This window comes from Bos mutus, chromosome 9 (genome assembly GCF_027580195.1).
Source record: "Bos mutus isolate GX-2022 chromosome 9, NWIPB_WYAK_1.1, whole genome shotgun sequence".
NCBI lineage: Eukaryota > Metazoa > Chordata > Mammalia > Artiodactyla > Bovidae > Bos > Bos mutus.
Genome location: NC_091625.1, coordinates 33,779,255 through 33,922,154, shown reverse-complemented (window position 1 = coordinate 33,922,154; position 142,900 = coordinate 33,779,255). Strand labels below are relative to the sequence as shown.

At 38.4% G+C, this 142,900-nt stretch overlaps 1 protein-coding gene across 1 annotated transcript; it reads left to right on the top strand.

Moving 5' to 3' along the window:
* The first annotated feature begins 32,975 nt into the window (after positions 1 to 32,975).
* On the top strand, positions 32,976 to 85,795 carry RFX6 (regulatory factor X6). The gene is made up of 19 exons (XM_005896856.3): positions 32,976 to 33,195; positions 33,458 to 33,614; positions 36,321 to 36,444; positions 38,176 to 38,237; positions 51,796 to 51,873; positions 52,942 to 52,969; positions 62,948 to 63,055; positions 66,813 to 66,890; positions 67,008 to 67,121; positions 69,208 to 69,257; positions 71,606 to 71,765; positions 72,918 to 73,062; positions 74,361 to 74,470; positions 75,433 to 75,550; positions 76,998 to 77,120; positions 77,931 to 78,137; positions 79,548 to 80,060; positions 81,353 to 81,565; positions 84,600 to 85,795. Exons 1-19 carry the CDS (start codon positions 32,976 to 32,978, stop codon positions 84,773 to 84,775), a joined length of 2,784 nt encoding a protein of 927 aa, XP_005896918.2. The 3' UTR covers positions 84,776 to 85,795.
* The last annotated feature ends 57,105 nt before the right edge of the window (positions 85,796 to 142,900 follow it).

The following is a 142,900-nucleotide window of genomic DNA, read 5'->3' as shown; positions in this document are numbered from 1 at the left end:
GAAGAAATAATAATTTTCAACATTATCATTAGGCAAGAGGACAAATCACGGACTCAATCCAAAGCAGGATTTTGGGTCCACATCATCTTATGTGTGCAAAACCACACAGCCTCCTAAATGACCTCTCAGCCTCCAGTTTTTCCCCCAGGTGTATCCATGCTGTACTGTGACATGTATTTTCTCATACAGATTAAAAACAAAGGAAAAAAGCTACTGGATAGACACTTGCAGCAGCAGCAGCATTCCATCCTGATTAGAATAAGAGCTCATAGACTGGGGGAAATGGGAGATAGGGAAAGATTGTGATGCAGATAATGAGACCCTGGAACTTAGCCTGAGCCTGGTGCTGTAAGGGGATGATACATTTTGGAATCTGGGAAGAGAGGGAGTGTATTTTACAAGTGAGAGGCATGTAAGTAATCTGTGGTCACAGAATGGACTGTAGTGCTTGTCATACATTTTTTGACACTTGTCACCAAGAGATGGCATGTGAGATCCATGGCCCCTCTCCTTGAATCTTGGCTGGTTCTAGAATTTTTTTGATTGATACAATATCACAGAAGTGACACAATGCAAATTTCCAGGCCCAAGTCTTTAGAAATGGGCACTTCTTGATTCTTGGAATAGTCTGGGAGCTCTGAGGCTCCATGTAAGACTCTCACACCAATATTACCCTATATGTATAATTGTTCTTCTCATGGTGATTCTATGGTTCGATACAAGCACCAGATTTCTTAACAAAGCGTTTTAGCATATCTGTTGAATATCTAGTTTGAAATACATTATTAATTATCTTTCTTTTAAATATGTGTGTACTTATCTCTGAACTTCTCTAGTAAAGTGAGTATTACAAAATATTTCTTATAACAATGGGATGTGGAGGTATGGGTTCATAGGGCTGAGAGCCACTGGTACAAGTGTGTACAACACAGACCCTTTGCTGGTAGGAGGTCTAGCAAGCTTGCTATTGTATTGATAAGACTGTGAACCTTTAAATCAAGCCAGGCTGGATTCGATCCTGATTCCTCATTTACTAACCATGAGACCTCAGGCAAGTAACTTAAATTCTTTGAATATCAGTTTTTTCATCTGTAAAAAACTCATGTTTTCCTCTATCTCATAGGATCAGTGAGGATAAAACCATGTAACAAAGTACTTAACACAGTGGTCACCACATTCGTGTTTGGTATGCATGTTTGGTATGCATGCTTCATTGGGTCTGACTCTTCGCGACTCTATGCGCTGTAGCCCCCCAGCATCCTCAGTCCATGGGATTCTCTAGGCAAGGATACTGGAGTGGGTTGCCGTGTCCTCTTCCAGGGAATCTTCCCGACCCAGGGATTGAATCCAGCTTTCCTGAGTCTTCTGCATCTCAGGCGCTTTCCTGAGTCTTCTGCATCTCAGGCGGATTCTTCACCACTGAGCCACAAGGGAAGCCCTGGTATACAATGTAGTATTATTAAAACTCCCAAAGTTTATTAATCCCTATAATGAATACTGAATACCAATTATAAGCAAAATGCTATGTACTGTTAATGATACAGATATTGACAAATGTTTTGTATTTATTCTTTCATTCCCGAGGAACCTGTGTCTCCATTCTGGCTTAAAGGATTCATCGTGCTATCCTTCTACTGTCTGTTTTTTTTCCAAGTACAAACAATTCTACCCCTTTCAGTTTATCCTAGTTATTTCTTCTGGATCTTGAATTTGCATTCAAATATATCAAAATCTTAGTTTGGGGATTTTTTTGTATTTCCTTTTCTCCCATTCTCCATAGTCTCATTAGCATCTCTTATTTCCCTGCTGGACATCAGGACTACACACAGGTGAATGTGAGGTTCAGCTCTCTATGTCATCAGTCTGTGCACAGAAGAGATCACTCTGTTGTGTGAGGCTAGGCAGCCTGCTTCCTCAGCAAGTCTGGGTGTGTCCTCTTAAGGCAAGAATCAAAGTGCATCCCTGAGAAGGAGGGAGCCTTGCTTCCTACAAAAGGGTAGGGTTTTTCACAAAGCTACCCCTACAGAGAGGGCTTCATGCCTGCTGCTCATAGAATGAAGCGGGGAAAACATCGTATCCTTCCATTCTCTGGCACAATGAATCTGAAAACTTCAGAATGTCATGAATTTGAAAAAAATGACTTCACAATCTTAACTTTTAAGTTAAACTCAGGATTACATTATCCAGGACATGTATTCATATCCCTACAGATTTTCATTTTCTAGCTCAAAAATTTGGGGTCATTCCCATCAAAGTGGATGATAAAGTAATTGAAAGTCTAACATATGCCTGCTGTTGGCACCATGGAATTACTTTTTCACTCTATAGGCTTGTAATTATCAACATACCGGAACAGGGTCAAAACAGAAATCATCCTTACTATGACCCTGACTCTACTCAAGTCCATCTTTTTACCTTAATCACTTCCTGTCTCAACTATTGGTATTTCTTTTTTTATTTATGGTCTTATTTGATCCTTTTATTTCTAACTAAGTGAATGCTGAAGGCAGCTGGTAATTCATAGATTATTTAATGGAAACTCTTTGCAGGAGAATTTTCCATTAGTTTAATTCTCCTTACGTGATCCTCCACCAAGTCATATAATGACCTTGACGATTTGCCTAGAATTTCTGGAGGGACCAATTGACTTTTATGTCTCCTATGTCTCCCTTCAGAATTAACTCATGATTAGAAACAGATAATCAACCACCTTTTTAGTAGTTACAGTAGCTATGCTGTGAGGATGAAGTGGCTATTTATTCTGTTCATAAAAGTGACGCTTATTTCACATTTACTCTAAGTTTGTGACTAGGTTTAATATACACTTTGCTTTTACGTCAGATTTTATGTTGCCTTACTTGTTAATGAATTAAGTTTCTAGAGATGTGAACAAACAGAAATTACAGATAGATCAACCTAAGATGTGTAATGGTATGTAATTGTGTGTTTTCCGTGTTAGTGTAAATGTTACTGTAGTGTACTTTACTACTGTGCCATTTAATTTTTTAAGTTGTATTATTTTCAAAGTGGTAGATTTTCTGATTTACTTTTATGCATACAATTTATGTTGAAAGACATATTGTTAAAATTCAACATAGTTGACTTACCGTGTATATAGATATACATTTTTAGTACTACAGAGTTTAGGAAAATGATCCATAAGGCTTTGTATTTGAAACATTAATCACTTGATGTTTTTAGCTGTTTTGATTTTATAAAGTTAATATCAAAGCCACTTTTTTGCTTCTCTTTCTCTGATTAATTCCTCCTCCCCTTCACCTTTATTTATTTATTTTAACCTGAAATGCATGATTCTTTGTTTGTTTGCCAACATGATTAGCAGTTTTCATCCAAGGATAAAAATGGGTTCTATCACCTTTATATGTATCTTGCATTTTTAACGCTATAGTTTATACTTCTTTATTTTATGTAGAAAGTAAAAATTCTCTTGAAATTTCACTTCACATCATCTGTGCATGTGTGCATGGACTCCTCTGTCCATGGGATTCTCCAGGCAAGAATACTAGAGTGGGTTTCCATTTTCTCCTCCAGGGGATCTTCTCAACCCAGGGATCAAATTTGTGTCTCTTACATCTCCTGCATTGGCAGGTGGGTTGTTTACCGTTAGTGCCACCTGGGAAACCCTCAAATCATCTATATATGGCTTATCAAAAAGATAACATATGTAACATGCTTTCTGATACAATAATTTTTTTCTATCTTTTATTTAAATATTACAAAAATTTTTTACAATGTTGTGTTGGTTTCTGCCATACAACAAAGCAAATCAGCCGTAATTATACATACATCTCCTCCCTCCTTAGCTTCCCTCCTCTCCCCGCATCCCATCCCTCCAGGTCATCACAGAGAGCCAGACTGGGCTTCCTGTGCTATACAGCAACATCTCACCAGCTTTCCATGTTTCCATCTTACATCTGATAATGTGTGTGTGTGTGTGTATATATATATATATATAGAGAGAGAGAGAGAGAGAGAGAGAGAGATGCTGCTTTCTTCATTCGTCCCACTCTCTCCCTCCCTGACTGTGTCCACAAATCCATTGTCTACATATGTGTCTCCATTTCTTCCCTGCAAATAGATTGATCAGTACCATCTTTCTAGATTTCATATATATGTGTTAGTATACTATATTTGGAGAAGGCAATGGCACCCCACTCCGGCTCTTGCCTGGAAAATCCCATGGACAGAGGAGCCTGGTAGGCTGCAGTCCATGGGGTCGCTAAGAGTCGGACACGACTGAGCGACTTCACTTTCACTTTTCACTTTCATGCATTGGAGAAGGAAATGGCAACCCACTCCAGTGTTCTTGCCTGGAGAATCCCAGGGACGGGGGAGCCTGGTGGGCTGCCGTCTATGGGGTCGCACAGAGTCGGACATGACTGAAGCGACTTAGCAGCATACTATATTTTTTGTTTTTCTCTTTCTGATTTACTTCACTCTTTATAACAAGCTCTAGGTTCATCCACCTCATTAGAATGGGCTCAAATTCATTCTTTTTTATGGCTGAGTAATGTTCTATTATATATATATGTACCATATCTTCTTTATTCATTCATCTGTTGACAGACATCTTGGTTGCTTCCATGTTCCGGCTATGGTAAACAATGCTATTATAAACATTGAGGTACATGTGTCTTCTGTGATTATGGTTTTCTCAGGGTATATGCCTAGTAGTAGAGTTGCTGGGTCATATGGTTGATTTATTCCTAGGTTTTTTTTAAAGGAATCTCCATACTCTTCTCCATAATGGCTGTATCAGTTTACATTCCCACCAACAGTATAGGAGGGTTACCTTTCCTCCACATCCTTTCCAGCGTTTATTGTTTGTAGATTTTTTTGATGATGGCCTTTCTGACTGGTGTGAGATGATACATCATTGTAGTTTTGATTTGCATTTCTCTAATAATTAGTGATGTTGAAGGTCTTTTTATATGTTTGTTAGTCATCTGTATGTCTTCTTTGGAGAAATGTCTGTTTAGGTCTTCTGCCCATTTTGTGATCCTGCTGTTTTCCTAATATTGAGCTGTATGAGCTGCTTATATATTTTAGAGATTAATCCTTTGTCAGTTGTTTCATTTGCAATTATTTTCTCATATTCTGAGGGCTTTTAATTTTGTTTATTATTTCCTTGACTTCCTACTTTTGCATTCCAGTTCCCTGTAATGAAAAGGACATCTTTTGGGGGTGTAAGTTCTAGAAGGTCTTGTAGGTCTTCATAGAACCGTTCAACTTCAGCTTCTTCAGCATTACTGGTCAGGGCATAGACTTGGATTACTGTGACACTGAATGGTTTGCCTTGGAAACGAACACAGATTGTTCTGTAGTTTTTGAGATTGCATCCAAGTACTGCATTTCGGACTCTTTTGTTGACTACAATGGCTACTCCACTTCTTCTAAGGGATTCTTGCCCACAGTAGTAGATATAATTAAATTCACCCATTCCAGTCCATTTTAGTTCACTGATTCCTAAAATGTCGACATTCACTCTTGCCATCTCCTGTTTGACCACTTTCAATTTGCCTTGATCTGTGGACCTAACATTCCCGGTTCCTATACAATATTGCTCTTTACAGCATCGGACTTTACTTCTATCACCAGTCACATCCACAACTGGGTGTTGTTTTTGCTTTGGCTCCATCTCTTCATTCTTTCTGGAGTTATTTCTCCACTGATCTCCAGTAGCATATTGGACATCTACTGACCTGGTGAGTTCACCTTTCAGTGTCCTATCTTTTTGCCTTCTTATACTCTTCATGGGGTTCTCAAGGCAAGAATACTGAAGTGGTTTGCCATTCCCTTCTCCAGTGGACCACATTCTGTCAGACCTCTCCACCATGACCCACCCATCTTGGGTGGCCCCACACGGCATGGCTCATAGTTTCATTGAGTTAGATAAGGCTGTGGTCCATGTGGTCAGATTGGTAGTCTTCTGTGATTGTGGTTTTCAGTCTGTCTGCCAGATGTTCAAGCTGGTTTTAGAAAAGGCAGAGGAACCAGAGATCAAATTGCCAACATCCGCTGGATCATGAAAAAAGCAAGAGAGTTCCAGAAAAACGTCTATTTCTGCTTTATTGACTACGTCAAAGCCTTTGACTGTGTGGATCCCAATAAACTGAAAAATTCTGAAAGAGATGGGAATACCAGAACATCTGACCTGTCTCTTGAGAAACCTATATGCAGGTCAGGAAGCTACAGTTAGAACTGGACATGGAACTGGTTCCAAATAGGAAAAGGAGTACGTCAAGGCTGTATATTGTCACCCTGTGTATTTAACTTATATGCAGAGTACATCATGGGAAACTCTGGGCTGGATGAAGCACAAGCTGGAATCAAGATTGCCGGGAGATATATCAATAACCTCAGATATGCAGATGACACCACCCTTATGGCAGAAAGTGAAGAGGAACTCAAAATCCTCTTGATGAAAGTGAAAGAGGAGAGTGAAAAAGTTGGCTTAAAGCTCAACATTCAGAAAATGAAGATCATGGCATCTGTTCCCATCACTTCATGGGAAATAGATGGGGAAATAGTGGAAACAGTGTCAGACTTTATCTCCGGGGGCTCCAAAATCACTGCTGACGGTGACTGCAGTCATGAAATTAAAAGACTTACTCCTTGGAAGAAAAGTTATGACCAACCTAGATAACATGTTGAAAAGCAGAGACATTACTTTGCCAACAAAGGTCCGTCTAGTGAAGGCTATGGTTTTTCCAGTGGTCATGTATGGATGTGAGAGTTGGACTGTGAAGAAAGCTGAGCACCGAAGAATTGATGCTTTTGAACTGTGGTGTTGGAGAAGACTCTTGAGAGTCCCTTGGACTGCAAGGAGATCCAACCAGTCCATTCTGAAGGAGATCAGCCCTGGGATTTCTTTGGAAGGAATGATGCTAAAGCTGAAACTCCAGTACTTTGGCCACCTCATGCGAAGAGTTGACTCATTGGAAAAGACTGATGCTGGGAGGGATTGGGGGCAGGAGGAGAAGGGGACGCCAGAGGATGAGATGGCTGGATGGCATCACTGACTTGATGGACGTGAGTCTGAGTGAACTCCAGGAGTTGGTGATGGACAGGGAGGCCTGGTGTGCTGTGATTCATGGGGTCGCAGAGTTGGACACACTGAACTGTAACTGCCCTCTGATGGATAAGGATAAGAGGCTTATGGAAGCTTCCTGATGGGAGAGACTGACTAAGGGTGAAACTGGGTCTTGTTCTGATGGGTGGGGCCATGCTCAGTAAGTCTTTAACCCAATTTTCTGTTGGTGGGTGGGGCTTTGTTTCCTCCCTGTTATTTACCTGGGGCCAAACTATGGTGGAGGTAGTGAAGATAATCGGGACCTCCTTCAAAAGATCCCACGCATGTACTACTACACTCACTGCCCCCAACCCTGCAGCAGGCCACCACCAACCCACGCCTCCACTGGAGACTCCTGGACACTCCTGGGCAAGTCTGGGTCAGTCTCTTGTGGGGCCACTGCTCCTTTCTCCTGGGTCCTGGTGCACTCTGGGTCCAGGGTTCTGTTTGTGCCCTCCAAGAGTCTATTTCCCCAGTCCTGTGTAAGTTCTGGCAGCTCCATGGTGGGATTAATGGCAACCTCCTCCAAGAGGGCTTATGCCATACCCAAGTCTGCTGCACCCAGAGCCCCTGCCCCTGCGGCAGTCTACTGCTGACCTGTACCCCCACACAGATGCTCAAATGCAGTTCTGTCTGTCTCTGGGTCCTGGTGCGTGCAAGGTTTGTTTGAGCTCTCTGAGCATTTCTGGTGGGAATGGGGTTTGATTTTAAACACAAATTCACCCCTCCTACCATCTTACTGGGGCATCTCCTTAGCCCCTGGAAGTGGGATATCTCCTCAAAGTTGCTCCAGCCCTGCGCAGCCACCACTCCAGCGTTTACCATCTTGCTGGGGCTTCTCTGACCTTGGACGTGGGGTGAACAACAGTACGTGAATCGTGAACTTCCAGATGTTCAAGCTGGATTTAGAAAAGGCAGAGGAACCAGAGATCAAATTGCCAGCATCCTCTGGATCATCGAAAAGCAAGAGAATTCCAGAAAAACATCTATTTCTGCTTTATTGACTACGTCAAAGCCTTTGACTGTGTGGATCACAACAAACTGTGGAAAATTCTGAAAGAGATGGGAATACCAGACCACCTGACCTGTCTCTTGAGAACTGTGTATGCAGGTCAGGAAGCAACAGTTAGAACTGGACATGGAACAACAGACTGGTTCCAAATAGGCAAAGGAGTACGTCAAGGCTGTATATTGTCACCCTGCTTATTTAACTTCTATGCAGAGTACATCATGAGAAACGCTGGGCTGGAGGAAGCACAAGCTGGAATCAAGATTGCTGGGAGAAATATCAATAACCTCAGATATGCAGATGACACCACCCTTATGGCAGAAAGTGAAGAGGAACTAAAGAGCCTCTTGATGAAAATGAAAGAGGAGAGTGAAAAAGAAAAAGTTGGCTTAAAACTCAACATTCAGAAACCTAAGATCATGGCATCTGGTCCCATCACTTCATGACAAATAGACGGGGAAACAGTAGGAACAGTGACAGACTTTATTTTGGGGGGCTCCAAAATCACTGCAGATGATGACTGCAGCCATGAAATTAAAAGATGCTTAGTCCTTGGAAGGAAAGTTATGACCAGCCTAGACAGCATTTTAAAAAACAGAAACATTATTTTCTCAACAAAGGTCTATCTAGTCAAAGCTATGGTTTTTCCAGTAGTCATGTATGGATGTGAGAGTTAGACTATAAAGAAGCTGAGCACCGAAGAATTGATGCTTTTGAACTGTGGTGTTGGAGTAGACTCTTGAGAATCTCTTGGACTGCAAGGAGATCCAACCAGTCCATCCTAAAGGAGATCAGCCCTGAATATTCCTTGGAAGGACTGATGCTGAAGGTGAAACTCCAATATTTTGGCCACCTGATGGGAAGAACTGACTTATTGGAAAAGATCCTGATCCTGGGAAAGATTGAGGGCGGGAGGAGAAAGGGAGGATAGAGGATGAGATGGCTGGATGGCATCACTGACTCAATGGACATGAGTTTGAGTAAACTCTGGGGGTTTGTGATGGACAGGGAGGCCTGGCGTGCTGCAGTCCAGGGGGTTGCAAAGAATCAGACACAACTGAGCGACTGAACTGAACTGATTGTTTCCTTTGCTGTGAAAAAGCTTTTAAGTTTAATTAGGTCCATTTGTTTATTTTTGTTTTTATTTCCATTACTCTAGGAGGTGGGTCACAGAGAATTGCTGTGATTTGTGATGAGAAGCATACTGCTTGTGTTTTCCTCTAAGAGCTTTATAGTGTCTGACATTACACTTAAGTCTTTAATCCATTTGAGTTTATTTTTGTGTATGGTGTTAGGAAGTGTTCCAGTTTCCGTCTTTTGCATGTAGTTGTCCAGTTTTTCCAGCACCACTTATTTATTGAAGAGGCAATCTTTTCTCCATTGTATATTCTTGACTCCTTTGTCAAAGATAAAGCACCCATAGGTGTATAAGTTTATCTCTGGGCCTTCTCTTTCATCCCATCGGTCTACATTTCTCTTTCTGTGCCAATACCATACTCTCTTGATGGCTGTAACTTTGTAGTACAGTCTGAAGTCAGGAAGGTTGATTCCTTCAGCTCCATTTTTTTGTTTGTCAAGATTGCTTTGGCTATTTGAGGTCTTATGTGTTTCCATGAAAATTGTGAAAATTTTGTTCTAATTCTGTGAAAAATACTATTGATAGTTTGATAGAGATTGCCTTGAATCTGTAGATTGCTTTGGGTAATATAGTGATTTTCACAATACTGAGTCTTTCAGTCCAAGGACATTGCATGTCTCTCCATGTGCTGTGTCATCTTTGATTTCTTTCATCAATGTCTTAGAGTTTTCTGCATATAGGTCTTTCATCTCTTTAGGTAGGTTTATTCCTAGGTATTTTATTCTTTTTTGTTTCAATGGTGAATGGAATTGTTTCCTTCTCTTTCCAAGTTTTCATTGTTATTGTATAAGAGTGCACGGGATTTCTGTATGTTAATTTTATATCCTGTGACTTCACTATTTTCATTGAATAACTAGTAATTTTCTCGGAGAAGGCAATGGCACCCCACTCCAGTACTCTTGCCTGGAAAATCCCATGGACGGAGGAACCTGGTAGGCTGCAGTCCATGGGGTCGCTAAGAGTCAGACATGACTGAGCGACTTCACTTTCACTTTTCACTTTCATGATTGGAAAAGGAAATGGCAACCCACTCCAGTGTTCTTGCCTGGAGAATCCCAGGGACGGGGGTGTCTGGTGGGCTGCCGTCTATGAGGTCGCACAGAGTCGGACACGACTGAAGTGACTTAGCAGCAGCAGCAGCAGTAATTTTCTGGTGGAACATTTAGGATTTTCTATGTATAGTAATTGATGCTTTTGAACTGTGGTGTTGGAGAAGACTCTTGAGAGTCCCTTGGACTGCAAGGAGATCCAACCAGTCCATTCTGAAGGAGATCAGCCCTGGGATTTCTTTGGAAGGAATGATGCTAAAGCTGAAACTCCAGTACTTTGGCCACCTCATGCAAAGAGTTGACTCATTGGAAAAGACCCTGATGCTGGGAGGGATTCGGGGCAGGAGGAGAAGGGGACGACAGAGGATGAGATGGCTGGATGGCATCACTGACTCGATGGACGTGAGTCTGAGTAAACTCCGGGAGTTGGTGATGGACAGGGAGGCCTGGCGTGCTGCGGTTCATGGGGTCGCAAAGAGTCGGACACGACTGAGTGACTGATCTGATCTGATGTATAGTATCATGTCATCTGCTAATAGCGAGAGTTTTACTACTTCTTTTCCAATCTGGATTCCTTTTATTTCTTTTTCTTCTCTGATTGCCATGGCTAGGACTTCCAAAACTATGTTAAATAATAGTGGCAAGAGTGGGCACCCTTGTCTTATTCCTGATTTTAGAGGAAATGCTTTCAGTTTTTCACCATAGAGAATAAAGTTTGCTGTGAGTTTGTCTTATATGGCCTTTATTATGTTGAGGTAGGTTCCTTCTATGCCTACTTTCTGAAGAGTTTTTATCATAAATGGGCTTTGAATTTTGTGAAGGCTTTCTCTGCATCTTTTGAGATGATCATATAGTTTTTATCTTTCAGTTTGTTGATGGGGTTGATTTGCACATATTGAAGAATCCTTGTATCCCTGGGATAAATCCCACTTGATCATGGTGTATGATCCCTTTAATGTGTTGTTGGATTCTGTTTACTAGAATTTTGTTGAGGATTTTTGCATCTATGTTCATCAGGGATATTGGCCTGTAACTTTCTTTTTTGATGATATGTTTTCTCTGGTGGCTCAGACAGTAAAGAATCTGTCTGCAATGCAGGAGACTCAGGTTCAATCCTTGGGTCAGGAATATTCTCTGGAGAAGGGAATGGCTACCCACTCCAGTATTCTTGCCTGGAGAATTCCATGACAGAGGAGCACGGCAGTATCAGGGTGATGGTGGCCTTATAGAATGAGTTTGGAGTTTTCCTTCCTCTGCAATTTTCTGGAAGAGTTTGAGCAGGATAGGTATTAGTTCATCTCAAAACTTGGTAGAATTTGCCTGTGAAGCCATCTGGTCCTGGACTTTTCTTTGTTGGAAGATTTTTTATCAGTTTTGATTTAAGTGCTTATGATTGGCCTGTTCATGATTTCTGTTTCTTCCTTGTTCAGTTTTAGAAGGTTGTACTTTTCTAAGAACTTTTCCATTTCTTCCAGGTTTGTATAATAATTATTAAATTATTTCATTCAAATTTAAATTATGTCTTATAATAATCAAAAATACTCCACATGTAGTATTCTATTCATTTAATAGCATTCACTAGTTGACTATGGAAATGAAGACATTATCCCATGACTTCATAAGGAGCTAGAGAAAGATCTAGCAACTTCTTGGTACTAACTTTTCTATTCTTCAAAGCAGAGAACATGCAGGCGGTGCCAGGCATTGGTAACAGTGTATAGTGATATACATGCTAACAGATAGACTGTTTCCAACAGAGTGTCCCCAAGGGAAAGTATTGATTCCCCTCAGTCTCTTTTAGGGCATTCAGAGTGTCTTGTCTGCTTCCTTCTGTCTGTGAGAAGATTCACCTGTTTACCCTAGAGTGTTGGATATAACATTATCATTTTCTACATGTACCATGGTGTGAAAAAAATAGGAAAGCACTGTTGAGACTATTGAGAGATTGTGATTATCTTCTTATTCTTCAGCCTCCATATGTGTTATTATTATATTATTATTCCTCCATATGTGTTCCCGTCTCCTTTCTCCAACTCTCTCCTCCCTATTGTCATTCTAAATGAGCTGGTGCTAAATCAAATCCAGTTCACAGATCCTTTGTTATGTCTCTAAGGTTTTAGACTGTGGCTTAGGCTGAGAGATATTTTCCTCCCTCATATCTTCACAAAGCAAATCTTCCTTTTCTTGATGTGAGAAATTTATGACAATATGTCGATAAATCTATTTCATGCAGTGATTCCCCAGTTATCTGTATATTTCACATATACTTCAGGTAATTCTGGTGCAGATGGCCCAACTTCAAGAAGTGCCATTTTAAACCTTACATTAGATCTAACAACCTATCTCTTCTTTTGGCCTAATGTTTACTTACTTATTACGTTATCCCATTGTTATTTATCCTTTACTGGCACCCAAAAGCAATGTGTCATGGAAAGAGCAACATTTACTCAGCTCCTCCAATTGATAGATTGTTCCGTAAAGATGATGTATTGGTCTCAAAAGCTTTCAAACAGAATGAGGGATGAGGAATAAATATATTGTACACACAGTCTTAGAACCACAACTTGCAGTTAGTAGGCATAGTATCCACTCTACTCAGTGACAAGTTACAAAATTAGTGATTTAAGCAAAACTAATCTTGTTTAACTTGAGGAAATTACATGAGTTCTGAAAAGAGTTATTGATTTCAGTATTACATTAAACAGCAATGTATTTCATCAAAAGTACTAGTGATTATTAGTGAAATGATGATATACAATAAAGTTATTGTAATCAATATATTCACATGTTAATTTTATAAAATACAAAAATGGAAAGGTTGAGAAAAAATAAAAGCCTCAATCTTCAATATTCATGGAACAGAAATTCTAAATAAAGGAATCATTTAGCTTGTATGTCACAACTGGGCAATGATAAACAGAAAGTATACCTAGTATACTAAGCATGCTGCTGCTGCTGCTGCTGCTGCTGCTAAGGCGCTTCAGTCGTGTCCGACTCTGTGCGACCCCAGAGACGGTGCCCCACCAGGCTCCCCCGTCCCTGGGATTCTCCAGGCAAGAACACTGGAGTGGGTTGCCATTGCCTTCTCCAATGCATGAAAGGGAAAAGTGAAAGTGAAGTCGCTCAGTCATATCCAACTCTTAGCGACCCCATGGACTGTAGCCCACCAGGCTCCTCCATCCATGGGATTTTCCAGGCAAGAGTACTGGAGTGGGGTGCCATTGCCTTCTCCAATACTAAGTATACTATTGAACTAAGTATACTATTGATTTTTTTAAAAAATATAAGGACAAAATTATGATATATCATGTATCCTACCTTAAATTTTAGATCATTTAATTTCTTCAAAATTGTCCATGACAGTATATATAACATGACTGAAAATTCATACTTACAATGTAATCTTTTAATTATTTGTCTTGTTTTGATGAGAATATTAGGACTAAAAAGCATTTCTGGTTTTGCCCATTTCTCCCAAGTAAACACTGATATGACATGAAGTTGTTTACTATCTTCATTTTTGGATTTTTTTGAATTAAAGTATAGTTGATTCCCAATGCTGTGTTAGTTTCAGGTGTACAGCAAAGCGATTCAGATATATATATATCTGAATTTATATATCTGAATATATATATACATATATTATATATATATCTGAATATATACATATCTGAATACATATATTTTTCAAATTCTTTTCCATATAGGTTATTACAAGATATTGAATATACCTCCCTGTGATATACAGTAGGTCCTTGTTTATCCATTTTATATATAGTAGTTTGTATCTGTTAATCCCAAGCTCCTAATTTATCTGTCCTTCTCCCTTTTCCCTTCTGGTAATTATAAGTTTGTTCTGTGTGTCTGTGAGTCTGTTTCTGTTTTGTAAATAAGGTCTTTTGTATCATGTTTTTTTTTGAAGATTCCACATATAAGTGATACTTACCTTTCTCTGCCCAACATATTTCTCTTATGTGATCATCTCTAAGTCCATCCATGTTGCTGCAAATGGCATTATTTTATTCTTTTTTTATGGTTAGTGATATTCCACTACATATACATATACACACACATACATACACATAACACATCTTCTTTATCCATTCATCTGTTGATGGGTGCTTAGGTTGTTTCCATGTCTGGGCTATTAGTAAATAATACTGCTGTTAACTTTGGGGTACATTATCTTTTTGAATTAATTTTCATCTTCTCTGGATACAGGCCCAGGAGTGAGATTATTGGATCATATATGGTAACTCTATTATTAAGTTTTTTAAGGAACCTGCGCTGTTCTCCATACTCGCTTCACCAACTTACTTTCCCACCAACAGTGTAAAAGGTTTCCCTTTTCTCCACACCTTCCCCAATGTTTATTATTTGTAGACTTTTTGATAATGCCTATTCTGACTGATTATCTGGGTCGTGAAGCTCTTTTTTGTACAGTTGTTCTATGTATAAGAATACACCTCTTCTTAATATCTTCTGCTTCTGTTAGGTCCATACAATTTCTGTTCTTTATCGAGCCCATCTTTGCATGAAATGTTCCCTTGGTATCTCTAATTTTGTTGAAGAGATATCTAGTCTTTCCCATTCTGTTGTTTTCCTCTATTTCTTTGCATTGATCCCTGAGGAAGGCTTTCTTATCTCTCCTTGCTATTCTTTGGAACTCTGCATTCAGATGCTCGTATCTTTCCTTTTCTCCTTTGCTTTTCACTTCTCTTCTTTCCACAGCTATTTGTAAGGCCTCCTCAGACAGCCATTTTGCTTTTTTGCATTTCTTTTCCATGGGGATGGTCTTGATCCCTGCCTCCTGTACAATGTAACGAACTTCTGTCCATAGTTCATCAGGCACTCTGTCTATCAGATCTGCTCTCTTAAATCTATTTCTCACTTCCACTGTATAATCATAAGGGATTTGATTTAGGTCGTACCTGAATGGTCTAGTGGTTTTCCCTACTTTCTTCACTTTAAGTCTGAATTTGGCAATAAGGAGTTCATGATCTGAGCCACAGTCACCTCCCGGTCTTGTTTTTGCTGACTGTATAGAGCTTCTCCATCTTTGGCTGCAAAGAATATAATCAATCTGATTTTGATGTTGACCATCTGGTGATTTCCATGTGTAGAGTCTTCTCGTGTTGTTGGAAGAGGGTGTTTGCTATGACCAGTTCGTTCTCTTGGCAAAACTCTATTAGCTTTTGCCCTGCTTCATTCTGTACTCCAAGGCCAAATTTGCCTGTTACTCCAGGTGTTTCTTGACTTCCTACTTTTGCATTCCAGTTCCCAATAATGAAAAGGACATCTTTTTGGGGTGTTAATTCTAAAAGTTTTGTAGGTCTTCATAGAAGAAGCAGAAGCAGAAGATGTTAAGAAGAGGTGACAAGAATACACAGAAGAACTGTACAAAAAAGATCTTCATGACACAGATAATCACGATGGTGTGATCACTGACCTAGAGCCAGACATTCTGGAATGTGAAGTCAAGTGGGCCTTAGAAAGCATCACTACGAACAAAGCTAGTGAAGGTGATGGAATTCCAGTTGAGCTATTCCAAATCCTGAAAGATGATGCTGTGAAAGTGCTGCACTCAATATGCCAGCAAATTTGGAAAACTCAGCAGTGGCCACAGGACTGGAAAAGATCAGTTTTTATTCCAATCTCGAAGAAAGGCAATGCCAAAGAATGCTCAAACTACCGCACAATTGCACTCATCTCACACACTAGTAAAGTAATGCTCAAAATTCTCCAAGCCAGGCTTCAGCAATACGTGAACCATGAACTTTCAGATGTTCAAGCTGGTTTTAGAAAAGGCAGAGGAACCAGAGATCAAATTGCCAACATCCGCTGGATCATGAAAAAAGCAAGGGAGTTCCAGAAAAGCATCTATTTCTGCTTTATTGACTATAACGAAGCCTTTGACTGTGTGGATCACAATAAACTGTGGAAAATTCTGAAAGAGATGGGAATACCAGACCACCTGACCTGCCTCTTGAGAAACCTATATGCGGGTCAGGAAGCAACAGTTAGAACTGGACATGGAACAACAGACTGGTTCCAAATAGGAAAAGGAGTACTTCAAGGCTGTATATTGTCACCCTGCTTATTTAACTTCTATGCAGAGTACATCATGAGAAACACTGGGCTGGAGGAAGCACAAGCTGGAATCAAGATTGCTGGGAGAAATATCAATAACCTCAGATATGCAGATGACACCACCCTTATGGCAGAAAGTGAAGAGGAACTCAAAAGCCTCTTGATGAAAGTGAAAGAGGAGAGTGAAAAAGTTGGCTTAAAACTCAACATTCAGAAAACAAAGGTCATGGCATCTGGTCCCATCACTTCATGGGAGATAGATGGGGAAACAGTGGAAACAGTGTCAGACTTTATTTTTTGGGGCTCCAAAATCACTGCAGATGGTGACTGCAGCCATGAGATTAAAAGATGCTTACTCCTTGGAAGGAAAGTGATGACCAACCTAGATAGCATATTCAAAAGCAGAGATATTACTTTGCCAACAAAGGTCTGTCTAGTCAGGGCTATAGTTTTTCCAGTGGTCATGTATGGATGTGAGAGTTGGACTGTGAAGAAAGCTGAGCGCCAAAGAATTGATGCTTTTGAACTGTGGTGTTGAAGAAGACTCTTGAGAGTCCCTTGGACTGCAAAGAGGTCCAACCAGTCCATCCTAAAGGAGATCAGTCCTGGGTGTTCATTGGAAGGACTGATGCTAAAGCTGAAACTCCAGTACTTTGGCCACCTCATGCAAAGGGTTGACTCATTGGAAAAGACCCTGATGCTGGGAGGGATTGGGGCAGGAGGAGAAGGGGACGACAGAAGATGAGAAAGCTGGATGGCATCACCAACTCTATGGACATGAGTTTGAGTGGACTCCGGGAGTTGGTGATGGACAGGGAGACTGGCGTGCTGCAATTCATGGGGTCGCAAAGAGTCAGATACAACTGAGCAACTGAACTAAACTGAACTGATTCTGACCAATGTGAGGTGATACCTCATTGTAGTTTTGATTTGCATGTCTCCAATTATAATAGCAATTTTGAGCATCTTTTCATGTACCCATTGTCCATCTGTATATCTTCTTCAGAGAAATGTCTATTTAGGTTTTCTGCCCATTTTTTGATTGGGTTACTTGGTTTTCTTGTTATTGAGCTCTATGGGCTGTTTGTATATTTTGGAAATTAAGCCCCTGTCTTTCACGTTGTTTGTGAATTTTTTCTTCCTTTCTGTAGAGTGTCTTTTTCGTTTATGGTTTATTTGGCTGTGCAAAAGCTTATAAGTTTGATTAGGTCCCATTTGTTTATTTTTGCTTTTATTTATTTTTTTGCCCTGGGGCACTTTATTGTCTTCATTTTATTTACTACACATTATATTTTGAAAGTAAATGTTGACTAAATAACATATTTTTACATAATTTATTTATCTGAAATAATAGGCACTTCAGCTGCAAGGCCACTAGGAAAATGTGTGGTAAGTATAATACTGTAACAAAAAGTTTTCAAATGAATAGAGTTTGTTTAGCCCTCAAACGTGCTTAATTTATTCAGAGGGTTTAGTGTGCACACTTATATTTTTCTGCATATATCCATAGAGTGTGTCTCTGTACAGACTGTTCACTTTGAAGAAGCAAGTGCAGAATTTGCTGGTTTTGGGGATGGAAGGAGATGTGCCTCTGAAAATTATATTCCACTTGTAGCCAGAAACTTACAGAGCTGTTTTACTGTACTGGGCACTCCATATTGTTTCTCTGGAAAATGGGATGCATATGTAGATCTCTCTGTGTGTTTAGTGTGAATTTCCTTAAAAAGTCAAGTAAAAAAATAAAATATGTATAGTTTGCATATGTAGACTTGTAATGGTTATTTTTCATTTGATGTTTTTGTGTATATTTTTGAATTTAATCTTTATTTGAACTTTTTGAAGTAAGTTTTATTACTCAAAATCTCCCTCACCTTTGAGTTCTATTCTTCCCTATCTTAAAAAGAATACACACAAACCAAAACCCCATGAAAACCAAATAATAAAAATTGGTCCACATATACTAGCCAAATCGCTTTTCCCATGCGCTACTGCTACTTCTAAAGTATCTAAAAGTTCAACCAACTTTTGGCGATATGCAAAGCTATAACCAATCCATCATTAAATCAGCGAGTTTTTGATGTGTAACAAACCACCCCAAACTTTACTGGCTTAAAGCCACAATCGTTTATTAGTGCACAAATTTATAGGTCAGCTATTTGGGTTGAGCTCAGCTGGGCTGGACTTCATTGAGACTCACTCATGAAGCTGCACTCAACTGGCAAGTTAGCTGGAGACTAGTTACCTCAGAATGGCTTCTTTTGGATCACTTACATGTCTAGCAGTTGGTTCTTGTTATTAATTAATTCTGGGTGTCACTGGAGTGATGGGTCTGACGTGTCTCCAGCAGGCTAGCCTGGGCTTGGCCATGTGGTGTTGTTTTAAGGTTTCCAGCATCATCAGGAGAAGTGGAGATTCAATATATATTAAGTGCTTTTCAAGACTCTGTTTGCATGTTTGCTAATAGATATGTTCAGACTCAACATAGGAGGGGATTTCCCAAAGGCATGGATGGAGAATTCATGAATCATTAGGAGCTAATACCGTAAAAATTCTATCACCATCACCATGTATGCATCCTCAATATGTTCTTGAATCACTCCTTTCTTTTCTGTTTTCACTGCCATTTTCCTAGTCCAGACCTTTGTTTTATCACCTGGAATAGCAATCCTCATTTCCGAGAAAATAGACCTTAAAATAAAGAATATTACAAGAGATAAGGAAGGGCACCACATAATGATCAAGGGGAAGACATGTTATGTCTTCCTCTTCCAAGAGGAAGACATAACAATTGTAAATATCTATGCACCCAACATAGGAGCACCTCAATACATAAGACAAACACTAACAGACATAAAAGGAGAAACTGACAGTAATACAATAATAGTAGGAGATTTTAACACCCACTCACACCAATGGACAGATCATCAAAACAGAAAATTAATAAGGAAACACAAGTCTTAAATGACACATTAGATGAGATGGATCTCATTGATATCTTCAGGACATTCCATCCAAATGCAGGAGAATACACCTTCTTCTCAAATGCACATGGAACATTCTCCAGGATAGACCACATCTTGGGTTACAAATCAAACCTCAGTAGATTTAAGAAAATTGAAATTGTATCATGCATCTTCTCTGACCACAGTGCTATGGGACTAGATATCAATTACAAGAAAAAAACTGTAAGAAACACAAACACATGGTGATTAAACAACATGTTTCTAAATAACCAACAAGTTAATGAAGAACTCAAAAGGGAAATCAAAAAACTCCTAGAAACAAATGACAATGAAAACATGACAACTTAAAACCTTTGAGTACAGTGAAAGCAGTTCTAAAAGGGAAGTTTATAGCAATACAATCCTACTTCACGAAACAAGAAAAACATCAAATAGACAACCTAACTTCACATCTAAAACAAGTGGAAAAAGAACAACAACAAAAACCAAAATTAGTATAAGGAAAGAAATCATGAAGGTCTGAGCAGAAATAAACAAAAAAGAAATGAAAGAAACAATAGCAAAGATTAATAAAACCAAAAGCTGGTTCTTTGAGAAGATAAACAAAATTGACAAACCTTTAGCCAGACTCATCAAGAAAAAAAGAGAGAAGAATCAAATCAACAAAATTAGAAATGAAGAAGGAGAGGTTACAATAGACAATGCAGAAATACAAAGGATTATAGGAGACTATTATGAACAACCATATGGCAATAAAATTGATAAACTGAAAGAATGGACAGATTCTTAGAAAAGTTCAATTTTCCAAGACTGAACCAGGAAGAAATAGAAATTATGAACAACCCAATTGCAAGCACTGAAATTGAAACTGTGATCAAAAATCTCCCAAAAAACAAAAGCCCAGGACCAGATGGCTTCACAAGAGAATTCTATCGAACATTTAGAGAAGAGCTAATGCCTATCCTTGTAAAACTCTTTCAAAAAATTGCAGAGGAAGGAACACTTCCAAACTCACCCTATGAGGCCACCATCACCCTGATATGAAAATCAGACAAAGACAACACAAAAAAAGAAAACTACAGCCCAATATCACTGATTAACATAGATGCAAAAATCCTCATCAAAATTTTAGCAAACAGAATTCAGCAAAACATCAAGAAGCTCATACACCATGATCAAGTTGGGTTGCATCCTTTCATCCAGGGATGCAAGGATTCTTCAATATACACAAATCAATGTTATACACCATATTAACAAATTGAAATATAAAAACCATATGATAATCTCAATGGATACAGAAAAAGCCTTTGACAAAATTCAGCACCCATTTATGATCAAAACTCTTCAAAAAATGGGCATATAAGGAACCTACCTCAACATAGTTAAGGCCATATATGATAAGCCTACAGCAAACATTATTCTCAATGGTGAAAAACTGAAAGCATTCCACTTAAGATCAGGAACAAGACAAGAGTGTCCACTTTTGCCACTATTATTCAACATAGTTCTGGAAGTCCTAGCTACAGCAATCAGAGAAGAAAAAGAAATAAAAGGGATCCAGATCGGAAAAGAAGTAAAGCTCTCACTCTTTGCAGATGACATGATACTGTACATAAGAAACCCTAAAGATAGTATCAGAAAATTATTAGAGCTAATCAGTGAATTTAGCAAAGTTTCAGGATACAAAATCAATACACAAATCAATTGCATTTCTATATACTAATAATGAAAAATCAGAAAGAGAAATTAAGGAATTGATCCCATTCACTATTACAACAAAAAGAATAAAAGATCTAGGAATAAACTTACCTAAGGAGACAAAAGAACTGTATACAATTATAAGACACTAATGAAAGAAATAAAAGATGACATAAACAGATGGAGAGACATTCCATGTTCCTGGGTAGGAAGAATCAATATTGAGAAAATGACTATCCAACCAAATACAATCTGCTGGTTCAATGAGATCCCTATCAAATTACCAATGGCATTTTTCACAGAACTAGAACAAAAAGTTTCACAATTCTTATGGAAACACAAAAGACCCCGAATAGCCAAAGCAGTTTTGAGAAAGAAGCATGGAACTGGAGGAATCAACCTTCCTGACTTCAGATTATACTACAAAGCTACAGTCATCAAGACAGTATGGTATGGCACAAAAACAGAAATATAGACCAAAGGAACAAGACAGAAAGCCAAGAAATAAACCCATGCACCTATGGGTACCTTATTTTTTATTAAGGAGGCAAGAATATACAATGGGGCAAAGACAGCCTCTTCAATAAATGGTGCTGGGAAAACTGGACAGCTACATGTAAAAGAATGAAATTAGAACACTTCCTAACACCATACACAAAGACAAACTCAAAATGGATTAAAGACCTAAAGACCAGAAACTATAAAACTCTTAGAGGAAAACATAGGCAGAACACTCAATGACATAAATCAAAGCAAGATCCTCTATGACCCACCTCCTAGGGTAACAGAAATAAAAACAAAAGTAAACAAATGGGACCTGATTAAACATAAAAGATTTTGAACAGCAAAGGAAACTAAGCAAGGTGAAAAGACAACCCTCAGAATGGGAGAAAATAATAGCAAATGAAACAACTGACAAAGGATTAATTTCCAAAATATACAAGCAGCTCATACAACTCAATACCAGAAAAACAAACAACCCAATCAAAAAGTGGGAAAAAGACCTAAACAGACATTTCTCCAAAGAAGACATACAGATGGCTAATAGACCCATGAAAAGATGCTCAACATTGCTCACTATTCAGTTCAGTTCAGTTCACTCAGTCGTGTCCGACTCTTTGTGACCCCATGAATCACAGCACGCCATGCCTCCCTGTCCATCACCAACTCCCGGAGTTCACTCAGACTCACGTCCATCGAGTCAGTGATGCCATCCAGCCATCTCATCCTCTGGTGTCCCCTTCTCCTCCTGCCCCCAACTATTAGAGAAATGCAAATCAAAACTACAATAAGATATCACCTCACACCGGTCAGAATGGCCATCATCAAAAAGTCTACACACAATAAATGCTGGAGAGGGTGTGGAGAAAAGGGAATACTCTTAGATTGTTGGTGGGAATGTAAATTGATACAGCCACTATGGAAGATGGTATGGAGATTCCTTAAAAACTAGTAATAAAATCACCATATGACCCAGGAATCCCACTCCTAGGCGTACACCTGAGGAAACCAAAATTGAAAAAGACACACGTATCCCATTGTTTATTGCAGCACTATTTACAACAGCTAGAACATGGAAGCAACCTAGATGTCCATCAACAGATGAATGGATAAAGAAGTTGTGGTCCATATACACAATGGAATATTACTCAGCCATAAAAATGAACACATTTGAGTCAGTTCTAATGAGGTGGCTGAAACTAGAATCTATTATACAGAGTGAAGTAAGTCAGAAAGAGAAAGATAAATATCATATTCTAATGTATATATATGGAATCTAGAAAAATGGTACTGAAGCATTTATTTACAGGGCAACAATGGAGAAACAGACATAGAGAATAGACTTATGGACAGGGGGAGAGGGGAGGAGAGGGTGAGATGTATGGAAAGAGTAACATGGAAACTTACATTACTGTATGTAAAATGGATAGACAACCGGCATTTGCTGTGTGGCTCAGGAAACTCAAACAGGGGCTCTGTATCAACCTAGAGGAGTGGGTTGGGGTGAGAGTTGGGAGGGAGGTTCAAAAGGGAGGGGATATATGTATATCTATGGCTGATTCCCATCACTTCATGGGAAATAGATGGGGAAACAGTGGAAACAGTGTCAGACTTTATTTTTTGGGGCTCCAAAATCACTGCAGATGGTGACTAAAGCCATGAAATTAAAAGACACTTACTCCTTGGAAGGAAAGTTATGACCAACCTAGACAGCATATTCAAAAGCAGAGACATTACTTTGCCAACAAAGGTCCATCTAGTCAAGGCTATGGTTTTTCCTGTGGTCATGTACGGATGTGAGAGTTGGACTGTGAAGAAGGCTGAGTGCTGAAGAATTGATGCTTTTGAAGTGTGGTGTTGGAGAAGACTCTTGAGAGTCCCTTGGACTGCAAGGAGGTCCAACCAGTCCATTCTGAAGGAGATCAGCCCTGGGATTTCTTTGGAAGGAATGATGCTAAAGCTGAAACTCCAGTACTTTGGCCACCTCATGCGAAGAGTTGACTCATTGGAAAAGACCCTGATGCTGGGAGGGATTGGGGGCAGGAGGAGAAGGGGACGCCAGAGGATGAGATGGCTGGATGGCATCACTGACTCGATGGACGTGAGTCTGAGTAAACTCCGGGAGTTGGTGATAGACAGGGAGGCCTGGCGTGCTGCGATTCACGGGGTCGCCAAGAGTCGGACACGACTGAGCAACTGAACTGAACTGATGGCTGATTCATGTTGAGGCTTGACAGAAAACAACAAAATTCTGTAAAGTAATTATCCTTCAATAAAAATCAATACAATTTTTTAAAAACATAGGTCAACTTTTACTAAAGATAAAATTTACCCTGCTTCAAAAAAGTTTTTTTGAAACAGTTTTGATCTAGAAAAAAATAGAGTAACGTAACATGTATCTATGTACTGTCTATCCTGGCATTTTTACCTTTCCAAACTACATATTGAATAAGAAATAAGCATATTTGCAGGGTTTGTAGTATGGAGAGTTACAAGGCAAGAAGAACAACCCTAAGGAAAATCTAGGGACATGTCTAGACACTTGAATGTGGTTGAGAAGCACTCTCTCAGTAGAGTCACTTCTGGTTCAGGACTGAGTTATTAGCTCTTGACCTCAATTCAAGCTTAATCACATCTTTGGAATGATAGTGGTAAAAGAGTTAACTGTTATTTACAAAATTGTCTGGTAACTGTCTTTGGCAGTAGCTACAGTGAGTTCTGGCTCAGAGTCAAACAAGAAGCTGAGTGACTATTTTACATAGAAAATACCTTTTATTTTCCTTCATAGTTCCTAAAAACTGCAACCAGGAAAATAACATTTCTTTTTCATGCAAGACCTGTCACCAGGCAATGTTAATCCTTCCTTTAAATAACATTGCATGCTAAGTCACTTCAGTCGTGTCCAACTCTTTGCAACCCTATGGACTGTAGCCCACCAGGCTCCTCTGTCCACCGGATTCTCCAAGCAAGAATACTGGAGTGGGTTGCTATGCCCTTCTCCTGGGCATCTTTCCAATCCAGGGATTGAACCCTGGTCTATCGTATTGTGGGAGGTCTCCTGCATTGCAGGAGGATTCTTCATGGACTGAGCCCCCAGGGAAGCCCTTAAATAAGTAGTGTGTGCATGCCAAGTTGCTTCAGTTATGTCTGACTCTTTGTGACCCCATGGACTGTAGCCCACTAAGCTCCTCTGTCCATGGGATTCTCCAGGCAAAGATACTGAAGTGGGTTGCCATTTCCTCTTCTGGGGCTCTTCCCAACCCAGGAATGGAACTGATGTCTCATGTCTTCTGCATTGGCAGGTGGGTTCTTTATGACTACCACTACCTGGAGACATTAAATAAATTAAATGGAAATCAAATAACATTTTGTTGTTGTTGTTCAGTCACTTAGTCATGTTCAACTCTTTGCCACATGGACTGCAGCATGCCAGGCTTCCCTGTCCTTCACCATCTCCCTAAGCTTGCTCAAACTCATGTCCATTGAGTCGGTGATGCCATCCAACCATTTCGTCCTCTGGCGTCCCTTTCTCCTGCCTTCATTGTTTCCCAGCAAAAGTGTCTTTTCTAATGAGTTGCATCAGGTGGCCAGAGTTTTGGAGCTTCAGCTTCAGCATCAGTCCTTCCAATGTATATACAGGATTGATTTCGTTTAGGATTGACTGGTTTGATCTCCTTATGGTAATTCTGCAAGGAACTCTCAAGAGCTTTCTCCAGCACCACAGTTCAAAAGCATCCTCAGCCTTCTTTATGGTCCAACTCTCACTTCCATACATGACTATTGGAAAAACCTTAGCTTTGACTACATGAATATTTTCAGCAAAGTGATGTCTCTGCATTTTAATATGCTGTCTAGGTTGGCCATAGCTTTTCTTCCAAGGAGCAAGCGTCTTTTAATTTTATGGCTATAGTCGCCATCTGAAGTGATTTTGGAGCCCAAGAAAGTAAAGTCTGTCATGGTTTCCATTGTTTCCCCATCTATTTGCCTTGAAATGCAAATGCCATGATCTTGGTTTTTTGAATATTGAGTTTCAAGCCAGTTTTTTCACTCTTCTCTTTCACTTTCATCAAGAGGCTCTTTAGTTCCTCTTCACTTTCTGCCATAAAGGTGGTGTTATCTGCATATCTGACGTTATTGATATTTCTCCCGGCAATATTGATTCCAGCTTGTGCTTCATCCAGCCCAGCATTTCGCATGATGTATTCTGCATATAAGTTAAATAAGCAGGATGACAATATATTGCCTTGACGTACTCCTTTCCTAATTTGGAACCAGCGTGTTGTTCCATGTCCAGTTCTAACTGTTGCTTCTTGACCTGCATACAGGTTTTGCAGGAGGCAGGTAAAGTGGTCTGGTATTCCCATCTCTTTAAGAATTCCCAGTTTGTTGTGTTCCACACAGTAAAAAGCTTTAGCATAGTCAATGAAGCAGAGTAGATGTTTTTTTCTGGAATTCTCTTGCTTTCTCTATAATCCAATGGATGTTGGCAATTTGATAACATTAGTATCTGCCATTTACCTTATTTCCAAGGGCACATTCCCTTTCCCAGTCCTGATCACTACTCAGATGAAATCTCGTTATAGTTTTCTTGAACCCCCTTACTTGGATTTTTCCCAATTAATTGGCATCTTATATTGATTTGCAATTGTGAAAAAAAAAAAGTGGTTCTGCCTACATGTAAAGAGGAGTAATCTACAATGTTCTAACCAACTGGACATATCCTTTTTCTTTTTTTTTTTTATTTTTTATTTAAATATTGAAAAAAATTTTTACACTGTTGTGTTGGTGTCTGACTCTTCGCAACCCCATGGACTGCAGCCCACCAGGATCCTCCATCCATGGGATTTTCCAGGCAAGAGTACTGGAGTGGGGTGCCATCGCCTTCTCCAGTTTCTGCCATATAACAATGCAAATCAGCCGTAATTACACATACATCCCCTTCCTCTGTAGCCTCCCTCCCCTCTCCCCCAGCGCATCCCTCTAGGTTATCACAGAGCCCCAGACTGGACTTTCCGTGCTGCACAGCAACTTCTCACCAGCTATCCATCTTATTTCTGATAGTGTATATATGTTGATGCTACTTCCTTCATTCATCCCACTCTCTCCCTCCCCTACTGTGTCTACAAGTCCATTCTCCACATCTCTGTCTCCATCCTTTCCCTGCAAATAGATTCATCAATATCGCTTCTCTAAATTCCATACAGAAGTCAATGGCACCCCACTCCAGTGCTTTGCCTGGAAAATCCCATGGATGGAGGAGCCTGGTGGGCTGCAGTCCATGGGGTCACTGGGAGTCGGACACGACTGAGCAACTTCACTTTCACTTTTCACTTTCATGCATTGGAGAAGGAAATGGCAACCCACTCCAGTGTTCTTGCCTGGAGAATCCCAGGGATGGGGGAGCCTGGTGGCTGCCGTCTATGGGGTCACACAGAGTCGGACATGACTGAAGTGACTTAGCAGCAGCATCAGCAGTGTTAATATACTATAATTGTTTTTCCCTTTCTGACATACCTCACTGTTTAACAGGCTCTAGGTCCATCCACTTCACTAGAGCTGACTCAAATTCATTCTTTTTATGGCTAACATTCCACTGTCTATATGTACCACATCTTCCTTATCCACTCATCTGTTGATGGACATTTAGGTTGCTTCCATGTCCTGGCTATTGTAAGCAATGCTGCTATGGTCAGTGAGGCACATGTGTCTTTTGATTATGGTTTTCTCAGAGTATATGCCCTCAATGGGACATATTATCTCTTTGTTGTTTTTACTGACTCCCTCAATCCTCTCAACCATTTCTTGACCCTTCTTTTTCTTTCTTTCTCTCCTCCATGTTCTTTGTTTTCTAGTACTTCTTTCTCATCCTACATGCAATAAGGACAAGAAAGAAAGAGAGAGAGGAAGTGATGAAGGAAGGAGGGAAGGAAGGGAAAAAGGAAGGTAGGAAGGAAAGAAGAAAAAAGATTAACCTGGCATAATCAAGACTGAAGGACAAAGGAATTAGACTTGAAGAAATATGTAGACATAATTGATTGAAATCTATAGGACGGTAGCTAAAGAAATAGCTCATATTTTAAGAATAAGCCTGGGAAGTTTTTCCAAACTTTCAGTTTTCTTCATAGCAAATTTTGGATTAAATAGTCATTGTTATCTGGTAAGGTATCCTTATAACACTGAACTTGCCTATTTAAATTTTTTTCTTTATTGAGATAAAATCCACCATTTTAACCATTTTGAAGTATATGATTCAGTGTTTTGTTTTGTTTTGTTTTTTAGCATATTCACAATGTTGTGCAACCAACTCTACTAATTCCAGAATGTTTTCATTACCCACAAAGGAAACCCTATATACGTTAAGCAGTCACTTCCCAATACCCCACCTCCAGTCACTCACAATCACTAATCTACTTTCTGTCTTTATGGAATTGTTTATTCTGGACATTTCATATAGATGGACTCATACAATATGTGGCCTTTATATTTGACTTCATTCATTTACCATTAGATTTTCAATTTTCACCCATATTGTAGTATATATAAGTTCTTCGTTATTTTTATAGCTAAGTATGATTCCTTTGAATGAATATGCCACATTTTATTAATCTACTCCATAGTAATAGACACTGGGTGGTATCTGCTTTGACTATTATGCATAATTTTGCTACAAACATTTGTATTTATGTTTTGGTGTTTTCTGTTTTCTGTTCTTTTGGGTAAATATATAAGAATGGAATTACTGGGTCATATAGTAGCTCCATGATATGACATGACATGAGTTTGAGCAAACTCTGGGAGATAACGACAGGAAAACCTGGTGTGCTGCAGTCCACGGGGTCACAAAGAGTTGGGCGTGACTTAGCAACTGAACAACCACGAAGAGTAGCTTCATGTTTAAATATTAGAGGGACTGCCAAACTGTTTTCTACAATGGCTGCATTTTACATGCTCACCAGCAATGTATGAGACTTTCAGTCTCTCTATATCTTACTTTCCTTTTCCTTTAAAAAATTATAACCATCCTAATGGGAGTAAAGTGCTATCTCATTGTGGTTTTGATTTGCGTTTCCCTAAGGATAATGATGTTGAACATCCTTTCATGTGCTTATTGGACACTGGTTTACTTTCTTTGGAGAAATGTCTATTCAAATCTTTGGTCCGTCTATAAATTGGGCTACTATCTTTTCATTGTTGAGTTATAACAATTATTCAGATATTTTGGATACTAGATCTTTATCAGGTAAGTGATTTTAAACTTTCTGTCATTCCATGTGTTTTCACTTTCTTGATAGTGTGTTCCTTGATGTACACATTTTAGTGCAGTTCATCTTTTTCTGTTTGTTGCTGTGCTTTTGGTATTCTATTTAAGAAATATATGCTTACTCTAAGGTCATGAAGATTTATACTTAGATTTCCTTTTAAGAGTTGTACAGTTTTAGCTCTTATATTTAGGTCTCTGATTCATTTTGAGTTAATTTTTGTATATATTAAAAGTGTGAAGAAGAGCATCAAATTCAAAGCCCAGAAAGAGTCTGGGCAAGGAGCAAAATGTTTCTCAGAATCATTCTGCAATGAAAGAGAAAATTTCTTTTTCTTTTTTGCCTATGGTGCTAAAAAAGATCTAAAGTTTCAGAAAAAAAACTATTAGATACCTTTTATTGTGCTTAACTGTTCCAGTCACTGTCATAATAAAGAACACACCTAGGTTCTTTTTCACGATATTTTATTTAATTCTTACATCTGTGCTATAGTGTGGTATCTTATGTTGGCAGAACATGAGTCAAGCAGTCATCTACAAATGTGATTTTTAAGACACAGTTTTGAGAAGAAACAAGGGATGGGGCAGGACAGAGAAGAGGAAGAAGCCAAATAAGAATGTGTTTCCACAACCTAGATGTCCATCAACAGATGAATGGATAAGGAAGTTGTGGTACATATACACAATGGAATATTACTCAACTATAAAAAGGAATGCATTTGAGTTAGTTCTAATGAGGTGGAGGAACCTAGAGCCTATTATACAAAGTGAAGTTAAGTCAGAAAAAGACAAATATCATGTATTAACACATGTATATGGAATCTAGATAGTACTGGCGATCCTACTTGCAGGGCAGGAAAGAAGACATGGACATTTTGGACACAGTTGGGGGAAGGAGAGGGTGGGATGATATGAGAGAATAGCATTGAAACATATACATCACCATATGCAAAAGAGAAGACAGTGGGAGTTCGATGGATGATGCAGGGAACCCAAAGCCAGTGCTCTCTGACAACTTAGAGGGGTGGGATGGGGAGGAAAGTGGGAGGCTTTCAAGAGGGAGGGGGCATATGGATACCTAATGAGGATTCGTGTTGAAGTATGGCAAAAACCATCATAATATTGTAAACTGATTATCCTTTAATTTAAAAAGCTAATAAAAAAAAAAAAAAAAAAAAACAGGCTTCCAGAAATAGTCCAGCAGATGATGCTTCAGCCTGATCCCACAGAGGAACTTTGGATTATAAACTGCAGCTCGTATTTATCCACCACGAGGTCAATGAGCTAGGCTTTTATTTTCCTTAATCATCAGTCATTGGCTAAGGGCTATCCAGGGGATGTATAAACACTGAGGTACTGGGGCTCTGCCTATGGGCAAAGGTGGTCTGGTAGCCAAGGGCAGTTCCTCCAAAGAAGAGTCTCAGGTGCCTTCAGGTGGTGGGTGGTAGAGCTGGTTACTGGAAACAAAAGGAAGTTGAAGCTGGAGAAAGGGTGGTTCAAAAATGTAAGGGGGACCCAAGAGGATATGAGAAAGCACCCATGGGTCTGCTACAGATTGTTACTATTTCTTCCAGTTTAGAGAGAAAGGAACAGAAAGGTTAAGTGCCCAGAGTCACTAGGAGAATGAGTACCAGTGTATCTGACTCCAAATTCCTTTCCCCTTTAATGTGGTACCTCCAGTTATGAAGATACTCTCATTTGGGAACTTCCAAGAATCTTCTTTCTCGTATATCGCTGGGCTGTTTTATTCAAACAGTAAACTTTTTCAGGTATTCTTTGAGATCTGTAATGCATACAGAATTCTGTATGTGTGTGTATGTGAGTGTATGCATGTGCTTTTATCTTCTGGGAAGAGAATCTATGGCTTATGCAAGTTTCTTAAAGGAATATAAAAAACAAAATGTTTAGAAGCATTATTTTAAAAGATCATTTTCTATATTTACCTATTTTCCTGCCTAGGATTTTTTTTTTTTACTTGCTCATCAGTCTTATGTCTCTAAGTCATTGTTCTTAGGAGCTCAAATTATGATAATCACAAATGGCAATTTAGGATGATAAAGCTTTTTATTTCCCTTCTCAGAGCACTACTCTTATTGCATCTGAGAGGGATTGGTATGAACTCTTTTTTAAACATTTGATATAATTCAGCATTCAAGTCCTCTTGTCTTAGGCTTTTATTGTTGGAAATGTTTTTATTACTGATTCAATTTCTTTACTTATGATAAGTCTTTCAGGTTTTTATTTCTGACCAGTAGCACACAGAACTTACATATTATTTTGTTAGGGGGAAAGAGTTTACTTAAAAATAAAGCAAAAAATTCACTTGGGGCCTTAAATGGTTTGTGTTTCGCTGATCAATTCAACTGGATAATTGCCAGATATTCACTTAGTGTCCGTATGACATACACACACACATACAACCTGGCCATCAAGTGATATTTTTAAAAAGCTATTTTTAAATCCTAGTAATTTTCCTTGAATGTTTTTCTTCTAATTATGTGATACAAGTGGACAGAGTCTTTCTGTGTACACTTAACCACTAGGACTTCCTTTATAGAGTGAGTCTGAGGGTGTTTCTGTAAAGAAGGGACATTCTAAACTTTAGCATTGTAGGGCTGAGCCCCATGGACTGAGAAAACTCTGAGGCTTTGCAGAGAGGGGGTACTGGGTAGAGGAGACTGATACTGAAGGTTGTAGGGAGTGATGGTGGTATAGACTTAAAGCTTTGGGTGCCTGGATAGATGGATTGCCCCAACCTAGATCCAGGCTCTGGAGGTACCAGAAGAAAATCTCTGACAGAGAAGTGGTGACTTTCCCATAAGTTATGCTGAAAAATGGGTAAGGGTCAAATACACTCATAATCTTAGCCACTTTGACAAAGTAATACTCTTAGATTGTTTTACTCCTACCTATAATCCACCCTTCAGCCACCCACCACTTTGGGTCCCATTTTGCTTTTTCCATGTTATATTTGGATATAATATAGTTTAATATTGTTAAATTTCAGGAGTGATCTATCTTACTAATGTTCTAAATGAGGATGGCAGGCTGCAGGTTGTGGTGAAAAAGTGTGAATGAAAGCAAGATATTTGCTCTCTCTGGAGAGCACCAAACATATAGATGGTAAGCACAGGGCAATATCTGTCAAAAGAACAGAAGATGGAAGGAAGGAAGGATTCTGTGTCAATGGGGCAACACATAGCCCAAGTCTACTGATTTCTTCTTAAAGAGAGAACAAGATATTTTCCCCCATACACGACTATCTCGGCATTTTAGATTGGAAATGAAATGTGGCAATCTCATTTTTTCATTTCCGCAATGGTCCATTGCACTACCACCAGGTACGAGGGGTGAGGAATCGTCAGGGACACGTTTAAATGACAAAATATGTAGAGACTGGATGCATCTTTTCCTCTAAGCTCAGAGCCAGATCCCCAGAGGGCAGAGAGGCAGGCATTCTGCGCTGGGGAGCAAGGCAGTCTTGCCACTTGTGGGCCGAGATGGCGTCTGTCCCGGTCACTGAGAAGACCCCTCACCACCCCCCGCCCCCCACAGCCCAGGATTACTCTGGGAATAAATCAACCCAGGCCATGTTATGCAAAGACTGAGCGGTGCTCTGAGGTCCCCGTCTTCCGGCCTGGGCGTGCAGATTCAGGGCTGTCCCCTGAAGCATCCTTGATGTCATCTGAGAATAGAGGTGGGGAGAGTTGCTTCTCCCCTCCCTCGGCATCCTCCCCGCCACCCCCGCCACCCCGAGATGACAGTGTCGCTTTCTTGGTTCTTTGGAGAGCTTTGGGTGTGAAAAGTGTCCTCAGTCCCCGCTCAAGATGGGAGAAGAGGAAACAGAGGGAAGGAGATGTGGGGAAAGGGACTTCATTGCTCAGGCTTGACTCGCGCAGGTGAGGAAGTGAGTTCTGAGCAGAGCATCTGTCAGGATGGCAGACAGGTGGAGACAGGCAGTCCCGCCTCGGCCCACCCGGTTCCCTGGGCGGTCAGAGCTGCACCTGGGCCGGGCCTTCCTTCTCCGCGACGCCCGGGGGATCCCGAGCCGCGGCCTCCGTCTCCGCCCCAGCGGCCCCGGGTCCGCAGCCCCGCCCCGCCCCGCCCCGCCCCGGCCTCCCGGCTCCGCTGGGCGCCGGTCGAGCGCCGGGCGCCCAAGTCTCGGCGGCCAGGAGGATGGCCAAGCTCCCGGAGCTGGAAGACGCCTTCCTGCAGGCGCAGGCTTCTCCCCCGGTTTCTCCCGAAGTCCAGGAGTGTTGTGTGCAGCTCCTGGGCAAGGGTTTGCTCGTTTACCCCGAAGAACGGGTGTACCTGGCGGCCGAAGCGCAGCCGGGGCGCGCGCTGGGCAGCGGGGAGAAAGCGGACGACCCGGAGCTGCCCGGGGGAGTTAAATCCGGTGAGTGCTCTGCCCTCCCGGGACGTGACTGGGACTCGGATGTAGTTTTAAAAGGGCCTCCAATAATAAAGATAAACACATCGCAAACGTACATGTGTTTCCCCTAGGAAAATGCTGGTCGAATAGAAATTAAGTCAAAGGGATTTTGTATAACTCCTCCGAACCCCCATAGGCCACCCCGTTTGACCCCAAGATACATTTAGAGCTAATTAATTGATTTTATATTCTGTTTTCCTTTATCATCTTTTCAACTGGCAATCAGAAATGCATTTAAGCAATGGTAACTTTTCCTCCGAAGAAGAGGATGCGGATAATCCAGACAGCAAAACTAAAGCAACCGATCCACACCTCTCACAGAAGAAAACCATCACGCAGATTATGAAGGATAAAAAGAAGCAGACCCAGCTCACCCTGCAGTGGTAAGGCTCCCTCAAGAGTACCTATAACACCTGTTGAATTTTTAAAGTCAGTATATTCAGATTCTTTGCTTTTCTCCATTTGGTTTTCAAACTGTCTTGGAGGAGTTTAAAAGACCAATTAGAAATTCATCCAAAAATTGTTTTCACTGAATGTTTCGTATAGAGACATATCCTGGTACGGGTGAAAAATGATCTGCAATGCAAATAAAAATCATCACTTTGTTCACTATTGGCTAACTTCTTTGTAATTTCTTTGTTGTAGTTTCATTATTGTAATTTCTTTGAATGTAAGCAATAATGAATTTTTAATAACTTATTTGTTCAACATGCAATCAACTCATAAACTTTTATGTTTATAAAACATGAATCTTAAAAATAACTTAAAAAGAGGAAGGATCTTAACATTACCTTTTACTATAGAGCGCAAATTCAAAATTGTGTATCAATTGTGTATCAGTTCAGCCATATGATGAAATATGTTTGAACTAGAAGACATAGATCAATCAGTTAAAATGGTGCTATTAACTTAAATAAATATTCAACTATTTTAAAAGTAGCTTTTATATATGATTTATTACAGTGAATATCACTAATTAGATTTTGTGGAAAATCTTCTAAAACCAAGAGTTTATCAATAGGCTCTCTAAGGTCCTACAGAACCTTTTATAATATTGTTTCAAAAGGAGGAGGAATCTAAAGTAGAAACATAATATTAAACTTCCCTATGTAGGGTAAAGAAATTTCCTCCCAAATTCCAAATAGGATGCAAATAAGTTAAAATGTCTATTTGCTGATAAGTTACACAATCTGTTTATATGTAAAATGTGATCTAAATCTTAGAAAAATACAATAGAAAAATCAGTATCTTAATAAAAACTAGTACATTTTATTTCATTTAAACATTGAATTACAATTTGCATATACTAAATGTTTGTGATTGTGTCCTTAATTCTTCCAAACATTTGAAGTACAACCTTAATATCCTTCTAAAATTATGGCTAATCTATTGAAGTTGATATCTCATTTATTAGTTAAGAATATACTAGAGCAATAAATAATTGAGCTAACTATCTTAAATATTTAGGAAACAGCTATTTTCTTTAGGTTAATTGGGGCAAAAAGGTTTTGACTTCAGATATATTATGAAGGTTTTTTGAATGATCACTTCCATTCAATTTGAGTGAATGGAAACAAATTTGGGTTTTTATTTTATAAATATAAATACATTACAATTAAAGAAAAAAGTCATATCCAAAATTAAGATTGTATTTATGTCTAGGATTAGTCAGTATTTTGAAGACAAAAACAGTGCCAACACCAGGTGAAAAAGTGGACATTATATGTGTCATTTAAATATAGTTTAAATAGTTGAGTATTTCTCAGTAATTTTCATATGTTTTGAGGCTATAAAATGTCATCATTTTTGTTTGAACTTTCCACACTCTCACCCCCTCCCAAAGAGATATATAGTTTTTAAAAAACCTAGTGGAGTTATTCACCTTTTGATAATTTTCCCTTACGATTACAGATTATAGTGGGGATGTTAAAAATTAGAATTAAAAATTAAAGTGAAAAAATCTGCCTGAGTAGCTTCAATTTTCACTCTTAGCTAGGTGTTTGGTTTTATGTATGCAGATTTTACTTGGATTTCCATCTTTCTATGACAAAGGATAAAAGGAACCAAATCCCAGGAAACACATCTTGTAGCTTTCATCTCACGCACCTTGGGAACATGTTAAATCAGAGATCTTGAAGAGTTTCACTCAGTTTTAACCTAAATGTATATTCTATATTGCATTGCTCTTGTATAGTAGTAATTATGATTTTACTGTACATAAAAAGAATGTAAGTAAATTTTAACCATTATTATCTACTGAAAGGGTAGAAGAATTGAGAGTAGAATCCACAAGTTCTGATTTCTTGATGGCTGTTCAGGTATTTGTAACACTTAAATATATGTTATTACATTTATATAAATTGTGTGCAGTTGCAATTGCTGGTATCCAAATTAAGTGGAATTATTTCTAAATTTTCAAAGATTATATGATTATGTTTATAATATAGAACTGAATTTAGTGTCATGTTTGGTGGCATCTATAGAGAATAACATGTTTTGTGAGTACAGGATCTTTTAGGTAATTGTAAGTACTGATTACAGCAAAAAAGGGTAGATAGAAATAAATCGGTACTATTTCAAACTTAAAGTTAATGTATTCTTATGTATTTTGCAAATAAATGTGTCACCATACTTCCTCAACTATTCAATGTTCAGAGCCAGTTTGTGAGTGAGTAAGAGATTGTAGGCATTCGCCAACCTGAAGCCTCTCAAGAATGTTATTTTAAAAATCCATCACCTTCAATTTCACTATTCATATTTGGTTATCACAGAGCAAAGCCTGATGAACAGTGAAGATTTACTCAGGAGTAAGGCTTATTCGGGCACATGGACCAGGCAGAAGTGATTTTGTCTTAGCCATGGGTGTTTTAACTGCACTAACAGGTGTTCATTGAGGTTCTTGTTCTTCTAACTTTAATCCTTGTGATTATATTTTCAATATTATCCAGAATAAAAGAAGTCTACTTATGTCTGCTCATGAACACATTTATATAGAGTCTGTGTTCAAAAGGAGCATTAAAACAATGTGAGGGGGAAGGAAAGAAGAAATAAAGAAAAGGTCTGAACTAATTCTTTGCCCTTTTTCTTAGGCTTGAAGAGAACTACATTGTATGTGAAGGAGTTTGCTTACCACGGTGCATCCTTTATGCACACTATTTAGATTTCTGCAGGAAAGAGAAATTAGAGCCAGCCTGCGCGGCCACCTTTGGAAAGGTAAATAACACATTTTGACTATACTGCCTTACAACTAAAGTCATATGAGGCAGACAGTATGGAAACAAACTTAACTGTTCAAGTTTTCTTACAGAATATTAAGAAATCTGTTTGTAAATGAAATCTCTTAAGGACTGCATTTGGAACTACTCTATGTTTAATGTAGATTTTACCTACTATTTGTTTTACCTTGAACTGTAATTCTATATGTTTTAAATATTAGAACCCTGGCTACCAGATTTAATGTGACCTTAAAAGAAGCTTCAGATAAGTTCCATTCCCTTCAAAGAGGGATACATTAAAAAGAATGATATGGCCTGTACTGAGAAGCAAAATTAAGTGGAAATGACAAGTATCTTGTTAATATAATTGGTGATTGCATTTATTCTATCTCATAAACAGTTCTCTTAATTCTCCATTTGCTCTTATGTATATTTATACCCCAAACTCCCGAGACGTTGTGACAGGATTGGTTAAATTTCTCTCCTTTAAAAACATTCCTTTTTACTGAACCTGTGTGGTTAGGATGGGAATCGCTATAACTGATTGCTACTGTATTTACATACATGGGACTCATTTTAAGAATTTGGAAACAGTATCTATCTCTTGAGAAAGTCTTGTTTTTTGAGATTCTTGTCCTGCTCTATTGTCTTAAAAAATCTCAGATATCCCAGAAAAATTGGAACTTTAGATCTCAACTATTACATCTCTTATCAACTGAAATCCAAATTCTAACCTGTAGAGGGACTCATTGTATTAGAAAATAATGATGACTATCGTCTGGCTTCTCAGTTTTTTTTTTTTAATAAAATAATTTATGAATTTATTTTGAAAACTTATCTGTTTACAGCACACAGTATGATAAGGGCATGGTAATCCAGTGATTTTGGTTCCAGCCTAGGCTCTAATTTGTTGGGAGACCTGAAAAGCACTTAACCTCCTGAAAACTCAGTTCACTCATTCTATAAAATGAGGAGGTTGCATAAGACGACTTCTAATATCCATTTTAGCTGTAATATTTTACTAGGCCTCCTTATGATAGTAATTCTTAACTGTTTGGGGCGCCATGAAACACTGAAGATAGGATAAGAACTACAGAACCAGTCCTCAAGAAATTGATGCACATTAATGCATAAAGTCTGCCATGGAGTCTTTAGAAGATCATGTCTAGATCTCCTAAGATTCAGGTTAAAAGTGCTGTTTTATGCAGAAGAGATTTTTGTTCATGACTCAAGCACTAATTTTTAGTCAGTTTAGAGAAAAAGAATTTAAAACACTGAAATTTGAAACCAAAGAAAAGAAAAAATTTAAAACACTGCTGTGGAGATCTGGTAAGACAAAGAAAATTTCCATGTCCTTTCAGAGCTGGAGATAGATATTTAATTTGGGTGAATCTCTGCAAAGAATTACTATAAAGAAACTCAAAATTTCCCACAAACTATATAAATAAAGTAATAATTGTTCTAGTAATAATATCAAGCAAGAGCACATATTGGTATAATCTGCTTTGGAAATTGAGAAAAGGGCAATGGAACAATATCATCAAAAAAAAAATACCTCTCTCCCTGTGCAGATGTGTCATTATGTATCAATATGTGTATGACATTATTTTTTCCAGACTAAATATTTACTCAAAGCTCAACATTTGTTTTCTAGAATTAATTGATCATGGGAGGCTTGCAATAGAACCCCACACCTTCTAAAAACTAAAGTAATTGACTTTCTTTTCAGACAATTCGTCAAAAATTTCCCCTCTTGACGACTCGGCGGCTCGGAACAAGAGGCCATTCAAAGTAAGGCACATGAATAAGCACATTTCAGATCTGTACACATGGTACCTTATACATGAGGACTAACACAGTGTGAAACAAGGATTGTCTTTATCGGTGAATAGAACTAGGTATTCTCTTCTTGATAAAGCAGAGAACTGCTTTACTAACTATTAAGACCTAAAAAGAAAAAAATAAATGGATTTTAGAATAATGTTTAAAAAGCTAAATTTACACAGAAAAATCATTTTTTTCTGGTGAAATAATCTTTATTTTATTTTACATTATTATTTAATTTTGGCTGTACAGGATCTTTGTTGCTCTCGGGCTTTTCTCTAGCGAGTGGGGGCTACTCTGCAGCTGTGGTGCACAGGCTTCTCATTGCGGTGGGCTCACTTGTTGCAGAACACAGACTCGAGGGTGCATGGGCTTCAGTAGCTGTGGTTCCTGGGCTCTAAAGCACAGACTCAATAGGTGTAGTGCACAGGCTGTTGCTCCATGTCATGTGGGATCTTCTCAGACCAAGAATCGAACTTGTGTCTCCTGCATGGGCAGGCGGACTCTATACCACTGAGCCACCAGGGAAGTCCTCTGGTGGAATAATCTAAATGAATCATTTTTACAACCTTAAAGCCATGGCTGAAGGTACCAGCATCATGAAAAGGAAATGCAAATGGATGCCTAAGTGACTGGGTGGAATCCACACACTTCCAAAGATCAGGAAGGGGAGGGAGGGATTGAACATGGTCCAGGTTCTTCTTCTGTTTTTTTTTTTTCCCAGATAATAATTTATTTATATCGCCCTGTTTTCCATTCAAGACAAATGACAGGCACAAATGACTCAATGGAAATATAAATATAAAACGAACAGTCACGTTTTCTCTCTGTTGATAACATTAGCTTTTGCTTATCTCTCGTGACAATCTCTGCAGAACCTTCAGCTACAGGTTCCTGTTCATCCATTATTTCTTTTGTCCACCATTTTTTTTTAGTTTTTCCTTTCCTAATGTCTACAAACATATTCAGATCTCTTCTGTGTTGATAAAAATAAAATTATCTCAAACCTGCTATACTCTTCAATATTGCTGTTATTTTTCTTCTCTTTGCTATTTCTTGAGAGTAGCTATCTGTTCACTTACCTTACCACTGATCACATACCTCTGTCTCGTCCATTTCTTTACCTGGACAAAAACTCAATGGCTCGTTTTTACTGTTGCTGATCTTCCTAGGCACCTGTCTAGAGTTTGAATCCACTGATAATGTCCTCTTAAAATAAATAAATGCATAAAGCTTCCTCTATGGCCTTTCTGTCACACCACTATCAAGTCTTTTTCCCTCTTCTGCCGTTTATTTTCCAGTTTATCCAGTGTCTCTTTCTGCCCTAACATCTAGTCCATATTTAATTCAAAATTTTCTAGAAGCCACGTTAAAAAAGTAAGATGAGACAGATGAGATTGATTTTAATATTTTTTTAAGCCAACATATCCAAAACATGATAATTTGACCATACAAAAAATAAAATTATTGATGAGATATTTTACATTCTTTCTTTTCTACCAGTGTTTGAGATCCCATGTGTATTTTATAGCTACACTACATAGCAATTCAGACTAGTCACATTTCAGATGGCTCAGTAATAGACATGTGATCTGTGGTATTCTCTTGGCTAGCTCAGCCTTAGTCATTTGCCGAAAAAATAGATCCTATTTTATTATGAATTCTCTTGAATCTGTGTCTCTCTCCATTCATACTTTCAAAACCTGACCTTGACCCTGTCTTTCTAGTCTGTTCAGTACAGTTCTCATCTTGACCTTGTGAAGTTCAGATTCAATCTTTTCTCTGTCATCCTCAGACACTTTCACCTGCTCTTGACAAACTTTTCTAACCTCGACATTAAAGGCCCATTACGATTTAGTGCCAAACCATTTTCTTACCTTATTATCTGCTCCTCACTTTTCAGCATGCAGCCTGTGCTCTCACCAGTTTATTGATCACTTAGTTCCGTTTGCTTCCCTCTCAACTGCCACTGTTTTGTTCTTGCTGTCTTCCTCCATGGAAGATCTCCTTTTCCCTAGAAGGGAACGGAACCCCTATCCATTTAAAAGAATGTCTCCTGAACTTCCTCTTCTTTTGAATCTTTTCTTTGCCTCTTGACATTTTGTAGGCTTTTTCTTTGCACCCTCATGGGAGAAGGCAATGGCACCCCACTCCAGTACTCTTGCCTGGAAAATCCCATGGATGGAGGAGCCTGGTGGGCTGCAGCCCATGAAGTCGCTAAGAGTCGGACATGACTGAGTGACTTGACTTTCACTTTTCACTTTCATGCATTGGAGAAGGAAATGGCAACCCACTCCAGTATTCTTGCCTGGAGAATCCCAGGGACAGGGGAGCCTGGTGGGCTGCCGTCTATGGGGTTGCACAGAGTCGGACACAACTGAAGTGATTTAGCAGCAGCAGCAGTTTTTGATACCTATCCTAGTGGGAAATTAACTTATCTCCTCCTCTCAAAAGATAGTGTTTTGAAGATAGAGACTTTGTCTCACCCATTCTTGTATTCTTCCTGTGGTCTGCTATGTAATAGATTGGACTCCCCTGGTGAAAGTGAAAGTTGCTCAGTCGTGTCCGACTCTTTGCAACCCCATGGACTATTCGGTCCATGGAATTCTCCAGGCCAGAATACTGGAATTGGTAGTATTCTCCTTCTTCAGGGGATCTTCAAGCCTGGGATTGAACCCAGATCTTCCGCATTGTAGGTGGATTCCTTACCAGCTGAGCCACAAGAGAAGCCCAGGATTTCCTTGCTGGATCAGTGGTAAGGAATCCACTGGCCAACGCAGGAGATGTGGGTTTGATCCCTGGGTTGGGTAGACCCCTCAGAGAAGGAAATAGTGACCCACTTGAGTATACTTTCCTGGGAAATCCCATGGACAGAGGAGTCTGGTGGGCTACAGTTGAAGGGGTAGCAGAAGAGTCGGACACAACTTAGCAACAAAACAAAAACAATATAATAGATTATCAATTAATATCTATTTCACTGATTCCTGTTAATGTTAATAGTATTGTGACCTGAGAAATGAAATGCCAGATTGAAAAAGACAAAGTTGGCTCATTCCTTCTAACCAAATCAGCTTTTTTTCAAAGTTGAATCAGTTTAACTGGCTAATTTCTACTGAATTTGATTCCTGCTGAACTGTGTAGGGAGATAAAAGATTAAATAGTGTTTGAGGTAAATAGACAGTGGAAAAAGAGGCTAAGCAATGCAGAGAAATCCTCTTCACGGGGTCTACAAGAGGACAAGCAGGCAGGCTGCAGAGAAAGTCAATTAATCCTAGAAGGAGCCTTTAGGATTAGGAATGAATCATTAACCTTGTCCATTGTGACAGTGAGGCTCCCGTGTGTAGGTTTATGTTGTAAAACAATATGTAGTGACTTCAGGGAGTTTGTTTGGTATCGAACAGCTGATGCCCAAGAGCATAGCATTAACAATTTGAATTTGTTCCTACTTTGCTGATATGCCATTTGCTTTTTATAAATTGCATATTATACTTTTGGTACTTGATATCATGGGGACATTTTTTTCTTTGTATCAGCTAAGTATGTTGAAAGATATGGCAAGCTGTAGAGTTTGTATATTTTGTCATTGTTCATATTTTGATGTAATTATTCTTAGTGAGATGATTTTCCTGACTTTTTCATTTCCAAGAAATACTCTTAGACTTTTTTTTAATCTTAGAAGATAATATATCAAGAGGTAGAGTCACCTAGTGGTCAGGATTATGAGGTTTAAAGTTGAACAAATCTGAGCTTTAATCCCATATTCCCATATATAACTGGGTGAGTTGTTCAGCTTTTTATCAAGAAATTGGCTATGCCATTAGCTATTGGATTTGGTATGAGAATTAAATGAAAAAAGTATAGAAATGAATGGAGACATGAATATGCTTTCAACCTTGCTATCCTTAATAGTAAAGAATTATTATTAATAGTAATATGAAATTAATAATATATTATTCACAGTGCATCCAAAAATCAGCAATGCAACTAAAAGTTATTACTTATCGAGCACTACACACACATGCACACATACACACTCACTCTCTAATCTTTACGATGACAATACAAGATTGGAATTACTGTGTTTTGCAAAGGAGGAAACTGCAGTTCAAAGATCACTGACTTGCCCAAGGCTATGTAGGTACTATAACATAAAAATGTTGGCATTTAAATCAACGTTTATTTGGCTCTAAAGTTTGTGCTTTAACAACTGATAAAATTTCTTCTCTCCAATATGTCATATCAAAAAGTTGTATAATTGAACTTTTGAGATTTTGAGGTATACATTTTATTTATTTTTTCTGATATAGCAGTTGTAAATGTTCATTAATATATTAGACTCTTCTTCAAAGAGCTAACAACATTTCTCAAGCATCAACATAAGGCATTTAAAATTATTTTATATTTATTTAGACATATTTTTGTTTTCTATAAAAGCAAATTTGTAGCACAAACAGTTTTACATTCTGCTTTGAATTTTTGTCCAAAATTTCTCTATGTTGGCATATTATCTTTACAATGATCGTTTCTACTGGCTGTTTAATATTTCAAAAATTTGCCTTTTATGAAAAATATTTTTTTATGTGTTTGGAAATGTGAAAAATTGATGAAACAAATATAAATGAAGAAGTAAGCATGTTTTGGAGAAACAAGATTTATAATTTCTCCCAATTTTACTAGTAATTTTGGAAAACTTTTTGTTGTCATTTTTATAATAGTGCCCAGAATGTATAATCACTAAATATCTATTAAATTATTTCTAACATATGAATAAATTTAGTATTAATTTATTTATAAGTAAATAAATAATAAACACAGTCCTCCATCCTTCCATTCACTCTCACCATCTCCTTCCTGCCAAGGAAACTAACAATCCCAATGGCAGTTTCTGCATGTTCTCAATACCAGTATAAAAACTGACTTTGCTTTTGAGGTTTTTTTCTCTCTTCTCTTTGATTCACCACCAATGTCAATAATATACTTTGATTTTCTTTCCTGTGCAAAATTTTTAAATTTAGATTTTGAATAAATAGAAATGGATCAAAATTCTATAGGTACAAAGAATGTTTAATGAAAAGTAATTTCTGCCTATTTTATATCATGAAAGTATTATTTTGAATATAGTATATTATGGATTTTTATTGATGTACAAAGCATGGTGCTAAAGAGTTTTAGACAATAGTAAAATAGGGTACATACTGTCAAAAAACTTTCACTATTAATATTCATGTATTCAGTAAACATTTTACTTTGTGTCCTGGTGCTGACTAAGCCCTAGAGATACAATGATTAGCAAAAGAGTCTGTGTCCCACCCTTGCTCAAAACCGCTCAGCAGGATAAGGGAAAAGACAGGGGAACCCACTGAGCAGATTTCATGAGACTTCATGCACACAGTAAACTGTTTGATTTGAAGTTACATTTTAATTTCTTGTAGACTTTGATCAGTCAAATCTCGGTTTTCAGACATGACAGATAAAAGCTATTATCTTATTTATTAGTAGTGATTTAGTGGGTTAATAAAACTGATATGGCAGCTGCTCTTATCATAGTAAGTTATTGCAAGGCCCTGAACAGCTTAATCCCATCATTTCCTTATCAGTTATCATTTGTCTAATGTAAACTAACATCAGGGCTACTAGCTCAGTGGGAACATATGTTTCAGGAATTCTATATAATGACAAAATGGAAAAGAAGACTTATAGGTGTAGGTATAAACTGATCATCAAATGAAGGAAAGTATTGGACACAAAGTAAATATTTTAGTACTAAAAAGAGGAGCAATAATTTCATTTGTCCTATTAAAATATAACGCACTCACTTTAAAATGTGGACATAAAAATTAATGAATAATTTTTCACCATTCCTAAAATGTAAATGATGTCTGTCACCTGATACAAGGCAAAGGACAGTTGATGCTAATGAATGAACACAATTTTGTTAATCACAAGGACTACTTGTATTATGCAAATGTTTTATTAGCTAAATTAGGTAATCATACCCAGGATTCTTAAGCAGTCATCATATATCTTTTAGGATAAAAATGGATAAAAATCATATAGGGAGAAAGAACTGTGAAATATTTGGAAATAGAGTAACCTACAGGATAGGCATTGTCTATTGGTATATAAGTTAAAAAAACTATTTATCCCATAGTGAGGCAAACCTCACTTTTTTATTCAACATTTACCTGTATGTATTCTGATTATGTTAGAATATTTCTGGCAAATATTTCCTAGCAAGATTTATTTTAGGGTAATATTTTAACAACAAATAATGATATAAAATGTTGCAAGTGAGATGAAAAAATTCACATATGTTTTGTTTGAAATTACTCTCCCTTGTTTATGAGTTTTATCTTCAGCTGTTAGGAAGACAGAGAGCTGCTCAATTATCTCTCTCAAAGACACTAAATCATCACTCAGATGATAATACGTTCCTAGTTAGACTAAAAGGAAGATTAAAGGGGAAAGATTATTTTACTGGCACTAGAAGAAACTGGATATGAAGTGTGCTAAAGCATTACAATGGTCATTGCAAAATATTGAGATTTATATTTCTAGCAATTTCTAGCCTTTTCACCTAAATACACTGACTGCCATGTCCTTTATATACATTGTTCAGATATACAACTTTTGTTCAACTCCAAAATTTTACCAGTAACCTGAAAAGGCACAGTCTTAGAAAGCAGTTATTGAAAACTATTGGCTTTAAGAAAATGTGTGTTTTATCAGTTTCTAGATTTCTAGCAGAAAACATTGACTGGTCCAATAAATGAGGATTTTTCTATACATTAATTTCTAAAGGGGAATACAATGAAGGGAAAGATAAAATTCCCTTCCTCTAAATCTTACTGGTCAGTAGGAGAGAGAAGCTGTGTGTGCTCATACCAGTAGTACGAGATACAAAGCTACATGGGATAACTGACCAAGAGTTCGAAGGACAGAGAAATTAATTTTACCTAAGATACCGTGCAAAACTTGCTTGAATCATGGATAACAAGTGAGGACGTGTAGGAAGAAGGCATTCCCAGAGCAGAGCTCAACAAGATAAAAGCACGAAGGGAGGAAAGCACACATTGTTTAAGGAAAGCAAGGAACTCAAAAGAGAGAAATTGTCTTTATTATTATTCAGTATAAATAGTTACTACCTATTAAGCGACTATTACATGTAAAGAACTTTACGTATACTTCACCTTGAATTTCCACAGCAGCCTGCAAGTAAAGTAATATTTATTTTACTTTACTTTATAGGTAAACTATATATTCAATAAATGTAATAGTTTATTATTATTATTATTATTCACAAAAGTGAAAGTGAAGCCTCTCAGTTGTGTCTGACTCTTTGCGACCCCATGGACTGTAGCCTACGAGGCTCCTCCATCCATGGGATTCTCCAGGCAAGAATACTAGTGTGGGTTGCCATTTCCTTCTCCAAGAGATCTTCCCGACCCAGGGATTGAACCCGGGTCTCCCTAAATCATTCAGTACTTGTGGTAGAGTTAAAGGAATTAGTCAATTTCCTCACGTCACATTAGACAAGAGATTTTAAAATCTCTATCAAATTTTAAATTGTGCTGTGTTTAAGTGTATGATACTGTATGCATGCCCTTTATTAACAAATTCTTGTTTTTAACATTTTCTTTATGATATATTGTTATTTTTAACTTTTTTCATGTGATGAATTTATTTATTCAACAAATGTTTATTACCTTTATAGGGAGCTTATATTCTAGAGGGTATGTTTGTTTACATATAGAATTTCAAATATGAAACATTCAGACCAATGGTATTGTTCTTAATGATTCAAGTTAGCTATTAATTCTTAATGATTAATGCTGAAGTTGGAGAGGGAATGTGTCTGCTGAGTGCAAGCATGTTTGAACTATATTTCATCTAAGAATTTCTAATTATAAATTAAATTAAGATGCAGTGTAATTTTCGTATCATGAGTATGGAGGGAACATGATCTCACAGAGAGTGCTCTGTGGAGCTTCGGGTTTGAATTTTGTCTTCAAACTCATAACCTTTCACACAACTCATTCAAAAAAATCACATAACCTTTTTGAACTTTGCTTTGAAATGGAAATATTACTTTATCTGCAGGCTGCTGTGGAATTTTGAGGTGAAGTATAGGTAAAATTCTTTACATGTAATAGTTGCTCAATAAGTGGTAACTGTTTATACTGGTATTGACTATCACCTGCTTCAGTTTTAACACATGTTAGTTTGCAATTCTTTCTTTGCATGCTTCCCCCCGCCCCACAAGACTACCCACTCCCCCAGGGCGGAAACCCTCATCAGTATCTTTTTGAATCGTTAGCTCCTAGCACACAGTAAGCCTTGGATACATGTTTGAAAGAGTGTTCACTCTTTCACTAGTTCCTTGTTGGCCAGCATATTTATAAGGTTGTGCTCATGTAACATGCTCAAGTACATCAACATGTCTCAATTATGAGACATTGCTAATGAGAAAAGGGCTGGCTGCTTCTCCCTTCTAGAGTGGAAAATTGCTGACCAATTACCTTCTTCAGGTGTCAATGTATATCTGGTTGATGGTGTCATTTATATGTGACCTATGAATAAAATACATTACTTAAAAGATTTTTTTTTAGATATAACATCTTGATTCTCATTGTAGGTGGAGGTATTAAATACTTCTATTTTTAAGGATGTGTGTGTGCTTAGTTGCTCAGTTGTGTCCGACTCTTTGCGACCCCATGGACTGTAGTGAGCCAGGCTCCTCTGTCCATGGGGATTCTCCAGGCAAGAATACTGGAGTGAGTTGCCATGCCCTCTTCCAGGAGATCTTCCTGACCCAGGGATCGAACCCAGGTCTCCCGCATTGCAGGTGGATTTTTTACCATCTGAGCAACCAGGGAAACCCATTTTTAAAGATATTCTGTCTTAATGACGAGAAGGGAGGAAGCAAAATAATAGCTGTTTTATAAAAATAAGGAACAAATGAATTGTGTAATAAAAATATCCTTTCCTTAAAAATATAAAGTAAAAAAAGAATTACAAATCCGTTAGTATTTTGGGGGGTCCTAAAGGATGTTGCAATTTTTACAAAAAGTGATCATCAAGTGATATTTTTAAATGGAAGTAAAGTTTGCCTAAGGGTTTTTCAGTGTGGTCACTGCTCTGTGACTGGCAGGCAGCTGGGCTCAAGAAGCCATGAACCAGGGTGAAATGCAGAAACATATAGGTTCCTGGTTGATTATCCAGGTCTGGTTTTTAATCATTGTGTTGACAGCTCACACGGTGGTCAGGATACAGTGTGCCAGCTAATATTTGCTGAACTCATGGTTATCCCTTTGATTTGTCTTACAAATGTTGTCTACCACATGTGAAGGCAAGTAGTTTCTTCTCAGTTTACATGGCAAAACATTTCATCATGGTGTAATATTACTTACATGTTGAAAAAAGGATTATAAATGAGAAACAAGAAGATCAAATTATATAAAAGAATGAGTGCTGAGTGCTAAGTTGCTTCCATTATGTCTGATTCTTTGTGACCCTATGGACTGTAGCATCCCAGGTTCCCTGTCCATGGGATTCTCTAAGCAAGACTACTAACTAGAGTGGGTTGCTATGTTCTTCTCCAGGGCATCTTCCCAACCCGGGGACTGAACCCATGTCTCTTAGTCTCCTGCATTGACAGGGGGATTTTTTTTTACCACTAGCACCACCTGGAAGATCAATCAGCTTTAAACCAATGCTTACTATGTATTGCTTCAGACAGTGGCTACAATGATGTTTGTATTAATTCATTTTTAATTGGAGTATAATTGATTTACAATGCTGTGTTAGTGAAGTTATTTGAACTGTGGCATCTATAGAGCAAAGAGCAAGCTTTGCAAAAGATCGTGAAATTGCAGTTTATTTTCACTGTAATAGTTTCTCTTGTTCTCAGGCATCTCTTGCTTTATTTAACCCAATACAAAGTCATTTTCTTTTGGTATCTTAGTTCTAAAACCTAATAAAAGAAAAATAGTTATAATTATTTCAGACTTATGTTCACTAATCCTAATATGCTTGGCTGAATGTCATCTAAATATGTCCATTTGTTATGGTTTTTAGGTATTTACCTTATTATTTTCTATTACTATAGCTGATTTTGGTAATGTCTTTATCTATGATTTAAATAGTTTTCTTCTTTTAGCTTCTAATTAGAGACAAATGAACTCAAAATTTTGGAGTTTGCTTAAGTTTCATATTTCCTTCATTTCTCTCTTTGTCCCAATATACCATAGAGGTGCTTTTCCCTTATCTACCAGAGGGTTATTTTCTTACTGTAAAAATGGAGCTTATTCTCTTTAGGTTAATAGACTGATTTTGTTTTTCTTCCAAAACTGAAGGCTTGAACACTTATTCCAAGTCTGCTACACTCATAAAATATCTTCACTACCTTGATCAAATAGAACAGCTCTTTCTGAAGCATTTCTTATTATAATTATGTATTTTTTTCATATTTAGAAACACTTTCTTTTTCATCTCAAATGGCCCAGCGTCATTAGAGGCATCTTCTCTACCATCATACTGCCCTTGAAACCTAATGGGTGAGAAGCCATCTCTGGGACTCACATTTACAGAGGGCTCTGTTTCTGCCCTCTTTCAGCTGGTCTCCTCAGGAGACAAGGAATTCACAGCCCACATGGATGTGCCCACCTGGAGACCACATGCCCCTTCCAGCCCACATTTTAAGTCCATGGGGCCCAAGAACTCCAAACGGCCTCAGGCCTGCCTCCTGGGCCTATGTAGGCCTCTTCCTTCATCCATCCTCAAGAGACATAGACCTCCTGGGCTGCTCGGGGGCACCTGTTCAGGTGTGTGTGAGGGTGGAACTTGGATGTGGAGGTTGGAGTGGTCTCGAGCAGCCCCTCACAGTGAACAGAGGAGCAGAGGCTGGGGGAGAAGTGAGGTGGGGATGGCTCTTCTCACACCACCATGTTTCCTCATGGAACTTCAGGAGGCCAGGCATTCTACGTTCAGACCTACCTGCCAGATCATTATGGCGGTATGCTGTCACGACAGGACAGGGACATTTTGTTTCACAGTGTGTTCACTCGATTTATCTATTTTAAGTAATTAGGTATAAGGCCTGTGGGCCTCCATTTGTACTCTTGTCCTGAGACTTGAAAACATTTAAGGTTAGAGTTGCTCTGCCAAGTCCCATCTTTATTATTGAGGTCAGCAAAGGGGCCTTGAAACATAGATCCTCCATTGTCTTCTCCACTTCAAACTCAGATGGCAATGCTAAGAAATGAATTTTTTAAATATGATTACACTGAAGTCTACTGGAAGCCCCCTTATCCTTTTATTTCATTCCTTCCCTAATTTTAGATGAATGCAAATTGAAATGGTAGATAACCAAATATTTGATGGTGCTATATGGTAGGCAGAGAAGGGAAGGGAAAGTGAAGGCAGAAATGAGCAAACTTTGGCCACCCTCACTAAATACCCGCTGTCCAGCTGGTGTTTGTGGCCCGTGTGTAGCATTTGTACTTGACTGTAAAGTAAGTCAGGATTCTGCAGTTGAGGAGAATGGGGTACAACTTGAGATTCCATGGGATGCTACATTTGCCTGTGTCTCCAGTTCCATGGAGAAGGCAATGGCACCCCAGTCCAGTACTCTTGCCTGGAAAATCCCATGGATGGAGGAGCCTGGTGCACTGCAGTCCATGAGGTCGCTAAGAGTCACACACGACTGAGCGACTTCACTTTCACTTTTCACTTTCATGCATTGGAGAAGGAAATGGCAACCCACTCCAGTGTTCTTGCCTGGAGAATCCCAGGGATGGTGGAGCCTGTTGGGCTGCCGTCTATGGGGTCGCACAGAGTCGGACACGACTGAAGCGACTTAGCAGCAGCAGCAGCCGGTTCCATAGAGACACTGATAACAAACTGTTCACACTGTTAATTCCATGTTTCATATTTCCACTGATTCATCACATAGTTGTTTTCTCCCCATTGTTGCACAAAAACTTGAAGTGAAAATGACAGTGAATTGGGCTTTTCACTCCTCCTGAGGAAAATAACTTTTAAAGGGTCATATGCTTTTGTACATATTCTTATACATGACATCATTGTCTTCCCCACACATAAAGTCATATTCTTCTCCATTCAATAAATGTACTACGAAGAGGACCCACTGTTTTCTGTTTCAGTTGACCACATTCAAATTGAACCAAGCAATTTGTAGATCGTTACACTGGATATACTTAGAGCCAGTGTCTACATTTACAAATTTAAGTGCCTACAGTTAAATGCCTGCAATTACATTTTTTTTTCTTTTTATGCCTTTTGAAACCTAATTTTTTAGAGGTTTGAGGGGATTGGCAGTAGATGATTTTCCTTCTTTTTCAAGCTTAGAGCCAGAAATAGGACCATAAGTTGGGTTCAGTTCAGTTCAGTTCAGTTCAGTCACTCAGTCATGTCCGACTCTTTGCAACCCTATGAATCACAGCACGCCAGGCCCCATCACCAACTCCCGGAGTTCACTCAAACTCATGTCCATCGAGTCAGCGATGCCATCCAGCCATCTCATCCTCTGTCGTCCCCTTCTCCTTCTGCCCCCAATCCCTCCCAGCATCAGGGTCCTTTCCAATGAGTCAACTCTTCGCATGAGGTGGCCAAAAGTACTGGAGTTTCAGCTCCCAGCATCAGTCCTTTCAGTGAACACCCAGGACTGATCTCCTTTAGGATGGACTGGTTGGGTCTCCTTGCAGTCCAAGGGACTCTCAAGAGTCCTCTCCAACACCACAGTTCAAAAGCATCAATTCTTCAGCACTCAACTTTCTTCACAGTCCAACTCTCACATCCATACATGACCACTGGAAAAACCATAGCCTTGACTAGACGGACCTTTGTTGGCAAAGTAATGTCGCTGCTTTTCAATATGCTATCTAGGTTGGAAATAACTTTCCTTCCAAGGAGTAAGCGTTTTATAATAATCATGGCTGCAATCACCATCTGCAGTGATTTTGGAGCCCCCCAAAATAAAGTCTGACACTGTTTCCACTGTTTCCCCATCTATTTCCCATGAAGTGATGGGGCCAGATGCCATGATCTTCATTTTCTGAATGTTGAGCTTTAAGCCAACTTTTTCACTCTCCTCTTTCACTTTCATCAAGAGGCTTTTTAGTTCCTCTTCACTTTCTGCCATAAGGGTAGTGTCATCTACGTATCTGAGGTTATTGATATTTCTCCCGGCAGTCTTGATTCCAGCTTGTGCTTCTTCCAGCCCAGCATTTCTCATGATGTACTCTGCATAGAAGTTAAATAAGCAGGGTGATGTACTCCTCTTTCTATTTAGAACCAGTCTGTTGTTCCATGTCCAGTTCTAACAATTGCTTCCTGATAGTTACTGTTAAAGAAGGATTAAACACATTAAGATGTTACTTGAAAAAAGTCAGGAGAGGAAGATGATGATCAAGCGACTGCAGTTCTTATCTGTGATTCACTTCAATTCTACTTTAGTTTTCCACTTCAAAAAACTATATTAACACAGAGCTGGTTCTTGTTCTAGGTATCATTATTATGGGATTGGCATCAAAGAGAGTAGTGCATATTACCACTCCGTTTATTCTGGAAAAGGCCTGACAAGGTAGAGTCCTGCTATCTTCAAGACAAGTTCTCTGAATGTCTTTAAATAATATATATTGAATAAAATGACTTGCTAACTTTGCTTATTGAAATGTTTTCCTTTAAGCATCAGACCTTAATTTTAACTTTGTACGGACACTTACAATGACTGGGCAATTTATATAATTTGCAGTCATTAATGAGAAATTACTGGTGAGCCAGGTGTCCCAGAGAGATGTAAAAGAGAAACCAGGGAAGCAGAATTACTTTTAAATTAATATTTGCTTCTAAGGCTAAATTGATTTTCAAGCTAGATTCAATAAAATAAAGGCAGAAAATGTATTTTTTTCTATGTGATAACCTGCTTTAAAGATGCTTTGGCCAGTATCTTATGAGAATGAAAAGCTTATTCATCTCTAGTCACATATGCTCTGATATACCAGCTTACTTTAGTATGATAAAGCTTCTGACCCCAGCTACTGAGTCTCTGTGAAGGAAAAAATACAAATGAATATAAAGAACATGTTGCTCTAATCTGCCATCAACTCTCAGGAGGATGTTATTGACAAGTAAGGTGGCATTGAATGAAACCAGTGATAATATGCAATTATTATTTTTTAAAAATTAGAACTCCAAACGATTAGATCTGCATCCGAAATTTCTTTATGGTATGATTTACCAAGAACTGCTCTTAACTCTTAAAAGAATGATTTATTTTTAAAAGTAAGATATCTTGTGGAAAAGCAAATAACTTTAGTCACCTAAGTCATACTAAGATGAAACTCAGATACTATAGAGAACATTATGGCAGCTTATTAACCACTGCTTGCTGTGAAGTGAAAATACAGGCTAGAACACACAAATGCTTCGTATTATGTGCCTTCCTTGTCTCAATTCTTACCTGACTGCTCAATATCCTTTATTCTGCTTTCCCTTAGAGGCTTGGGTCCCTTTGAAAATCAAACACATTTCTCTAGATTTATTTCACTAGTTGTGGTGTAGTTACTGCTTTTGTAGGTCCTCTGCATTTCCTTGATAGCTATAACTGTATATGTATTTTTAATTACTGAAAAATGTTCTTATTTTTAAGGTTTTCTGGAAGCAAGCTGAAGAATGAGGTAAGAATTATTTTCATTTATATTATATATCGCTATAACATGTATTACAAGCTTAACAATAGGGTTATTCATCCTTATTAGCAAATATAGAAATAAATGTTATTTATTAAGAGTCCCTTGAATGGCTGAGCACTTCAGACAGAGTTAAATTAGATTTGGGGCAATTAACGATTCTTTACATGGACCTACTGAACCTCCAATTAACCTAGCAGGGGGAATTTTTCAATTATTCTCACCTAGTATTAGATACTAGAAAGAGTATTTTTTAAAAGACCACCATTGATCCAAAAAATTTTTATTTAAATTTTAAAAAGCCTAAAGCTGAGGATATGGAAAAAACTGGTGTTTGGAGTATATATACCTATTTAGACAAAACCTTTAATAGTTGTCAAGAACCCAAATGTTATGCTGTGATGTTTTACCGTGTATGTGTGTGATGTTGCTTCTCTCTTCTGCACTGGGGGTGATGGCAGGGTGTGGCAGAGGTGGGAGGTAAGGAGAAAGGGCCCACCACACACACAGCACACACTTTCTCACCCAACACACACTTTCTCTGTAGACTCCTCTCCCCCTTCTCACTCCCAACCAAAGAACAGGTCAACAAACTGACTTTATCTAAATGACTTAAACTACCATTAGAGACTGCATGGCTAATTAGGCACATGATCACGTCTTCATTATCCTCAAGTTAACTAATCATTAAAGGAGGTGCCACAGAACCCTGGGCCCATGACAATGTGTTGTGTGGTCCATCTGGACCTGAGGTAAATTGTAACTCCATTAGTTTGGTGAAATGATGCAAACATATTAAGAAATAATATAAAACCCCCCAATCTTCTGAAATGGCCAATTTCTTCCCACAAGTGCTTTTAATACAGTTAATGGCTAATTACATAATAAAATCCTCCAGATTGCTTTTTTATCAATGAAATAATAGCTCTTTATTAGATAAACAGTTGTGAAAGTGCAAAAATATTGACTTAGAAATACACTTCAGTTGACTGAAGTTTATGTCAATAGGGAGTTTAAATCATTTCTCTCAGGTGTTCCTTCTACTGTTTTGAAGAGCTGGTGGTACCATCAGTCCATTAGCTGGTACAGCATGCAGGTGGCAAGCCTCGCTTTATCAAGTAAAAGAAAAATTTTTCTCATGTCTACTTCTTCCTCCTTAGAAGAGCACAATAAAAACTCGGGTATAGATTTTGTTAATAAAGTAAAAATAATTTTTCAATTAGCCTATACAGCCTATTTTTCTAAAGCTACCTGAAGCAATAATAGAGTATAATTATTGTGATTATTATATAAATGAGCACAGTTAAGGGCTGTCTAAAAGCTCGAAAATATTCTTTTTGCTGTTCAGTCACTAAGTCATGTCTGACTTTTTGTGACCCCATGGACTGCAGCGTGCCAGACTTCCCTGTCCCTCACTATCTCCTGGTTGCTCAAACTTACGTTTATTGAGTCAGTGATGTCATCCAACCATCTCATCCTCTGTTGCCCCCTTCTCCTCTTGCCCTCAATCTTTCCCAGCATCAGGGTCTTTTCCAATGAGTCTAAATACTTTAAAAAAATTATGATAAGATATATGTTTAACAAAGTTGAAATTTTTTAAAATTGTTTTGTATTTGGAGTGACCAACCATCAGTTTGCTTAGGATGTGAGACTTTCAGTGCAAATCTTCATATCCTTCAGGTCATTTAAGCATTAAGAATGGTGAGGTAGGGAAAATAGGTAATAATATTGCCAGTTTACAGCTAAGGAAACTGAGATGTATTTGTTTTCTTACAAATTCAAAATAAAATTCTATTTTTTAAACCCATGGTTGAAATGTTAATTAATAGATATGTGGTATTATAGGTATGTGGGAACAAAATTGTGAATGGATAAGTTTGATCCTATATAGTGTAGCAGAAAAATGTACCTTGAGCAAGTCATCATAACTAATCATAAAGAGTGTCTCGAGGGTTAACCTAGTATAAGTGATTAAGGACATTTCCTACAGGAAGTAACATTTAAAGATAGAACTGAGATAAGTAGGATTTTGGAGGAGGAGAAGAGTGGTCCAGACAGATGGAACATAGATTAGGATTTCTCAGCCTTAGTACCACTGACATTTTAGGCCAGATAATTCTGTGTAGTGGGAGATGTCCTGTGCATTTGTAGGATATTTCAACATCACAGAGTCTCTGGTTTCTATCCATCAGATCCAATAGCTCTCCCTCCACCTCACTGTGAAAACCAAAAATGTCTCTGATGTTGTCAAATATTAAAAACCAGCAAACAGGAAGGCAAACAAAAGGAGCATCATGCTATAGATACATGGATAGTCTGGATAAGAAAATATCCAAATAAGGATAAAAGCCCAAAGGATGGAGAGAAATGACTGATTTTAGCCAGGAAGTACTGGAAGAGAAACTGGTAGAAAGAATAGAAAGATGAAGGGCTCAGTTTGGAACTTGCTATATTTTATGTTGTGTCCGACTCTTTGTGACCTCATGGACTGTGGCCTGCCAGGTTCCTCTGTCCACAGAATTCTCCAGGCAAGAATACTGAAGTGGGTAGCCATTCCCTTCTCCAGGGGATCTTCCCGACCCAGGGAATGAACCCAAATCTCTTGCATTGCAAGCAGATTCTTTACTGTCTGAGCCACCAGGGAAGCCACCAAGGAAAAGACCCTGATCCTGAGAAAGATTGAGGTGAGAGGAGGAGAGGGTGACAGAGGATGAGATGGTTGTATAGCATCACCAACTCAACAAACATGAGTTTGAGCCAACTCTGAGAGATAGTGAAGAACAGGGAAGTCTGATTTGCTGCAGTCTGTGGGGTTGCAAAGAGCTGGACATGACATAGTGGCTGAACAACAACAAATATTTGATGTGTTTATAAAATATCCAGTGTATACTTGAAGTGAGCAGTTGGATATATATGACTGGATGAGAGGATTTAGGTATTTAGTTTGGTGGTGACTGAAGTCATGGTAAAGGGTAAACACATAAAGGGAGAAAATAAATGAGAAGAAAAAAACATTATGAGAAAAGAGTTGTGAAAAGTGGGAAAGAAGAACAAGAGAGGAGAATCCAGAGAGGGAAGAGAAAGGAGAACATAGTGACACAGAAGCCAGGAGAAAAGAGTGCTTCCAAGGGAAGGGAATGCTTGCTGCTATCAAATGGAGCTAAAGGGCCATCAAGACACGGATTGGAAAAGGTCTATGGAATGAGTTAAGTACAGACAATAACTTCAGGGAGAGCATTTTCAGTGCTAGGGTTTGATTGATTTGTGAGAGAGCTAGGGTTTGACTGATTTGTGAAATGAGTGGGCAGTGGAATTGAATGTAGAAAACTTAGGATAGGGGTGGGCTTGACCATTAGTTCAGAAGGAAGATTGAACTGTGGTTCTGATGTTGATAAAACATAGTCAGTAAAGAGTAGAGACTGAAGATGTGAAAGAGAATTGAGAGTACAGGGTCACTGAAGAGATGGGCAAGGAAGAGCTTTGGAGTGGAGGAAGTGGCCCTAGAGAGAAGGAAATTTATTTCATTAAAACTGAAAAGAGGAATGGCTTAGTTCAGATGAAGTAGGTTTGTAGATTTTGTGGCAGGAAATTGAGATAGTTTGGTGGGTTTCGTTTCCTCTCTGAGGTACCAGCAGTCAGGTCATTTTCTGTGAGTGAAATCTTGGTAGGGGGTCGTAGAAGTCTGAAGAACTTTGAAGTCCCAGCTCTTCTCAGTCAGGATTTCCAGACAGAATGTAGTCTCAATGCCCCAAGGCATCCATTGTATGTAGGGAATGAGTACTTTTATGCATCTGAAATTGTACTAGCCAAGTGCTTTCCTTGGGAGAACTGAGAAAATGGTCATTCAAATTGTTTTCTACAGAACTTTTCTCACAGATTCCCGGTTGAGAGAGGTGGGAACAGTTTCTGGGGAAGACAGGAAAGGTAGAACATTGTAAAATGTAAATTTCAGGAAACAGCAGAAATGCAAAATATTTGGGAGTAATCAAAAGAAAAGCCATCCCTGGTGGCTCACATGGTAAAAAATCTGCCTGCAAAGCAGGAGACCCAGGTTCAATCCCTGGGTTGGGAAGATCCTCTGAAAAGGGGAATGGCTACCCTGTGTCAATTCTTCCTTAAATTTAGACATTTAATACTCTATTTAAAAATTTGAGAGGGAGGTGGGAGGGGGATTCAGGATGGGGAACACATGTACACCCATGGCGGATTCATGTTGATGCATATATGGCAAAACCAATACAATATTGTAAAGTAATTAGCCTCCAATTAAAAAAAATTTATATTAAAAAAATTTGAGTGAGCAGTTATTTTTGGAAATTAACTTGATCTGAAAGGATATATGGGGTTTCCCAGGTTGCTCAGTGGTAAAGAATCCACCTGCCAATGCAGGAGACGCAAGGACACACGTTCAGTCTCTGGATGGGGAAGATTCCTGGCAGTAGGAAATGGCAAGTCACTGTAGTGTTCTTGCCTGGAAAATTCCATGGGCAAAGGAGCCTGGCAGGCTACAGTCCCTGCGGTCACAATGAGTATAACACGACTCAGTGACTGAGCATGCACGCCTGCACAAAGGGTGTATAGGAAGTAATAGTTGAGGGAAGTATAAAGAAGAATACTCAAAGGAGCCATGTCTGGCAGATACCAAAATTATGACACTATTATACTAACTCAAATGTAGGTAGAACAAATCTACAGCAGAGATTAGATACCTGAAAAAAGGCCCAAGTGTATGTAATAATTTAGTGTGTAAGAAAGGACACATTATACCCAATGAAGGAAGAAGTATTTTTCAATGAATTGTCATAATTCCTTTATGGAAGAAGAGAGAGTACCAAATAAATAAATAAAATTCTTCAGGGCTTAATGTTAGAAAAATGGTCTATTTTGGAAAAAAAAAATTCTAAAGTTTATATCTGTATGAAGTTCATATAAGTTATTAAATAAAAAATAATAATTAGAAGGAAATATATCTACCTCCTTTCTGAAGGGAGAATAACTTTTTAAGCATGAAAACAATTTAAGAAATTTCAAAGGGAAAAAAATGAAAACATGAAAAATTCTTTAAATCAAAGTATCATATACAAAATCTGAAGTCAAAAAAAGACAATGGGAAGATATTAGTCCATTGTCACATGCAAATATGACAATAGGATAACATCTCTACTACGTGAAGAAATACTAACAATTTATTTAAAAAATAGGAGGACCTCAATAACAGTTTTTTAAAAAGACATGAATAGACAAAACACACGAGGAAGAAAAGGCCAATAAATGCATGAAAATGAACTACCAAATACATTTAAATTAGATTTTAAATAATGAAATTGTCAAATATAAAAATTATTATTAAGCTGGTAAAAGTATGGTGAGATAAGCTCTTTCATATCCTGCTGGTGAAGACAGAACAAATTTTCTGGAAGATCATTGCAAGATCCATGTTCAAATCTTAGACGTGTTCATACTCTTTCTCCCACTAATTTCACCTTTGTATGAATCTCACATAAAGAAAAAATAGAAAATGCAAACAAAATATTATGTACAAAATTGTTATTGACTATGGTGTGAAACATATCAATCTAAATGACTAATAATAAAAAATGGTCACATAATTTGTAAGACGTTTACAGGACTGAATATCATATCATTTATTAAAGACTTTTAATGACATGGAGAAGTGTTAGGAAGTAAAACAGGATGCAAAAACAAATATGGCTTCAAATATGTAAAATGTATAACATAAATCTGGGTATATATCATATATAAGTGATAGAGGATTAATAGCTACAAATACTATGCTATGCAGTATGGCAGCCACTAGCCACAAATGACTATTAATTACCTAAAACATTCAGTTTCTTTGTCACATTATTTACATTTCAAGTGCTGGCTAGTGAATATTGTGTTTGAACAGTGCAGATAATAGAACATTTTCATCATCCCAGAAAGTTCTATCAGACGGCACTTAGAGTGTGTTCAACTCAATAATAAAAATTGTCTGAGCCACCAGAGAAGCCCGATAAAAAGACCACCCAATAGAAATACAGTAAAGTGTGTGAACAGGCAAGTCACCAAGGTGAAAAAGAATGACACACACAGTGTCAGTGCTCACGGTGCCTGTTCTGATAGACCAGGCTCTATAATGCGTGCGTGCGTGCGTGTGTGTGCTAAGTCGCTTCAGTCGTGTCTGACTCTGTGTGACCCCATGGACAGTAGCCCGCCAGGCTCCTCTGTCCATGGGATTCTCCAGGCAAGAATACTGGAGTGGGGTGCCATGCCCTTCCTCAGGGGATCTTCCTGACCCAAGGATCAAACCCGTGTCTCCTGCAGCTCCCGCATTGCAGAGTCTTTACCACTGAGCCACTGGGGAAGCCCTTTATAATGTGTAGTCAATAAATATTTTGAATACCACCCTGCCAATAAATATATCTATTTTTAAAATGAAAATGAACATTAAAACCTTAATGAGTAATCATTTTACTATTACTGAACTAGCAGCAATTAAAACTATTAAAATATAGCCTTGTTAAGAATGGGAGCTAAGAAGCTTTTCTAAATGGTAGAAGGGGCAATACCTAATAAAACAGAAAGTTCACACACATTACGACTGCCTTCCTAGAGAAACCTTCACACTGTGCACAAGAAGGCATGTGTGTGGATGTTCACTGCAGTATTGTTTATAATTTCAGAATACCAAAAAATAAAAATTCCATTATGATATAGTAAGAAAACAAAATTTTATATATTTAAGAAAATACTACACTGCTTTGGAAATGAGTGAACTATAGCCTTAAGAATCAAATTAGGTTCATCTTGAATACGTAAAGTGTGCAAAAAAGCTCATTGCATGTAGAAAAATACATACTATATGGTACCAGTTTTAAAGCAATAGTATATGTTATTTAAAAGCATTTACATAAGAGGTAAATTTTTAAAGGTTTGTATAGTAATGATATAAACCAAATCCAGAACATTAATTATTCCTTATGAGGGGGATGGGAATGAAATTAGAGAGGGCGAAAAAGGCCACGATAGTATTTCAAATGTCTGATATCTCAAGACGGTAAGTATGAGTATTTATTACTTTTTATATATACCTTCTTTTAAGTTTTAAATGTCTCATAATATAAAAGTGAACAAAATCAATGGCAACAAAAGCAAAACAAAACATGGAGAGAAAATTGAGTCATTATCAACCAGCAGTATAAATTTTGATTGTTTAAAATGTTTTATTCATAAATATAGTGGTTCACATTTCAAAAATATCTTAGAGAAAGTCTCAGAACCCTTTAATTGCCAGGAATAAACAAACAAATGAAACCTAGTTTTAATACTTTGTCCTGGTCGAAGAAAACTTTTCCTGTGAATCTTCCAGTGTGGGTCCAATTTTGTTTTCAGTGGCTCTGGTAATGAAGTTGCCATTATTTCCTAGGGAATAGTCCCTTGATTTCATACATTTCAACCAGGAAGTTTCCCTGATAGCCTTCTCCTTAATATCAACCATTCATGACCAGTTTAACAGCTTTGTACCAAGATAAATAGCAAATCCTCCCTCCTTGGTATATGCTTTTCAAATATTTGTAGACTGTTATCATGCTCTCTTTTAGTCATCACTTAACCAAACTGTGCAGCTTAAATCCTTTAATCTTTCCTCATAAATCAGACCCTCTTGCTTCTAATCATATTGTTTCTTTTCTGTAGGTTCCTTCTTGTTTTCTTTTGGAAAAAAGATTCCTAATCGTTCAAGAGTAGTGAAGTCATCAGTTGAGAGAAAAAGAAAAGAAAAAGAAACAGACCTCCATAGCTGGTCTAAGATTTGGCACCTCATTTAGTGCAATTAAAATAGAAAGCCTACTAGTGGAATTAAAATGAACATCTAATTTTTCCCAGTTTATCAATCTCTCCTTTCTTTTTGTGTTATAGGTTCTAGACAGAATATTATCATTTGATTTATACCAGCTTTGTACACACTTGTTAACATATCCAGACAAATTTAATTTTTGACTTTTTTTCTTTAGGCACTCTTCCCTCTGTTGATGTTCCATATGTGTTGCTAGCTTCTATCACAAAACTATTATTTATCAACATGAGAATTTTAAATAATAGTCAAAAGACATATACTCTGTTCCTTAATATGTGTTTCCATAGCACTCTAACATTTTTATTGGGAAATGTATTATTGTAACACATGCACACACACGGAGTTTTTAAAATAAGCCTAAGATAAAAACTCATAACCTACCTCATTGTTTAAAAGAGAAAAGTCCTCTTTGTGCCCTCACCATAATCACTTCCTGTCCCTACCAAACATTACTGCTCACAGAATTTGGTGCTAATTACTCCTTTGTCATTCATTGAAGTTTATCACTTATGAGTGTATACCATCATTATTAAACAATGTAGTGATGATTGTACTTAGTACCACTGAACTGTATCTTTTAAAATGATTAAAATAGTTAATATTATATGTTGTTTATCATTGTCCAATTTACCACCAATGCATTATTTATTATTGTTCCTACATAAAAATGGATTCACTTTTTCTATGACTTTCTGGTTTCATTCAACATTGAGTGAGTGAAGTCGCTCAGTCGTGTCCGACTCTCTGCAACCCCGTGGACTGTAGCCCACCAGGCTCCTCCGTCCATGGGATTCTCCAGGCAAGAATACTGGAGTGGGTTGCCATTTCCTTCTCAGGGGATCTTCCCAACCCAGGGATCGAACCCAAGTCTCCCGCATTGCAGGCAGACACTTTAACCTCTGAGCCACCAAGGAAGCCCATTCAACATTAGGTTTTGTAATTCATCAATGTTAATATATGTAGGCATTCTCCACAAACAAAACCAACAATCAGTTGCGACCTATGAGTGTGTGCGTGCATGTTCAGTCACCTGACCCTTTGCAACCCCGTGGATTGTAGCCTGCTAGGCTCTTCTGTCCATGGGATTTCCTAGGCAAGAATATTGAAGTGGGTTGCCATTTCCTCCACCAGGGCATCGTCTCAACCCAGGGATCCAACCTGCATCTCCTACACCTCCTAACAGTGCTAAAGGCAGATTCTTTAACACTGAGCCATCTGGGAAGCCTTTGCTAAGGCTCTGGTTCCACCATGACTATGTATTCTTTCTCTCTATGTGTGGGTTTCTTGTAGGTACATTAGAATTGCAGTATTATATGTTACTTATTTGTCACTTTTTCTGATTTTCGGGAAACTACCAGAGGGTGCTTTGTGGCTCAGTCATGTCTGACTCTTTGCAACCATTTGGACTATATAGCCCACCAGGCTCCTCTGTTCATGGGATTTTCCAGGCAGGAATACTGGAGTAGGTTGCTATTTCCTTCTCCAACCTTTGAAGGGTGCTTTCCAAAGGATTCAAAATAAAACAAGTACCTGAATTTGGCAGAGGGAGGGAGGTTGAGATGGGAAAATCCTGAGTACTAGTTTGGGAATCTGAAGAGTTAGGCTTCAATCACAATTTTACCACTAATTATCTCTGAGGCATAATAAATTAAAACTTCTTACCATCTCATTTATTTAATCCATAAATGATTTGGTAATTCATAGATGAATTTGGCAATTTCTGACCCTTTCATAGTAAAGTAATTTCAGTAGCCTAAAAGTAGCTCTTTAAAACATGTCATTAACAAATGTAAACTTGTGAACTAAAATTTCTAAAAGTTGTGAAAACTGAAAAAGTGTTTAAAACTAAAATCCGAAGTAAAAGAAAAAGGCCCCAACTATGAAACTATGTATGATTTGGCAACAGTAATTCTGCTGAAATATTAGTTTATCCAGGTATTTGATCTAATAAACAGTTTACTCAAACCTCCTGACTTGTTATGGTTTGAAAGATAAAGAAGAATGAAATTTTGTAGGTTTCTATATTGTTAGAATTGTATATTGTAGAATTCTCTGTCATTATCAAATAGTTGATAATGATTTATTTCTTTTCATTTTTTAAATTATAGGGTGGCTTCACTCGTAAATATTCACTTAGCTCAAAAACTGGAACACTTCTTCCAGAATTCCCCAGCGCTCAACACCTTGTGTACCAAGGATGCCTTTCTAAGGACAAGGTATCAATTAAAGATACTTCTCTATTGATTTTCTGATATGTTGGTTCCATATCTCAATTTGCTGGGAATCTCATGGCACTCGTGGGAAACAGAAATCTGCATAATCAAACATAATTGACTGATTTATAGGAGGGACAAATGTTTACTAACATTGATTCAGGACTTTCCAATTAATTATTTACCATCTCCCTGATAGTATATTATCAGAAGGTGGTAAAATAAACCTCAAAAGACTAAAGTTTATTTTTTATTTAAAACTCAGTATCAAGGAAGAAAATCCTAGAATGTGCCTATCATATGCAATTTCTTTCATTTTAAGTGTGATATTTTCTACTAGCACCATTTCATTTCAGTAATTAGTCATCAACCACTTCTCTAGGACAGAATTTTTTCCTATCATTGAGGGGGTGATACCTTACTCGAAGATTCCAAAGATTCTTCTCAATTATGAAACTTTGTGCTCTGTTGCAAAATTTTTTGAAAGTTAAAGAAGAAACAGTTTCCTGAAATTCAGTTTATAAAATAAATTGCATTGCTTATGTAGTAAAGTCTAAAGCTAAATGCTCCCCTATTTCTAAACTTCTAGAGGCATTTGCTGGGTATCTGCTGGCTGACTAATAGCAGGATCCGCTATTATATCAGAGCATAAAGATTTCTACATTCTTTTCAACTAAAGTTCATTTTCTATTAGCATTTGAGAAAATATCTTTCAGAGTATATTTAAGTCAGTTCATATTTTTAAGGTGCAAAGACAGATGAATATGATTAACAAAGTCCAGCTGTGTTTAGTAATGGGCATTTGTAGAAACTGGAAATAAAAATGACATGCTGTTAAAAAGGTCTATTCATAGATAAGTAGAGATGCACAGTAACTTCATTCTAATTCATAATACTGACAGACTTATTTCCCAGTTAGGAACAGGCAAAATATTGAAGGTAGTTCCCAGATCCAGGCAAGCCTCCTGAAGTATGTCCACTTCCTACTATGCTCCTCTCCCATCACATTTCTCAAGGTCATCACATCATCTTTTAACCTTATGGAAATAATATGATATTATCACTTCAGATTGGAGACACTTCCAGTAAATGTTAACATGTGACAATTTGTGGGGGAACTTGTGGAAATCTGCGGGACCTTGGGGAACACAGTTCTTCGGGGGAGGGTATTATTGGCTCACCTTTGTGGAGAGGATGGCTCACATGCAAACATATCAAGAAGATGTTTACTATGTAAATATACCAGGTGAGGAGGGTAGACGGAGAGAGTAATAAAGAAAAAAAGAAGTGAGGAACATGTTCCAGTAGTTTATTTCAGCCTTCTCTAACCTCCAAGGAATTCCTTATCTGTCAACTTGAAAAACTGGTCTGTAGATCATTTCTCACTCAGTATTCAAGATGCTTAAATAAGCTCTGGTTTCTAAATTCATTCCCAGTGGCCCCCATCATGAGCCCCATACTTCCCTTTGTCCTTTGAGGACAGCTGGGCCCTGCCTTTTACCTACCTAGACAGTAGCCAAGTTCCCCAGGCAACGTGTCAGTTCATAGAAAGAGGGGTGTGGCTGAAGCGGAACACTTTTAAGCACGTACTTTCTTGAGGCAGATATGATGGAGGCTGCCTAGTGGGAAGCTGACCCCAGTGAACGGTGTTTGCTGAAGCTGAGGGACCTGCTTTTTGCCCCCATCAGAGCGTCACTCAAGACAGGTGCTACCCCCTCTCTTGCTCACTGACTTTACTAGAGCGAAGACTTGCCTCTGATTCTACCCTCTATAATGTGATGTATGTTCTCAGGAAATTGAGCAAAATTATGTTTATAAAGACTGCAAAGTATTCTACAGTGAAAAGTTCTTACCCTAAGACTGTGTAACTATTAAATAAGCAAAGTACCAATGATAAGATTTACAATTTTTGATGCTTTCTGTATAGAAGAAAACAAAATTGACACAAATAAATGGAAACACTTGTGAAGATAAAAGTTCACTTGTTCTTTAGTGGCTTTCAGGGGTCAAAGGGTTAATTTTTGACAACAGTTATTATTTCCTTTCTATCATTCATGCTGTTCTTATCTTCATTTGAAACTATGTCTTGCGGCCCATCTGAAAATTGTTGCTTAAGGTAAAGAGCATATTTCATTTGCATCAGTGGTGACATATCCTGGCAGAGGTGTGTAGTCAGCATACCTCCTTAGAGGTAGATTGGTAATTTGCATGCCATCATTATACAGCTTTACACTAAACCACAAAGATGTCTGATGTCGGTGGGCTGCAGGGATAAAGGTTGGAGAGCAAAGAATTGGAGTAGGACATCCTGTCACCATCACCACCCTAGATACTATAAAGATAAAAATAGTTAACTATAGTATTGTATTATGGATTACTCCAGCCACTTTCATGTGTTAATTTATTTAGTCCTCATAACAACCCGATTAGATATTTACTGTTTTTATGATCTCCATTTTATAGATGAGGAAATTAAAACACATAAATGTTAAGTACTTTGCCCGACATCACATAGCTACTAAGTGGCAGATGAGAGCTAGCATTCAAATCCAGGTATCCTGCAGGCAGAGTTCACACCTCTAACATCTAAGCCTGTTCCTCTGTTCACATAGAACACACAACCTGTAACAGGTAGCAATATTTCTAGCTTATAAAATAAAAATGTTTTGAACATGGGTGTTCCTAGTTTCCCAGAAGATTAACAAGTTCTGCTGCTGCTGCTGCTGCTGCTAAGTCGCTTCAGTTGTGTCCGACTCTGTGCGACACCATAGACGGCAGCCCACCAGGCTCCGCCGTCCCTGGGATTCTCCAGGCAAGAACACTGGAGTGGGTTGCCATTTCCTTCTCCGATGCATGAAAGTGAAAAGTCAAAGTGAAGTCGCTTAGTCGTGTCCGACTCTTAGCTACCCCATGGACTGCAGCCTACCAGGCTCCTCTGTCCATGGGATTTTCCAGGCAAGAGTACTGGAGTGGGTCACCAGTGCCTTCTCCAACAAGTTCTAACCTTCTGCAAATTGTAAGATGTTTAAGATTTTCTATCTGTGGATACAAGTATTAGTGTATACATGGAAACAGAGAATTTTTGTAACAGACATTTAATGTTGAAATCTTTTTTGGCCAACGAGTCATTTAATATTATTAGTAATTTGAGGTAATACAGTCAGATCTTATACTTTGCATGAGGAAAATGGTTCCATGTGCAGCACGTCTTGTTTTATCTTCTTCAACACCTTATAAGTAATATGTTATTACTACTTGAAGATATAAAGCTTGGGATCAGAGACAAAGCAACCTGTGCAAAACAGTGCAGTGGAGCCTGTTCAGTGTTAGCTGACTCCATAGCCGAAACTGGAAACCCCTGCACCACGCTGCCCAAGCACCTGCTTAATAAAACTGTGGGAAGAGTTCATGTATGTTATCATTTTACATTTATTTCTCCAATCAAAGGAGATTTCCTTATTAAGCAGAAAATTACAATGTCACTTTGACTGATAGTTCCCTAAACAATCACTTTTTTCGTTTTTCTTATCACACTGTCCTGCAACTATCCATTTGCTCGCCTTTGTCCCTTCACAAGGCAGTGTGCGCCTTAAAATAAGAATTACGCCTTCACCTTTGTTTCCTCAGCATTGAGCACAGTGCTTGGTACATAACAGGAATTTTAACTATGTGCTTGAATATATGAACAAATGTATGCATGAACAAAATGAAGGCAGCATTGAAAGGGTGCTTTTGTTAAGATTTTTCTTCCTCAATATAGGTTGATACCCTAATAATGATGTACAAAACTCACTGCCAGTGCATCTTGGACAATGCAATAAATGGGAACTTTGAGGAGGTAAGAGTAACAAAGAACGCTTTGCTGGCTGTATTATTTAAACATTCTTTTCTTGTTTTTCATACAAGTTCATGTTAAGGAAAAATGTTAATGTACATACTCTTTGTTCTCAACTAGATTCAGCATTTCTTATTACACTTTTGGCAAGGAATGCCTGATCATCTTCTTCCCCTGCTTGAAAACCCAGTTATAATTGACATTTTCTGTGTTTGTGACTCAATTCTTTATAAGGTAAGCTCTTTAGGATGACTTAAACATGTATTTCTCATTCCATCTAAACTTTTCAATATGTTTTCAGTAAAACTTGTTATTTCTAGCTGGAGATGCACTATTAATTTTTTCTGATTAGAAAGCAATCAGCTTAATAGTATGTAATAGTGAATGTATTTTAATGTAAATTTATATTAAGTAAAACAAAAATCAGTTTCTGTTTACAGCTAAGAATGATTCTAAATGTGACACACTTCCATAAAAACTTACATAATTTTATTAACTGTCTAAGATGTTTTCAGAATAAATAGTGGCTTTTTCACAGTATCAGAGTTTGGGGAAAAGCAGAATTAAGCACTCTTACAGGACTAATAACTTGAAAAATCTGGAAATCTCTAATGTTAATGCATTAATGATGAATTTTGTTCTTAAGCCAAACAAGAGTCCCTAAGTGTCTATAGAAGGATCAGGAAGGATATTGAAAGCAAAGAGGAGATGGTTGGCCACAGAACCAGCCATTCAGCTGGAAAGAGGGTAAAGCTAATTCCCCCAGGAATCTGTTCCCAAGTTAGAGTAGATACAGGTCCAAGCTGAGGGAGAAAACTGTGCTACAATTTGGGTATTTTGAATTGAGTCTATCTGCATTAACCTGTTAAATTGTCATAAGGAAAAACAAAAGCTTTCCTTTTAAAACATATTAATAATTTGGGTAAGCAAGAAAACCCAAGCTGGAGCCCTGTTAAGTATTTTGGAGGAAAAATCCGTCTTAGTTAGTTGCTGCTATTACATTTTCAACTTTGCAGAGAAGTGAAGCAAACACTGAACAGTCCAGAAGCAACTTTGCATGTCGAGAACCAGTAGGCGGGCTTGACCTAGGATGAGGGAGTCCATATTTTCATCCTCTGTCCCATTCTTCCTTACTTCAGGATAAGAGAATAGAGTAGTGCTGTATATTCTCTACCTTTAATTAAAGTTGAAGAAAAACAAAGGAGGGCAAGGATTGTCTCATTTCTCTGGATCAAATAAGAATATCATCATCCAGAGAGAAATGGTTCAGTTTGCACTAAGTGATTATCTGCAACGTTTAAGACATGAGGAAGTAATCGGAAAGGTGAAAGCAGGTGGTTCCAAAAGTAGGTATGAGACCTGGGCTCATACACGCACATTTACCAGCAGCAAGGAAAAGCTGTTCTGACTGTCTTTCAGACCTCCAAAAAATATCTGTAAAGCGTGGCTTTCCCCATTGCCAAATGGTCTATTTCTTTGCCTTCAGCACAAAAGTCCAGAGTTTAAGTACCTTTCCACACACAAAGTTTTTCCCACAGTGAGCACTGTAAAGAGAGTAGTGTATTGTAACACGAGCTTTGGCAAGACCTTCATCCCACCTCTAGAGATTGGTCAGCTTTTAGTCCTTAAAACTGTGCATAATTACCAAGGCCAGTTCACTGGTGACGAGCATACTGGGCATCTACAACAGTCTGGCTTTAGTGTTTCATATACGTGGACTACATGTGCTTTTTGCTAGTAGGCTACACAGGCCTTTGCAGACGAGTGTTTACTCTCATTTTGAAATATCTCCTGAAGCCCTCTTGGTCCTCGTCCCCAGGCTGGCCCACTCAGTTTATGAGCCAGCCCAAGGGGTCCATACTATTCATAACCCTTCTGATTCCCCATCTCCTTGATTTATCCATTTTTCCTGAGCTGGTATCAGTTAGCACTAATTTTTTCTTTCCACTTGTTCTCATCAAGGTCATCCTTGATGAGAACCTATCTCACCCATGTTTAAGGTGCAGTCAGCCTAGCCCTTTCTTTTCAGTGTTCCTTATGTTCTGAAAACTAGCACTCTGTACTCAGTATATTCATGTCACCTGCTTAACTGGCATTGCAATATTTCTATAGACCCTTCCCCTTGCCTTTTACACACACACAAACACACATACACAGCTCACATATACATTCATTTTAGAGATAAAAGTACAACTTTCAGAAACAAGTTAACATATTATTCTCTGGAAAGCTCGGAATAAAAAGTAGCTGACAAAGAATAAGTGTGTCTATAGAAATATTGAGTAAGGTTTTATGTTAACTCTCTTTTGCTGTGATTAAGGTTCTTACAGATGTACTTATTCCTGCCACAATGCAAGAAATGCCTGAAAGGTAGGTTCAGTCAATAAAATATACTTGCTTGTAAAGGGTTTAACCTTATACATTATAGTAAAGCAAAACATTCAGTAGAAATTCATTCATTCACCAGTATTATTTTCCTGCTCCTGCCCGTTTGTATTAGCTGAAGAGATGTGCCCCAATCTTTATATTCAAACCTCAATGAACAAAATTTGATGGGACAATCCTGAAATCCCTTTGAGAGCTGCCCAAGTGAAAAATAAATATTTAAGTATAGTTGACCTTTAAGATACTTGAGGAAGTTCTTCAATGGAAACTGGCTAGAGGGAGATAAATGGGATAATTTGTGGAAAATAACCACAATAATAAAAACATAAGGAAAATTGTTTTATATTTATTATACTTTAGTCTTAATTTTGAAAATCAGAAAGGAACATAATGGAATTATTACCTTCTTTTTAACAAAGGAGTAAGATCTCAAATGGAAATGATGCTTGAAGATTTTTCACAAAGTCTTTTCTGATGTAAGAACAATAGAAACTTGAAACAAAGCCAATTTAAAAAACAATAAATTCTAATAAAGTAATGAAATTTATTTTAGTATTTGGGGATACAAATATACATAGGCGGGGATAATAGGTTCTCAATAAATACATGATGATTGATAAAACAATCTTTATTTTTTATTTACCTTTTCCTCTAGACTGGTTTGTTTATTTAAATAGTAGTTGGTCTGTCAATAGTTTCTTGTAATTATTGTTATATAGTCTTTAAACATCTAATCTGAGCTCTGAATTAGGTAGACAACACTTCTGTGTCACAGCAAAACGGCTATGCTTACCTAGTGACAGGCATTCAGTCATGGGCTGTGTGTGCTGTGCTCAGCCGCTAAGCCGTGTCCAATGTGACCCCATGGACTGTAGCCTACTAGGCTCCATGGGATTTTCCCAACAAGAATACTGGAATGGGTTGCCATTTCCTTTTCCAAGGGATCTTCCTGATCTAGGGATCGAACATAAGCCTCCTGCATCTACTGCACTGGCAGGCAGATCTTTTACCACTGAGCCACCTGGGGAGCCATTCAGCCATGTAGCTAACAAGTAGTAACAGCTGAATTTTATTAAACATAGTGTGGGAGTTTAATCTTACCCAAATTATTTCACCTAATTCCTACAACCAACCTGAAAAGTACTATTTATATATTTCTCTCTTAAGTATGCAAGTAGTTTGTATTCATTTAGAAAATGAAAAACATGCATAAGTGCACTTAAAAAATCACTGATAATCTTAGATTTTGAATGTCAGGTTATTATCTCACAAACTTTTTTCTAGGAATGTTAAAAAATGGAGTTATAGTACACATACTATTGCAGTATACTGTGAAAATCTTCCCATATCAACAAATACAGATGAGCATTTTTTAAATGATTGGATAGACATCCAGCATCTGAAAAATACTATATTTAATCAATTCCTTTTCATTGAACAATTGGATTTTTTTTGAAAAACAACCTGTTACAGTATTCCAAACTGTTATGATCCCAAAGTCACAAAGAGGAACCTGGAGTACAAAGAAGTTAATTTATTTGCCCAAATTAGTAGGAAGCAGAACCTAGATTTTAATTAAGGTCTGTTTAACTCTAAACTCTGCCTATTTTTATTCCTTTACCATGTCACTGCTCCCCAACATATGCCCCATCCTAAATATATTTAGATCAGTTTCATTACGATGTCATATGTAGGTTGTTGACTGACATAAATTTTTGTATATTCTCATAATATATTTATACAACCAACATTTGCAATTTTCTAAATGAGGTCCTATAATTTGTGGTAATTTATTCTATAGTTATATTTGAATTATAGGAATTATTAGGAATTTGAAATATAGGAATCATGTAGAATTATAGGAATATATTACTAGAAACAAATATTAAATACCTGAAATGCATTGTGATCCCAATGCATGTCTCTCAAGAAGCCAAGATATGTACAATCAAGTGCACACTTACCTTTTCCCAGAACTATTTTACAGAAGATGATTGAATTATCAATATTAATAATAAAGTATATCTTTATTGATCACTTTCTGCCATCCAAGTTTTAACCCAAACACTTTCCATGAATCATTTCATGTAGTCCTCATTATAATCCTGTGACATGAATACTATTCTTATTCCCATTTAACAGATGAGGAAATTAGAGTTTCAGGAGATTGAGTACTTTGATCAAGATGATAAATGGCAGACCTAGGCTGACTTCAGTCATGTTCTTAGAATCACAGAATAATACTATACCTCTATCAAACTGCATTTATTTAATGCATTGTGAACTATTTAGTATTTAATACAGAGGTTTTTGTTCTTTGGGAATTTTTATAGCTTATTAGCAGACATAAGAAATTTTGCTAAGAATTGGGAACAATGGGTTGTTTCATCCTTGGAAAATTTGCCAGAAGCTCTAACTGACAAGAAAATACCTATTGTGAGAAGATTTGTATCATCTCTGAAACGGCAAACATCTTTCTTACATCTTGCACAGGTACGTCAGTCAGCCAAGGGTATCTGAGTCACCAAATCAAAATTAAATCATTTGTTAGCAAAGACTGAGGAACTTTAAGAGACTGAGGACAAAGTGGACAGCAATTAAATCCAATGTGAGATCCTAGAGTGAATACTAGAACAGAGAAAGGACATTAGTGGGAAAATTGATGAAATTTGAATTATGTCTGTAGTTTAGTTACTAGTATTGTACTCACGTTGGTTTTCTGATTTTGGTAATATACAATGGTAATGTAAAATGATGACATAAGGAGAAGCTGGGTAGAGAGTATATGGAAATACTCTACACTATTTTTTGCAACTTTTTTGCAAATTTAAAATTATTTTAAAATAGAAAGTAAAAAGAGAAAAAACCTTTTGAATATAATGTAAAATGTAAAACTCTTATTTGCCACATGAATTCTATTAATAAATAAACCCAATTAATAAAATTAATAGATTGTGGGGAATGAGACCATCTGATATTTTGAAACCCACAACACACTTTAAGTGAAAGAAAGTGAAGTCGCTCAGTCATGTCCGACTCTTTGCAACCCCATGAACTGTAGCCTACCAGGCTCCTCTGTCCATGGGATTTTCCAGGCAAGAGTACTGGAGTGGGGTGCCATTTCCTTCTCCAAAGGATCTTCCTGACCCAGGGATCAAACCCAGGTCTCCCACATTGTAAGAAAATGCTTTACCATCTGAGCCACCAGGGAAGTCATTTTAAACTACTTCTAATTTAGTTCTCTTAAATAGGAGGAAAAAGTAATTCCTAAATTAGAGTTATGTGTTTGTATATTGTTAAAATATACTTCCCCTCTCCTCAAATTTTCCTTTGTTTTATGAAGGTCATCAGCCTCTGAAATTTTGAAAGACTTGCTTAGGATAGTTTCAGATAAGAAATATAACATTGTGAAACTCTTATTTTATGACCATGGGTTAAAAATATATATTTTCTTATTCCAAAAATAGTTTTCAAACCTTTAACAGAGATGACCATGAGTCTCAGCTACTGCTTTTAGTTTTAAAATAAGAAATGAGTTATTTAGAATACATTTCTCTCAGAGAATTATTTCTCTAGAAGCTAAATTTTTCTTTAGATGGAAGATCAATGACATAACTTAGTATCCTTTTTACTTTCTTTATGCAGATTGCCAGACCAGCTCTCTTTGACCAGCATGTTGTGAATTCTATGGTATCTGATATTGAAAAGGTTGACTTGAATAGCATCGGATCTCAGGCCCTTCTCACCATTTCGGGCAGCACAGACACTGAATCTGATATCTACACTGAATGTAAGCCTTCTCTCTCTATTTAGAGCAGGGTCTCTCAATCTCAGTGCTATCCATGTCTTAGACTGCATAACTGTTTGATGGGGCAGAGACTGTCTTGTGTATTGAAGGATGTTTAGCAGCATCCTGGGCACTATCCCCTGCATGCCAGTAGCAGCCACCCCAAGTTGTGACAACCAAATATGTCTCCAGACATTCCCAAGTGTCCCCTTGGACTACACAATCATTGAGAAACCTTAGTTTATAGAAATACTTTTAATTTGAAAAAATTGTTCTCTATTTTAAAACAGTTGTACTTACTGATTGTGAAAAACCTGGAAAATATAGAAAATGTTAAGAGGAAAATAAAAGCCATCTATAATCTCATTGTCTAGAAATAACCCAAATGGAAAAAATCCTAGGAATAATCAAAATGGTTTTGAGTTTTCTTCCAGTTTTATATTACACACATATGCATTTCCATGTTTTCCACTCTTGGCATTACATGGGGTACAATGCATATCAAAATGGTATCTCAACGCAATCATGTTTTACAAAGCAGACGTGCCCTGCTTAGGTTTGGACAGTCTGACATTTACCAAGCCAGTATATGTGACCACACAGCCAAGCTCCATTTCCCAGGGATAACAACCAACTGTTTTTCCTACCATTTCTCTCTGAAAACACCAAAAAAAAATGCAGCCTCCTATAGGCTATAACTCACTGCTCTCTCGGGACAGGCCAACCTTAGTCCTGCTTTATGTTTCCTAACAAAATTATATTACCCTTTGGGATTCAGTAAACCTCAAACTGTTTAATAAAATGATAGTCCTAAACTGCCCCTTTAACTTTTACATGATAAAAGATTATTCATTTAAGTGGCTCATTTCTGCAGGGCAGAATTTAATTTTTGCTAAAGATAAAGGGTATTTCAGAAAGCAGGAAATCAACAAGTCTAGCTTAGTTCATTCATTAACTTTCAACTAATCCATTGCATTTAATGAAAGCATTGCATCCAAAACGAATTATCATCTCTATTGACAACTTATTCCTCCCTAGTGTATAATATATAAACCTGCATTTCAGTATATACCAAGACATATACACTTGTGACCAAAATTTTGAAGAGTCAAGAACTAAGGACTTTTTGTTAGTTTCCAGGATATGAAATTCATTTCTTTAACACATTTAATTTAATCTACCTGTCTTTCCCTTTTATACTATAAAATTACCAGTTATTCTAGTTTTAGGTTTTATCTTGGGTTCAAAATAGAATACAATATTAGGCTTTCTTTTTTTTTTTTTTTCTTTTTCCATGGTAGATGATTCTATCACAGTGTTTCAAGAACTGAAAGATCTCCTTAAGAAGAATGCCACTGTGGAGGCTTTCATTGAATGGTTGGATACTGTGGTGGAGCAGAGAGTTATTAAGGTATTTTTCAGATATATTCAGAAAATAAGATTTTGTTAATAGAAAATGCTAAACTGGCTATAATTTCTTGAGTGGTGGGGAGTGGTGATAGGATATGTGTAATAATGCTTTGAAAAGCTTTTGAAACCCTACCAATAAGTTAAGTCAAATATCAATATTAGAAATACAGCAGATTTGAGAGCATTGGACATGAATTGGATTTTATTTATTGTTTTCTGACAGACTACAAGCCACTGTGCCTTCGCTATCAGTCAATAAGTTTACAACTGAGTAATATCAGTAGTGAAAGATAAAACTGGAAAGATCTGGCCCTTTTCTTTTTTTTTTTGGCCCTTTTCTTAAAAAGCATGTTTTCATAAAAGGTGACAGAAGATATAGTTTTAAGTAATTTGCATTTTTTAATTCCAGGAGCTCAGTATTTTGTGTTTTGTATGTGGTTTCTTCAACTCTTTCAGTTAACCTTCAAGTCATCCATCACACAAGGCCATAAGAACAAATATATCCATCACCAATTGGTGTTAACCATTCCATATCAAGGAAACTAGTTATAGTGAGGAACTTTTTTTTCTCCTGGAAGGAAAACAGATTAACATTCAGGACCAGAGAAGTCAGTTAATCATTCACAGAAATATATAACCCTTTCTTCATACTTTGCTTCTGCTCTTTTTAAAAGCTCTGTCAAAGGAAAATTGAGAGAAAATATTTTGTAAATTATTTCATTTTGTTGTCCAATTCTGTTAGGTAACAAAACCATACACAATAAAGATCTATGAGCCTGAGAAATGACAGCAAAGACAGATGGAAAGTAAAATCCCTGGACAGATCATTTTATTTGATGACATAAAAGGCATGCTATGCCATCTGTCCATCTGTCAGTTTATCTACCTCTTGATCTTATGTACGAAGCATGTGGTGATGAGATAAGAGATTTTATATTTTCGTTTTTGTTGCTTTACTTATAGACCAGCAAGCAAAATGGGAGATCATTAAAGAAGAGGGCTCAAGACTTCCTGCTGAAGTGGAGCTTTTTTGGTGCTCGAGTAATGCATAATCTCACCTTGAACAATGCATCCAGTTTTGGTATCTTATGTGCTTTATAAAACTCTTCTTAGATGAATTACATCATTCATTCCTCAGTCACATTTCCTATCAATTATTAAACGTGTGGCACTGTCACTTCTCCAATCTGACTATTAAACCAGTGGACAATGATTGTTATTAGCCTGGGTATTAGAGTCAGACCACTTGCAGAGTTAAATCCTTACATTCCTTTTCTTTGAGTTTGCTTTTACCCAAGCTAACCTGCTCATTGTAGAAACGGGAGAATACTTCTTTCATTGGGTTACATGGGCAATTGAGGGAGGTGATATATATAAAAATACATTGCCAGCAGTTGGCATACACAGTAAATAGCAGCTGTAACCATTACGTTCCATCAGTGCTAGGATAAATTTCCTTTGTTAAACAAGCAAATAAACAATAATCCATACATTACTTTCCAAAGGCACTATTCATTACAGTATGGTAAATGTCTGCATCTTTTCCAGGAACCCACATAGCTGTATTCCAAAAGTCAAAGAGCTGATTAGAAGACATGCTATCATGTTTCTGAACCATCTTTCCTGATCCATATGACTTATGAAAAAATTGAGTCAAGTTACCTTATTTCAAAGTTGAATACCTTCTTTTTCCTAAAATTTCTCAGGTTCTTTGTTGGTAGTTATAATGCTATCTACTGGACAGTACTTCTGTACTTTGTAATTGCATTTTGCAAAATCTTCACATATAAAATAGGTTACAATTAAGTAAATTGTCTTCATTTAATTTCCAACAGAATTAGATTAAATTAGTGAACCTGTATTGAGGCATGAACAAAACATATTGTCTATTGTCTGAAATTTGTTGCTTATGCTTAAGGTTTCTTAAATTATATAATACTTAATCCTGACTTTATTATGAAAAAAGACTCATTGGGAAATCTGTTGAATAAAAGTTTAAGGTTTTCCAGGATATCTTCCACATGAAAATTACTTTTTCTTTTTTTTAATGAAAGAACATTTTGTTTCAGGAGAAAAAGACATCTTCTCACTTGATACTTTTTTCAGACCATGTTGGCTATTGTCTAATTATTTAGTCCAAAGTAAACAGAAATAGAGGAGAGTAGAGCTCATTCTCCCTGGGTTAAAGCTTATCACACTCCAGTGTATGCCCTCTTAAAGCATAAAGCATGTCTCACTTTCATCCGTATTTTCCTTTGATGTAATTAGTGGCCAAAGAGCTGGCAGGACAGTACACACAGGGAGCTGGGCAGGCGGTGCACAAAAAGATTAGAGACCCCAGTTAAGCATGTTGGTCTTAGCAGGTCATTTAAAGTCCAACAAGTATTTGTTTATTTCAGTTGCTCCTTGTAAAGTGCTGCGAGATGGTCACAAAGATAACTTAGACGTCTCTCTTTTTTCTTTCCGTCTCTTTCTTTCCCTTATTTCATCTCGCAATGCCCTCTGCTCATTCCTCATCCATAAACAAGGTTCTTTCCATTTGATCCGAATGCTTCTTGATGAATACATTCTGCTCGCCATGGAGACCCAGTTTAATAATGACAAAGAGCAGGAGTTACAGAATTTATTGGACAAGTATATGAAGAATTCAGGTAATTTAAAATGTACATCTTATTTTGCATCTTTCTTTGTGGAAACCTAATTTCAGGAATTTGTAAGCACACCTGTTAAGTGGATTGATAGTAGACTCAGATTTTTCCCCACCAAATTGTCACTACTGATACAGGATACTAACACTAAGAGAGCCCTATTTCGTCTTTCCTCCATTGGTACATAGAGTAGTCAAGTAGTCAACTGGAAACTCTGAAGAATAAAATCGATATTCTTAACTTCCGAGAACTTAGATAAAATTGGAGAAATGACTGTAACACAAAAATAACTGTAATTCAAGATAACATGTCTTATAAATGGTGCAGAGATGAGTTCTATAGGGATTAGAGAGGGAAGGAAAGTCATCTATTTGGCATGTGATTATTTGCATTCTGAATGCTATTCACTACAGAGTGGATTATTTAGTGCCCCTAAGAAAACACCTGGATGGCTGGATGGCATCACTGATGCAACAGACATGAACTTGAGCAAACTTTGGGAGATGGTGAGGGACAGCAAGGCCTGGCATGCTGCAGTCCATGGGGTCACAAAGAGTTGAACATGACTGGGCGACTGAACAAAAACAACAAGAAAATACCTATACCCACAAGTATATAGTTAGCAAAACCCAGCACCTCTGCCAAGACCAAAGGTCTGCCTGTCTTATTTCCCATGGAAAACATTTCTCAAAAATTTCCAGATTTATGACACAGCCCTGGAACATTTACAGTGTGTTTTGTTTTTCACTTGGGCTTATCTACTAGGAATGTGGCAATGATGTTAGCTTTCGTATTTTAAAAAAAACTTTCCAGATGCAAGTAAAGCTGCCTTCACTGCTTCTCCAAGTTCGTGCTTTCTGGCCAACCGTAATAAAGGGAGCACTGTTCCCAGTGATACTGTGAAGAATGAAAGCCATGTGGAGACAACGTATCTTCCTCTGTCATCTAGTCAACCTGGAGGCTTAACCTCTGCTCTGCACCCATTCCCTGCTGGGAATACAGACAACATGCCGCTTCCAGGTAGGCTGTGAGACAACCAGGAACATCACTTAGGCTTCAATATGTCTCACAGGAACCTATTCCTTTGTTTTCTTAAAGCTAATAACCTCCAGGTGTTCCAAGAATAAAAAGGCTTATCTCCAATGACTTCTAATAAAGCTTTATAATATTTTGTGATTTTCAACATTTGTCATTCATATTTTTATCAACACTATTTTAAAGATAGACATCACACTTTAACATATTCTTCTAGTTATATCAGAAGTCCAAATACTTGGTTATTCTCACTTGGTGGAAGAAAGAAATAGATTAGGTGTCCACAAAATCCTTAAGATGCTTTGAAAGTCAAAAAATATGAGCTACTTACTTATTTATGGATTTTGAGGAGACTTTATTTGTCCTCCATTATAAAATAGATTCAGGGGACCTGCAACTAAGACGTGATGCAGCCAAATAAATAAAAAAAATTTTTTTTAAGATTCAGCTATTTTAGGATAACCATCACAGAAATTTTTCTCTTTGGTCTGTGGTTCCCTGTTGGTCTGAATGTTTATGGCTTAAACTAGCTACTAGATAATACTTTAACTCCACTTATTGCCTTATGTCTTCCTTGAAATCCTTCTATAGACCTTATTTGTTGGATACACAGAATTTTAACCCTGGAAGGGCCTTATAGTTCAGGGGCCTAATTCCAACAATGGAAAGCTAGAGGCCCAGGGATTTGGTAGCTTTCATAGCTCACTGCTCATCAGTGGGGTTTGCATGGAGTTTTGAATTGGCTGCTTTGAAGCCATGGTCTTTTTGACATTATTGTGTTTTTCTTTCACACTATACATTGGCTTCCCAGGTGACGCTAGTGGTAAGAACCTGCCTGCCAGTGCAGTAGAGAGTTGCAGGTTTGATCCCTGGGTTGGGAAGATACCCTGGAGGAGGGCATGGCAATCCACTCCAGTATTCTTGCCTGGAGAAGAATATCATGGACAGAGGAGCCTGGTGGGCTATAGTCTATAGGGTCACAAAGAGTTGGACATGACTTAAGCGATGGGATCTACAATGTCCCTTCTATACATCAAATCATTTAGCATTCAGTGCGTTTTTTTAATTACAGAGAAAGGTAAACAGCAGACCCTTTGCCCTTCCCAAGCTTGAGCTCTAATCATCTTTATACAGATGGAAGGATGAAGCCATCCCAGGCTCTTCTCCATGGTCAGTAACTCCAAAAGTTGCCACTGTTGTGAAATACATACATGTTACAATGATATTTTTAAGCCTAGAGTTTTGTTGTTTCCCCAGTCCTGTTATTTTTGGAGGTTAGAAATGATCTAAGTTGGAAAAAAGATATATTAATAAATCTTTTGCATAATTTTAAATGTTGTGAGCCCATCTGTTTTTAATCTGCCACTAGTGAAGGCTCCGGTAACTTTTTTCCAGGTCAAATGGAGCTTTCCCAGAGTTCTGGACATCTGATGACACCACCTATTTCTCCAGCTATGGCGAGCCGAGGAAGCGTCATTAACCAGGGGCCAATGGCAGGGAGACCCCCGAGTGTGGGCCCAGTACTGTCAGCCCCATCACACTGCTCAGCATACTCAGAGCCTATTTATCCGACTTTCCCTCAAGCCAGCCATGACTTTTATGGGACCAACTCTAACTATCAGACTGTGTTTAGGACACAGCCTCACACCCCATCAGGACTCTATCCTCATCGCCCGGAGCATAGTCGATGCATGGTCTGGAGTGATCAGCAGCTTTCTAGAGACTTCTTCAGTGGCAGCTGTGCTGGGTCCCCATATAATTCTCGGCCACCTTCCAGCTATGGACCATCCCCACATGGCCAAGATCCACATAGTCTGCAGTTTTTAAATACAGGAGGCTTCAATTTCCTGAGCAATGCAGGGGCTGCCAGCTGCCAAGGAGCAACGTTGCCTCCTAATTCACCTAATGGTATTGAAATTTTTAAAGAATTTTTCCTTTCCTGAGATGACAGTTAGGCAAAACCAGACATTGAGTTCCACCTCTGGTGAACAGCACGTCATCCTGTGTAGAACTTCCTCAAGATGGTGGAATCTTAGACATTTGGAGCTAATTTCAGCCATGTACAAGCGTATCCCTGGGCTTCCTGGGTAGCTCAGCTGGTAAAGAATCCACCTGCAATGCAGGAGACCCCAGTTCGATTCCTGAGTCAGGAAGTTCCCCTGGAGAAGGGATAGGCTGCCCACTCCAGTATTCTTGAGCTTCCCTGGTGACTCAGATGGTAAAGAATCTGCCTGCAATGCAGATTCTGCATTTGCAGAATCTGGGTTTGATCCTGGGTTGGGAATATCCCCTGGAAGAGGGCATGGCAACTCACTCCAGTATTCTTGCCTGGAGAATCCCCATGGACAGAGGAGCCTGGCAGGCTACAGTCTATGGGGGTCACAAAGAGCCAGACAGGACTGAGTGAGTAAGCACAGCACAACACAAACATATCCCTAATTCTTGTGGCTTTATTACAGCTGTCCTTCTAAATGCCACACAGGGTGAAAACATTGTCAAACCATATGTTAGCCCCAGAGAAGAACGTTGTGTCCTTTGAAGATATTTTTAGTGAATAATGTTTCTTCCAGAGAGCTAGCAGCAGATCTTAAAGATTAGGACCCAGACAGTGCTTCCTGTTGGTCTGGTAAAACACGTAAAGCTCTGTGGACTTATTCAGCCACCAAAGTGGCTGCTCTGTTCCTCCTCTCCTCAGCAAAGACCAGTCCTCCTCCCAGAAACATCAATCTGTAAATAAAACTGGTACTTGATAAGTAATCTTTGTGAAAGGCTAATGGTGCTTTTTTTCTTCATAGGCATCATAAGATCTTATTAATTTAGAGAAGGGAAATATGAGAGAGGTGTAGTCTTATATCTCAAAATTAATAATATGATAACTCCTACGTATTTTAAAAACAAAAAACAACAAGTGAACCATATCCATGGGTTTGGGTGGACTCCGGGAGTTGTTGATGCACACGGAGGCCTGGCGTGCTCTGGTTCATGGGGTTGCAAAGAGTCGGACACGACTGAGTGACTGAACTGAACTGAACCATATCCATATATAAACACATCCAACTGTATTGTAAATGTTGATGTCAATGTAGTATTTACAGTAGGGTATCTTGAGGGATCTCTCCTATTACCTTGTTCTTTCATTTTTCTTCCTGAATATTATTTGCGATAAGTTAACTCTACTTTCTCAACACTTTCTGTCATAGGGTACTATGGGGGCAACGTCAACTACCCAGAGTCTCATAGACTTGGATCGATGGTGAATCAACACGTATCCGTCATCAGTAGTGTGCGCTCCCTGCCTCCATATGGCGACATTCATGATCCGCTCAACATTTTAGACGATGGTAGCAGAAAGCAGACCAGCTCCCTTTATGCAGACACACCACCTTCTGTTGCATGTCGAACTCCCGTAGTAGGTAAAATATATTAATGGTTTTTGAAAATATTCTTAAAATGTTGTTAACCTCAGGTATACAGTATTAACTGGGCACTCATGTTCCCACCTTTGGTTTATCAGTTTAGATCTAAAGTTATATTTTTGAATCTGTTAGGAACAGTCTTACCATTTTTCAATTTATATGTCACCATGCAACCTACTGCTAGATCTGTTATTCTTTCCAAAAAGAATCGCTGGCATCTAATTTTGTATGAAAATATTTCATATAACCTATCAAAAGTAGTCTAAAAAACTATAAGGGCAATAATGATATCTTTTTCTCACTTTTTCTTATTCGCCGTTGGAAGCAGGGCCAGTGACAAGAGCTGTCTTTGGACACCATAATCTCCATCAGTATCATAAAACCACTCCAGGTTTTTTAAAATGGTGACTTGTGAGGAAGGTTACTATCACTTTCTCATTTGTAAATAAAATATGATTAGACAACCTGTAGAAAATGTTGTTTTCTTAGTCTATAATGTACATTTTAAGTAAAAATGAGCAAAACTGTATGTTTTCCATGAAGTCCCCTAGCATCTTATTCCAACAAAGTTGCTGTCCCTGAGAAAATACCACGACTTTTACTAGATGATTCGCCAGCCCCAGCAAAGTGTCTGCCATGGAGTAGGATCTCCATGTAGCAGTGAAATGAAAAAAGGGAACAGAAAAAAAGGCATAGATTTAGTCTCTAAACCCACTAATAATGTAACACAGGCAAAGTATATATCCATGTAAGTATCAGGGCAGGTGCAGTGTTAATGTTTATATGAGATGATTGAAATCTTCCAATGGAATTGATTTCAGATTAGTGTTAAGTAGAGAAGGAAATGGCAACCCACTCCAGTGTTCTTGCCTGGAGAATCCTAGGGATGAGGGAGCCTGGTGGGCTGCCGTCTATGGGGTCGCACAGAGTCGGACACGACTGAAGAGACTTAGCAGCAGCAGCAGAGGGTATCAACACCCAAACAGAGCATAAGGGAAAACTGAATAAAGTCCATTCTCCTCTCTCAGTGTGTTTTTCCAATAATTCAATAGGAAGCACTTCTTCCCTTCCTATGACCATTACAGATGCTCCTGAGCAGAGTCTGCCAGCTCATCTCATGCTATCTGCATATGGTCATTGCGTCTGTGTTACTCTAATGAAGCAGAAAATTCCACTTCAGGAAGTTTCCTTGCTGTGAGACTAAAAGGACCGTGTTGCTGTTGTTACTATTAGTTCTGTTTACTTACAGAGATAGTAGACACCTTGATGGAACATAGTTTGGATATAGGAGAGACTCTAAGCTTTAGTTGTCTGAGCTGGCTTATAAGTGAATTGCAAAGAAGACTTCAAGGTGAAAAGAGGGAATAGAGTAAGCTGAGTGAGTACCACAAGGAGTGTGTGTGTGTGCGTGCTCAGTTGCTCAGTCGTGTCTGACTCTTTGTGACCCCATGGACTGTAGCCCACCAGGCTCCTCTGTCCATGGTGTTTTCCAGGCAAGAGTACTAGAGAGGGTTGCCATTTCCTTCTCCAGGAGATCCTCCCCACCGAGGGATTGAACCTGAGTCTCCTGCACTGGCAGGCAGATTCTTTACCACTGAGCCACCCGGGAAGCACCACAAGGGAGTTACTGCTGCTACTAAGTCACTTCAGTCGTGTCCGACTCTGTGCGACCCCAGAGACGGCAGCCCACCAGGCTCCCCCGTCCCTGGGATTCTCCAGGCAAGAACACTGGAGTGGGTTGCCATTTCCTTCTCCAATGCATGAAAGTGAAAAGTGAAAGTGAAGTTGCTCAGTCGTGTCTGACCCTCAGCGACCCCATGGACTGCAGTCTTCCAGGCTCCTCCATCCATGGGATTTTCCAGGCAAGAGCACTGGAGTGGGGTGCCATTGCCTTCTCCGACAAGGGGAGTTAGGACCTATAATTAAATGTCCTTAGTTATGAACCTGCTTTTTAGTGACAGAGATGATGGTACTTAGAAAAAGAAGAAAAACAGTACTAAGAAAGCAGCAACCAAAAATGCAGGAAATGTAGTGCTAGTGAGCCAGTTAGTGAACAATTTTGAGAACCTACTGTGATGTGCCAATCCTCATTTTAGATGTGCAGTTACAGCAGTGATCAGGTTAGAGTTCCTGCTTGTAAGAAGTCTACATTCTAGTAGGGAAAGATCAAGCAATGAAAATATTTTTTAAATGCATTAAAAAAGATAATTTCAGATACTCTCAGGTCAATTAAATACTAAGGTAAATGACAGACAGTAATGGATGAGCTGTTTTAGCTAAAATAGTTGGGAAAGGAATCCTGAGGCAGAAACATTTGAGTTGAAAGCTGAATGATGAGGAGGAGGAAATGTGAAAATCTGATGGTGCAAGTTCTAGTCAGAAGGAATGGCAAGTTGCATAGCCTCTGAAATGAGAATTCTTTGGCTTCAATGGGTAGAAAGAAGGCTCATGTGTTTTGAGCATGGTGAATGAAGAGAGGGGAGTAAAATAAATCAGAAGACAGAGGCCAGTTCACCTAGGGTATTATGAACTAGAGCAAGGAGCTTGGATTTTTTTCTAAGAGTAATGGAAAGTCATTGTAGCATTTGAGAAGAGGGACAGTTTGATGTCCACTTCGGCAAGATTATCCTAGCCACTCTCTACAGGGTAAAAAGTGAAGCAAACAAAGGCGAGAGTCCTGAGACTAGTTAGGAGGCCTCTGTGTTAGTCCAGGTAAAGAGAAGATGGTGGTTTGAACTCCAATTGTGGAGATGCAGATGGAAAGAGGAAGTAGACTGGGGGTATATTTTGATGATAAAGTTGTCTGAATTTACGTTTGAAATTGAGTTTTCTTTGTGAAAGATGTTGAAGAAGGAAAATGCAAGGGGAGAAATAGAAAAGATAAGAATTGCTCTGAGAAACCATACACACTCAAATTTAGTACAAATATATATGCTAAATGCACAAGTAAGTATGAAGGCTTAAAGTGAGTGGCACAGAAAAAAGAAAATGTCCATCTTTTTTCAATTGCTATTTATATTTTCCCTTACAGCATCCAGCCTGCAAACCCCAATTCCTTCCTCCTCCTCCCAGTGTATGTACGGAACTTCCAATCAATATCCAGCTCAAGAACCCCTGGACTCCCATGGAGCAAATGGAAGAGAAATGGTGTCCTCTCTACCACCAATCAACACTGTGTTCATGGGAACAGCGGCTGGAGGCACTTAAAGCAACAGTGTTGGGTGGGGTGTGAAACTAAAAAATCTCTACCATTCACATCCTATCTACTCAGACTGCCATCAGAGAAAGAAAATGGACTATCCAGTGGCAGGATATTGTTTTGCAGGTCACTGGCATAAAACTATGGACAACTCCATAGTGAATGGAAATACTTGTGGAATTTGCCTTGCAAACAATTTGTTTAGAATGTATGTGGTCTCATTATTAATTATAGCATCAAACATTATCAAATGAACCAGTGGAGGTTTGAAGATGCAGACATTTCAACCATGAAGATTTAATATTTCTCTTCTTAATTTATTGAAAATCTGTGTGCTGTTTCATTTTTGGTTTTATAAAAAGAGAAACATTTATTTAATGCTTTTAAAATACTTTTAATTTATTAGGATCACAGAATCATTGTTTACTATCCCTTATTTGACAACAGTCAAATGTGTATGGCTACCTCCTATGGAAATGTTTACAGGATCAAGACTTAGTTCAATTCAGCCTCAACCAAAGATGCTTGACTTTCAATTCCTGTGCATTAGTATGAAGATTTATGTTACATAGCAGTATTCTGATTCTATGTAACTGAATGGAGATTAAAAATGCTTTCCTTCTTTATTTAAAAAAGATAGGAAGAAATAAAGTATAGAAATATTTTTAAAGCCTTGGTTGCTCTCAGGGCTGGTACTGTTTCTAAAGAATTCTTGGGATTTGCAGGCAAAGTTCCTTGGTATATCAAATTAAAAACAGTAATTCTAGAATATTTGCATATCAGATCCATGCATATAAATACAAAGAAATTGGGACTTGTAGACTGTTTGAACTTCTACAGTTATGGAAGCAGTCTTTAACTGAGTACTTTGCTTAGAAACTGAGAGTGAATGAGTATTTAAGGATCATCTAGATGCAAAAACAAACACAGAAATGAAGGATTCATTAAGTATAAACCAATGCAATTTGATATACCATTTATCTAGCTGAATCTTTTCATATGTCTTAACTGGAAAAGTCTGTTGTTAAGACTTGTGGCCTATAGTAATGCGAAACTTCTATCAACTTTACAGGTTTTTCCTATAATCTTATGACAGGTGTTCTATTATTTTTATTAAGCATAGGGTTATACTGTAGGTCCTAGGTACATCATTATAAAAGGATCTGTAAGCCCTAAACACCCATTTTACATCATGATGTAATTTGGTAAAGACCAACTGTGGAATTGTTTTCAGCAAGCAATAAACAATTATCTGTGGACTTGTTGGGGTGTTGCTACCATTTGCTAGTATGTAGTTATGAGCTAGTTAATTAGCAGAAATATTTTGCAACAATAACAAATCATGAGAAATCTAAGTGTCCTATTCTTTGCTATGGTAATATCATGAGTACAAAGGAAATAAAATTAATAAGGGCTTGGACTGAAAGAGAAAACAAAACAGCTTTAAGAAGTATTTGGCCATGAATATTAAAACTTAAAACCAAATTTCCACTGTATAGTAATTAAATATATTTTCAGCATCTTGTTTTGTGTCAGACACAATGAAAATGCAAAGATGAAAAAGACAGTGCCAATATCTTTAGTAAGTTCTGATGTAATGAGAAAGGAAAGATAAGTAAAATCTCAACTGAAGATTTTTGATTAAAAAGCAAGGTGGGGAAACGATGTTTAGGGAACATCTAGCCTAGTGAAGAGGAACTAAAAAGCCTCTTGATGAAAGTGAAAGAGGAGAGTGAAAACTTGGCTTAAAGCTCAACATTCAGAAAACTAAGATCATGGCATCCGGTCCCATCACTTCATGGCAAATAGATGGGGAAACAGTGTCAGACTTTATTTTTTTGGGCTCCAAAATCACTGCAGATGGTGACTGCAGCCATGAAATTAAAAGATGCTTACTCATTGGAAGGAAAGTTATGACCAACCTAGATAGCATATTGAAAAGCAGAGACATTACTTTGGCAACAAAGGCCCGTCTAGTCAAGGCTATGGTTTTTCCTGTGGTCATGTATGGATGTGAGAGTTGGACTGTGAAGAAGGCTGAGCGCTGAAGAATTGATGCTTTTGAACTGTGGTGTTGGAGAAGACTCTTGAGAGTCCTTTGGACTGCAAGGAGATCCAACCAGTCCATCCTAAAGGAGATCAGTCCTGGGTGTTCTTTGGAAAGACTGATGCTGAAGCTGAAACTCCAACACTTTGGCCACCTCATGCGAAGAGTTGACTCATTGGAAAAGACTCTGATGCTGGGAGGGATTGGGGGCAGGAGGAGAAGGGGATGACAGAGGATGAGATGGCTGGATGGCATCACCAACTCGATGGAAGTGAGTTTGAGTGAACTCCGGGAGTTGGCGATGGACAGGGAGGCCTGGCGTCTGATTCATGGGGTCACAAAGAGTTGGACAAGACTGAGCCTAGCCTTAGTTGCAGGGAGGAAGTGGATTTAGGAAAGGAATTAGCGTAAGAATGGGCCACTTAGAAGGCTGTTTCTTTCATCCAGGCGCCCAGCTGGTAAGTGCAAAGGCAGTGGGGAAGAATAATGAGGGAGAGACAGAAGTATAAGCACCATTTCAAAGAAACATGAACATCATTTCAAAGACTGCATTGAAGGGTTGGTGATTGACTAGATAGAAGGAATAAAAAGGTTTATGTCACTAGCAGCTCTAAAGTTTTCCTTAACACTTTGCAGAGAACATCAGTGTAAATGAAACTGAAGTGAAAGTTGCTTAGTCCTGTCTGAGTGCAGCCCACCAGGTTCCTCTGGCCATGGAATTCTCCAGGCAAGAATACTGGAGTAGGTAGCCGTTCCCTTCTCCAGGGGAATCTTCCCAACCCAGGAATCGAACCCAGGTCTCCCACATTGCAGGGGTATTCTTTACTGTCTGAGCCACCAAGGAAGCCCCCAGTGTAAATAGTTGACCGTATAGTGATACTGTCCTCTTAAGGTGACAGAAAGTGATCGGAGAAAGGAGAAGTTCAGAAGCAAGGGAACAGTGTCTGGGTTTCAGGTGCATCTAACAAGGTGCTAAATTTTGACAAGAAGAAGACTAATTTGCTCTTTCCCCTAGGTAGTGGACTTAGGCTTATCACTATTACAAGCCCAATTGTATTTCTTGATGCAAGCACCGTTGGCTTTCAGGCAGGACAGTTCTTGGTTTTGTAGGACTATTCTGCATCTTACTAAGATTTATCATTCCTGACCTCAAACACTAAATACCAATGCACTCCCCCAACACAGCCTTGTGACAAACAGAAACATCTCCCATATCTCCACATGCCTCTGGAGAGGCAGTGGCATTCCAGCATGAATTACAGGTGACAGCATCTTTAATTTTACCAAAAGGAGCTTGAGACGTTTAATACCATCAGCTACCTCTATTGTTTAAGAATTGTTTCCTGGGACTTCCCTGGTGGTCCAGTGGTTAAGGATACCTGCCAATGGAGGAGACACAGGTTCGATCCCTGGTCCAGGAAGATTTCACATGCCATGGGGCAAGGAAGCGCGTGTGCCATAGCTACTGAGCCCAAGCTCTAGATCCCGTGTGCTGCAACTACTGAAGCCTGTGTGCGACAACAAAGACCCAGTGCAGCCAAAAATAAATTAATTTAAAAAATTAAAAGGGAATAACAACAGTAAATAATTCATAATCAAATCTCCCTTGAAGACATAAGTAAACATAAAAAAAAAATTTTGTATAAAAATGCTATCACAAAATCCATTAGCAAGTGCATGGCTAAGGATAATACAGATGTTAATACCTGTGTGTAGTAATTCAGTAACCTACATTACTTCTGCTTTGTGTCATTCTGTATTCATCAGTTTCCTACATTTTCATAAGCCATCAATAAAAATGTCTTCCTATTAAACTAAAAAACAAACTTTTTAAAAAAGACTTTTATCCTTCATGGATCTAAAGTTTGGCTGTTTTCCACACAAAATGCCTTAAGCAGCTAAACTTTAGATCCATTAAAGAACTAATTTTAATGTAGTTAACTAATTTTAATATAGTTAAGAGAATCTTGCCTAGATTTTTATGTTTATGAAAGTAAATTATTCTTCAAAACCTGTTAGAAATTGTGGAATATCAATTATAAAGAGGTGATCTGTTCAAGCTAATGCTTATGTGAATTACAAAATTAAGGTTAAAATTTTTAAATGGTAGGTTTATAACTCAATTTTGGGGGTACTATTTCATGCAAAGATGGGCTCGATAAAGGACAGAAATGGTATGGACCTAAGAGAAGCAGAAGATATTAAGAAGAGGTGGCAAGAATACACAGAAGAACTGTACAAAAAAGATCTTCATGACACAGATAATCACGATGGTGTGATCACTGACCTAGAGCCAGACATCCTGGAATGTGAAGTCAAGTGGGTCTTAGAAAGTATCACTACGAACAAAGCTAGTGGAGGTGACGGTATTCCAGTTGAGCTATTCCAAATCCTGAAAGATGATGCTGTGAAAGTGCTGCACTCAATATGCCAGCAAATTTGGAAAACTCAGCAGTGGCCACAGGACTGGAAAATGTCGGTTTTCATTCCAATCCCAAAGAAAGGCAATGCCAAAGAATGCTCAAACTACTACACAATTGCACTCATCTCACACGCTAGTAAAGTAATGCTCAAAATTCTCCAAGTCAGGCTTCAGCAATATGTGAACCGTGAACTTCCTGATGTTCAAGCTGGTTTTAGAAAAGGCAGAGGAACCAGAGATCAAATTGCCAACATCTGCTGGATCATGGAAAAAGCAAGAGAGTTCCAGAAAAACATCTATTTCTGCTTTATTGACTATGCCAAAGCCTTTGACTGTGTGGATCACAATCAACTGTGGAAAATTCTGAAAGAGATGGGAATACCAGAGCACCTGACCTGCCTCTTGAGAAACCTATATTCAGGTCAGGAAGCAACAGTTAGAACTGGACATGGAACAACAGACTGGTTCCAAATAGGAAAAGGAGTACATCAAGGCTGTATATTGTCACCCTGCTTATTTAACTTCTATGCAGAGTACATCATGAGAAATGCTGGGCTGGAAGAAGCACAAGCTGGAATCAAGATTGCCAGGAGAAATATCAATAAGCTCAGATATGCAGATGATACCACCCTTATGGCAGAAAGTGAAGAGGAACTAAAAAGCCTCTTGATGAAAGTGAAGTGGAGTGTGAAAAAGTTGGCTTAAAGCTCAACATTCAGAAGACGAAGATCATGGCATCTGGTCCCATCACTTCATGGGAAATAGATGGGGAAACAGTGGAAACAGCGTCAGATTTTATTTTTTTGGACTCCAAAATCACTGCAGATGGTGACTGCAGCCATGAAATTAAGAGACGCTTACTCCTTGGAAGAAAAGTTATGACCAACCTAGATAGCATATTGAAAAGCAGAGACATTACTTTGCCAACAAAGGTCAGTCTAGTCAAGGCTATGATTTTTCCTGTGGTCATGTATGGATGTGAGAGTTGGACTGTGAAGAAGGCTGAGCGCCAAAGAATTGATGCTTTTGAACTGTGGTGTTGGAGAAGACTCTTGAGGGTCCCTTGGACTGCAAGGAGATTCAACCAGTCCATTCTGAAGGCGATCAGCCCTGGGATTTCTTTGGAAGGAATGATGCTAAAGCTGAAACTCCAGTACTTTGGCCACCTCATGCGAAGAGTTGACTTATTGGAAAAGACTCTGATGCTGGGAGGGATTGGGGGCAGAAGGAAAAGGGGACGACAGAGGATGAGATAGCTGGATGGCATCACTGACTCGATGGACATGAGTCTGAGTGAACTCCAGGAGTTGGTGATGGACAGGGAAGCCTGGCGTGCTGCAATTCATGGGGTCGCAAAGAGTTGGACACGACTGAGCAACTGAAGTGAACTGAACTGAACTGATAACTGAATTTTGGGGGTACTATCTTTGAAGTCTTAAGGTGGTTACTACATATACATAACATAAAATTTTATGTTTTAGTTAATTTTCTGGATCCTTTTACAATTCAGAGACCAAAGGCCTGTTTTGTAACAACTTGAAGAAAAACTAAAACCCAGCTGAATCATTAACATAGACCCACAGATCAGAAGGGGTCTGGTTTAGAAGGGATCTGGTTTATCTTCTCTCCAGGTGGCACTGCCATAAGAAAAGTCAGAACTATCATCAGTTATATGTTCCCTAGTACACTTTCCAGGTTGCACTAGTGGTAAAGAACCTGCGTGCCAACGCAAGAGACTTAAGAGACCTGGGTTTGATCCCTGGGTTGGGAAGATCTCCTGGAGGAGGAAATGGCAACCCACTCCAGTATTCTTGCCTGGAGAATCCCATGGACAGAGGAGCCTGGCTGGCTGCAGTCCACAGGGTTGCACAGAGTAGGACATGACAAAAGCAACTTAGCATGCATACAAGTACACTTTCAGGTCAGAAGGAATTTTTTTGTTTAATAATTTAAGCTAAATTTCAATTACAGTTGTGATATAGAATCTTTCTCTTTCTTTCTCCTTTGCAAAAAAGAAGTCCATAAGACACTCAAGGTAGCCCAGGTCATAGTTTGGAAATGGTGAGGGGAATATTTTTCATTGGCATGATGCTTAAAGAGGGCCGGTCCACTGGCATGTAGTATCAGGACCAGGGATATGAATACTCTGCAATGTATGGGAGAGATCTGAAGAACCGTCCTACTTCAAAAGCCAAACCGTGGAGAAATAGAGGTAAACCAGTAGGCTATGAGGGGATTGTCCCAAAACTTTTACCAATAATGGCAATCTGTATTAAATGTTCCTATGTCCATGAAATTCTCCAGGCAAGGATACTGGAGTGGTAGCCATTCCCTTCTCCAGGAGATCTTCCAGACCCAGGGATCAAACCCAGGTCTCCTGCATTGCAGGCAGATCCTTTACCATCTGACCCACCAGGACAGAAGAGCCTGGCAGGCTATAGTCCATAGGGTCACAAAGAGTCAGATACAACTGAAGCAACTAAGCGCATTAAATGTTATTTAACCCAATCAGATCATCTCTTAAGGAACAGTGACTGGGAAACTCATACACTTAATCTACAGAAACAAACAGGCAGAGGAGTAGAGCTAAAAGCAGAGGAAAAAAAGAGAAAGCAGCTGAGCTAGTACAGGAGTTCAGAAGGCAGCAATAGGCGGATCCCTCTAATGGGACATCGAGGTGGCAGGTCCTCAGATCTGATGTAGAACCCCGGCTCTGTGACCGTGCCATCCTGACCACCAGGGAACAATGCCAAATCCTCCTCTCTCCATTCAATTTGCTGGGAGCTATTAATGGACACGGGCTGCATTTAGCCATCCAGAATATAGCTGCTCTGACCACACCACCAAATCCACAACAGCGTGTTTCCTCTTCTTCAGAAAAATTTGATAGGCAACACATTACAAGCTTACCGATTGTGCTTTTGAACCACTAATTCATGCTCGTACAAATGCAGTCCACCAAAAAAGGACAAAGAATCATGCCACTCCTTGAAAGTCAGCCCAGATGATACATTCTCTTTCCCTCTACCTCCCTCCCTCAAGAAAAAAAAAAAGGAAGAAAGAAAACAACTTTGAGATAAATGAATTCTAAAATCCAAACCCAGAGTTCTACCTTTTCAAAAAAGCAGGAGGCAGATGAGAGTATGCTCAAACTTCCTGGAAAGGGATATTACAGGTACTCAGATTTCTTTATAAACCTGAGTATAAAGGGAGTGAAATTAATTGTCATACAAGTCTCATAATAACAGCTATGAGATCTTATAAGGCCTGGAGGAGTAAACTGTTTATACTGTATTTTAAAGGCAGATTTATAATCCTAGGTGAGTTATAGAAATTTAAACAAAAACCTTCCAGAAAAGTAAACAATAATGATAATGGCATACAGGACATTTTGTGCTTTGGAAAAGATAAGAAATGATGAATTTATATAAAAGGTCATTATATTATCTCATTCAATTATTGAATTCTAAATTAAATCCTTGAGTTTGTAAATGGCAGAGAACACAACCTGTCTGTTCCAAAAGCACACTGATTAAATGAAAAGAAAATAAATTTCAGTTACTCTGTGATATAGACATTAGCAATGGCTGGGAAAGACTGATAGTTTTAAGTAGACTCCAATGAACAATCTATTTGCTAAATTTTGAGATCTCTGACTACAAAATAAGGTCTTGTCTCTGTTCTGATTGGTAAAAAATGTCTGTGGTTAGTTTTCTAGTATCAAAATCTTATAAATAGTGTTGTTCCATTTTCATTGATCTTGGCTACATAATACTATGGTAGAAATGTTTCCTATTTTAAAAATAGTCTATTTCCAGAATGAGCAAGATAATTTATTTAGTTTTTTTTAATAGAATCTAATCTAGTTGGAGAGATCTCTGATTTTCCCCCAAATTTCTCTTCTAATGTCTATAATTTCAATCATATTCATGCAGGTGTTTAGGAAGATAAAATTGACCAGTCATTAGTTTGACCTTTTTTTACTTATCACATCAGGGGTTTTGGTAAAAGACTCTCTGCTCATTCAGTAGCATGGGAAGTTTTTTTTTTTTTTTTTTTTTTTTTGAGAATACCATATTATTTACTTCTCTGGAAAATAATAACAGTTATTCACTAATCAAAGAAAATCAAAACATGAAGAGCATAATACTGCTATATTTCTAAATAGCACAACTAACAACATACTTATAGATTCCAGCTCCTATTAAAACTTTATCTCAACATTTACAAATATTTCATTTACACTAAAGACTTAAAATTTACTTATTGCATCAATTAACATGGGGTACATGTGTCTTTTTTGAGTTATGGTTTTCTCACTGTATATGCCCCATAGTGAGATTTCTGGGTCATATCGTAGGTCTAATTTTAGTATTTTAAGGGACTTCCATACTGTTCTCCACAGTGACTAATCTCCACAGTGACTATACCAATTTACTTTCCCACAAGCAGTGCAAGAGGGTTCCCTTTTCTTCACATCCTTTCCAGCATTTATTGTTTGTAGATTTTTTGTTGATGGCCATTCTGATCAGTGTAAGGTAATGCCTCATTGTAGTTTTGATTTGTATTTCTCTAATAATTGGTGACGATCAGTATTTTTTCATGTGCCCTATGGCCATCTGTATGTCTTTGTTGTACAGCAGAAACTAAGGAAACATACAGAATTACACTCCAATAATAAAAAAAATTGGGCTTCTCTGGTGGCTCAGCGGTAACGAACCCGCCTGCAATGCAGAAGACATGGCAAGAACTGCGAGTTTGATCCCTGGGTTGGGAAGATCCTCTGGAGAAGGAAATGGCAACCCACTCCAGTATTCTTGCCTGGAAAATCCCATGGACAGCCTATGGGGTCGCAAAAGAGTTGGACACAACTTAGTGACCAATCAACAGCGACAAATAAATAAATAAATAAAAGTATATACATAAAAATTATAAGTGATAGCATAAGCTAAAACATCAATTAAATCTACAGGGAAAAAAATTTTTTTTTAATTTACTTATTGCAAATTGCCAACATCCACTGGATCATGAAAAAAGTGAGAGAGTTCCAGAAAAACATCTATTTCTGCTTTATTGACTATGCCAAAGCCTTTGACTGTGTGGATCACAATCAACTGTGGAAAATTCTGAAAGAGATGGGAACAGAGCACCTGACCTGCCTCTTGAGAAACCTGTATGCAGGTCAGGAAGCAACAGTTAGAACTGGACATGGAACAACAGACTGGTTCCAAATAGGAAAAGGAGTACATCAAGGCTGTATATTGTCACCCTGCTTATTTAACTTCTATGCAGAGTACATCATGAGAAACGCTGGGCTGGAAGAAGCACAAGCTGGAATCAAGATTGCCGGGAGAAATATCAGTAACCTCAGGTATGCAGATGACACCATCCTTCTGGCAGAAAGTGAAGAGGAACTAAAAAGCCTCTTGATGAAAGTGAAAGTGGAGTGTGAAAAAGTTGGCTTAAAGCTCAACATTCAGAAGATGAAGATCATGGCATCTGGTCCCATCACTTCATGGGAAATAGGTGGGGAAACAGTGGAAACAGTGTCAGACTTTACTTTTTTGGGGCTCCAAAATCACTGCAGATGGTGATTGCAGCCATGAAATTAAAAGACGCTTACTCCTTGGAAGGAAAGTTATGACCAACCTAGATAGCATATTGAAAAGCAGAGACATTACTTTGTCAACAAAGGTTCGTCTAGTCAAGGCTATGGTTTTTCCAGTGATCATGTATGGATGTGAAAGTTGGACTGTGAAGGAGGCTGAGCACTGAAGAATTGATGCTTTTGAACTGTGGTGCTGGAGAAGACTTTTGAGAGTCCCTTGGACTGCAAGGAGATCCAACCAGTCCATTCTAAAGGAGATCAGTCCTGGGTGTTCTTTGCAAGGAATGATGCTAAAGCTGAAACTCCAATACTTTGGCCACCTCATACAAAGAGTTGACTCATTGGAAAAGACTGATGCTGGGAGGGGTTGGGGGCAGGAGGAAAAGAGGATGACAGAGGATGAGATGGCTGGATGGCATCACCGACTTGATGGATGTGAGTTTGAGTGAACTCCAGGAGTTGGTGATGGACAGGGAGGCCTGGCGTGCTGCAATTCATGGGGTTGCAAAGAATCGGACACGACTGAGCGACTGAACTGAACTGAACTGAACTAAGTGTTTTTAATGAAATGTCTTGGTAGTGTTCTCAGTCTTTGTTAGGTTTTGTTAATGCAATAATGTGTTGAAAGTGGCAAGAGATACTCCATTTTATCCCACGTTTTGATAAATATGTCTGCTCACACTGGTGGTAACAAGAATAGACAAGATCCGTCCCTCAAGGAACTTATACAACGGGTTACAGTTAAGAAGTAATTAGCTGAAATTGTGAAAAGAAGTGAAGGATCTCAGAGAAATTCAAACAAGAATTGAGCTCCTGGAGATGCATACAGTGCAGGGATATGATGGGAAGACCTGGTCAGGGAAACTTCTTGAAAAAAGTGATATACTGAGATTGAAGAAAAAGTGAGAAGGGATGCTGAGGAAGGACATTGTGGTGGGGAAGGGATGAGCAGTCAGAACAAGTTCGGGACAGGACAAGGTCCAGCTCATAAGGAACCTGGAAGCAAAAGGTGAAAAGGTGTGGCAGAGCATGGAGAGCTTGGAGGAGTGGCTAGAAAGGCACTCCTGAGGCTTTCATGACTGTGGTGGTTTGTTGATAAAGCATGAGAGACATAAAATTGTAAAGATATATAAAATATAAGAAGAGGCTGGTAAGAATGTCAAGCTGCGATGTTTATAAACTCTGAAGTGCTAAAATATTTTCACTATGAGAACAGCATTGCTTTCCTGGAGTCCACTACTAAAAATAACCTTTAGCCCCTTCTATGTGTTCCATAACAACACATAATTAAAGAACTTAACCTCATGGTTTTCTATTGGAACATGTTTGACATATAACATTGTATTAGGTTTAGATTTTGGTTTTCTTCATGAGGGTTTTCATGAGGGTCTCTTTTTAAAAAATGATAATCTCAGCCAATAAAACAAGTTTTAACAGAACTCACTATTCTTTTTCTACAAATTCAATCCCAGACTTCTTCCCTTGAACTATCAGGGAAAAATTTAAATCTCATGGAAAAGTAAACTATGTTAATGCTTCTAAGTAGCATTTTTCTGTATTGCTGATGTGATTAATTTTAACCTTAAAGTTGAAGGGAACTAAAGGTGACGAGAAGGTCAAAACCAAGATTTCTCACTGTGGTGTGGTGACTTTTCTTAAAAGAGATGTAGAGTCTTCGAGTAAGAATTGAGGAACACACTTACAAAGGTGAAAAATTAACTACTCAATATGATACCTGCTCTAAAGTAAAGAGAAACCATTGTTTTTATTAGTTAAAAACAAGGATGGTGTTCTTACCAATCAATAGAATGAGGGTCAGAGATTTACAGCCCTCAAGCATCTTTAAACACACCGAGGCAAATATGAGCTCCATGGGCAGTTAGTTAATCAAGATTTGTCATTTGGCTTTGTGTACTTTAGCTTATTAATGCTTTATACATGACCTTTATGGAAAACAGAACTCTTTCCACATTTTGTATTGTAAAATGGCAAGATTTCTTGTCTTGAATTTTGGAGGTAATGTTTTGTATTATTTTCCACCTCCCCTCCCAATTGTTGTATTATTTGTTTGTATTATTTGCCTCCCCCCGCCACCCCAATGAACTACTGCCTGAGTATCGCTACCATTTATAATATTCATTTTAACTCTCTACTCTGCAAAGAAACTTCACCTAGAATATGTACCTAAAGATCGTTCCTGATGTGTTTTCACAGGAAGCTGAGAATTCAGTTGCCTAAGAAGTTGGAGGCACTTGGACATCAAACTAGCAGAGAAACCCCCTCTGAGGGTACACTGATCATTCAGTAAAAGAGAACTCCTTGGCATATCAGCGTTCTCTCACAACCTGATGCTCCCCAGAGAATATAAGGGCACACTGGCCAAGAAGTAACTAGTGAATCCTGGAAACAAAAAGAATAGCTTGTCTTTGGCACATGCTTCCATGCTAAGTGACTCACCCTAGTGAGACTCCTGTAGAGCTTCTTGTGAGCTCCTTACATTTGAACACATATGACCATCAAAGATTCAGAGAGTCCAGCAGGGACTCAGAAGGATCAGGATAACGTGGGATAGATCTGAATTATCCTAGGAAAGGCACCAACCCAGGAACCACAGAGTTATCTTGACCTGGTTGTTCAAGTTTTCATTAAACTATGAAGATAAGTTGAGAGAAAATATGTAGCAATTTAAAACACTTTCTACAGAGTCAGACAAATCTGTATTTGAAGCCACAGAGCTCAACTGTGCTATGTATGATGTTAAATAACATCTCCAAGACTCATTTTCCCCTGATACAAAGGAACTGACTTACAAAACAGAAAGAGACTCACAGACTTTGAGAACAAACTTATGGTTGCTGCAGGGAAGGATGGGGGGAAAGGATAGTTAGGGATTTGGGGATGAACATGTACACACTGCTATGTTTAAAATGGATAACTAACAAGGACCTACTGTATAACGCATGGAACTCTGCTCAGTGTTATATGGCAGCCTGAATGGAGGGGAGTTTGGGGGAGAATAGATACATGTGTATGTAGGGCTGAATCCCTTCGCTGTTCACCTGAAACAACATTGTTTGTTAACTAGCTATACCCTAATACATAGTAAAAAGTTTTTTTAAAAAGGTTTTTTTTTCTCATCTGTAAAATAGGTTTAATTATATTATCTACCACAAAAAGGCTTTTGTGAAGATTAACTCAGCTAATGTTTATGAAATATTTAACATGATGGTTTCTGACACATTACACAGACTCAGTAAATGGTAACTGAGGTTAATTGTCATTATTATTCAAATCACATAGAATCAGTAGTATTATTGAAAGCAAGGCAAGTTGTTCCTGTGTGTCCTTATCGGTAATGTAGACTGCTCTATTGCTAGAGCTGTTCAGCAAGATAACCTAGCATGGTGTGATTAAATAAGAATTTAGTACCTAAAAGTAAAGGAAAAAAGCAAAATGTGGTAAATCATTAACTACTCCAATATGGTTTTATAGAAATGACATCCACAGAATGCAATATGGTCTGATTGTTGGATATGAAAACATGATTACAAGAAATATTTCAAAATAATTTGTTTATACATATTTTGGTAGTTTCATACAGTGATGCAGATTCTTCCTCTATTGATCAATAATTCTGGGAGGACACTTTCAATGTCAATATTTCAGTCTGATTGTTTTCAGACCTATAATATGCAGCCATAAAAAAATGAGATTTTTCTGTGAAAATTTCTATTAGGAAGAAAATAGTTTCCACTGATTAATTTGATTCTACATTAAAAGTCAGTTAAATTAGTATTTTTAAAATGTAAATAGCTAAATTTATAATCAGAAATTATTAAAGTGTTAAATGTTTTTAATACCTTCAGAACTGCAAAGTTAGGGATAAGCTTTCTCTTGTCTGTATTATTATTGTAAGCAGAACTTTTACCCCAGCCAAAAGAACTCTCCCAAGCTACTAAGCTGAACATCCAGTTGTTAATTATTGAACATTTCCTCAAAGATGTTCTGCGGGAACCCAAGGCTCAGCATGTACGCCATTGGCGTCATTGTATTCTCTCCAAGTTTTCCTTCTCATCATTATAGAGAAAAGCAAGCCAAAAACCTAGAAAACATTCCAAATTCCCTTTCAGTCCCTGTATTCCTTCTGGTTATCTTCCTGAGTTCTCATCTTCTCATCCTCAGAGACAAGATCCCAGAGCAGATTATATCCTTAATAGGATTATGGTATTTGCTCCAACTTGATCAGTTCTCCATCACTTCCAGACAGAGTTTCCTTCAACACAATCTGCACTACTCAAGATCGTCCTCTCTGGCTCCTTTCTGACCTTGGAACAGGGCCCAAACTCATCAGCATGGCTCTAACGCCTTTTTTTTTTTTTTTGGCTTTTCCTGCTTGTACCTAATGTTAATCAATATAACGTATATGCTCTTTGGAACTTTGTCTGCAACTGGAAGCTTCAGAGGATTTTTAGATGTCAAAAATAATCACTGTGTAGGTACTGAGATTTCCTTTATGTTCTGTGGCAGAGTAGAAAGTGTAGAAATATGAGTGATAAATGGTCAATAGAGATGAAATGCTTATAAAAATCAATAGATTTAATGGCTCTAAAATATTTCAGGATGTTAGCATCTGACACAAACAACATTGAAGGAAACCTTATTTAATGGAATATCTTGGCTCATGTATCAGTCTTCCTAATGTATGACAAAGTGATATTGAAAGACTGAGGAAATAGACTTTGATGGACCTCAATGACATATAGGCAGATCGCTTAACTGAATTGAAGCTTGAGATTTTTAAAAAGTTAATACACAGAAATTTAATAAATGCAATAAACTCTCTTCTACTTTCTTCTGCCTCTTCTTCTTTGACTGATTCTTATGAAACCTTCCAGTACAGATTTACAGTCTCTAAGAAATCATTCCTGAAACTCCAAAGTTCAGGTTAAGGTCCCCTGTATACATTCTTTTCAAGTCCTATACTTCGCCAGCATGACTCTTATCATGTTAGTTTGCTGTCTTCTGTCCTAGACTATCAACTCTGGGATGGCTAGGCAATCGTTAGGCTTTTTGATGTATTTCCACAGTAAATATATGTTTAATTAAAATTGCATAATAAACATCTTCAAATTCAGAATGAATAATCACCTGTAGGTTCAAGATGCTGTGTATCAGATAACATAATGAGGTCAGAGTCAGGCTGTTCATCTAACAGGGACCCAGAACTGCACAAAGAATGAAAATTTACTGAGGTTGGGTTTGTCCTGGCAGGTACCAATCAGAAGCATTCCTTGGAGAAGAAAATTGTGTTACATTTTTGTCTTTAGATTTTCTTTTCAGTCACAGACTTGAAACACAAGTGGATTCTGAGAACTAAGGTCTAATAGTTATCCACTTTAATAGCATAAACCCTCAGTAAATGAGTAATTCATTCATTAATTCATTGAATGGTTGATTGGGAAGGCTTGCAAGTTGCCATTGTAAGTCATGCAATCCAAATATGCATCCTAAATAAATTCTTGTGCTTTTGCTCAAGTAGAAAGATGGTAGGATGTTCTTAACAGCATTATTTGCAATAGGAAAAAAATTGGAATCAACTTAAATGACCGCCAATAGATGAATGGATAAGAAAAAAAAAGAATTCATGCAATGGAATACCATATTCAGGCAAAATTAGTGCATTAAACCTACACATATTAGGAATAAGTCATGAAAAGATCATATTAAGTGAAAAAAGCAAGTTTAAAGGAAAAAATATAATATTTATGTAAATATAAAACCATAAAACAAAACTATTTCTTTTTATGTATGAAAGTGAAAGTCACTCAGTCCTGTCCAACTCTTTGTGACCCCATGGACTATACAGTCCATGGAATTCTCCAGGCCAGAATGCTGGAGTGGGTAGCCTTTCCCTTCTCCAGGGCATCTTCCCAACCCAGGGACTGAACCCGGGTCTCCCGCCTTGCAAGCAGATTCTTTACCAGTTGAACCACAAAGGAACACCTTTTTCTGTATACATATGTGATAAAAATTAAGATATGTGGTTGAGAGGTATATATATTATTTTCTGTGTAATGACTACCTTGGGGGAGGGAAGCAGAGGAATAAGGTGGGATGAAGTTTCAGTAATACCCTAAATGCTGTGCTTCTTTAAAAAAGATGTGAAATAAATATGGCAAAATGTTGTATGTTGGTTAAAGTTTGGTGATAGATACATTGATGCTTATTATATTGTCTTGTGTACTTTTTAGTAAATTTAAGTATTTCATAATTATTTCTTGAATTACAATACAGAAAAACAAATCATAAGAGGGGAGCACCTATTCAGCTTTAAAAATTAAACTTTATCCATAGGTGTTGGTTCAATCTTCAGTTGAATAAAATATGCTGTTGAGAGTCAGAGGGTTATTTGAGTCTCATTGGCAAATGTTTATATCTCTGGTAAAGTCAGTTAGGCAGTAAAAAATGGCTTTGTTAGATAAGATAGAAAAGAATGTCTTTCTTCTTTACAGCAAATAGTTTTCCTAATTACAAAAGCGAAAGATGCTCAGAAATGTAAAATAAGAGGAAGGTAGGAATACACATATAATCTTGCCTCTTATAAATAAAATCTATAAACATAATTTTTCACATGTGCACATGCCTATATGCATACATGATTTAAGGGCATCTCTCTGTGCATACTGGTTTGCACTTAGTATTATATGATGAACATATTTTCTATGCTATTTCATTTTGTTTTACTGAAGATTTTTGGTAACTGTGTAGGATTTCTTCAGACATGCTATCATTTGCTTAATCAGTTCCTTACTATTGAATATTTAGGTGGCTTCTAGACTTTTTAAAAAAAGAAAAAGATAATGAATTCCTGGTTCACTGGAAATAATATGATTTCAAATGTTTTCTAATTCAGCATTGTTTTCATTGAACCCCAACATGTAAATACATGCATTTGATTTTTTTCTGACATAAGGAATCATCTAGACGATGAACTAAATTTCCCATCTATTTTCAGCATGTGTAATATCCAGGAGACAAATCCACTGTAACATCCTCGCCAGCTCTTAGCATGTCTAGGGGTTGGCATGCTTAGGCTACGACAATATTCCCACAATGATTTTTACCTGCTTACTTTGGAGGTGAGGAAAAAGAATGTCAAACATTTTAAAAGTGTTCAAAATCAAATTCTTAAGAAAGGACTAAACTGTTTAAATATTCTTAAATGGAAATTATTTCCAAAATATTAATAATACAGACACTGGATGAGTTCTTTTAATCCCCACAACAACCTGATATAACATATTTAATGAAATAAATTTCTGGACCCAAGATGGAGCTGCTTCTGCCCAGGGAGCCATGTCAGCAAACTGAAATTTAGATAACTTCAGTGTCCCTGTAAATATTCTACTTGACCGGAAACGCAATATAACCAGTCAGTCAATCCCAAAACACCAAGTCAACTCTGAATTCTATACTTTGTTCTATAAAAGCTTCCTATATGTTCTCATTTTGCAGTTCTCAGAATGGAGACTGTCCACTTCATGAGTTGTTAAGTAATGCTTGCTTGTATCACCTAAATTGTCATTAGCTATTTTAAACATATTACATTAACCTTTAAGTCGAATGTTAGAAGAAACTGCTTTATGATTCCTTTAAGATAAGTGAAAGTGAAGTCGCTCAGTCGTGTCTGACTCTTTGCGACCCCATGGATGGTAGCTTACCAGGCTCTGTGGTCAGTGGGATTTTCCAGGCAAGAATCCTGGAGTGGGCTGCCATTTCCTTCTCCAGGGGATCTTCCCAACCCAGGGATCGAACCCAGGTCTCCTGCATTGCAGACAGACGCTTTACCGTCTGAGCCACTAGGGAAGCCCTCCTTTAAGATAAGACAATCACAAAACAGTCCTAATTGCCGAAAAAGACCTCTAAAACACAAACACCCATGTTCACATATCCATACGGATGTGGCAATAGTCTAGATAAGAGACATGAACTCAGTGCACCTTGGGGAACACAAGCAAGTAGAACTGAAGTGAGGCAAAATGCCATTAAGCAACCACACAGTGGAATTCAGACACTGTGGGGTCATGATTTGATCCCCTATCAATGCCAGTGTCACAATTCACTCTTTCAAGTTCAGTTAATATTGATGAGGTTATAAACACATGGCTTCCTCCCTTGAAATTATTTATCTATGCAAACACACCTCTCAATAGCCTAGCAACTCATCTGCCCTCTGCTTTCAAGGATATATATGTCACACGTTCTGTTATATAAAAGAGATGATTCAGACACATCTTCTGAATGTCTCTGTGAAGAAATAAAATCCAGTTTCCGTCCAAGTCAGTGTAAGCAATAATGTTCAATAATCAAGGACTTTTCTAAGTTATATTATCATAGTTTTATTAATATGAGTATATATATATTGGCAAAGGAAATGGCAACCCACTCCAGTATTCTTGCTGGGGAAATCCCATGGACAGGGGAACCTGGCAGATTACAGTCCATTGGGTCGCAAAGAGTCGGACACGACTGAGTGACTAACACACACACACACACACACACACACACACACATATATATAATACTTTTGCCTCAGAAGACAGTCTTCTGAGGCAGATCTGTGGGTTTCTGGGTCTGCTAGAGTAAGGGAACTTATGGGAGGAAGCCCCATGTGTCACATAGGAGCTGTGCCTGGAATTCCTTGGTTACTACAATCTGGGTAGTCAATGAGGAAGATATTGCAATATTCCAGGTTTAAAAAGATAGCTAAGGCCTCAACTCTTGTCATTAATTCATTAGGTTGAAAACAAGACAAGACTTGATTAATTAGATATGGAGGATGGAGGTGGCAGTAAGTGTGATGGGAGTGAAAAGGTCTGACGCAGAAGATTTGATATGTGGTGATGCCATTAACCAATTAAGAAATGTAGGAGTAAATGCAGTGCTTATGTGAGGGATATGAAGTTGAAGTGTGACAAGAAACATAATCATCTTATGCACATTAGTTTTGAGGTGCTTTTGGAGTATGTCTAGGTTGGCTTATTTCTGGTCTAAAACTCAGGGCAACAGTAAAGCCTGGAAATATGCCCTTGATGGTTTAAGATAAGGTGTTAGTTAAAACTGTGTCAGGATGATTGCCCAGGGAGAATTTATAGACTAAGCAGAGCAGTGGGCCCAAAAGAAGGTCCTCAAGAAAATCCTGTGCTTAAAGCGGAGACACAGAGAAAGCAAGCATGAAGAAGACTGACAGTCAGAGCTGAGGGCAGAGAAAGGGGAAAGTCAGGAAGTGGAGTTTCAAGACTCTGTAATGATCAATAGGGGAAACAGAGCATAAACGTGTGAACACATCATGAACATGCAAACACAGCATAAATGCTCTACTAAGGAAAGGTTTGGATAATATCTTTTGAGTTTGGCAATTTGGAGATTACTGGGCTCTCCAAGGGCTGTTTTTCAACTGAATTATAAACAGAAAGTGAGAAAAGGAAGACAATGAGTGTGGAACACCCTTACAAATGTTTCCTTGCTGGATTAAAACAAGGCTATTTGTTGTTCTTCTTTTTGACTTGGAAACATTTAAGGATACTTAGAGACCACAGTCTTGGGCTCCAAAACCACTGCAGAGGGCGACCACAGCCATGAAATTAAAAGACACCTGCTCCTTGGAAGAAAAGCTACGACAAACCATGACAGCATATTAGAAAGCAGAGTCACTACTTTGCCAACAAGAGTCTGTATAGTCAAAGCTATGGTTTTCCAGTAGTCACGTATGGATGTGAGAACTGGACCATAAAGAAGGCTCAGCACTGAAGAACTGATGCTTTTAAACTATGGCATTGAAGAAGACTCTTGAGAATCCCTTGGACTACAAGGAGATCAAACCAGTCAATCCTAAAGGAAATCAATCCTGAATATTCATTGGAAGGACTGATGCTGAAGCTGAAACTCCAAAACTTTGGCCACCTGATGCGAAGAACTGACTCATTTGAAAAGACCCTGATGCCAAGAAAGATTGAAGGCAGGAGGAGAAGGGGACAACAGGGAACAAGATGGTTGGATGGTATCACCAACTCAATGGACATGAGTCTGAGCAAGCTCCAGGAGTTGGTGAAGGACAGGGAAGCCTGGTGTGCTGCAGTCCATGGGGTCGCAAAGAGTTGGACACAACTGAGCGACTGAACAACAATGAAGAGACCACAGAGAAACACCAGAGAGGAAGACACTGAAGGTAAAGGAGCGATGAAGACAACAGATGGAGTGACATACTGGAAGGGGTGTCCTGATCCAGGCTTGGCTGCATCAGTGGGATGTACTGATTATTGCTCTAGTTCTTTCCCTCTACCCTATCAGGACACTCTTTTATTACACGACTGATTCACATACCTCAGCAGGATCTGCAACCAACTCATCCATCTGTGAGCCTTGCTCTTCCACGTTCTCAAGCAAAATTCTGGAAGAAGAAAAAAAACAAAATGAACCTGGTGGTTGAAAGCAGAATTCAACCAGAAAGAGTTAATAAAGTGACCTCATAATTGGGTTTTCTTCATCCAACAGGCAGTCTCAGTTATTAAAACAACACAGCCACAAAATCTTCATGATAAGGTAGAGATTTCTGCAAAATCCAAGTTATTTCTGCAAAATTCTGGACTTCCCTGACTGCCTGAATTGAATTAGAGTATATTTTAAGCCACTGTGTTACACATACATACACAGAGACCCCACAAAGATATGCTGTTCTCCTGGTCACTAGATGAGGTTCTGATGTAGCAATAACAAGCCATAGACAGGTTCAAGCAGGTCTAAAGGCAGATAATAAGCTTGCAGGTTTTTAATTTCCTAGTAAAAGGCACAGTAGGCATTCCTACTCCATTCCTGACCCCCAGGTCATCTCTCAGGCTCAGTCCCCACCTCCAAGTGAGACCTGAAGGTCTCACTTGGGTGAAATACGGTAAGGTGTCCCACTATGCCTATTATGTGGTAATTCTTACAAACTGAAAACTTAATGCTTTGTCTTTTTAATGTATATAAAATTTAAGATGGTCATAATGTGAAAATAGCAACATCAAAACAGCCTTGTGAGAATGACAGGTGACTTCTTTTGCTTCCTTTCTCTGTCTTTTCCTCATTCCTAATAATCTCACTTTTTATCAATGCCCATCTCCTGTTTCTCTTTTCCTATCTTTCTCTTCTGAAGTTCATAGCTGATATGACAATTTTTTATCCACTGCCCTCGCCCCATGACCAATTATCCTTACCTTGCAAAAGCAGTTCTAGAAGTTTCTATTCAAGTAATCAGTCAATGTGTCAACCAACATTTACTGTTAAGCTCCAGACATTATTATCCTGAGATGTGGTGACACAGGACTTCCAGGGTGACCCACCATTGGCGGGTATACCTCATTTTATTTTCTGGTGCTTAACTTTACAGAGAACACTACCAGAAATGAAAATCTCAGCCCTGAGCCCCAGAAACAGCAGGAAGAATCAAATATGGGGAAGAAAGGTGCTTGCGGTATCAGAATGGCCTGGCATCCCAATGATGTTTAGTAAGTGTTTTCATCAGGAAATTGGAAAATCTGATGTATCAATGTCTCTGAATAGTTTGCATCTCAAAAAGAGTCAGAATTCCTACACACTTCAATATACTGTAAGCATTTTTCTTGGGTGCTGGAAGAAAAGTATTAGAATAGCCACTACCTAAGGAACCCTAGAATGAGTTTCTCTCCTTTATCATTCTTCACAAATGAACACTGTTTGTTCTGAAAGTTATGATTACCAAACATATACATGCTTTGGTGCTTCTTGATGTAGTCCTGAGATTTTTGTCCTCCACTTAAAATCCAAAAAGGAAAAAGAAAGATATCTGCAAAGACAACAATGATGATGTAGAAGTAAATTATAATGAAAATAAGCAAGCAAACCACAAAAGCAACCAATCTATGGCTCTTTTGATTCACAGAAATCAAAACACTTTCATTCACAGGGTGGCAGTCCCTGCAGATGCATATTCAAATCAACTTTAAACGTTCAGTTCCTGTTGCATTCAGCTCCTTTATTTCTGTAAGTTTTTTTCATTCTTAATGATGGCGCAGATGGACTCACAACTGGAGAGCGTGTAGAAAGATTCTATGTCACAGATGAGCTAGGAAAGCTGACCTGCCTTCCTCTGGGCTTGGTTGATCATTACCCTTGATCAAATAAAAAGCCACATGTTCCAGCTGCCCTTATGCCCTGGTTACCCCAGTGAGAAAAAGAAAGGAAAGAAACAGAGAGAAACAGAAGGAAGACTTGGGACAAGATAGATAATCCTTATATAAATTTTCATATCACCTGAATACAAGCATGTTTCATGCATTTAAATTCTTCATTTTTTCAACAAACATTTAAATGGAATGAAAGTGGCTCACAATAAATCATTTACTCTTGCTGTGATGGAAATGATAATCTCCTGCAATCAACCAAGCTTTTAAAATGTCATATAGCATGTACTTAGAGAAAAAAATGTCGAGATGCTGGATTAGATGTGAAGAAGAGAAGAGTGAGGGCTGAAAAGAAGGGAATGGAAAGAAAGCCAAAGAGCAGTTACTCCTCCTGACTTCATATTGAATCTTTGAGGGTGTAGACATTTGGTAGATATTTGGAGTTACTTTACACTAGAGATTTTTGAAGGCAAACATTCTACAAAATGAGGTGTCTTTTCCCCCTCCAAAATGAATTTTAAAACCTAGTGCTCTTCTGAAACACATGGAAACATCTCCATGTGGCAGAAGTTGGTGAAACAAATTATAAATTAGTATACATGATACCACATTTCTTGTGAAAACATATATTTTGGGGGGTATAAAAATAGAACATATAGGGAGGGGTGCATGTGTGTGTGCTAAGTTGCTTCAGTCGTATTCGACTCTTTGTGACCCTGGGTTATGGACTGTGGCCCACCAGGCTCTCTGGCCGTGAGATTCTCCAGGCAAGAAAACTGGAGTGGTTTACGTACCCTCCTCCAGGGGATCTTCCCAACCCAGGAATCAAACCCTGGTCTCCTGCATTACAGGTGGATTCTTTACCGACTGAGCCACCAAGGAAGCCCAAGAATACTGGAGTGGGTAGCCTATCCCTTCTCCAGGAGATCTTCCCAACCCAGGAATTGAACTGGGGTCTCCTGTATTGCGGGCAGATTCTTTACCAGCTGAGCTACCAGGGAAGTGCTATTAAGATTTAGACATTGGTAATTATGATTATAGTAAATATCCCAAAAAGTGTTGAATAGTTTGCTGGTTGAATAGTTGGTTAGCCAGAGGTTAATGTAGGGCTTCCCAGGTGACTCAGTGGTAAAGCATCTGTCTGCTAATGCAGAAGAAGCAGGAGACAAAGGTTTGATCCCTGAGTCGGGAAGATTCCCTGGAGGAGGAAATGGGAACCCAATCCAGTATTCTTGCCTGGAAAACTCCATGGACAGTGGAGCCTAGCAGGTCGCAGTCCACAGGGTCACAGAGAATTGGACACGACTGAGCGACTGAGCACGAGCATAAGGGGCTAATATGTGTTTTCTGGAGAATTCTGTTATGGAGCAGACCCTGTTTGAACTTGATGAACCAGCTGTGTGGACAGAAAAACCCTGAATACTTGCCTTGGTTTTTAAGGAATCTCTTTGCATTATCTCATTTTATTGGTCCCAAATCAAGGAGAAATGATAGGCATTCTATTGACTGATGACAGATTTGCACACAGTAAATTTAGTGATATGTAATTGCTCAAGGCAAAATGAAAATCAACATATAGCAAATGATGTGTACTTTTCCAACTAAAATCAGAATTAAAACAGTAGCTATTTAATTTGGTTGAGGAAAAGTTTCTGGAAAATGTGTTTCAAGGAAGTAAATAACCCTAGAATGTGAAGAGCTCTCAAATTTGAATGACAAGAGAAGCAGGAATGAAGAAAGGGGGGTGAGAAGCAATAAGCCAGCCCTAGAGTGACATCACCCTGAAGGAGATATTATACTTAAAGGTAAGTATACCTGAAACTAACACAATATTATATAAATCAACTATCCTTCAAAAAAAAAGATAAGTGCAACTTCTTTCAATTTTTAAAAAGAAGTGAAACGGAAAAAAAGACTTCAGTTTTATTCGTTAACTTTAAAAGATGAAAGACTAAGGCTTTTCAGTACAGCATGAAAGAAATGTGATTGCAATGCCCTTTTTCCTGATACTCTGGGGCTGTTGACCACCATGCAATATATTGACCTAAACGTGAGGATAAAATTCAAAGTCCATTCATCTGACATCAAAAAAAGGGATTTACTCAATTCTTATAGTTTAATTTCAAATCATAAAGAAAAAGTCTTTGTATTTTATGGCAACTTGAAGCCACACACCTCTTAGTAAAGATGAATAAATCAGTAAAGTGACATTTTTCCTTGTGTAGTTATTGGCCAAAGTGAAATCAGAATCTCTTTCCTAAATCATAGGGATAGCAAAGTTCAAACTGGATTTTTAAAATTTGTATCGCATGCCTGCAAATTAACTCTCAGTCATCTGATTTCTATTATTTTGCTCACCTTGAACAACTCAAGCAGGACCTGTTCTGGAAAGAGGTGGAGCATATTTAGCTGCCTGAGTGCCAAGTCTTTCTAGCATGCTAAGTCAATTCAGTTGTGTCCAACTGTTTGCAACCCCATGGATGATAACCCGCCAGGCTCCTCTGTCCAAGGGATTCTCCAGGCAAGAATATTGGAGTGGGCTGCCATGCCCTCTTTCATGGGGGAATCTTCTGGACCCAGGGATCAAACCTGTGTCTCTTTACGAATCCTGCATTGGCAGGTGGGTACTTTACCACCAGCGCCACCTGGGAAGCCCAGACTTCCCAGCTACACCTCCAAATGAATCTATACAATTTTAATGACTTATGCAATTGTTACTTAGTTGTTGCTGCTAAATTTTAGGGGGGAGATTTTGCAACAGGGATCAATAGATGTGTTTCATTTCTTAGTTGCCTCATTTCTGGGACTCCTTGAAACAAGCATATGCCAGCTAGAGAGACAGCTTTCAGTGTAATCATGGCTAGAAGGCAGCATTTCTTTAGTTTGGTATTATCCGCCATCTCTGAGAAAAGCACCTGCAACTGGCTTTGTCAAATAGAGTCAGATAGATAGAGATCAAAGCTGCAGCCTCTGTGACTGGTTGACTGGCAAGATGAGCACGGCCAGAAAAGAACAATTGGGTGGCTATGCACAGCTGATGTGTTCCCGAGCTTTCTCTCACATCTGGTTTACCTCGTTTTATCTATGCTGATAAGAACAAGAAAAGTATCTGAACTGGACAAAGGCTAATGATAGCGTACTATTGTATGTTAGTTGCTCAGTCCTATCCAACTCTTTGCAACCCCGTGGGCTGTAGCTTGCCAGGCTCCTCTGTCCATGGAATTCTCCAGGCAAGAATACTGGAGTGAGTTGCCATTTTCTTCTCTAGGGGATCTTCCTGGCCCAGGGATTGAACTCAGGTCTCCTGTATTGCAGGCAGATTCTTTACCGTCTTAGCCACCAATGTATTAATAATATGCTATCATTTTTTAATATGCTAGTAATAAAAAGTGATAGTGTATTATTAATACATTCAAATAAAAATCAAAAGGATTACTTATAACTCCCCAAACAGTATCAGATTGATCTTTAGGTTGTGAACTTGTGCTGGCCACACAGTTTTCCTCTCAGGAGAATTTTGAGGCTTTCCATCTCATCTCTTTCTACTTCCCACGCTCCAAGAGGAGTTTGTCCATAGCTCAAGGGGGCACCATTGATCTGTTGGCTAACAGATGGCTAACATGGTGGGGAAGGCTAGATGCTGGTTCATAGGTTCATAAAAGCACTGATTTCTCAACCAAGAGTATTTCCTACCCACAGGAATTGTAAATCAGAGCAAGTTTTAAAGAAGATAGAAATTTCCCTTTGTTATTCAGGGTTTTAGAAAGTATTTCTGAACAGATTACAGAATGTGAAATAGGATGTTTTTTATTCTGCAGAATGTTCATGCAGTTAGAAATCTCAGTAGTTGCCAAAATAATTTCCATTGCCTTGAAATTATTTTCCTTGCATTAGCTTTAGTTCCTTTTCAAGCCTACACATTTGTACATTGTTTTTTTTGTTGATTTTCTATGAATTAGAACAGATATATCCTAATGTGTCCCTGGATTATGAGTTTATGCAATACTTTTTATAGGTACTAGAATTGGGGCAAATTATTATAAATACACTTATAAACACTTATTATAAGCTCACTATCACTAATGAAAAATAAAATCATATATATAATCATATATATGTGTGTGCTTATATCTATATACAGAGATATAATCTCTTCTTTTCCTAAACATAAATAGGATAAAGTTTATGATGTTTTTGCTAGTCTTTCTATATCATTTTAAATAAGAATCACTATATAAACAATCTCTCATAACCATGGTTTCAAAAATAAATTCTATTGATGATACAACTCAACTGACTACACATTGCTTAAGACGTTTTCATATGCCTAGCAGTGTGCAGCTAAAGGTAAATTATTCTTCATCTTAAGGGTCATTTACCTAGGGGCTGTTTGGCATAAGCATGGTTTTAATAACAGCTTCTATTACTACAACAACTCCAAATCAGAAAAAAAAAAAAAAAAAACAATCCCTGAGTTTGGCAGAGAATGAGTAAACTTGTGAAAGAAACTGGATGCTCTGAATTATTCCTGAACCTTCATGACCCCAGTGGCAACTCTCTTCTGTTGAACTCCAATGTTCAAGGCAGTCATCACATAACTATGGGACGTTTGCAATCATAGTAAATCTACTGAGTGTCTGCTATGTGCCAGACACGGTGCTAAGATTATATGAGTTGCCTTTGGAAATCTTTACCTCAGCTCTATGAAGTAGCATTTTCCAAGCAGGAATACTGGAGTAGGTGGCCATTTCCTTCTCCAAGAAATCTTCTCTACCCAGGGATAGAACCCATGTCTCTTGCTTCTCCTGCATTGGCAGGTAGATTCTTTACCTCTGTGCCACCTGGGAAGCCCAGGTACTACTGAAAACCGAGAAAACTCCGTATTGGAGACATGAGGTGGGTTCCCCCCAAAGTTACACATGAGTGAGCAAGAGAGTTAAGAGTTAACACTAGGTGTTGTAAGGTCACAGTGTGCGTCCTAAGATCCTATTTCCTGCTTTTCTGTAATTTATATTGCTTTGAAATTATTTTCCTCCTGTTAGCTTTAATTCCTTAAAGGAACTAAAGATCCTAAAGTGCGTCCTAAGAGCCTACATCTCAGCCTACATCTGACCCCACCCACTCTCCCTTCCCCTCACCCTTATTACATCCCGTCCCGGGTCATAGTCTGGTCTTGTTGGCTTGCTCTCAGCTGTTGGGGAGGAATTTCTGAATAGGGCCTTTTGCTCAAAGTCTTCAAATTACTTGAATAAACAGAAGAAAAAAAGAAAAAGCTTTAAGTTAATAGTGAATTTTGTGATAGTTGGCAATTATTCCCATTTTGTTTCTCTCCCTATATGGATGTATATAATATTAGTTTGTTCAAAAGTTTATTCAGATTTTTCATAACTTCTTACAGAAAAACTCAAATGAACATTTTGGCCAACCCTATAGATGTCAGCCAAAGAGAACTACAAAATTACTCATGTTATTTTTATTGACAAACTATACTGAAACTTAGAGGTGAGATGCCTCAAGAAACTATTTCCAGGTCCATCAATGAATTGAGATAGAGACATTGTTTTCATTATGTTTTCTGTTACCACAGTATTTTATAAAGACCCACAACAACACTGTAACAGGGTACTTCTATTTTCACTATTTTTGTGGAGGAGGGGACCTCAGCTTGGGAGGTTAAGTAACTTCCTCAAGCCCACAAGCTAAAAAGTGGCAAGACAATACTGTGGGCCGTAGTTTGACTCCAAAGTTCATATTTTAAACTCTTTTTGCTTCATTTCCCAAATGCAAAGGTGCAATTCACAGTTGTTCAGGCATCACTCACATACCTTGTGTGGGGGTAGGGTGTGAGATTGATCCCATGCCCTTTAAAGAGGTTTATCAGAGTGCCAATTAGGCCACCCTTCTACATCTTTTTCCTGGGAACAGAAAGGCAGAGGGCCTCCTACAGATTCTACATCGCTACAAAACCAATATATTTAATAAGCCACTCGTGTTAAAAATGTTTTCCCTTCTCTGAACCTTCTGTTTGTGTTGCCTTACCTGCTGCAATTAGCACCGCACCACCCATGGCACAGGCACGTTTTTACAATCCTGACAATATCGGGGCAAGTTAGCAAAAAGTTTCCAACACTATGAAACATAGCGAAACCAGTCTTCAGTACGATCCCATTCATCCGCTAATAAATTAATAATATCTCCACGTGTGGACAGGAAACAATATCCTTTGGAAAAAGAGCAGCAGGTAAGAAGGTACTTTCATCTGCATTTATTTTAAATTCTATGACAGGTGTCCTTTTCCATGACTCACAGAGAATTTCCTCCTTTTTTTCCTATTGATATGTTTAATAAATCAAGGACCTAAAATCACAACTGTGAAAGTTAAAAAAAAAAAAGCCTACCGTAGATTTTTTCTTTACCTTGAAAAAAAAAAAAAAGTTTACCCTCTCACCACAACAGATGGTTTTAAATGCAGTGATTACAAAATTCTGAAGGTAAAATGGTTTAATTACAAAGTCAATACTGCCTCCAACCTGGGCTAAGTCTTTAGCGAAAAAACAACAGACGGAGCAGTGCAAACGCTAAGGCAATGTTTAACCAGAACTTTGCATAGCTACTGCAGTCGGGTTTTCCATGAGGCTTTAGTAAACTACAGATCACGATTCTGGGTTCCTATTCACTGAATGTCCTCAGAGGATGAAGAGTTACAGAGGAGTATGTATCTCACCACGCGATACATGTACACACACAAACAAGTCTGATGAAGCCTGCTGGAACCCCAAATTATGAGTTGGGGTTCAATTTCAGCAAAAATGGGCAAATAGGAAAAGTTAAGAATACACAGAGAAGGATTTTGTCACAGGAATGAGTTTGCAATTCATTTTAAAAGGACATCGTTCTGAAATTACATGTTAGTAAGTCATTTTCCAAACATTAAAGGGTCAGTTTTGGCTTAAAACATAAGAAGTGATTCAACTGCTAGATGTTTGTCGATGTTGGTTTTGTTTGTTTGTTTGTTTTTTATCTCATGAGAGGGCAAAATTTAAGTTGGATTTCTTTGTAAAATTATCATCTGTTTTTCCAAAACAGAAATGATCAGAGGACACAAAATATTATTTATGGGTTAAATCTTGATTCTAATTAGATTTATAATATGAAAATGAAATCAGAGTGCCTGGGGAAAGCCTTCTATATGCTAGCAATACAGTCAGACATAACAAATGACTCAGTGAAATTAATTTCATTTTATCCATTAAATGGAATTAGAATGATCCATGAAAGCTTATGGAAAAGAAAATCACATGCATTTTCCTTAAGCTGGCGTATTCTTGCTTCATGTTCACTAAACATTTAATATAGGCAATTACAGGATAGTTAGGGTCACTGAGCTGAGCAGGTGTGGGAGGATCTAAACAGTTAAGTAAAATAAACATTTCTGATGGTCTTATCTCTGCACCTTCTGAACTTAATAAATGTCACGAGGATAACCTAAAACAACTCTTCTAGCAGCTCCATGGGGAATTAAATTCAGAAGCATTTTGTGATTTCTAATCTGCTCAGGTTGCTCTGCTAGGGAAAATGCCTCATTCCACTAGGAAGTACCTAGGGTTACATTCAAAGACATTTGGAAAGGTTGGTGTTGAGATTAAAACGTAAAGAAAAGAAAAAAATAAAAAAGAGGTAAGCGCTATGTTCTAAAAATACAAATGGCTTAAAAGGCAATTTTACAAACATTACATTAAGACAAAGTAAGTAACTTCTCAGTGATAATTACCACACATTAATTTCAGCTTGGGAGAAGTATTAAAATTTAATTACCCAAATTTATAGTAATAAGACACATCTAGTTGCTTACTGAATTTCATTCTCCACCATAAGTTTTCTAAAAAGCTCTAAATAAGCAAAAAGTCTCAACTTCTAAAAGTCATTAATATAATTGAGAAATTCTTTGGTAATCCTTAGTAACAAGTTCTTGAAAACCACACATTGGAAATTCATTCTTTCACTCTCATTTCCTTCTGGATAGGCAACCATTCCAATATGCTTAATGTCATTTAATGTCTAACCTGAAACAAACACTCTGCACTGCAATACCATAGAGAAATAGACCATTCCACTTGTCTTAACTATACATCTTGGTGAATTTTCACAAATTGAACACAGCTGTGCAATCAGTCCTATGACCAAGAAGCAGATGTTGCTAGCACCCCATAAGACTTTCTTGCACCCCTCTAGTCTGTGTCAGCTCAGGGGAACCATTTTCCTGACTTTTAGAAGAGGTTCATTTTGCTTGTGTTATACATTACATAAACAGAACCATCCTATTTACACTTGTATGTGTCTGGCTTCTTTAGAAGCTTAGTGTTGTGTTTTTAAGATTCATTCCTATTTTTGTGTAAATTGAAGATTGTTCGTTCCTATTGCTCTATGATAGCCCATTTTGTGACTCAAACACTGTTAGTGATGGGCATTTGGGCAGATTCCACTTTTGCTCTTGCTAATAGGGGTGCTAAGAACATTCTGGCTCATCTTTTGGTAAACACATGTCTATATTTCTGTCAGGTTTATGCCTAGGATTCGAACTATAATTCACAGTATGTTATTGTTCAGTTGCTAAGTCATGTCTGACTCTTTGCAACCTCATGACCTACAGCATGCCAGGCTTCCCTGTCCTTCACTATCTCCCAGAGTTTGCTCAAACTCATGTCCAAATTCACAGTATATAGAATATTGTATAATATGTTCAACTTTAGTCAATGCAGCCAAAGCTGTATCACAAAATGAGCTTTTGGTAGGAGCCCTTGGCTTTTATGTCCTTGTATAGTATGAATTACTGTTTTGCATGTCAATGTTTCTATTTATATAAATTGTTTTATGTTATACATCTCATTTTGTTTCCTACATTTTTCCTCACTCAGGATTATGGACTTAAGATTGATGCTTGCGGCTTGTGAACATCAAGTCTGTTACTTCTAACTATACACTACCACACGATGGATAGTGACACTTTTATTAATAACAGAGGAAGAGTGTCATCTTAAAATCAAGTTTTTAAAGACGGTGACTATTTGATTCTGTGGGAAAAGAAGGACATAAAACTATAAATTGTGGTCCAAATTTTATTTTGAAATATATATCTGAAAGGAAATATACCTGATATAAATAATGCTTACTATGATAGAGGACTTAAGGTGCTTTTAAATTTTTTTCCTGTATTATCCAAAGATATTATAGCCAAGAAAAAGTAAGTAAAAAAAGAAAATATAAAACCTATGAGTACTGTCTTTACATGAGTTAAGTGCAAACATTCTTATTTTTGGTAGTTTGAACATTTGTTTTCACATCATTGTTTTCATTATCGTTATTTGCAGTTGATACTAAGCCTGTCTCTTCAAATATTACCTTTTGTTTTTCCTCGCTATTTAGTTTCTTTTATTTTTCAACTTTCTTCACTAGAAGGGCCAACTAGAAGTCAGCACATCCCTCTCTTCTCAAGGGAGCAAGCTTCTTCCTCCCAAAGCTAACAGTTGAGAGTTTCCATAGAGTGTTACTACAAAAGTCTACATCCTCTAGTCTTATTTTAAGATATCTTTTCTCTTCTTAAACTTGTTTCTTAATTAGCTTATTCATTATACCTAATCCACACTGAGAATATCTTAAACTATAACTGTTGGGGTTACTAAATAGAAATAGGATCTCATACAAGACAAGAGTCCTACAATTTTTTTTTTTTTTTTTTGGAGAATAGTTGCTTTACAATGTTGAGTTAATTTCTACTATTCAGCAAAGTGAATCAGCCACACATGTACGTATGTCCCTTCTTCCTTCGATTTCCTTCTTCTTTAGGTCACCACAGAGCACTGAGTAGAGTTTCCTGTGCTATACAGTCAGTGCTTATTAGTTTTTTATTCTATACATAGTAGTATGTATATATATATATATATATTTGTCAGTCCTAATCTCCCAATCCATTCCAACCACCCCTGTTCCCTTGGTTTTGTTTTCTACATCCGTGGCTTTATTTCTGTTTTGCAAATAAGTTCATCTATACAATTTCCTAGATTCCATATATATGCATTAATATACAATATTTGTTTTTCTCCTACAATTTTAATCCATGGATTCATGTTACCCAATTTTGCTTCTACTTCAAACTATCCCTTTATTCTCAGCTACAAACAAAAATGTCATTGATCATTCTCTTAAACAGGAACAAAACTCAAAACTAGGATCAGAGAACTTTTAACAGATTAGAAAGGACAGTAGCGATTATCTAATTTCAGTGGTAACCTTTTCTTATGTTCACTTATCAATGAATTAAATTATTATATTTAACCTACATTGATCATAGTTTAAAGAACAGACTAAGATTTGGCTTCATCAAGATTGCCGGGAGAAATATCAATAACCTCAGATATGCAGATGACACCAACCTTAGGGCAGAAAGTGAAGAAGAACTAAAGGGCCTCTTGATGAAAGCGAAAGAGGAGAGTGAAAAAGTTGGCTTAAAACTCAACATTCAGAAAGATAAGATCATGGCATCCAGTCCCATCACTTCATGGCAAATAGATGGGGAAACAATGCAAACAGTGACAGACTTTATCTTTGGGGGCTCCAAAATCACTGCACATGGTGACTGCAGCCATGAAATTAAAAGACGCTTACTCCTTGGAAGGAAAGTTATGACCACCCTAGATAGCATATTGAAAAGCAGAGACATTACTTTGCCAACAAAGGTCCATCTAGTCAAAGCTATGGTTTTTCCAGTAGTTATGTATGGATGTGAGAGTTGGACTATAAAGAAAGCTGAGTGCATAAGAATTGATTCTTTTGAACTATGGTGTTGAAGAAGACTCTTGAGAGTCCCTTGGACAGCAAGGAGATCCAACCAGTCCATCCTAAAGGAAATCAGTCCTGAATGTTCATTGAAAGGACTGACGCTGAAGCTGAAACTCTAATCCTTTGGCCACCTGATGCAAAGAACTGACTCCTTGGAAAAGACCCTGATGCTGGGAAAGACTGAACGTGGGAGGAGAAGGGGACGGCAGAGGATGAGATGGCTGGATGGCATCACCAACTCAGTGGACATGAGTTTGAGTGAGCTCTGGGAGTTGGTGATGGACAGGAAGGCCTGGCGTGCTGCAGTCCATGGGATCGCAGAGTCGGACACGAGTGAGCAACTGAAGTGAACTGAACTGAAACGACTTGTCATGAGGCACTTTTCTCTTTGTTAGTCCCTTTCTCCATATAAAAATATTAAAAATTAAAAAGCATGAAAATCCAGTATGATGAGGAGGAACTGGGAGAACAAGGGATATGACCAGAAGGCTCTGTCCATATGGCTGGGGAGGCAGAATGCTCCTCTCATGAGCTGGACCACATTTATTCACCCTCTCTCTTGCCACATCCACATGGAAGTGCTCTAGGGAGCCCTTGAAAGGTCATGACCGCAAGGTTCCCCACCTACCCTGACTGCTTACCTTTCTCTCTCACAGCATCTTTTCTGTCACACAGATCATTCCCTCAGGCCCCTGTTCTCTGTATCTAGCAACCTGGAGATCAGACAGTCATATAAATAAATGTTCAGTGAAGAAGGGGCTCTGGAGGGTAGGAGTCATCTCTTCATTCTTTTTTTCCCACTGTGGTTAAAAAAAAAAAAAAAAAAAAACCCTACAAACCCTGGTGTTGACTGTGACTCTCTAGAACTGTCTGATCCACGTAGGTTGTCCGACTTGTTGGACCGACTAGAAATGACAGCTCTGGACAGAAAGCAGGGGGTCTCCCCTCTCACACACACCGAGGCAGCTGCCCACCTCGCCTGCACCCACGGCTGCAGCAGTGCTGTATAGCACCTCTACATTTTGGATCCATTGAAAACTATCTCAAAGCAGTGTGCAACCCCAGGATAAATAAAGGAGACAACTTGTGCATTTTAAAGCCTTCCCTTGGTTAACAACTTTGACTAATGATGGCAACAAAATTATTGGAGCCTGCAATAAGCCATCCAGTGGTCAAATAGGTCAGCTTATGAGCAGTATTAAGATTTAAATATCCTTTAAAATTAAACACTTTGGGGTTATTAATGTTTCCTTTCCTCTCAAAATTTTTCTGTTGAGAGGTGGTATGGGAGGAAATGTATTAGCAACAGTAGGATGTGGAGAATAACTCCGAGTACATTAAACATCTGTTGATGGAGCTATTAGCACAGTTTGTAGATACTGCCACCTGGCCCTTATTCCATTTTGCTCCAACTTTAGTGCCTGAAAATATACTGCAGCAATCATGTTCCGCTTCTATTAAATCTTTTACTACTGCATTAGGTGGAACGTAAGCATCAATCAGTCCTCATTGAGATAAAAAAAAAACACCTACTTAAGGCAAAATCAAAATGCCAATAAGAAAATGCCAAGGGTTAAACATCACTTAGCATTCAAGTTGGCTGTGTTATGATCTGTGTGAGAGGAAGTCCTTTAAGCAGTAAATGGAGGCAAAGGCACCTAAAGTTTGTATAATCACCTTATTCAGGTGATAGAATTTCAGCTCCTTCCTCTATAGGTTATTTTCAAATGCAGCATCAGATTCCTCACAGAACTAAATAAGAACTAAATAAGAAGGGGAACTAAATAAGAAGGACCTCAAAATAAAGGTCCATCTTCCTCAAATGTTAAGCCTATACTGGTTGTTCTTTTTTTTTTTTTTTTTTTGGAAAAAGCATATGAAAAGTGCTTGTTGTGAAATCTCATTAGATTTGCAGAGTCCAAATAAAGGCACAAGAAGTTCTCTCCTGAAAGGACAATTGACTTAGCCAATGTAAGACCACTCATCCCAGGTTTTCCATAGAACACGGTCTACAAGCTACAAAAGCATTCTTCCTCACTCTGCAACTGACGCTGGCTTCCTTGTTTGCCAGCTTCTTGGCTCCTCCTATATTACTGTTTTCTTCATATACAAAGCTACTCTACTAAAAAAATTCGCCATGCTTGCAAAGGGGCTTCAAGGGATCCCAGGATCAGAAATTTCATTTTTAAGCTCCTCTTTGACAGGTGCCTGCTCGGCCATTTGAAATTTAAGGCCTCGGTCTAAGCATCTTTACAGAATGAAGGACTCAGTGACGCACTTGAGCTTTCAGAGAGACTGTTACGGGTCATCTCACCCATACTAACTTGTTCTGTGCAACTGCCGTGTGTTCTAAGTCATGTCTGAATCTTTGTGAGCCCATGGACTGCAGCCTGCCAGTCTCCTCTGTCCATGGGATTTTCCAGGCAAGAATACTGGAGTGGGTCTCCATTTCCTTTTCCAGGAGATCTATCTTCCCAACCCAGGGATCGAACCCACCTCTCTTAGTTCTCCTCCACTGGCAGGTGGATTCTTTACCATTAGCCCACCTGGGAAGCCATATCTGCAACTGCCACAGATACATAATGTTCCTAGAAATTGTTCAGCCCTAAAACAAACAAACAAAAACAGTGTCTTTCTGTGTCCTAGATTCTATGGTCAAACATCAGCCCCAGTATTACGAGTTAGGAGTGTCCTGCTCCTGGTTTGATGCAATGGGACTGGCTTATCAGTCATAATCATATGAAAAGCATCTGTCTACTTTCCATTCTGTGAATGGAAGATGTGTTGTGGAGAGATTTAAGTCTTTGACATCCTTTGATAATTCAGTCTAGTTACTGCATTTGTTTTCATTCTGCTTCCTTATGTAACTGATGCTTTGGTTTCCTTCTCTGCAAAATGAGGAAGATGATGCATGGGTTATATATTTCACAGATGATAAGTATAAAATGGAAAAATATATACCATGAAGTACGATACAGCTACTGAAAGCATAATCTTTCACCTTTCTCCCGCCTTCCCGTTCCCAATGTCGTTACCCTAGTTTAGAAATATTTTATGCCTTACCTACCTTACCTCTATTCTGTCAATTTGTAAAACACTAAAAACAACCCAAAAAACCCCTCTGTTTCCTTTGCTTACTGAAATACCACTGATTCTTCCAGATTCAACCAACATACTTTTCCCTCGCTGAACCTCCCGGTTCTCCCAGAATTGCTTACCTATCAAATTTTGTATTACACTATTAGCTTCTAATAAGTCTGTCTTTTCATTTAAACTGTAAATTCTTTGATGGAAGAAGTCCTGTTTTGGTTACCTTTTCTTCCTCTACAGTACCTAGCATAGTGCTTGAAAAACTAGTTTCTTGAATTGAATTGAATCAATGGAATGAGGCTAGTGAAAAGATCTGGCTAAGAACATTACCATACTAAGACCAAAATACATCTCTCGCCAAATTCTGTTGGCCAAATCTTTTATTCTTTATATTCAGGACCTCTTGGCAGCATTTGATGTGGCCGAGCACTTTCCTTTGTGAAGCACATTTTCCTGTGGGTTTTTAGGACACCACCCACTCCTTACCCTTGCTCCCACCTCCAGCCACTTTACTATTTCTCCAATTTATTTTCTGACTCCCCTTCCTCTGTTCACATCTAAATGCTAGAACATCCCAGAATTCTATCCTTAATCCTTCACCCTCTTTCCTAACTCTCCCTAGATAATATCACTTTATCTGATGCCAATAAATATCACCAATATACTGTCAGTTCTTGTTTATATCTCCAGTTCAGAGTGCTCTCCTGAATTCTGGACTTATCCATTTTTCTCTGAGGTTCCACTGTGATGACTGATTGTCATCTTAAATTGAACATGCACAGTGCAAAATGCTTGATTCTCTTCCACTCCTTCCCAAGTCTAGTTGGTCCCCATAGCCCCTTCAAGTTGATTAGGTCAAAAGTCTAGGAGTCATCTTTCACTCAACCCTTCATAGCTTACATCAAATCCATCAGCAAGGCTGGTGACCTCTCCTTGCAAAACATATCTCACATCTGACCCCTTCTTCCATCCCCACCACTACAGTGCTAGGCCAAGCCTCCATCACCTCATGCCTGGACGTTGTGAACTTCTAACTTTCAACCTTTCCCTGAAGTCTTTTCTTCACTCTAGTGTCCAAGGAAACTGGTAAAAAAGCACGAGTTCTTTCATGTGCATTAAACTTCTCCAAAGACTTCTTATTGGATTAGAATATAATCTAAACTTTTACCTCATCGTCTGCAAGGCTCTGAACTTCGCCTAAGTCTTCTGGCTTATATCCCGTACTTTCTTTCTGGAACACTCCACTCCCGCAAGGCATTCTCACTGTCAGTTGCCTGGGACATTCTTCCCTCAGATCATCACATGGTTCCTCCTCATGATTCAGGTCTCAGCTCAACATCCCCCTCAGAGAGATCTTCTGTGACCAATCTAGCCATGGTAGCCTTGCCTCCCACTCAAGAGCCCTCTACTCCATTATTTTATTTTATATTCTTACTAGAAATTAACACTGTCAGCAATTTCTCTTTACTCCTTTTCACATTTACTGTTTACCTCCACCAACAGTATTCTTGGGTTTCCCTTGTAGCTCAGCTGGTAAAGAATCCGCCTGCAGTGTGAGAGACCTGGGTTTGGTCCCTGGGTTGGGAAGATCCCCTGGAGAAGGGAAAGGCTACCCACTCCAGTATTCTGGCCTGGAGAATTTCACGGACTGTATAGTCCATGGGGTCGCAAAGAGTCAGACATGACTGAGCGACTTTAACTTTCCACCAACTCCTCTTTGAATCAGAAATTTATTCTTGCTCATTATTGTAACAGTGGGCAATGCCTGACCCATAGTGAATACACAACAAATATCTGATGACTGAATGGAACATCTATTTCATGTATTCACTGAGCAAACAATCATTTTCCATGCTCTGTGTTCAGGCCCTGAAGAGGCACTGCTGATATCAGTGCTTTCAAGAGTAGTAGAGGAGGCAACCAAGTAAACAGAAACACACACGACAGTGGGCTCGTCCTTGATGAGGGACAGGTGGAAGCCCAGCAGCACCCAAATGAGACTTGCAACACAGGCCTGGAATGGCTCTGGGAGGTTCGGGAAGAGACTTTCTGGAAGAGAGTCTACTAGGTTTTTACTGCAGTTACAGCAGATTACAACCAATTTAGCATCTCTACACAGCAGCCATTTAGTATCTCACAGTTGTATAGATCAAAAGTCCTACTGAGGGCTTCCCTGGTGACTCAGCAGTAAAGAATCCACCTGCCAATGCAGGAGAAATGGGTTCGATCCCTGATTCAGGAAGATCCCCCTGCTGCAGAGGAACTAAGCCCATGTGCCACAACCACTGACCCTGGGCTCCAAAGCCCATGTGTCTCAAACACTGAAGCCCGCATGCCCTGCATCCTGTGCTCTGCAACAAGAGCAGCTACTGCAGTGAGAAACCTGTGCATTGCAACTAGAGATAAGCCCACGCAGCAACAAAGACCTAGCAAAGCCCAAAATAAGATAAATACATAAAAAAATTTTTAATACTTTTACAAAAGTCCCACTGGGCTCAGCTGGTTCTCATCTTAGAGTTTCACAGACCAAAATCCCCTTGTTTTGGGGCAGTGTTCCTTTCTGGAGACTCTGGGGTTATGAGTTTCAGATCATTCATTCAGTTTCATTTCAGCCACATTCATTCATTTCAGCCACATTCAGTTTCATGGAGTCGTAGGACTGCTAGTATTTCCTCCTTGCTGTCAGTCAGATGCCAGTCTTTGTGCCTGGAAATCACATACAGTTCTCAGCCTTTCCATGTAGCCTGCCTCCAATCAAGGGGCATCAAATCTCTCATGCTTCTAGTCTCTGCAACTTCCTCTTCTGTGGCATCCCTCTGCTGCCTCCAGTCAGGAAAAGTTCTTCACTTTTAAGTCCTGGTGATTATAAGGGGCCTATCTGGATAATCCAGGATAACTTTCCTTCTTTATAGTCTGTAATGTGAATTATGTATCTGTAAAGTCACATTTGGCGAGTATTGCTCAGTCACATCTGACTCTTTGTGGACAGCAGCATGCCAGGCTTCCCTGTCCTTCACCATCTCCCAGAGCTTGCTCAAACTCATGTCCATTGAGTCGGTGATGCCATCCAGTCATCTTATCCTTTGTTGTCCCCTTCTCCTCCTGCCTTCAATCTTTCCCAGCATCAGGGTCTTTTCCAATGAGTTAGTGAATATAACTTAGCATAATGACAGTTTCTGGGGATTAGGATATAGACATCTTTGAGGGGGCATTATTCTGCCTACTGTAAAGTAGATGCCTAATCTAAATCTTGCAGATTAATTGGAAGTTTTCTAGGCAAGAAAACTGAGAAGAACATTCCAAGCGAAAAAAAGAGAATCACAAATCCTTGCCAGTCATTCCACCTGGCTAGAACACTGAGATGTGAGTGTGTGGGGGAAAGGTATAGAACAAAACATCTGGCTAGAGAGGTGGGTAGAAAATAGACACTGAAGGCAAGTTTGAACTTTATCACAAGGTCAACCAAGAGCCACCAAGGGCTGGGAGTTAATGATGGGATAAATTGTTTTGTGTTGTTGTTTAGTCATTCAGTCACGTCCAACTCTTTTGTGACACTATGGACTGCAGCCCGCCAGGCTTCTCTCTCCATGGAATTTCCCAGGCAAGAATACTGGAATGGGTTGCATACCCTTCTCCAGGGGATCTTCCTGACCCAGGGATTGAACTTGTGTCTCCTGCATTGCAAGCGGATTCTTTACCCTTGAGCCGCCAGGGAAGCCCAATGGAATTAATGGAGAACAGCAATACCACACGAGGCTGAGTTCGCTCTAGGAGCAGAGGAACTTGTATGTAAAAATACGTGAACACTTCTGTGATCCAACAAGTGAGGAAGAGAAAGTGGCTGATTATGCAAAAATCTGTGTGAAATGCTCCAGGTCACCTGGGAAGATTCGGGTGCTCTGATCCTTACCAAAAAGGATCATGAAAGGATTCTCAATCCATAGTAATATGTATATATTACAATAATAATAATATATATATATAATTATACACATTTAAAATTTTATACATATGTATTAAATATAGCTTTAAATCATTATATAAATTTGTAAGTATCTTTATAATATAATAGAATTTATTCTGAATCATCTGGATGTTCTCATCAAGATTGTCTAATCCAGTTGTCATTGGATTTTGGCCCCTACAGCTGAGTGTATGTATACGTTTCCATGGTCCAGCTCTTAATGAGAAAACAGCAAAAGCAGACCCAATGATTCATTCATGCTGAGTGAAGGCCAGATGATCTGTGCCTGTTGTCTGAACGACAGTATCACAGTAGAACAAAGAACAGAAGTGATGGGAGATGGGAGCCTCCACGTTGAACTCATCAGTGAGAGTATGCTCGGCACAAAACCCACAACCCAGCAGTAGGCATCATGTCATGTTTCAAATAGAAACTTGGTTTCAGCAAAACAAAACCATCTGTTATATTAAATTAAATATTAATTTGAATAGTGTTGGTTTTATAGTTTTGTTTATATATAATTTGAACTTTCATCTTGTTTAATAAGGTTTATATCTAATTTTGTAGGTTGACACATATGTAGAGATTATTACATATAAGATTGATTTAACACTGGGGAGGGAGTTCATAAAAATAATTTTTATTTGTAATTCAAATTTCAGAAATGCAACTCCATTGTTTTAGTTATTTGACTGCTATTCTTCATAGGACAGGTGATTATATTTCAGTCAGGTAATTGAGCAGAAGGTGGAAAAGAAATAGGATGACTTAGAGAATTGTAGAATCAAAACATTTCTGAATTTGAAAGAGAAATTATCTAGTTTCATAGTGGCTTTTATCTATACTGAAGAGTTCTATACTACAAGCATATATACTTCTCTTTATTTCGTTATATGTTAATTTATTTTATATATGAATGAAAAACACCATAACCTTTTTTTTTTTTGCTGGTTAGTATTTTTTTAAGTTGCATTTTTAATTGGAGGATAATTGCTTACCAACATTGTGTTGGTTTCTGCCATACAACAATGTGAATCAGCCATAAGTACGCACATATCCCCTTCCTCTTGAAACTGTCTCCCACTCCCTTCACCCCAGCCCTCTAGGTCATCACAGAGAGCCAGGCTGAGCTCCCTGTGTTATAAAGCCACTTCCCACTATCTATCTACTTTACACATGACTATGTATATATTCCAGTGCTACTCTCAGTTCACTACACCCTCTCCTTCCCTTACTGTGCCCCCAAGTCCATCCTCTACATCTGCGTCCCTATTCCTGCCCTGCAAATTGGTTCTTCAGTACCATTTTTCTGCTGCTGTTGTTCGATCACTCAGCTGTGTCCAGCTCTTTGCGACCCCATGGACTGCAGCACGCCAGGCTTCCCTGTCCTTTACCATCTCCCAGAGTTTGTTCAAACTCATGCCCATTGAGTCGGTGATGCCATCCAACCATCTCATCCTCTGTCATCCCCTTCTCCTCCTGCCTTCAGTATTTCCCAGCATCAGGGTCTTTTCCAATGAGTTGGCTCTTCAGATCAAGTGGCCAAAGTATTGGAGCTTCAGCTTCAGCATCAGTCTTTCCAAAGAATATTCAGGGTTGATTTCCTTTAGGATTGACTGGTTTGATCTCCTTGCAGTCCAAGGGACTCTCAAGAGTCTTCTCCAGCACCATTTTGTTAGTTTCCGTATATATGCAAAAAATGCCAGATTTTTGTAATGAAAAATCTGTATCTATTTTTGTGCTAAAGCTCCTATTTAGAATATTAAAACTGTAAGAATTAAAAGGACTGTTAAATTCAACTCCATCACATACACACAAACACACATACACATACCTGTCATAAAAAACAAGAAGGACTAGGGTTGGACGAGGACAACTTTCAGGACTTATGTTTTTTATATCTTAGACCCGTAGTAAGTCAGGCTTGTTTATGACTTGTGCCTATAGCCCGTTATACCTCTTCATCCAACTCAGAGCAGTGGAAGTGCCCAAGGCCTGTCTTCCCTACTGGACTCAGCTCTGCAAAGCTACAGGTCTCTTCTGCCTGATTCCTGCTGTATCCACATCACTGAGCACATATCACTGAGAAGGAGAGAAGGGGAGGGGGAAAAGATGGGCCGAGAAATGAGATGGATGGATGGATGGATGTGAAGGAGGAAGGAAGAAGGACTGAAAGAAAGGAAGGATGGAAGAGGGAGCTTAGGAGGAAATGTAGTGGAAGAGAAAGAAACCTAGTTCAGGACTCTGAACACCCAGTCTACTCTTGTTACTATATCATACTCAGTGATGAAGTAAAGTGAACATATTAGTCACTCAGTTGTATCTGACTCTTTGTGACCCCATGAACTGTAGCCCACCAGGCTCCTCTGTCCATGAAATTCTCCAGGCAAGAATACTGGAGTGGCTGGCATTCCCTTCTCTAAGGGATCTTCCCGACCCAGGGATCAAAACCAGGTCTCCTGCATTGCAGCAGATTGGAATACATTCTTAAATGTATAGAATCCAGGCAGATTCTTTACTGTCTGAGCCACCAGGGAAGCCCAACATACTTGGTGAAACCTTAAATCTACATTTTTTAAAAAAGGATTTACATTTGAGATTACAATCTTGCTGTCATACAAAAAGCCCCACAAGAATAGATGCCAGCTTACCATGATACCATAATAGAAGAAAGCTCCATGGAGACACCCCTGCCTATGTTTTACTAAACCTATATTCTCAAGCTTCACACAATGTGTAGCATTTAGTGTGTTTCCAAAAAATATTTATTGGATAAATGTATGTAGGTATCAGGGAAAGAATAAGGAAAAATGTTGCAACTAATTCATAAACATTTGTAAGTCTCAGTCAAAAGATTCATCTGTCTATTTTTATAAGAAAATAAAAATACCTCCTAAGCAAATGGATTACAAAAAAAAATGTCTTGAATCTGATGTTGTAAGATGAGAATTCTCATTTACAAGGGAGAATACATCTAGAGGGAATTATTAGGTTGGCGCAAACTAGCTGCAGTTTCAGACTGTGAATTTTAAATCATTATTACTAGGCTCAAACACATCTTTATTAATCAAAATAGGAACCATTGCAATCAACACATTTTTGCCAACTAGAAATGAGTTTGTTTACTCCTGTAGCATAAAACTCCATGCTTTGGGATTCACAAGCTCTTGTAAAGCATGTTATGCATCCTGCTAGTTGTGGAAGCATTTCCCCTGTAAAAAGTTGTCCAGATTCTAGAAGAAGTGGTAGTCGGGTGGTGAGAGGTTAGGTGAATATGGCAGATGAGGCAAATCTTTGCAGACCAATTCACTCACCTTTTAAAGCATTGGTTGTGCGACATGTGGTTGGGCGTTGTCATGGTAGAGAATTGGGCCCTTTCTGTTGACCAATGCTGGCGGCAGGCATTGCAGCTTTGGGTGCATCTCATCGATTTGCTGAGCACACTTCTCAGATATAATGGTTTCACTGGGATTCGGACAGCTGTAGTGGATCCAATAGGCAGCAGACTACCAAACAGTGACCATGACCTCTTTTTGGTGCAAGTTTGGCTTTGGGAAGTGCTTTGGAACTTCTTCTTGGTCCAAGCACTGAGCTCGTCATCACCATCTGTCACATAAAATCCACTTTTTGTCACGCATCACAATTGGATTGAGAAATGGTTTGCTGTTGTTGCATAGAATAAGAGAAGACCACACTTCAAAATGATGATTTTTTTTGACTTGTGGTCAGCTCATGAGGCACCCGCTTTCCAATTTGTTTCAAATGCCAAAAAACTGTAGGATGGTCGATGCTGGGTTCTTTGGAAACTTCTCCTATAGTTGTAAGAGGATCAGCTTCAATAATTGCTCTCCATTAGTCATTGTCCTCTTCTGATGGTCAGCCACTGAGCTCCTTATCTCCAAGGTTCTCGTCTCCTTTACTAAACTTCTTGAACCACCACCGCACTATATGTTAGCAGTTCCCAGGCCAAATGCATGGCTGATGTTGCAAGTTGTCTCTGCTGCTTTATGACCCATTTTGAACTCAAATAAGAAAATTGCTCAAATTTGCTCTTTGTCCAACAACATTTCCATAGTCTAAAATAAATATAAAATACATAGCAAGTAATGTCATTAACAAAAAAATAAATCAAGCAATGTGCATTAAAATGATGTATAACATAACCACACTTATTTAAGTATGTATCCCAATATTAAAGACAAATTTCAACAATGCAAAAACGGCAATTACTTTTGCACCAAAAATCAGGTTAAATATTTTAGTAAAACATTAGAGAAAGAAATTTGCTTCCTCTAAAATAAAGATTAGACAGCTGACAAGAAGACACAATGATCTCTCCCAATGGAATCAAGTACATAGAAACTGCCCGAAGAATGAATGAATGCTCTTAACCAGTTGTGCTGCACAAGGTCACATGTAAACGCTGCAGATCCAGCAAGCGTTTAAAAAAAAAAAATCGGTGGAAAATCAAGCAATAGGTGAGACTGGAGAAGCAGTCAGGAGTCAGGAAATCTTGCAAGGAGCCAGCGGTGAGATGAGGGATCTCAGTTTTCGCAGCGGGGAGTGGTGAAGAGGGTCCAGGCTTTGAAACTGACAGACTTGGATGCGGGCACTCACCATCTATCTGACTTTGGATAGGTTACTTGCTCTCTTTGAGCTTCAGGTTTTTTATGTGCAAAATAAGAGCAATGCTATTTGCATTAGGGTTAGAGTGTATAGAGCTACTGGCCTACAATAGGTTCTCAACAAGTGGTATTTTAAATTACCATCATCATTATTAAAATCATCCCAGATCTGGGACCTCTGAATATACAGAGGAAAACAAAAAATAAAAACACTTGGATGACTTCACTTTTGCATTTCTAACAAGCTCCTAGGTGATGCCAAAAAGGGCTTCTCCATGGACTATACTTTGAGAAACCAGGTTAGACCCTTTCAGAATCTCTGGCCCTCCTCCAGAACTAAAGTTCCACAAGGTCTCCAAGTGATTCCCATGTGCAATGAAGTCTGAGACACACTAACTGATAGTGTAGATTTTCTGATGCAAGATCAGAGGATGAGGTGGGGAGTTCTTTCTATAAAAGAAAGTATGAGGATAAATTTACATTGCTCTAAAAAACAACAGCTGAAACTCCAATACTTTGGCCACCTGATGCAAAGAGCTGACTCACTTGAAAAGACCCTGATGCTGGGAGGGATTGCGGGCAGGAAGAGAAGGGCATGACAGAGGATGAGATGGTTGGATGGCATCACCAACTCAATGGGCATGAGTTTGAGTAAACTCCAGGAGTTGGTGATGGACAGGGAGGCCTGACGTGCTGCAGTCCATGGGGTCGCAAGGAGTCGGACACGACTGAGCGACTGAACTGAATTGAAAAAACAACAACACTTAATGGGACATATTATGTCTAGAATTTTCTTCTGAGTTCTGTAGGAAGAAAGGCCCATTGAGGAGGTGGCTGATGACCAGGAGGGGAGACCCACCTTCACTCTCACCATGGAAGCTATGCCAGTGCCAATCTCCTTTGCTTTTTATAGAATGATGGTTTGGTAGAGCTGGGCTGTGGTGTTCTTAGAGTGTTACCAGCGAGGCCAAAGTAGATCAGCTGTTACTAGGGTCCCATAAGCCTTTCTGTCTGTGGTTTGGTTCATCTCCAAAGGCAGCAAGTAGAAAAGGCACTAGTGTTTCAGCCTGTGCACAGAGCTAACTGCCCCTCCCTTTGCACAAAAGGCACTGACTCTAACCTCGCCTTTGCAATATTCCCGATCTTTATCAGGGGGGCATGTTAAGGGATCACTGGTTGGAAACATTTTATTGTCCAGGCTCTGTCCTTAACCTAAAGTGGGCAGCCCAGAAATGCAGAGTGGCTCCTACCTCACCACTGACCAGGCTCTGAGAAAATAGAAATCAAGAAGGAAAAGGGACATGGGAAAACTAGATAAAGGGAGAGAATTTAAAGGATATTTCTAACTCTGAAGAGGATTAGTATCATGTGAAAGGAGAATCTTGGCTTCGTGTCCCCTGGCTCTAAATTACCTCAAGAATCTTCCTATGACTGTGGGGTTGGAACAAAATAGGATCTGCTTCTGGATACTCGGTTATCAGCCTGGAGCTCCAGGGTCTGTAAAATAAAGGTAGAGGAGGAAACGCTCTTAAAGGAACAGTGTGTCTAAACACAGTCTGTCTGACCGAAGCAGCCTCATCCTCTCTGGGGTCTGCAAATCCACGGTCACTGCTCCCTCTGCTGGATCTTGAGGTTGTTGTTTCGTCCAGAGTCGCGTCTGACTCTTCGTGACCTTAAGAACTGTAGCCTGCCAGGCTCCTCTGTCCATGGGACTTTCCAGGCAAGAATACTGGAGTGGGTTGCCATTCCCTTCTCCAGGGGGATCTTCCAAACCCAAGGATCAAACCCTCATCTCCTGCATTAGCAGGCAGATTCTTTACCACTAAGCCACCAGCGAAGGTCTTGCTGGATCTACCAGAGGAGATTGCCTGATTTATTAATTCCAAAATCCCTCATTCATTCAATCCGCCCTCCAAGCAACTGCTCTGAAGTGCAAAACAATATTTTGAAGGTATGGGGAGAATAAAACCAGTTTATATTTTCCAGACAGTCTGTTACTGGATGAAAAAAAAAAAAACATAATTTATTTTCCACAGGAAAGAAAATTATAAACAAATGGCCCCTGGTGGAGACATATTCTAAATAGCATTGATATAAATGTTGAGGTATGGCAAAACCAATACAATATTGTAAAGTAATTAGCCTCCAGTTAAAATAAATATATAATAAATAAATAAATATATTCTTAGAAAAGATGAATAAACATTCTCTATGTTCTAGAGAAGCAACACGAATGCAAGTTCCTCTCCTCTTTTGCTGTCCCACCAACCCCACAGCAAGGATACCACGCGGGCCTTTCCTCTTCATGGTGAATGGGCTTCAATGGCAGGTGCTCCGTTATTGAAAAAGACTCAGAAAAAACAGTAAGAATGAACAGCTTACCACGGACACAACATAATCTACTAAAAACGTTTCCCTCTTTCTACCTCTTCTTTCTTATTTTCCATTTCTAAATAGAAAGGAAGATTTCCCTTTCATGAGATCATTTTAATATGGATAACTTCAAACCTATACAAAAGTGAAAAAATCAGTACTCACCGTCCTATACTCCCCACACAGCTCCCACAGTTATCAACACAAGCCAATCTTGTGTCTACCCTCACCAGCTTCCCCTTGTACTATTAGCATCAAGTAACTTTCACACATATTGATTCATTCACAAGTCTTTCAGTATTTGTTCTAAAAGATAAGAACCATTCCTGACCATAAATATATTATCATCATTACACCTAGAAAATTAATAAATTCTTAATACTGGATACCGAGTAAATGTTTAAATTCGAATTGCCCATACATGCCATTAAGTTTTTAATAATTTGTTTGAATTAAGTTCCTAATAAGGTCCACACATTGGTTTGGTTGATATGTCTTTTAAGGTATTTTAATCAATACATTGCTCCTTCTTCTTTTTCTTGCAGTTTATTTTTAATGAAACCAAGTTTTTTGTCCTATAGAATTTCCTTCATTCTGAATTTTGCTGATTGCATCTCCGTGATATAGCTCCATAAATTTGGGCTTCCATATATTGGTACTTGGACCTAGAGCCTTGCCAGATTCAATCTTTTTTTTTTTTTTTTGAGCAAGACTGCCTCATAGGCAGTGTGTTCTTCCATCCAGAGACATCTAATGTCTGTTTATCACTCCTTTAGTTCTGTTATCAGCTGCTGATGCTCAGTGCCTAAACCATTAATTCATTGTGATATTCTAATTCTATATTTTCTCATTCATTTCTTAACTGGAATTGTTCTACGGAAGTATACTTCTACTTGATTACCCAGTGATATAGTTTTCATAGGAAAGGCAAGATAAATGACTGATTTTCTTTATTTGCCAGTTATCAAAATAATGCTCCAAAGGTGACTGATTAGTTTAATTCTACTCATGTGTCCTTAAACAACCTCTAAGACTCATCTTTGAATGGTTGGGTTTTGACACTATTCACAGGTTACCAGAAACTAGGTATAGATTTGCTTTTTCCATTATTATTCTATCAATTTTATAGTGATATTAATTTTCAATCTTTCAGTTGGCTAGGTCTCTTTTTTCATCCAGCTTGTGTTTACTTGTTCTTTCTTGCATAACCTTGAATATTTATTCGTAAGCAGACTTTCTCTCAGTCTCACACATAAGCCTACACACTCGTTTATTTATTTGTTTATCCATTAAACAATGTCTGTGTGTATTAAGTCACTTCAGTCATGTCCAACTCTTTGTGACCCTATGCATTGTAGCCCACCAGACTCTTCAGTCCATGGGATTCTCCAGGCAAGAATACTGGAGTTGATTGGCATGTCCTCCTCCAGGGGATCCTCCCAACCCAGGGACTGAACACTTGTCTCTTATGTCTCCTGCATTGGCAGGCTGGATCTTTACCACTAGCACCAGCTGGGAAGCCCGAAACAATGCTATTGAGGGTCAACTACTTGCCAGGCAATCCCTTTCTTCTTGAATTACTTTCCAAAGTGGAAGACAGGAATCACAGATACACAGACACAAAGACACACACACACACACACCCCACGCAATAAAAGAAATTTCCCATTCCTGTTTTCAGTTTCAATGTCGTCCTCTTAGTCTTGTTTGCCTTTTTTCCCATGAGGGTTGGCATCAGTTATAAAGTCTTCTTAGTTATAGGAATGAAATCGTGTTTTGGTTAGAAGTTAGCAGGAGAGCAACTCCTGCATCTGTGAATGTATATGTGTCTCTGCATGAAATGTTTCACATACTGCTGTGCTTGACCCAGCCCACGGTTAACCAGGGAAATTTTTGGACTAGAAACCATGTCTCTGACAACAGCAGCACAGGCCAGGTGACAGAGACTAGTCATCACTAGTGTGCTAAATTCTTTGGGGCAGGAGTATACATTTTGTTATTGGGAATACTTTATTTCTGTACCTCCAGTAGCTTATCTTTTTTAAAAATTTTTTGCCACACAGCAAGTGGGATTTTCATTCCCCGACCAGGGATCAAATTCTTGTCCCCTGCATTGGAATCATGAAGTCTTAACCACTAGACCACCAGGGAAGTCCACTGGCATTTCTTAACATGATGCATATTTGAATCTCCTGGGGAGCTTATAAAAATGACTGATGCCAGGCCATAGGTGAATAAATCAGAATCTTTATCAGGCAGTGGGTATGGGGATTGTTTTTAAAAGCTTCACAGATGCTTCCAATATGCAACCAGGATTGAAAACATAAGCCTGAATTTACAGGCTTTTTACTAGGTAATGAGAGCCATGACCAAATGAAGCAAGTTCCCCAATATTGTCAGTAGAGGGCAGCATGGCCCCAATAATTAAATAATCCAAACTTCTGTCTCACTGGACTAGCCCATAGATTTTTTCAGCATTCTAAATTAAATATTCTGCTTTCACAAAATTGTGAAATACAAGCTTTAACTATATTTTGTAATTATATAAAATTTAAATTAATTTAGAAATTAAACTACTAATATAAATTCTGAGTACAATTCAGCTGTTTCAACAATACTGAGGTTATTTTAAACTACATTATTTTACAGCAACATTATTTCAAACTACAGATAAAATAACTTTAAGTGATGCCAGAATAAATAATTATTAGGATTTGATGAAACTTATGGAATATATTTCTGGATTTGGTAAATTATTTTTTAAAATTTTAATAATAAGAGTTGTCAGCATGATTGATTTTCAGCCTAGAAGATGAAACTAAATATTTTGGCAGGAATATCTGGAAAGAATTCCTAGGAATGTAATTCACAAAGCTATGTCAGTATCAGGATAACCAATAAATGTTTGCTGTGTTAGATTCAGCAGATAGGAGAAGTCCTGAGTCAATAACCCAGTTTCGTCTTACATAAAGATTCTCATTTATCTGAAACATAAAAATACGTGCTACTTTTAAATGGCCTTTACATCTACCTTGTATTTAACGTGAATGGGGCCCAATTATAAGGTGGTGGAGAGTGCAGTCCATTTGATAAAGACGAGGTTGAAAGGGAATAATCTTCTTTGGGAGGCGAGTTAGTTGGGAGTCATTTACTATTGGAGGAATAATATCAGGCTTCTTACACAGATTTTTACAGCACCAAATGGATCTTCTTTCCTTCTTACTTTCACTCATTGTGAATATATAATAAGCTTTAACAGAAGAATCACTTCCAAGAACTAAAAATCCCATAATAAAGGTCTAAAAATCAAAGGCCTAGTTTTACAATGGAATCTGTTATCAGCCCTATTGCTCTGTACTTTGTCACATTTTGGTACCATTTCAGGTGAGTACTAAATAAATCTAGCTGTGTGAAGAATTAATACAGCTAAATCCAGCAAAATGAACACATTCTCATATTCATATATATATATAGTCATTTGCATATTTAAAACATCCTCATCTATAGACACATGTGTACAAACAACCCCACACCCTCTGTACCCATTGACACTGGATTTCAATAAAATCATATTTCTATTAAAATTTCAGTTCCAGCCATAGACTATAGTGAAATACTCTCATTAATGTAAAAATAGTAATTCAATAATATAGCCTCAAAATTCACACAAACTGCAGCCTTTTACTTCAGAAGTCCTGCCATATATGCATTCAAGACTTGAGACATCTTGTTATATCCTTATCACACTTGAACTAGACAGATGGAAGATTATAAACTAGTCACACCCACCTTTATTTGATAGAAAGTTGTTTAAAGAACAATTTTTAAAAATAGCAACCATCAGGGTGGGATGGGGAGGGAGATGGGAGGGAAGTTCAAAAGGGAGAGAACATATGTATACCTAAGGCTGATTCATGTTGAGGTTTGACAGAAAAAACAAAATTCTGTAAAGCAATTATCTTTCAATTAAAAAAATAAATTAAAAAAGGAGCAACCATCAAAGACAGCTTCTTTCTTATAAATAATATCTTGTCTTCTTGAGCAATATAACTTTGTACCTGACACCTCTAATGGAGATGTCATTTTCATCTTTAGAGATGCCAAATTTGCTGTCTGTGTACATGTGACACTCACATTTTACCTTGTATAAATGAACACAGGACAAAGTCCGATACTAACAGACATGACAGACTTCCACAGAAGGGTACAAGGATGATGAGCACTTTCCACTCCCAAACCCGCTGGTCTCTTTTCCTATAGTCATGAGGGCTGTTGGTCATTTTGCTTTAGTGGACAAAAGTCAACTGACTGCCTACTGCCTGTGCCACAGGCCTGCAAGCTTAGGATGGAAAACAATTTCGACATTTGCCACTTGGACTCCCGCCCTCAGCAAGCACATTTGTTGTTCCTACATGGTCTTTTGGCTGCCTTCTCTCCCAGCCATCTGTTAAGAGAGGCATTGTGCCTGCTCAGATGGGATGGTGCCACACTTTCCAAGAGACTCTCACAAAATACATGTGTCTTGACTACCTTGACTTCACGAAGTTCAAAATATATTTACCAACCAGAACTGCATTTTGAAACTCCACAGAGCTGAGCGCTAAAGGACTGAATTCTGTGTCCAGATAAATTGTGAGATCCCAAAAGAATTATTCAAGACTTAGTTTCAATGGGTGGATAATGAAATTGAATGCTGCATTTTCCATGATTGAACACCGGATATAAATACAGCTATACACATCACTGCTTTCTCCTTCATGTGACCAGCTCTGAGCAGACAGTGACTGTACACCTGTTATTCCCTCATCTTCAGGGCCACACATCTCATTGATTCACAGAGATGTTTATACACTTGGAATAGTTGATTTGCACACGATTGATTATGGCTTAGTCCGTGTGAGCCCAACTGTCATTAGCAAGGCTGTAGTAGTGATGATCATAGATTTACTCTATGAAACCCAGCAAGACAGAGACCGCCTTTCCAAAGAAGATTGGGTTGAGCTTTTTTGTACCTTTCAGCTACTACATTTTCAAGTTTACATTTCCCCTCAAGGTTTAAACGTGCCTCTTACCAGATTCTTATGCATTTCAGAATGGAGTTTGATCCCATCTGCAGGTCTTTGACAAGTTTCTTTCTCTGACATCTTCCCACCAGATAAGTCACCGTGTTTTGCACCCAACTTGTGTATCCTGAATTTGGCTGATGGTCATTTCACACATCCACCTCTGGATCAGAAAGCAAAGCCAACTTGGGATGGAAGCCTAACAAAGGCAACCAAACACCACCTGAAGGAGCTCGAGCTCTGATCAGACAATAAATATTGTTGTATACGCATACTACCAAATTTCACCATTTCTAAGTCTCTTTCCTCTAAAATTCTAGTTAGAAAAATAATGATTGTTTGGAGTATAGTTGCTTTACAATGCTGTGTTAGTGTCTGCTGTACAACAAAGTGGATCAGCTGTCTGTTTACATAGATACCCTCCCTCTTCAGCCCCTCTCCCACTGCAATCCTATCCCACCCATCTAGGTCATCCCAGAGCACCAAGCTGAGCTCCCTGTGCTAAACAGCAGTTTCCCATTAGCTATCTATTGTACACATGGTGGTGTATATTTGTCACGACTAAAAGCTAACAGTAAAGAATTATTTTAAACTATTCATTTAAAAAAAATTGCCTAATTTATATCTGCTCAAGACTAAATAAATAATAGAAGTTTGGTTTTATGTAGAAAAAGTTTGGTTTTATGTATACTTTTTTCCCCAAAGGATGCTGTAAGTAATGAAAATAAACTATCACACTTGATTCAGGGAGGGTTTTGTGCAAATGATGGGCAGATTTGAGTGAAGTGGTTACATTGTGTGAGAGGGGCATTCTGCCCAGAGAGGCTGGTGAAGTAATACAAACCTGGACGAAGGATAATTTGAATGGAAAGGCCAAGCAACAGAAGGAAGTTCTCATGAACTGAACTGCGGTAATGGGGTAGGGAACACTGTGATATGAGTTCACTGAATCAGTCAGGAGTGTGTAGTAGGAGCCGTGTAACTAGATAAGGAATCTGACCTTACAGCCCAGAGTGATGGGAAAGCCACAATGGTTCCACAAACTGGGCTGTGCTGTGGCAATCTGGACCAAGGCTTAGGCTGAATATAGCCTAGAGAGTTAGTCACAGTGGGACACAGCCTAGAAGGCTGATGGCTGCCTGCAGACCTGAGGTGTTCTAGCTAGAGTTGGTGAGTCCAGCTCTGTGAGGTGAAGAACCATGCATACCTTATCAGTTCAGATACATCACTGTATTTCCAGTGTTGAACACAGAAACTGGCATATAGTAAGTGCTCAATAAATATGGTCGCTCAAATAAGGGAGAAGAGAAATGAGTTCTATGTGATGGTTTGAAGAAAAGAGCACTAACAAAGAGTACTAACATTTGGCAATGGGGAGTCTTTCATATATGAATGACAATTATTATTCCAAAGCTTCTTGAGTTAGGACTAGAGCCAAATTTACAACAAGCCACATAAGCTTAAACTTCAGGGGCCCTCCCTGGCACAGGGCCCTTCCAAGATTCTGCAAGTGAATCTAGCAATATGTGTAAGAGTCATCATTTTTTGTAAAATTATTAAAAATAAGATATTTTAACAACAATAGAGAAGACTGGGCTTCCCTGGTAGATCAGATAATAAAGAATCCGCCTGCAATGTGGGAGACCCAGGTAGGATCGCTGGTTCGGGAAAATCCCCTGGAGAAGGGGACTATCCTTTTCCCAACCGACTTTCCTTTGGTCACTCTTACCTTCATGCTAGGGATGGTATTATAGAGTAGCTCTGAGTCTTTTTGGAATCTGACTAAAAGGAAGCTGAATCAAAGAAATAATTTCACTTTAGTGAGATCCAGTTATGCAGTTTTCAGCCCTTTTTGAGTGTAGCAAAGCCTTAGATACTTGTTCTGCTACTGTGACTGCTCACCTAGTACTGACCCACAGAGAATATCAAGAGTCTGCGGTCAGAGACGATTCTCTGACTGTGTCTTACAAGGCCAGTGCCCAACCAGTTTGTGGTTGAGGAAAATGGTGATGGTTTGAAGGTAGAACCACATTATGAAACAGTTTCCCTCTTATCCAATGTTTAGAGCTGAGTTTTCAATTTTCATTAACACCTCATCAAAAAAGATGTCATTACTGCTCAGTAATGCAGTACAGAATATTGCAAATTCATCTCACATTCCTTTTTGATGGGAATCTCATGAAATAGAATTTATCAGAATTATTATATTGGTGGGACATAAACTTTTGTCAAAGCTACAAATTGTATGTGTGTGAATTCACAGATTTTATATGCCCCCAACTATTCATAATAAAGAACAGATTTCTAGCATCCATGTTAGAAGAAAGACTGAATTACCTTTCCACTCTGTCTATAGGAAATATTTTTAAATTACTTGTCCTATAATTAGGTGATCAAAAAGTAGACAGGCAAAAAAGTAGGACAAAATGTATTATAAAGGTATACTGGGCAAAGTAATAGAAAATAATATGTTGTTTTTCTTTTGTTTTGTAATATCTGTGATATTTGTCAGCTTTTTAACATTTGTAATTTGTTGCCATTGCTTTTCTTATTCTGAATATTTGCCTAATTTATAATTAGAAGTTGGCATTCTCTCTCTTAAAGAACCCCTTTCCCCAAAATGTATAAACCTCAAGACCCACAAAACCTGACCAAAAACAGAGGTGGTGAATATGATAAAAAGGATTTAGAAGAAAGACAAACTGAAATGCTTCTGTATATAAGAACAGAAAATTTCAAGATACTTGATGGCATATTTGGAAGTAGAATGTAGCAGAAAAGCTGAGGATCAAACTATATAAAACAGTCTCCCATTTGTATACATCAGATCCAAAGACTTGTATACAAGGGAGTTTTAAAATTGAATTATGGAGTATAGAGACAAGAGCAGAAATAAACACTAACAGAAATAGGTACAGGTCAGGACCTGAAAAGCTTCTATTTTCAGTGGAAAATAGGAAATATAATCCTAAAGATGAGATTATCAAGATAAAGATAAATGCAAATTTGTGAAAGCTAAGATTAAAAAAAAATACAGAAAAGTACTATAGAATTTAAAACCGAGTTTTATACACACACAGTGGGCCCTCTGTATTCATGAGTTCTACACCCAAAGGGTCAATCAATCATGGATCGATTGGTGAATGTGGAGGTCTGACTCTGCTGCACCCTTTATCAGAAAGGATTTGAGCATCTGTGGATTTTGGTATGCACCGGGTACCAACCTCCCACAGACACAGAGGGATGACCTGTGTGTGTGTGTACCGTGCTCAGTAGCTTTAGTCGTGTCCAACTCTTTGTGACCTCATGGAGTATAGCCCACCAGACTCCTCTGTCCACGGGATTCTCCAGGCACGAATTCTGGAGTGGCTTGCCAGGCCACCCTCCAGGGGATGTTCCCCACCCAGGGATCAAATCCAGGTCTCCTGTGTCTCCTGCATTGCAGGCAATTCTTTACTTGCTGAGCCACCAGGAAAACCCAAGGGGTGATATTATTTACCAATAAAGACAATTTAAAGTGAAAGCAGTTTTTCTTCAACATTTTGTAAATATTAGTACTGATAAATTCTATAATATTATTAATAATACAAATATTATTATTTGCAGGAGCCTACCATGCTCCTCTGTCCATGGGATTTTCCAGGCAAGAGTACTGGAGTGGGTTGCCATTTCCTTCTCCAGAGGATCTTCCCGACCCAGGGATCGAACCCGGGTCTCCCACATTGTAGGCAGACGCTTTACCATCTGAGCCACCAGGGAAGTCCAATAATACAAATAATAAAAATTTAAATATAATATCTAGTCAGAAGATTTTTGTGAATATATCAAAATCTGTTCAATGTTGCTCAGCAGTGCCTGGCACAGAGCAAGGGCAAAAACTATATATTTGAAGTATATATTATTAGAGTAAGTAAAAATGAAATCAGTTGAAATCTGCAAGAAACAAAGAAGAAAAAAAAACCATTCTTGATAGAGCAGGCTTTAATGGACATTTACAACTTCATTGGTAATAATCATCAAGCAAAATAAACATATAAGAAATATTTACTATTTTAATGTTCTTTGAAAATATTATCCTTGAGAGAAGTTTGAAGAGACTGAAAGGAGTGGAAGGTTAATAAAAGAGTTGATTTAACAGATTTAGCTGTTTGAATAGCAAGGCTTTATTTCCACTAATAAGCTGTCACTTAATGTAGTATGTTAAAGCTCAAGGAAATTGCACAAAGCCTAGATTCATCTTACTGTTTTTCTTTACTCTGAGAGAATATCTTAATTACATCAAGGATAAATCTTAATAAACAAACTGTAGAAAGGTCAGAAAGACTTCCTATACATAGACAGCTTTCAAAATCTTTCCACCGTGTATCTTTTGAACATACTAAGATTGTAGGTAACAGAGTCAAGAGTTTCCAGTTTTTCTTCATTCTGATTTTCATATCAGGATATCTGAGAAACAAGTGAGTTCTAATACAAACCCTAGTATCTCAAGAATTAGATAACTGTGCAGCGTGATCAAATTTTTTATAACTTCATTATAACCATTTCTCATAGACTTTATTTCCAGCCTGTATTTCCATTTTTATCCTTTAGCATGCAGCTTTAAATTGTCCACTGAAATATTTTATCTAGAGCTGCAATGTATGGAGAAACCCACAGATTCAAAGGAAATCAAATGAGATGCCCCTGCAACCGATTCAAGTCTCTAATATTGAAAAGATGTCCTATAGAAAAGGTTGATGAGGATGCAGAAGAACTAGAAACTTCATGCATTACTGGCAGAATAGAAAATGATACATTCAGTTTGGAAAGTTTGTCAGTTTCTTTAAAAGTTGAACGATCATCTAGTACAAAACTCAACCTTTCCACTCTTAGGTGTTTATCCGAGAGAAGTGAAAATGTATGACCATATAAAGATTTGTATGTAAAATAGATGACCAGTCCAAGTTTAATGCATGAAACAGGGCACTCAAAGCCAAAGCCGGTGCACTGGGACAACCCAGAGGGATGAGATGGGGAGGGAGGTGGGAGAGGTTTGGGATGGGGGACACATGTACACCCGTGGCTGATTCATGTCAGTATATGGCAAGAACCACCACAATATTGTAAAGTAATTAACCTCCAATTAAAAAAAATAAATTAATTAAAATATATTTGTATGACACAAATGTCTGGAACAGCTTTATTTGTCAAAAACTGCAAATTTATTTGTCAAAAATTGAAAACTACCCAAACGTCTGTCAACTGGTGAATGGATAACCAGATTATGGCATAGCCGTACGGTGCCACATTTTTCTTCAATAAGAATGAATTTTGACATGTACAACAACATGGGTAAATCTCAAAGAAATTATACTGAATGAAAGAAGCCAGGTGATAAAGAGCAAGTTGTTTTATCATTTTATTTACATAAAGTTCTACGAAATGCAGATGAATCTCTTCTTATAGAAAGCAGATGAGTTGTTGTATAAGGATGAGAAGACAAGGGAGGACCAGGAAAAAAGAGTAACAAAGGTATGAAGACATTTGGGAGAGAAGGATATGTTATGTTAGCTTTTAAATATGTGTTATATGTTTATTACCTTGATTTTTGTGATGGTTTTATGGGTATATGTAGTTATGCCTCATTATTCTCAGGATGATTGACTCTAGAACCCCACTCTAGGATTCTAAAATCCACAGATGCTCAAGTCTCTCATATAAAATGGTGTAATATTTGTATATAACCTATGTACATGTATTTTAAATCATCTCAAATTACTTATAATTAAATAATGGAAATGCTATGTAACTAGGTGTGAACACAATGTAAATAGTATATAAATAGCTGATGGTGTGTGACAAATTTAAGTTTGGCTTTTGGAAACGTTCTGGAATTTTTTTCTAAATATTTTTGACACATGGTTGA

What these genes read in the sequence shown, in the direction of transcription:
- RFX6 (XM_005896856.3), top strand. Translation starts at nt 32,976, where the DNA reads ATGGCCAAGCTCCCGGAGCTGGAAGACGCCTTCCTGCAGGCGCAGGCT. An exon ending in GCGCGGCCACCTTTGGAAAG is followed by an intron (nt 36,445 to 38,175) that starts GTAAATAACACA and finishes CTTTCTTTTCAG; the next exon opens with ACAATTCGTCAAAAATTTCC. An exon ending in ATGCAAGAAATGCCTGAAAG is followed by an intron (nt 69,258 to 71,605) that starts GTAGGTTCAGTC and finishes GAATTTTTATAG; the next exon opens with CTTATTAGCAGACATAAGAA.